This window comes from Pongo abelii, chromosome 7 (genome assembly GCF_028885655.2).
Source record: "Pongo abelii isolate AG06213 chromosome 7, NHGRI_mPonAbe1-v2.0_pri, whole genome shotgun sequence".
Lineage (NCBI taxonomy): Eukaryota > Metazoa > Chordata > Mammalia > Primates > Hominidae > Pongo > Pongo abelii.
In genome coordinates, this window is record NC_071992.2 from 40,693,761 (window position 1) to 40,837,939 (window position 144,179).

General features: G+C 42.9%; 1 protein-coding gene across 12 annotated transcripts; it reads left to right on the forward strand.

The window, feature by feature from the left end:
* The first annotated feature begins 19,651 nt into the window (after window positions 1–19,651).
* Window positions 19,652–116,913, forward strand: TACC1 (transforming acidic coiled-coil containing protein 1). 12 transcript variants are annotated; one of them, XM_054561458.2, is made up of 14 exons: window positions 19,790–20,172; window positions 51,738–51,853; window positions 79,676–79,798; window positions 83,741–84,857; window positions 89,508–89,568; window positions 91,358–91,565; window positions 95,299–95,351; window positions 100,359–100,484; window positions 102,675–102,751; window positions 104,430–104,473; window positions 106,470–106,630; window positions 107,474–107,580; window positions 110,595–110,715; window positions 111,849–116,913. In XM_054561458.2, exons 1-14 carry the CDS (start codon window positions 20,096–20,098, stop codon window positions 111,915–111,917), a joined length of 2,460 nt encoding a protein of 819 aa, XP_054417433.1. In that variant the 5' UTR covers window positions 19,790–20,095; the 3' UTR covers window positions 111,918–116,913. The 12 variants fall into 12 exon arrangements, with proteins under 12 accessions (XP_009242009.2, XP_054417433.1, XP_063582689.1 ...); XM_063726619.1 differs by having other exon boundaries at window positions 20,020–20,172; window positions 91,358–91,478; XM_054561457.2 differs by lacking the exon at window positions 19,790–20,172 and adding an exon at window positions 50,257–50,777.
* The last annotated feature ends 27,266 nt before the right edge of the window (window positions 116,914–144,179 follow it).

The window sequence follows — 144,179 nt, forward strand, 5'->3', positions numbered from 1 at the left end:
CTTGGCACTCAATCTAAGGACTTCTGCACCATGCCTCCCTATCATGCCTTCCCACCAACTGGCCTCCTCCCCAGCATCTATGAGAATTCTTTGTAGGAATTCTACCCCCAATAGTTTCATTTACTGAAAGGCAGTGGCAATGTACTCGATGTCAAGTCTGTGATGCAGCATGAAAGAAGAAACAACACTGGGGACAGTGACTTCGCTCAGTGCCACTCACAGTGCCAGTTCTCGATGAGATCAGGAGACTGGGCTGGAACAGAAAGCCACATGCAGCTTCCTTCATGGAGAAGGTCTTGCTGTGGAGGCCAGGCAGGGGAACAGCAGTGCTTAGTGAGGTAACTGGCTTACCTTCTGCCACAGGCTCCTTATCTCAGCACTGGCCAGTGTGATGGTCCCCGGCTGGAGAACGCCAGGAAGAGCTGCTGCTTGAGCAAACCCACTTCCCAAATAGGGCATGGTGATAGAAGAATACGCCAGAGAAGACAACAGTCCCTCTGTCCAGATCCCATCTAGACAACAGAGCTCAGATTGGGAGCCATTCTTTTTTTTTTTGAGTTGGAGTTTCATTCTTGTTGCCCAGGCTGGAATGCAATGGTGCAATCTTGGCTCACCGCAACCTCTGCCTCCCGGGTTCAAGCGATTCTCCTGCCTCAGCCTCCAAAGTAGCTGGGATTACAAGCATGTGCCTCCATGCCTGGCTAATTTTGTATTTTTAGTAGAGATGGGGTTTCTCCATGTTGGTCAGCCTGGTCTCAAACTTCTGACCTCAGGTGATCTGCCCACCTCAGCCTCCCAAAGCGCTGGGATTATAGGCATGAGTCACTGTGCCCGGCCTGGGAACCATTCTTTAAGGGAGGTAATGATATTCTAGAGATCTTCCTGTAGTTCCTGACTCACAGAGCACAATTTTTGTGACAATTAGAAGAGGCTAGGTGTGGTGGCTCACACCTTTAATCCCAACACTTTGGGAGGCTGAGGCAGGAGGAGCCCTTGAGGCTAGGAGTTCAAGACCAGCCTGGGCAATATAGTGAGACCCCCCCCCCATCTCTCCAAAAAATTTAAAAAAAAATTAGTTGGGTGTGGTGGCACAGGGCCTGTAGTCCCAGCTACTTGGGAGGCTCAGGCAGGAGGATCGCTTGAGCCTGGGAGGTCGAGGCTACAGTGGCGTCTCGGCTTCCCAAAGTGCTGGGATTATAGGTGTGAGCCACCATGTCTGGCTACATAAATTATTTGGAATTCCATCATGGACATTTGTCTCTTCTCTTCATTTATTTATTTGTTTAATCATTAACTTATATTTGTAGGGACTCGTGGATTTCTTTTAGTACTTTGAGTTGTAATCAAATACTGATTTATTAATTTTGTTGCTCAAATTGTTCCAGCTTCACCCATTGAGCACTCTCTCATTTGGCTTCTGTGTCCCTTTGCTAGACCCCATTATTGTGGGTCTTGGTGTTGTATTTGTGTTTTGAGCACTTTTTTTTTTAACCTTCTGGTTCTACAAGATACTCCAGGCTCATCTTATATGTTCCCTGACCAAGTCCTAGAATCAGCCATTTCTTCAAGTATCCCTGGTTCCTTTTGTTGGTGCATGGTGTTGAAAATCAAAATCTTGGTGCTAGATATGCTTGTTGATACTGGGGTGCCATTGGTTCTAGGCCCTCTCAGCTGATAGGGCAAGGAGATATATGTGTGTGTGCTGACTTCTTTTTTTTTTTTTTTTTTTTGAGGCTGAGCTCACACTCTGTCGCCCAAGCTGGAGTGCAGTGGCACAATCTCGGCTCACTGCAACCTCTGCCTCCCAGGTTCAAGCGATTCTCCTGCCTCAGCCTCCTGAGTAGCTGGGATTACAGGCACCTACCAACACGCCTGGCTAATTTTTGTATTTTTAGTAGAGATGGGGTTTCACCATGTTGGCCAGGCTGGTCTCCAACTCCTGACCTTGTGTTCTGCCCATCTCGGGCTCCTAAAGTGCTGGGATTACAGGCATGAGCCACTGCACCCAGCCCATGTGTGCTGACTTCTATGTGTAACCATCGGTATCTATATTAAGCTAAACATGAATTCATACTGATGTCTGCAACTCTAATTCATTGTCATATGGGTCACTGTAGACCTCCCCTTGCTTACCTGTAACTTTCCACTACAACCTGAAACCTGGCTCCCACCATCTGCCATTCATCCACTCAATTGTTCAACTGCAATGTACACATATAGTGGTATTAGAGTTGTTAACGTGGATCCCCGTGAGAAACAACTTTATCAACCAGATGACAGTGCTTATGTACAGTTTCTTTCGCCTTTCATCTTAACGGACTCCACTCATTCCTAAAGTTACTTAGGTCAACAGTTTTTCCCTACACCATCTTTGGTGCAGTTGTTTTATACATTTGTAATACAGTTAGATTGATTTGTCACAGTCTGCATTTCATCCGCATTTCCTCTGACTGCCTAAATGATTTTTCTTTGATTTGCATACATAAAGGTTCACTTTCTGTGTTGTAAAGTTCTATATGTTTTGACAAATGCATAGTGTCCTGTTTCCACCATTACAGTATCATATAAAACAGTTTCACACCCTAAAAATTCCCTGTGGTTCACCTATTAAGACTTACACCTAGGGGAGGAGAAGGACAGAAAGCAGGATTGGATAATAGAGCCTTCAGGCTGTGATGCAGGGAAAACAAAGTCTCTGCCTGCCCCATGGGGAGCACCATAGCAAAGCTTGGCCCTTAGAGGAGTACCCTGTTGGGCAGCAGTGGCCAGGACTTTATCCTACTGCCTTGCTCAGCCATTGTTTGGGGCTGCCAGAGAAGACTGATTTCAGCTCAAGAGAAGAGACAGACCCAGAAGGCACTAACAGCTGGAAGTTCTCAGCTAACAATATTCCTTGAAGCTATTGCTAAATCCTTTCTTGGAGAGAGATCTGAGTGCTGTAACTCTGGGTCTGCTAGCAATATCTCTGAGAATTCCAAGCAGGGGTTGGCTGACCACTGGTCAGGAATCTTGAGCAGAGGATTCCTCCATCACGTGGGATTTGGGACCAGATGATCCCATTGGCCACCTTCAGCCTGCTTCAATCCAGGTGATCCAGCCATTCCATTCCACACATTCAGCCCACTTTTCTCAAGCCTCTGCTTCCCTTCTTGCATTAATTATCTTATGCTCTGCTGCATCCTAGAGGTAGGCTTAGAACACCTCCTTTTCCCCAGGGACCATTCCTGGAGGGCCAGAGAAGCCAGAAGACAGAGTCTAGGGCTACGCGCACCTTTTTGATCCCAAATGTGTCTGTCTGCACATTTTTGATCCCAAATGCTCAAGAAAGTGGTTACAGTATCCATAGCAATATAGATCAAGGAGTTGAATGCACATAAAAAGCATAAAAGGTTTGTGACAATGGGCAAGAAAGTGGAAACATTCTAAGCTAAGACTTCAAAAACCAAATCTTTGTCTGAAATGTCTCCTCCCTGTGGAATGTGCAAAAAGCAAAACAGCACTCCCTACTGATCTATGCATATACCATACCTGGCAGGTACCATCCTTTTATTTTCTTCCATCTTAACTCTCATTCTCACGGTGCTCCTGGATTTCCATTTGCAGGCACAGAGTCGTTTTCGTGCAATTCTGATCTTTCTCTGCAGGAAGATGGAAAACTTTCAGACCTCTTGGAGAAAGCACGGCTCTGATGTTGTGCTCTATCTGTGCTTATTCTTCCTTGTATTTAACTTGCTTAAGGTTAAAAGCCTGTTGTGTTTTGTTGTACCTTGGCAGCTCTCTCTGGCTCGCGAGTATCCTAAAGTCACTACATGGCCTCTAAGGACAGTCTTGACTTCTAAGCCAAAAGAACCTTTTATTTTACTTTGTCTGTCTTTAGAGATTTCCTTTGAATGTTTGCTTCTGTTCTGCAGCATTTTCAGGCCCTGTAGACCTTGTTTGTTTTGCTCAGCCAGGGCATTTAAAAAAATATTCATGCTGCTATTTTTTTTTTTTTTTTTTGAGACGGAGTCTCCCTCTGTTGTCCAGGTTGGAGTGCAATGGCATGATCTCTGCTCACTACAACCTCCACCTCCCAGGTTCAAGCAATTCTCCTGTCTCGGCCTCCCAAGTAGCTAGGATTACAGGTGCCCACCACCATGCCTGGATAATTTTTTTTGTATTTGTAGTAGAGATGGGGTTTCACCATGTTGGCCAGGCTGGTCTCAAACTCCTGACCTCAGGTGATCTGCCTGCCTCTGCCTCACAAAGTGCTGGGATTACAGGCAGGAGCCACCATGCCTGGCCCATGCTGTTATTTTTACACAGTGAACCATGCATACTGATTTTAATTCCAAAGGCTCACAAATTAAAGAGCTTCCTTGAACCCTGGCCCTCAGGATTCTTGCAGTCTTCTGGTTTTTCTGTCTGCTTTATCATTTCTCAGTGGAATGACTAAAGTCAGAACCTGCTGGGTTAGTGAATGGAAATAAAGTATTGGTGGATGAACTCTTCCTGCCCTGCCCTTCCAAGACTAGACTGTGGGGTTGGAATCCATGTTTCAATACCCAAACACTGCACCAGCTCACGACTACAAAATTAGATGAGACCCAAAAAAATACAAAGAGTCAATATTCCAAGAAGATACTTGCGGTTACTGGGTCCAAGATGTTTGAATTATAGGTAGACTCTATCTCTGCCGGGGACTAAAATACTGCCAGGGCATAAAAAATAGCCTGTTTTAAAAAAAAAAAATCAATAAAAATCTCAGAAAGTGCACACTGTCCCTGAACCATTATATACGAAAAGAAATGACAAGTAAATGAAACAAAACACAAGAAGTTTTTATTCCTCTCCCTGAAAATACAGACTGACACTGTACACTTGGCAGCTGTTTCCACAGCAGGGAAGCAGGGTCGCAGGTCTGAAGCATGAGTTCTCTTCTGGAAACCACTTACTGATTATAGGTGACAGTTGCATCACCTTGAAATGGAGGAACAAAGACTTTTTTTTTTTTTTTTTTTTTTTTGCCAGAATTCGGCATTGCTAGCACAAAGTGTTAGAAAACAGTGACACACAGAGTGGCTGGTAGAACTGCAGAGGAATTTCTGAAAGTGAGCCTTAGGCAAAAGGTTGGAAACTTGTGCTGGAAACTTACCATATGATTAAGCATGTGATTCCCACCTGACTTAATTCTCTTCCAGTCCCAAGGGTTCCAAGGCCAGAGAAAGGTCCTGGTCTTGATTGCTGGCATGTTTACTCTTCCAAGTACACTGAGATCAAATGCAAAGACAAACCATCAAAGGTAATTCTTTTCTTTGACATTGAATATACCTGCGATGGATTTTAAAGTAAAAATTTTTATTTCCTAGTGAAAAATAACAGGTATGTAATCTTTGTATTTGGATTAAGTGTGAATGAAGGAAATAATGATCGAGGAAAGAACAAAGGACTGGGTGGTGGTGTTGAAAGCTGAGTCCTGGTTCTGGCTTTGCTACTAACTATAGCTTGGGCAAGTCTGTACTTCTGCTGCATAGAATACATTTACTTACTTCTCTTTTTGCTTGTTTGTTTTGGTTTTATTTCGAGACAGAGTTTCACTCTGTCACCCAGGCTGGAGGGCAGTGGCACGATCTTGGCTCACTGCAACTTTCATCTCCCAGGTTCAAGCAATTCCCCTGCCTCAGCCTCCTGAGTAGCTGGGGCTACAGGTGCGCACCACCACACCCGGCTAATTTTTGTATTTTTACTAGAGACAGGGTCTCACCATGTTGGCCAGGCTGGTCTCGAACTCCTGACTTCAAGAGATTCACCTGTCTTGGCCTCCCAAAGTGCTGGGATTATAGGTGTGAGCCACTGCACCCAGCCAACTTACTTCTTTACTTGTGTAAATGAAAGAAGGTGGAACTACATGGCCTCTGAGGGCCTTTCCAGCTCTGTCCTGTGAGTCAGTTTCTTAGTTTTGATTTTTCATTGTTTAGGCAGTGCCAAAACAATAATGTCAGGTGGGTTAGGGTACAGATTTGCAAGAGGTTCATCCTGAGGCTGGTAGCAGGCCCCAAAAAACTCTTACCTCATCCATCATTTTTGCAAAGATGAATTCAGAGTAAGACAGACATCAAGGCAGGCATTCAGTATATATTTGTTGAATGAATGAATGAATGAATGAATGAATGAATAACTCAGGCAGCCTTGAGGAGGAAGAGAAAGGAAACATTCTGCCAGAAGAAATACAAGAGGAAATGTATTTGGGACAGGGGATGGATTTGCTTGTTAATAATGGTTGGGGGGTGGTTTTATAGACATTTTCAGCTGCAGCTGAAGTTTAGGCCTGGGCAGTGTTAGGGTTAGGGCTAGTTTACAGAGCACTCCTTATCTATAGAGTAGGATGAAATGATTGCTGGCAAGCCTGCTAAGAAATACAGTCCTTCCAGGTACAGGTGGCTTAACCACAAGATAATGGTACTCTTTTTCTCCTCAATTTAATAATGAGTATTAATTAGGATTTGATCTGGCTGAGGGTCATAGAAACTCAAAATAATAGCGACTAAATGGTATATATGTTTATTTTTCTCTCCCATAAAAGAAATCTGGGCCAGGCTTAATGGCTCATGCCTGTAGTCTCAGCTATTTGGGAGGCTGAGGCAGGGGGATCACTTGAGCCCAGGAGTTGGAGGTTGCAGTGAGCTATGATTACACCACTGCACTCTAGCCTGGGCGACAGAGTGATACCCTGTTAAAACAAAACAAAACAAAAAAGAATTCTGGGTGGGCAAGATAGGGCAGGTTCAGAGCCTCCATGGTTTCAGGGATTCAGGCTCCTTTAACCTCAGCACATGGCTTGTACCTCAAGATTAATTATGGCTGCTTGACGGCTGGTCCGAAGGTAGTGAGTTATGTCAATTGATTGTCCACAGTCAGTTACAGATCAGACTCCTTATTCTAGTCTATCCCCCTTCTCACTAATGCACTCGACAGGTCTTGAAAAATAATATGTGGCTGCTTGAATTCAGCGATCCCATCAGCATCACAGCCAGCAGGGAAAAGAAAAGACCAATAAAGGGCTCACCTCCGCACTCTCCATTCATGACACTTCCTGGAAGTTGAACTTGACACTTCTATTTTCTTTTTTCCTTTTTTTTGTATTTTTAGTAGAGACGGGGATTCACCCTGTTGGCCAGGCTGGTTTCGAACTCCTGACCTCAGGTGATCCACCCGCTTCAGCCTCCCAAAGTGCTGGGATTACAGGCATGAGCCACTGCACCCAGCCTGACACTTCTATTTTCATCCCATTGACTAGAACCTAGTTACTTGGCCAAACCTAGGTGTAATGGAGACTGGGAAATGCAGCTTTTCTTCATAATAGCTGTGTGCCTAGCTATCAGCGTTGGGTTTTGTTTATTTATTTGTTTGTTTTACCAGGAAAGAAAGGGAGAAGTGATACTAGGGAATAGTAGCTTCTGCCACTTTGAGAGATGACAGACTTATTCCAGCCACATGATGATGCCCCCATTGCTCAATTCCTTTGGCCTATATCGCTTAAAATTGCCCATCAGGGTCCATAGGAACTATTTTCGGTATTCTTTGATTTTAAAAGTAGTCCAAGTCCACGCAGGACAACTGTGATAAGTAGCTGGCCGGGGGTGGGGGCGGGTGATAAAACTGAATATGACCATAAGAATAATATATGAGCTTCTGCTTCTGGGTATTATAGATGATTCTGGGTATTATGACCATTCCTGCAGAAAATAACTCTAAAATCTGGACATGATACACAAACTGACTGCCTAAAGGAGCAGAAGAGAGGACATAAGTGGATTGCCTCTGCTGTTGCATGTTGGCTTGGAGAACAGAAGATGAGGAGCCAAATAAGCAAGTCCTTCAGCCCCAGGCTCCTAGCACGGGGCTGCATGTAGGCTATGCATTCTGGGGAGTGAGGAGATCGTGAATGCTGAAAATAAATGAAGGAATCCAGAAAAGCAAGAGTCAAAGAGGGCATCTGTAGGCCAAATCTCTGATCAAACCCTGACCCACATACACACAAAATACACTCAAAGCAGCTCAGCTAAAGACAAAGATCTGCACTCAGACTAGAGCTGCCTCCCCAGAAACAGAACTCGCAGTTCAGGCCCAGCAAGAAAATTACCTGCAAAACAAAGGAAAAACAACACTCATCAGAGAAAAAGAACAGAATCTGGAATCTTCACAACTTAGCATTCATCATATCCAAGATTGAAACCCAAATCATGTGACATATTTAAAAACCAGGAAAATGGAACATAGTCTTAAGAGAAAAGTCAATCAAATCTGACCTGGAGATGAATAATATATTGAAACTTAAAACGCAAGGGTTTTAATTTTTGTTTTCTCGGTTTTTTTCCGTTTGTTTGTTTGTTTTTGTTTGTTTTTGAGATGGAGTCTTGCTCTGTCACCCAGGCTGGAGTGCAGTGGTGCGATCTTGGCTCACTGCAGTCTCTGCCTCCTGGGTTCAAGCAATTCTCCTGTCTCAGCCTTCCGAGTAGCTGGGACTACAGGCGCACGCCACCACGCCCAGCTAATTTTTGTGTTTTTAGTAGAGACAGGGTTTCACTATATTGGTCAGGCTGGTCTTAAACTCCTGACTTTGGTGATCCGCCTGCCTCGGCCTCCCAAAGTGCTGGGATTACAGGTGTGAGCCACCGCACCCAGCCTTGTTTTCTGGGGTTTTTTTGAGACAACTTCTCACTCTGTCACACAGGCTGGAGTATAGTGGTGCAACCCCAGCTCACTGCAGCTTTAAACTCCTGGGCTCAAGCAATCCTTTTGTCTCAGCTAGCATGCTCGGCTAATTTTTAAATATTTTTTGTAGACATGGGGTCTTGCTATGTTGCCTAGGCTGGTCTTAAACTCCTGGCTTCAAGCAATCCTCCCACCTTGGCCTCCCAAAGTGGTAGGATTATAGGTGTACGCTCTCCTGCCCAGCCGGCAAGGGCTTTAAAGTGTTATGTTATTTTACAGTTTTAGGAGGTTTTACAGCTCTCTACGATGAAGTTTAAAAATTAAGAAAAAAAAAGCTTGTTTTTGATGAATCAAAATCTCAGCACAGAAATGGGGCATTTCATCAGAGAAATAGATACAATGAAGAAGAGCCAAATGGAAAGCCCCCTTTTTTGGTTGCTCTCTTTCTGCTTTCAAGGTTTATATTAGCTTGACTTAGATGTGCCTTGGAGTGGACTTCGTTATGTCCCTTCTACTTAGGGTTTGTCTAATATCTTGAATCTGCAAATCTCTGACTTTTATTACAGCTGGGAAGTGTTTGGTTATTATTTCTTTAAATATTTTTTCTACTTGAGTTTCTTCTCTCCCTCTGAGATTTCAATTACATGCATGTTTGTTTGATATCATCTAACAAGTCTCTGAGATTTTGTTCATTATGTTCTAAATCTTTTTCCACTCTGTTACTCATTTTGAGTAATTTTGATTGATCTGTCTTAAAATTTACTCTTTCCTTTAACATGTCCACTTGGCTGTTAACTCCATCTGGTGAATTTTCTACTTAAGAAATTATACTTTTCAGCTGTAGAATTTACATGAAGAAGTACATTATCAACTGTAAATGGGCCATGAAACGTTAAGGTTGAATTTTGTAATTTATAAATCAACTGTTAAACATAGTGCAGAATAGCTGTAAAGCATCAGGAAAATTAAAATAGAATATATCTTAAAATATTAAGTAATTTTTAAATGCGGGAAATAAGAAATGAAGAAACAAATGTCAGAGGAGACAAATAGAAGACAAAATAAAACAAAAATGATAGACTCATACGCAACCATTTCAAAAATTACATTAAACATTTATGAGCTAAACACTCCAATTAAAAGATAGAGATTAATAATTGTTTTTAAATGGATACAAAAACAATTGTAACATCTCACCAAAGAAGATACACAGGTGCCAAAAAATTTGAAAAGCTGTTTAATAGTATATGTTATTAGGTAATTACAAATTAAAACAACAATGAGATACCACTACACATCTACTAGAATAGCCAAAATTCAAAATGCTAACAACACCAAATGCTGGTAAGGATGTGGAACAACAGAAACTGCCATTCATTGTTGATGGGAATGCAAAATGGTTTGGCCACTTTGAAAGACAGTTTTGACAGTTTCTTGCAAAATGAAACATACTTTTACCATATGATTCAACAATCTTACTCCTGGGTATTTACCCAAATGAGCTGAAAACTTATGTCCACACAAAAGCCTGCACATGGATGTTTATAGCAACTTTATTCATAATTGCCAAAAGCTGGAAGCAATCAAGATGTCCTTCAGTAGGCAAATGGATAAACTGTGATATATTCAGACAATGGAATATTATTCAGTGTTAAAAAGAAATGAGCTGTCAAGCCATGAAGACATGGAGGAATGTTAAATGCATATTACTAAGTGAAAAAAGCCAATTTGAAAGGGCTGTGTACTGGATGGGTCAAACTATATAACATTCTGGAAAAGGCAAAACCGTGGAGACAAAAAGATCAGTAGTTGCCAAGGGTTGGGCAGAGGAAAGGATGAATAGATGGAACATAGAAGATTTTTAAAGGAATGCAACTATTCTATATGATACTGTCATGGTGGCTACATGTACATAAATACATTAGACACTTGTCAAAACTCATAGAATGTATAATACCAAGAGCAAACTCTAATGTAAACTATGGACTTTGGATAATAATGATACGTCAGTGTAGGTTCATTGACTGTAACAAATGTACCACTCTGGTATGGGATGTTGATAGTGGGGAGGCCATATGTGTAGCGGTAGGGGGTGTGTGGGAACTCTCTGTACTTTCATCTCAATTTAGCTGTGAATCTAAAACTGCTCTAAAAAAATAAAATCCATTTTTTAAAAACCTAAATATAAACTATGTGCAAAGACATACTTTCAATATAAAGACAGAAGGAAACCAAATATAGATGGATAGAAAAAGATATATCATGTAAATAGTAAGCACAAGAAAGCTGGAGTGGCTACATTAGTATCAAATAAAAATAGATTTCTAAAAAAAAGTATCATAAAAGATAAAGAAAGGCACTTCAGAAGAAGAAAAAGAATAATTGATCAAGATGACATAAAAATTACAAATTTATTTGTGCCTAATAATAGTCTCAAATTACATAAGGCAAAAACTGATAGAATGAAAGGAAGAAACAGGCAATTATAATTGGAAATTTTAATGTCTCTCAGAAGTTGATAGAGTAACCAACAAAAAATCAGCAAAGACAGAAAATCTGAACAACGTTATCAATCACTTTGACTTAATTAATATTTTTAGAACATTTCACTCAACAATAGCAAAATGCACATTCTTTTCAAGTGCACATGGAATGCTTACCAAGATAGACCATATTCTGGACCATAAAAAATTTTAATAAATATTAAAAAGGTTGAAATCAAATAGTTTGTTCTCTGACCACAATGAAATTAAATTAGAAACCAAAAACAATAAGATAACTAGGAAAACCCCAAGTATTTGGAAACTAAACAACACACTTCTAAATATTTATTGGGCTAAAGACTAAATCACAAGAGAGATTGAAAATATTTTGCCCTGATGATAATATAAATACACGTATCAAAATGTGTGCAATGTAGCTAACATAGCACTTAGAGGGAAATTTACAGTTTTGACAGCCTATACGAAGTGGGGAAAGGTCTTAAATCAATGATCTTAATTTTCACTGTTAAAAAATAGAAAAAAAGAGTAAATTGAACTCAAAGCAAGCAGAGGCAGAAAATAATAAAGATAATGACAGACATCAATGAATTAGAGAACAGAAAAAAAAGAGATTAAAAAATCATTAAAAGCAAAAAGCAGTCCTTTGAAAAAACTAATAAAATTGATAAATCTCAAGCCTGACTGGCAAAGAAAAAAAAAATGAACAATATCAAGAATGAAAGAAGGGACATTATTACTTTGGATATTAAAAGAATAACAATTCTCTATTGTTACGAACAACTTTATGACATTAAATGTGTCACAGATGAAATGAACACATTCTGGGAAATACATAAACTATAAATCTAATCAAAGATGAAATAGAAAGCTTGAACAGCCCTGTATCAATTAAAGATATTGAATTTGTAATTAAAAACTTTCTGACAGAATTTTGGGTTCAGATGCTTCATTGATGAATTCTGACAAACATTTATGAAAAAATAATACCAATCCTACAAAACTGTTTAAGAAAATAAAGGAGGAGGCATGATTTTATGATGCCAGTATTATTCTAATTCTACAGCCAGATGAAGACATCTTAAGAAAAAAACTACAGTCCAATATCCCTCATGAATATAAATGCAAAAATCCTCAACAAAATATTAGCAAGCCAAATCCAGCAGCATAAAAAAGGTTATACACTATGATCAAGTGGCAATGCAAAGTTTTTTTTGTTTTGTTTTGTTTTTTGGGGTTTTTTTGAGACGGAGTCTCACTCTGTTGCCCAGGCTGGAGTGCAATGGCGTGATCTCAGCTCACTGTAACCTCTGCCTCCCAGGTTCAAGCAATTCTCCTGCCTCAGCCTCCTGAGTAGCTGGGATTACAGGCGCACACAACCACGCCTGGCTAATTTTTGTATTTTTAGTAGAGACAGAGTTTCACCCTGTTGGTCAAGCTGGTCTCAACACCTGACCTCATGATCCACCCGCCTCGGTCTCCCATAGTGCTGGGATTACAGGTGTAAGCCATGGCGCCTGGGCAATGCAAAGTTGTTTTAACAGCTGACAGTTAATCAATGTAATTCAACAAATTAATAGAATAAAGACAAAAACACAGACACAGTGGTGCAATGTAGCTAACATAGTACTTAGAGGGAAAATTTATCGTTTTGAAAGCCTATAAAAAGGGGGTAAAAGGTCTTGTAGTCCTAGCCACTCAGGAGGCTGAGGCAGGAGGTTCATTGGAGACCAGGAGTTCAAGGCTATAGTGCACTATCACTGCACCTGTGAATAGCCACTGCACTCCAGCCTGGGCAACATAGCAAGATCCTGTCTCTTAAAGAAAAAAAGGAAGAAGGTGAAAACAATATGATCAGTTCAATAGGTGCAGCAATAGCATTTGTCAAAATTCAGCTCCTTTTTATCATTAAAAAACTTTCAGCAAATTAGGAATAAATTAAAACGTCCTCAACCTGATTAAGGTCATCTACAATATCTGTCAGCTAACATCCTACCACAATGTGAAAAATCAATGCTTTCTACCTAAGATGAGGTAGAGGGCAAGGATGTTGGCTCTCACCATTTTTATTTAACTTAAATTGTATAGGAGTGCCTAGTCAGTGCAACAAAGCAAGGGAAAAATAAGGTATACATGTTAGAAAGAAATAAGTAAAATTGTCCTTATGTACAAGTGACATTGTATAGAAAACCCTAAGAAACCCACACTAAAAGCTATTAGAGGTACAAAGTTGCAGGATAAAATATACAAAAATCAATTCTATCTCACATACTAGCAACTAACATTTAGAAAGTTAAATTATAAGACACTTTGTTTACAATAGCATAAAATACTTAGCAAAAGACATGTATGACCTGTAGGCTGAAAACTATAAAACATGACAGGAAGATCTACATAAATGAACAGCTATACCATGTTCATGGATTCAAAGTCTCGATATTGTTAAGCTGGCAATCCTTTTTGAATTATTCAATAAATTCAATGCAATTCCTATGAAAATCCTAACTTTTTCTTTTTGAAAAAAATTTACAAGAGTATTTTAAATTTTATATGGGAAGTCAAAGGACCTAGTATAGCCACATCATTTTGAAAGAGGAGAACAATATTGGAACACTTCAACTACCTGATTTCAAGAACAATATGTGGCTCTGAAGGAATGAACCAATTTTATTCTTTGATCTATAAATTGGCATTTAAATAATTTCCAAATGAGGAGAGATGGGTAGCACTGAGATAAGCATGTGACTTCCCAAGATGGCTAATTTGAAGGGTAATTCTCCTTTAGGATGATTGCTAAGGGAAGAAAAAAATCCATGTTGAACATAAGGTTTGTAATCAAGACAACTGGATTTAAATATTGGATGCACCATTCAGCTCTCTAAAACTGTGTCTTCATCTTAAAATGGGATGTGCAGTATAAGGATTAAGGCAGTAAAGTGTAGAGGCTAAGCCGTGTGCTATAGCACTGGAGTTATCTTACCCAGGTTTGAATCTAGCTTTGCCATTTTCTAGCTATGGGGCCTTGGGTATGTTTAACCTTACTATGCTTCATCTTGCTCATTTGTACAGGCACTGCTCTTTTTATTGCATTTCACTTTATTGCACTTCACATATATTGCATTTCTTACAAATTGAAAGTTTTTGGCAACCTTGTGTGGGATAAGTCTATTGGTGCCATTTTTCTAACAGCATGTACTCACTTCATGTCTCTGTGTCAGCATTTTTTAGCAATAAAGTATTTTTAAAATCAAGGAATGTACATTTTTTGGACATAATGCTATTGCACACTTAACAGATTATCATACAGTGTAAACATAACTTTTATATGCACTGAGAAACCAAAAATTTTCTGTGATTCGCTATATTGCAATATTCACTTTATTGCAGTGGTCTGCAATGGAACCTGCAATATTTCTGAGGTATGCCTGTAAACGAGAATACTAAAAGTGCCTAGCCATAGGGTTGTGGTGAACAGTAAATGAGTTAATAAATCTAAAGCACTTAGAACAGAATCTGAGCACATAAAAAGTGCTCTATAAGTATTACCCACTGTTATTTTTTTCCCAGTGCTATGAGGCCCGAATGTGGTTACTTTTGTTAACCACCAAGCGTAGTTCCTAGTATCCAACAAATGTTAGTGCCCATCCCTCTGCAGAGCATAAGTAGCATTCTGGGGGTAGAGTTTGACACTGAAGGATGTATTTTGCAATCTTATAGGCAATCTTGAGTTTCAACAGCTTAAATTTTCTTTCCTTGCTATTTTTCCAATGTTTAAAAAATACCTTCTTGTCCAGGCACAGTGGCTCACACCTGTAATCCCAGCACTTTGAGAGGCAGAGGCGGGCGGATTGCCTGAGCTCAGGAGTTCGCAACCAGCCTGGGCAACACGGTGAAACCCCATCTCTACTAAATACAAAAAAATTAGCCAGGCGTGGTGGTGTGTGCCTGTAGTCCCAGCTACTCGGGAGGCTGAGGGAGGAGAATTGCTTGAACCCAGGAGGCGGAGGTTGTGGTGAGCGGAGATTGCACCACTGCACTCCAGCCTGGGCGACAGAGCGAGACTCTCTCAAAACAAAAACAAAAACAAAAACAAAACCCCAAAAACCCCAAAACCAAAAAACAACAAAAAAACCTTGACCGAATTGTAATGTGCAAGTGGAAACCTTAACCATGAACATGAAATCCTACCCCACTTGGACTCCATCACAGGCCATGTGTCCTCTTTGGCTCCAGCTGGTCATTGTGTTCAGCAGCCCACTGACCCAGAGACTAACAAATAAGGGCTGCCTCCTTCCCTCTCTTTTCATTCTCCTCCTCCTCCTTCTTGTGTCACAGGCAGGCATAAATTACAGGGCACCAAAAAATAGTAGATTTTATTCTCTCTATGTTCTGTATCAAATGCAATACCAAGTAGTGTCCAGCTATGATCCTCCTGCCCTCTGCTTGAAGGAAAACTCCTCAGTTCTGTGAACGATTCTGAGCCCCAGAATGGGCATTATGAAATTTCTCAGTCATTGAGGACAGACAACAGCAGGGTTGCCCATGACTTACAGCTGGCCTCTGAGTGTACCATTTTAGAACCACAACAAGGGAGGTGACATGTTTCCATTTCTTTAATAACTTTCATCAGAGCATAAATTGTGATTGCATAATAACAATTCATATCATCACTAGGGATGCTGAGGTGTTGCGTTTTGTTTTGCTTTGTTTTTTTGGAGACAGACTATTGCTGTATCGCCCAGGCTGCAGTGCAGTGGTGTGATCACAGCTCATTGCAGCTTTGATTTCCTGGGCTCCAGTGATCCTCCTACTTCACCCTCCTGAGTATCTGTGACTGCAGGTGAGCCCCACCATACTCAGCCAATTTATTTTTCATTTTTTGTAGAGACAGGGGACTCTCTATGTTGCCCAGGCTGGTATCAAACTTCTGGGATCAAGAGATCTTCCCCTCTTGGCCTACCAAAGGGCTGAAATTACAGATGTGAGCCACCATGTCCAGCCTTTTGTTTTTAATTGAAATATAAAAAGCAAGAAAGAGTTTAAACCCAGGGACATTAATCAGAGGAACTGCAGACATCCCACAGTCTATGCCTTTCTTGGAGATCTGCAGCCAGGCTCTGAGATGGAGAAACAGATCTTGGTTCTGCTTCCATGAGAGGGACAAAGCATTATATGTTGTGGGGTAAGATGTGTCTGGGGATCTCTGGTCTGTCTTAGACATTTTTCCCTAAAAGCCCACATAAGTTTACTTCACAAAGACAACACTTCCCTTCACTGTGTCCACTCGGCCTGGCCCAAAGCCCCAGCTGCCATGCCAGTCAGAGCAGCAAACCCAGTAAACAACATAAAGCAAAACCAGCCAACACACAAGCATCTTTGCAGAGATGCCCTTTGGGTCCCATATGTTAAATCTTTTACATTATTTTACAGAGTTCCTTTTCCCCTTGTCTCAATTTCTCTGCAGCACAAGAGGGTGTAGGCTTCACTCTTTCCTCTTTCTTTCTTTCTCTCTCTCTCTCTTTCATTTTTTGGGTTTTTTTTTTTTTTTTTTTTTTTTTTTTTTTTGAGGCAGAGTCTTGCTCTGTCATCCAGGCTGGAGTGCAGTGGCATGATCTCCGTTCATTGCAACCTCTGCCTCCCGGGTTCAAGTGATTTTCATGTCTCAGCTTCCCAAGTAGCTGGAATTACAGGCACGCACCACCACACTCGGCTAATTTTTTAAATTTTTAGTAGAGACGGGGTTTCACCATGTTGGCCAGGCTGGTCTCAAACTCCTGAACTCAAGTGCCACCTGCCTCAGCTTCCCAAAGTGCTGGGATTACAGGTGTGAGCCACCATGCTCGGCCTTTTTCCTTTACTTTCAACCATTTTAGTGGCCCCACCCTGTGCCTTTCTGCACTAATAGTAGTAAGATTCTTCCCGGCAGCCCATCCTGTCTACCAGAGAAGGAAAACTTTCCCATTCTCACCCTTTTCTCCTGCCTCTCCCCCTCCTGTCTTCCCTCAGAATGACCGACTGGGAATAAAGACCTTTCTCACTACGAGAGGCTGAGTGTTCCTCTGAAGGGAACTGCAGCTCTGACAGGGTTATGTTTGCATTATCAATGACACTTCAATCACATTGCCATAGTGTTCCAAACAGACTATGGGAGGAACTTGAACTTAAAAGAAAAATTATCTCAGGAGTTCAAGGCTGCAGCGAGCTATGATCATGCCACTGCACAGAGCAAGACCCTGTCTCTAAAAAAAAAAATTATCTGCCAAGAGTCAACTTTTCTTTAGCTATTTGAAATTCTTCATAAAAAAATCTCAATTCCAGCCTCACTATACTTTTACTAATTGTTTATTTTCCCACTTCAAAATACTGTTTATGTCTACCATGTGTCAACATTCTGGACCCTGGGAACTTTCTGGCTAAATAGACTAAAGATAATTTATAAAGAGGTAGTCGAAGTCTGCTACATAAAAGAGAGATCTGACCCGGCACAGTGGCTCACGCCTGTAATCCCAGCACTTTGGGAGGCTGAGGCAGGCGGATCACAAGGTCAGGAGTTCAATACAGCCTGGCCAACATAGTGAAACCCTGTCTCTATTAAAAATACAAAAAATAGCCAGGCATGATGGTGCGCGCCTGTAGTCACAGCTACTCGGGAGGCTGAGGCAAGAGAATCACTTGAACCCGGGAAGCGGAGGTTGTGGTGAGAGAAGATAGTGCCACTGCACTCCAGCCTGGGCAACAGAACGAGACTCTGTCTCAAAAAAAAAAAAAAAAAGATCTGTTGTAAATGTAAATCTCCATTATGCGTTTTCTGATTCTTTCTGGAACAACTAAAATGTAGTCACATATATCTTTATTCCCCTATAGCTTCAAGAATGAAGTTAATGTTGAAAACAATTCTGTGTGCTTCACCACTGGCTCATTCATTCATTCAGCAAATAGTTATTGTATATAAAACAAGAACCAGGCACTGTGCTGGGCACTAAGCTAGAATACAGAGAAAAGGAGCATTCCCAGCTGGGTGTGGTGGCTCACACCTGTAATCCCAGTGCTTTGGGAGGTCAAAGCAGAAGGATCACTTGAGGCTAGGAGTTTGAGACCAGCCTGGGAAACATAGTGAGACCCCATCTCTACCAAAAAAAAAAAGACAAAATTAGCTGGGTGTGGTGGCATTCACCTGTGGTCCCAGCTCCTGAAAAGGCTGAGGCAGGATGGCTGCTTGAGCCCAGGAGTTCAAGGCTCCAGTGAGCTTTGATCACACCAATGCACCCCAGCCTGGGCAACAGAAAGAGACACGGTCTTTCAAAACAACAAGAGTGTTCCTGCCTTTAAAGAACTTACATTCTAGTGAAAGATAGACAAGTGAAGAGATTATTATTATTATTATTATTATTATTATTATTATTAGAGATGAAGTTGTGCTCTTGTTACCCAGGCTGGAGTGCAGTGGTGCGATCTCGGCTCACTGCAACCTCCGCTTCCTGGGTTCAAGCGATTCTCCTGCCTCAGCCTCCCAAGTAGCTGGGATTACAGGCGTGTGCCACCATGCCCGGCTAATTTTTGTATTTTTAGTAGAGACGGGGTTTCACCATGTTAGTCAGGCTGATCTCGAACTCCTGACCTCAGGTAATCCACCCCCTAGGCCTCCCAAAGTGCTGGGATTGATTACAGGCATGAGCCAACGTGCCCGGCCGTGAATAGATAATTATAAAATAAGATTGGTAAATGCTTCATTAGCAGAGTTAACAAGTGCTATAGGAGCCCTGGGAAGGACAGTGATAACATGGGTGTAGGATGCCTGCATCCGTCACCAATTGTGAGCGCCCACTGTGTGCCAAGCATGTTGGAGGAACAGTGAAATCAAAACAGATTCTCTGTCTTCTTGGAGCTTACGTTCTAGCAAGGGAGACAGGCAGTAACAAAGAAGATGTAACATCAAGATGCAGGATGGTGTCACAGAAGGGAGGTTTGAGAAGGATTCCAGTCTGCTGGAAAAAGCGCTAGAATAAGGACAGGTGGCTGGAGAGGAGGTGGGCGGCAGGCAGGAATGGGTGAGGAAGGGCATGAGAGATGCTCTAAAGGGAGTTGCTAGGTGTAGCTGGATCGCAGATGAGATGATAGGGATAGGTGTTTGTTTGTTTTTTCCTTACGACAGAGTTTGGAGGAAAATTCATTGCCTGGTTGTCAGAGCCTAAAGGGACATTAAGAGCTAAAGATGAGCATACTCCCTTGTCTTATAGATAAACAAAACAAGACTCAGAGAGGGTGAAATAACTTGTTCCAAGTTACTCAGCTAGTTGGAGGCAGAACGAGAACCCAGTTTTCTGTGCAGCTCAGTCCAGGCCTCCCTCAGTCTCAAGAGGCAGAAGCGGTTTAGGGGAAAGGCCACGCCCTTTGCAGGGCCGCCTGGGTCCCCCGACCCCGTCACACACCGCCCCCTCCTGCTGCTTCTCTGAACAGCAGCTCCCGGGGCCTCTTCTCGCCGCTTCCCTTCCAGCCCCGGACCCAGCGGGCGGAGAGGGCGACGTCCGCGGATCGCGGGGTCCCGGGGGCGCCCGCAGGCCTCGCGCCCTCCACCTGCTGCCCCGTGCCACCTAGGAGCTCCCTTGCCGGGCGAGGAGGCGCCGCTGCCCGGGCTCCCCGCAGCCCCGCACGCCCCAGGCGCTCCGCATCTCCAGGCGGCAGCACCCGCGGGGCCCTGCAATCCGCGGAGAAGTTGGCGGCATCTGAAGCCACCTCCTTCCCCGCTTTCCCAGCGGCGGGGACCCTACGGCCCGGCGCCCCACCCCGCCCTCCCTCGCCCCACCCTTCCTCCCGCCCCACCGCCTCCCCGCCCAGGGTCTGGGCACAGCAGCCCGCCGCCCAGCACAGGCGGGTGCAGCCCCGGCCCCAAGTTCTGCACCATGGGAGGCTCCCACTCGCAGACCCCGAGGGGCCGGGAACCCGCTGGGGAGAGGCACCCGAGACCCACGGAGACCGCGTGAGTCCCAGAGCCCTCGCCAGGGGCCGCCTTTGGGGGTTTGCGTGCCAGCCCGGGATGGAGCGCGCTGGGGCCCTTCCCAGAAAGGCTGGGAAGGTGGGGTTCCCGCTGGCGGCAGCGGGGCACGAGCGCTCAGCAGCGGGGCACGAGAGTTTGGCCAGCAGGGTCCCGGGGGCGTCCGGCTGGGAGCGTCCTGCCAGGACCCCACCGCGACCGGATCGCGTCCGGGCGTGACCGTGGTCCTGCCCCAGTACACGCTGCACTGGGGAGACAAGGGGACCCCGGCCTCGTCCAAGCAGAAAACGCACGTGTCCTAAAGAGCTCTAAAACATTCACAAGACAGAGTTATTTGCAGGGAGGTGAAACTATGAGACAGGCACTCAAGTCTCAAAACGCAATTGGCGTTGGCCCTCGGGGTCCGGGAATTTTGACGCAGTGCTTGCTGCTTGCAAGAACTCCCTCTCTTGTTTGCTCCAAGGGTTTCATGATGATCTCAGAAAAAAAGGGCAGTATTGTAGCAGCAGCAATTAGGCTTTTGTTCTGGGACAGCAACAATTGGGGACACCAAGTACTGTAATGAAAGCTGTGAAGGGAAAGTTTTAGAGAATGTGATTAGGAGCAAGTCCTACGGTTTAAAAGATGGCCAATGCTTATTGACAAAGAGGGGATAACAATTTATTTGGAAATCAAATAGTCTTTAAATATTTATTTATTTATTTATTTATTGGAATGCATGCGTGTTTTGGAATTGCAGCAGTGTCAGGGAATCCATACTCTTTATTTTAATTCAGCCAATGTCGAAGCTGTTTAGTTTGAGAAAGATACATTTAACCGTCACAAAAGCAGCCTGGACCGCGGGAGGGCTTTTGAATCATCTTTTCAAGGCAAAGTAGCTTTCGGAATATCCAAATGGCTAATTTTGGCTCCTAATGTTACCGATGTTCACAAATATAAACTTACTTCAGGCAGCTTATTAATAAGAATAGCTGACGCCGGGCGTGGTTGGCTCACGTCTGTAATCCTAGCACTTTGGGAGGCCGAGGGGGGCAGATCCTCTGAGGTCAGGAGTTTGTAGACCAGCTTGACCAACATGGTGAAACCCCGTCTCTACTAAAAATACAAAAATTAGTGTAGCATGGCGGTGCGAGCCTGTAGTCCCAGCTACTTGGGAGGCTGAGGCAGGAGAATCGCTTGAACCCAGAAGGCGGAGGTTGTGGTGAGCCAAGATCGGGCCACTGCACTCCAGCCTGGGCAACAGAGGGAGACTCCATCTCAAAAAAAAAAAAAAAAAAAAAAAGCTGAGATTTACTGAGCACATAACACGTGCAAAACACTTCTAAATGCCCCACATGTTATTTAACCCCCAAGAGCCATTGAATTATTATAGTTCTTGTTACTGTCTTCATTTTACTGGTGAGGGAACTGAATGAAGCACAGAACGATCAAGTAACCTCTCCAAGGTCACACAGCTAGAAACCCAGAGCTCATGCCGCAGCCGCCTCCCACCCAAGAGTTGGAACTATCCTAGGAAACAATCAAAACTTGTCTCAACTGGCAGAGCACACCATCCTTTTTCCTTTAATTTTGTTTGAATAAGGAGTAAATCTGCAATAGCAGTGCTTAATAGCTAATTAGACAAAATTGCCAAAGTCAATTTAACTTTCAAAAAACATGAGAGGCAATATAACATTGAGATGAAGTTAAGAGTTTGGGAGGCAAAGAGCCATGGGTTTAATTTCTAGGTGCTGCTCCTTAATGCTGGAGATCTTTTATCTGTTCGTTAACTCTTCTGTGTCTGTTTCCTTATGTGTGAAACAGGAATGATAACAATATCTACTTCACAGGCTATTTTGAGGTTGACATAAAATCATGTATATATGAATAATAAGTTATAGTTTATCTCTGAGCAATATACTATTTTAGCTGAGGATGAAAGTTGACTATTTTTTGTAAATGTGTGGCCAAGTTTACTGTGTAACTTGAAAGTAAATAATGGAGTCTTTCACTGATGGTGTGCTGAAGAAATGAACTCAGGATGCGAGGTAGGGTTCAGTTGTTAGGGTGTTAAATTATCCAATGGCTTGGCAGCCTACTTGTTTTACCTGTATAATATAAACATGCATAAAGGATCTCTCTCTTCATTGAGGCTCTGCATGCACCTTGAATATTTTGCAGAGCTTGCCTAAAAACAATCAACATGAAAGCCCATCCTAGGAATACAGCCCCTCCCTGCTCAAGTGAATACATGAAGCACATAAACACATGCCGTCAGTACTGGGATTACTGGCCTCATCTGCATGTGTAGACTCTGCTCAGTGAGGCAGCCTCACAAATCATTTGGCATGTCCAGGTGAAAGACTCTAGAAATGCAAGATTCCAACCTGTAATATACATGAAAAGCAAAAAGGATGCTTTTTATCCAAGTTCTGCCTTGTTCAGATGTACAAGCGACAAGTCTCTCCAGGATACAAGAAAGTAGGAGGTTCATTGTTAATGTTACCCGGCTACAGACTTCCTGCTGAACATATGGCTGTCGTGGATAACGCTGACCTCAAGGAAGTTCTCCTACTCAGGCTGTAGCCTTTTCAAAGTCTATTGTTCTTTTAAAAAAAAAAACCATGAAAGTCATATGAATAATACATCAATGCGGGCATTTGTCTTTTGAGGGAGAAAGTACGTTTCAGAATGTTCACAATTTATAATTCAGAATAATCTAATCAGGTACTAAAAGTAACTAGATTAAATCTCTCCTACAAGAACTCTATTGTGAAATATAAACAAGCATAGATGTACATGAAAAGAAATGTCTGATTTTAAGATACAATTCATTATTATTGAGAATTGTAGCTGCTAACCTTCTCCAAACCCAAGAAGCCAATGAGCCAGCTTTGGTAAAAGTTAGTGGAAATTTCACTTCATTTATTCAAGGAGGCCATACAGGAAGGTGAGTAAGAGCAGAAATTGTGGAGTCAGGCAGACCTGGGTTGTAATCCCAGCTAGATCACTTAGGAGGTTAGTTTAGGAAACATTGGAAATACAGTTATTTAACTCTTCAGTTAGGCAAATTTCTGCATCTGTAAAATGGCAATAATAATCAGACCTAATTTTTTTTTTTTTTTTGAGATGGAGTCTCACTCTGTTGCCCAGGCTGGAGTGCAGTGGCACGATCTTGGCTCACTGCAACCTCCAGGTTCAAGCAAGTCTCCTGCCTCAGCCTCCTGAGTAGCTAGGATTACAGGCTCATGCCACCATGCCCGGCTAGTTTTTATTTTTAGTAGAGATGGGATTTCGCCATGTTGGCCAGGCTGGTCTCGAACTCCTGACCTCAAATGATCCACCCACCTCACCTTCCCAAAGTGCTGGGATTACAGGCGTGAGCCACTGCGCCCGGCCTCAGACCTAATTTTTGAAGTGGTGTATATTAGTAACACAATGGCCAGCACTTAGTGAGTGTGAAATACATAGTTATTATGAACACATTTGCACATATATGTACCCATGAACCAGATGCCATGCTGGGCTCTTTGGAAGGTATATTCATGAGTAAGGCAGGGTCTCTTCTGCAGGGAAGTTTGATTTGTGTGCTAATTCTACAAGGCCTCTGAGAAAAGCAAGGCAATAACTCTTTTGAGTTAATTTTTTCCTCATTTTTCACTTCCATTTTCCAGAAAGTTGTACTACCAAGAGGATGGAAATGCATTTGGGAATATGATAGTTCGATGAAATGTTTGAAATCACTCATTCCTTAGTTGTTTATTTTTGGTGATGTGGCCAAGATAGGTTTTCTACGAGTAGTGGGGAATTTGTGGAGAGATTTGAAGGATGAGACAAAGCAGAACCTGTGATTCATTGGGGAATATCATCTGGCGTTTGTTGTTTAGCTCTCTGCCTGGAATGTAAGATCTGCACCTGTTGTCAATTCTTACTAGTTAAGTTTCCAGACCAATCGTTTGCATTTGGAATTTAGCATAATGAAAAGGTCAGTAGCAAAGTCAGGAGGAGTTTCTGACGTCTTCAATGATTTTGCCATGTGAATTTCTGATCAATTAGGTGCAGGCTATGTGATATTCCAGTGAACCGCAAAGTCAGCAACAGCTAGGGTGAAGTGCCTTTTAATGAGCACGTCACTGTGGGACACATGTCCCTGACACTAAGAGGGAGGTGCTGGCTTGGAGGTTTTAGACACAAGAAAACATGACTTAAAATAACTAAACTTAGGGAGCAACATTTGTAAATTCATTGCTTTCAAATTTATAATATTGTTTACCACCTTCTCAACACAAAATATTTGTTGTCATTAAAAGCATGTCAGTTCCCATTTGCTATAGAAGTTTTTTACATGTCCATGTGAAAATGTCTTAGTATACAATTAAGAGAGAGATTTAGAGCAAGTTTGTGGAGAAGACCCAGAGCAACCAGCCCTATGATGAAAAGGTAAAAGAATTATAGTATTTAACTTGGAGAAGGGACCCAAGACATGTGGAAATATGTAATTTTTAGGAGATGTTGGCTGGCTCTGTCTCCCGTGAAGCCAATCCCGAAGGAAATGATTTGAATTGCATGACGAGGGAATTATTTGTATCTACTGAATTTAGATATTGCAACTTCTAGACTATGAGGGTAGTTGAAATAGAAAAAAGAGTTAATAATGGGAAGAAAAATCCCTCTCTGCAAACCATTAAAAAGTAAGATAGATACTCTATCAAGAGTGCAACTCTGAGGGAATTCAGGTATAGTTTTGCTCCACCATTTCTTGTCTTTTAGCTGTAGTGGATAACTGTCCCCCACCACTACCCCTCGCTGCAGTCTCTCTCAGCTGGCATGTGGTTCGAGTATTAAAAATGAAGAAGAGGCTGGGCGTGGTGGCTCATGCCTATAATCCCAACACCTTGGGAGGCCGATGCCGGTGGATTTCTTAGGTCAGGAGTTCGAGACCAGCCTGACCGATATGGTGAAACCCTGTCTCTACTAAAAATACAAAAATTAGTTGGGTGTGGTGGCACGCTTGTAGTCCCAGCTACTTGGGAGGCTGAGACATGAGAATTGCTTGAACCTGGGAGGTGGAGGTTGTGGTGAGCCAAGATCGTGCCACTGCACTCCAGCCTGGGCGACAGAGCGAGACTCTGTCTAAAAAAATAAAATAAAATAAAAATCAGGAAGAGAAACAAACAAAAAAAAGAGGACAGCTGCTGATGTTCTGAGATAAGGAAGTGGATTATTTGAAGTCTAGGTTGGTTAACAGCCAGGGTGGGCTATAGGGCACATGAATTTGCTAATCCAAGGTCTGGAAATGCACTGGTGCCATCTACCTGTCTATGGCACATGGAGGGCCCCCTTCTGAGGAAGCTCACTCTGGCTCCTGTGGGTGCTTTTTGGTTGTTGTTTTTTATTGTGGTGAAAGATACATAACATAAAATTCACCATTTTAGCCATTTTTAAGTATACAACTCAGTGGCATTAAGTACATTGGACAACCATCATCACTACCCATTTCCAGAAGTTTTTCAGCATCCCAAACAGAAATTCTGTACCCATTAAACAATAACTTTTCACTCCTTCTTCCCCCAGCCCCCAGCATCCACCATCCTATTTTCTGTCTCTACACATTTGACTACTGTAGGTACCTCATGTAAGTGGAAATGTACAGTATTTGTCTTTTTGTGACTGGTTTATTTCCCTTAGCATAATGTCCTCAAGGTGTGTCCATGTCGTAGCATGTATCAGAATTTCTTTATGGCTGAACGATATTCCATTGTGTATATATACCACATTCTGTTTATTCATTCATCTGTGAGTGAACACTTGAGTTGTCTCCACCTTTTGGCTTTTTTTTTTTTTTTTTTTTTTTGGGACAGAGTCTCACTCTGTCACCGAGGCTGGAGTACAGTGGCGTGATCTTGGCTCACTGCAACCTCCACCTCCCAAATTCAAGCGATTCTTCTGCCTCAGCCTCCCTAGTAGCTGAGATTACAGGCATGCGTCACCAGGCCCAGCTAAATTTTGTATTTTTAGCAGAGTCAAAGTTTCGCCATGTTGGCCATGCCGATCTCAAACTCCTGACCTGAGGTGATCCACCTGCCTCGGCCTCCCAAAGTGCTGGGATTACAGGCATAAGCCACCACACCGGGCCCCGCCTTTTAGCTCTTGTGAACAATTCTTCTTTGAGCATTGTTATACAAGTATGTGTGAGTCCCTGCTTGCAGCTCTTTGGAGTATAAACCTAGGAGTTGGATTGCTGGATCATGTGATAACCCACTTCACTTTTTGAGGAACCACAAAACTGTCTTCCATAGTGGCTGCACCATTTGTCATTCCCACCAACAAATGCATGAGGGCTCTAATTTTTTCACATTCTAACACTTGTTATTTTGTGTTGTTGTTTTTAAATAGGCATCCCAATGGGTGCGAAGTGGTATCTCATTTGTTTTTTGTTGTTGTTGTTGTTGTTGTTTTAGACAAGAGTCTAGCTCTGCCACCCAGGCTGGAGTACAGTGGCACAAACATAGCACACTGAAGCCTTGAACTCCTGGGCTGAAACAATCCTCCCACCTTAGCCTCTTGAGTAGCTGGACCACAGGTGCACACCAACATCCCTAGCTGTTTGTTTAAAAAAAAAAAAGATTGTGGAAATGGGGCTCTCGCTATATTGCCCAGGATATGGTCTCAAACTGCTGACCTCAAATAATTCTCCCCACTCAGCCTCCCAGAGTGCTAAGATTACAGGTGTGAGCCACCATGCCCGGCCTTATTTTGTTTTAGCATAAACAAGACATCACTTTGGAGATCTAAGGATTTTAGGAGTTGCATGCCAGGAAATGGAGTCAGAAACCAAATACATTATTTACAATATCACAATTGTAAAGAAAATAAACCACCCATAATCTAATCATCTGGAGATAATTGTTAACATGCTGGGACATTTTTTATAGTCTCTTTTTGTCAACCAAGTATATTTTTCAAAAATGGGGTTATGCTATGTCTTTTGTATTCTCATGTTTTACTTAACATTATAAACATTTCTCTATATTACTTTACTGAATTCAAAGATATTATTTTAATGCTTGCTTAATGGTTCATTAATTATAATTATATACCATAATTTATTTTTTTCCTACATGTTTGATATTTAGGTTGGTTATCATTTTTGCTCATATAAACAACAGTTAATAAACATCCTTGTAATTCTTTGTACATTTCTGAGTAATGACTTAGGATACATTCCTAGAACTTCAATTACAGGGTCAAATAATGTATAGCAAGATTCTAAAAGTTACTACGTATTACTATATATTGCCAAATTTCCCTCCTCCCCACAATTAATACCAAGTTAGAATCCTCCCAGCACTTCATGACAGTGACAGTCTCAGCATCCTTTTCTTTTTGAGACTGAATCTCGCTCTGTCACCCAGGCTGGAGTGCAATGGTGCGATCTCAGCTCACTGCAACCTCCACCTCCCTGGTTCAAGCGATTCTCCTGCCTCAGCCTCCTGAGTAGCTGGGATTACAGGTGCCCACCACCATGCCCAGCTAATTTTTGTATTTTTAGTAGAGACAGGGTTTCACCAAGTTGGCCAGGCTGGTCTTGAACTCCTGACCTCAGGTGATTCACCCTCCTCGGCCTCCCAAAGTGCTGGGATTACAGGCATGAGCCACTGCGCCTGGCCCAGAGCATCCTTTTCAATGCTGGGCACTATCATTTTAAATCAATTTGGTAAAAAAAAAAAAAAAAAATGCAATCCTGTTTTAATTTTTTAATTCGTTAGTAAGGGTTATGTTTAATTCATTAGTAAGAGAATGTTATGTTTATTAGCCATTTTGAATTCCTTAATTTCTTGTTATTTCTCCTTGCCTGTTATGGACTGAGATATTAATTTTTCCATATTTATTTGTAAGAGTTCTTTATCTTTATATGATGAGGCCAGCTAGCATTTATTGAGCACTTACCATGTGCTAGGAAAATGCTAAGGTCTCGGCCGGGCGCAGTGGCTCATGCCTGTAATCCTAGCACTTTGGGAGGCTGAGGTGGGCAGATCACCTGAGGTCAGGGGTTTGAGACCAGCCTGGCCAACAACTTTGAAATACCGTTTAAAAAATTCAGTATCAGGCCGGGCACGGTGGCTCACACCTGTAATCCCAGCAGTTTGGGAGGCCGAGGTGGGTGGATCATCTGAGGTCGGGAGTTTGAGACCAGCCTGGCCAACATGGCGAAACCTTGTCTCTACTAAAAATACAAAAATTATCCAGGCATGGTGTCAGGAGCCTATAATCCCAGCTACTCAAGAGGCTGAGGCAGGATAATAGCTTGAACCAGGGGGATGGAGGTTGCAGTAAGCCGAGATCACACCACTACACTCCAGCCTGGTTGACAAAGTGAAACTCCATCTCAAAAAAAAAAAAAAAATTCCGTATCATAACCTCTCTTTCTTTCTGTTTAACTCTTGATGGTTTTGTTTCTTTTTTTTTTTAATGTGTAATTTTATTTCTGCCTCATTAAACCTCCTCTTTGTCTAGGCCAACAAGAGTTTCTTCCTCCTCCAAGCACACATGTATTGGGCACTTGATTATGAGGAAATCCTCAGATCATTGGAACTTGGTATGGAGTTACATACCTGTCCCTCCCCTCCAACGTGTGTGCTAATTATCTTATGGAAAATAACTTTTTTCTTGCCTTTTTCTCCCAAGAAAGCCTTGAGTCTCATCCAGAAGTCAGATAAGTGCTGGATCTCTTCTCTTTGCCTGAGTGACAAGCTGTTTTTTTCTGATTCTAAAGAAGGAGATTGCTGTCCACACATGAATATCCACAAGGCTAACACTGCCCCTTTATTAGTCAGAAAGATATTTGGTTTTCAGCTTTCCCTTGATGGCTTTTGTCTTTTTATTCCCATTCATTGAACAAATGTTAATTTTTTCTTTTCACTCTCTTTCATTCAACAAGTATTAATTGACTGCCTTCTTATGTTCAGGCACTGTGAACATTATTATGTATGTGGGAATTTACATGAGCAGAAGAAAGCATCTCAAAATGTGTGAAATCTGAATATTTGTTTATAATACTGCAGATGGGACATATGCTGAAAAGTCAAACAAGAGGAAATGACCTTGTGAATGGAGGGGGATGTGTGGAGCTGGAAAAAAAAATAGGACATCTATAACTGAGCTTTTCTCATAGATTTTTTTTTTACCAGCCTAGTCAATTTTCAGTCCATCTTGAGGTTGCATTTTAAGCATTTTCACTCCTCTGCCGAAATGGTGGCACCTTCAAATGCCCTCGGTCATCAGTATGCTTTGTCAGGCATACATTTTTCAGGGACAGTCTTTAGAGTTTATTTTTTGTAATAATAGGACGTAAAGCACAAACAGATTTAATATAAGGAATGGCAAATGATGAACCACTGTTCTCTGCTCTTCCTTTATCTTCCAGCTCCTTTACTTTTATTTGTGGAGACTTGGTATCCTTGAAGAATGACTATCCACAAGGATCCCTTATTTCGACATTGCTTCATTCCCAGAACCCTTACTGTTACAGATACTTTGGATGTAATTTTTTCATTGTTTGTACAATTGTACAATAGTACAGTTTTATCTTTATCAATCTTATATGTCATGTCTGCTACATATGATATTAATAACACTTCTAGGCAAAATACATTATATTTAGCCTCCTTAAATTTGGGAATGTTACACAGAAACTTTAGAGTCCTGTCTATTTGTGGAGGTAGAGTAGTTCCGTTTCTGAGAAAACCCATCCTGTTTATCTGTCTTATACTCTGCATGTTCTCATAAGAACCTGATGGCATGGAATGTCACTGGTAAAGATGGGAGCTCCCAGGAACCTTACAAAGATGCTTTGCTCTACAGCAATAGTTCTGAAAACTGTTCAGAGATCCCTTGATAATATGATCAAACTTTTAGGGATCTTTCCCTGTGAAAATACACATATACACAATATGTGAAATGAGGACTGTCAGAGACCCTGAAACCTGTGCATTATCCCATTTAATCCTTTCATGGATCCCATGAAATAGACATTATTATCTGCATTTTACAGATGAAGAAACTGAGGCCTGGAAAAGTTGAGAAACTAAGGCCACAGAGCTAGGTTTCAGTCCTGATGAACCTGGCTGAAGCAGAGGACACAAATTACCAGTCAATTCCAGAGTGTTTCTGCCACCCAGGCAACTCATTAACCACTGGAGGCTTCTGTTTATCTACTAGAAAAAGAGTTTATATGGCTATTTCCTACTGATAAGATAGTTTCAGGGAAGTAAATGTTTGAGAAAACATCGTCCAGCCCATTCTGTAGCTAAATAGCTATAGAGAAATCCTGTATTGCATTTACACAGAGCCGACAGAAGACCTCTCCTGGGTTTCTGTGCTGAAGTATTTTTGTCTATGAGTCTTGCTTTCCTAACAACGGCAAAATGTTATGTTTCTATGACTACATCAAAATTGTTCTTAAATAGGGGTTTGAGAAAACAAAACTAGGAAGGCTTGGGCAAGATACGAAGGTAGGAAGATGACTGACGTTTCCTCTGCCTTTTCACACCTGTGTATCCATTGGCCTCAGAAGGCCCTTGAACCCCTTGATGATATTCAGGCTGTGGCACTTCTGGGCAGATGTGTGTGAAGCCATGATTCCTAATAAGTGCCCGGGGGGCCATAGTAATGGCACTTGGGACCACAGGTCAAGTCCTTATAACCTGGGCCCTTTACAGTTGATACCCGAAGCAGAGATTGGCAGGTTCTCTTGAGGACAAGCCTAGAACCGAGAGATGTGCGCAAATTTCAGGAATAGCTGGCAATAATGGGGAAGAAGAGAGACAGAGAGAGTAGAGTCTAGAGTGGGCTTCTTTTACCTGTTTTCCATCTCCTTCCTGCTTGTTGCCAGGTGGAGGGCTCTGTCCTCCCACCAGGGGGCGCCAGCCACCATCCACTGAGTTTTTGGCTTGGGGTTGGCCTGGTGGGGAGCAAGAGTTTCTTCAGCCAACTCCTTTGCTGGGTGCAATAAAATGAGAGGGCCATTGAGGTACTAATCTATAGTACACGTAGGAGAAAGGAAAATAGATTAGGGGACGGGCACAGTGGCTCATGTCTGTAATCCCAGCACTTTGGGAGTCTGAGGTGGGAGGATCATTTGAGCCCAGGAGTTTGGGACCAGTCTGGGCAACATAGCAAGACTCTGTACAAATAATTTTTTAAAAAATTAGCCAGGTGTGTTGTCGGCGCCTGTGGTCCCAGCTACTCAGGAGGCTGAGGCGGGAGGATCTCTTGAGCCCAGGAACTCGAGGCTGCAGTGAGCTGAGATTGTGCCACTGCACTCCAGTCTGGGTGACAGAGTGAGACCCTGTCTTGGAAGGAAGGAAGGAAGGAAAGAAGGAAGGAAGGAAGGAAGGAAGGAAGGAAGGAAGGAAGGAAGGAAGGAAGGAAGGAAGGAAGGAAGGAAGGAAGGAAGGAAGGAAGGAAGGAAGGAAGGAAGGAAGGAAGGAAGGGAGGGGAATGGAAGGGAGGGAGGGACGGTGGAAGGGAAAGAAAATAAAGGAGGACAAAATTGACCTTTTGACACCCCATTCCTTCTGCTGGCCGGGATTCTGCCTCTCAGGGATGTGTCTTCAAATCCTGTGATTCACAGAGAACTTTCTGTAGCTTCTGAGTAGTTGGGAGTCTCCCTTCTGCAGTCGTTCAGTGCTTGTTCATTTGTATCCGCTGGTTAAACTGCAGTATAAACACCCTGCATTGGATGCAGAGGGGACTCATTGTGACTTTTTGTATTTATAGAAGTACAAATGTTGAAGACATTCTCTTCACACACAAGTGTGTTGATGGACGGTGTGATGAACGTTCTGGTGCCCTCTGGTGGCTGCTGCGGTTCTCGGCTGGTGAAGCTGCACAGCAGAAGGAACGGGAGTGTCAAAAGTTCAGTTTTGTCCTCCTCCATCCTTGATAACTGTGTCTTGTTTGATTGATTCCATACCCCTGTATGAATGGTCCAGGGGCTGAGCAAGAAGCTGTGTGTTAGGACTGAAGTGCTTGAGGAGTGTGTGTGTGTGTGTGTGTGTCAGAGAGAGACTTTGAGGGGTATATGTGTAATGTGTGTGTGTCACCATATATATATGAAACTGTGTGTGGGAGGTGTGTGTGTGACTGTGGGCTTATATGAGAGTTGGGGGGAGGTGTATACGTGGTTATATGTGTACTGGAGACTCAATGTGTGGGTGGGGGTGTGTGGTGTGTGTGAGACTGTGTATGCAAGACTGTCGGGGGAGGTGTGTGTGTGTGTGTGGTGTGTGTGACTATGTGTGTGGGGTGTATATGTGTACATGAGACTGTGGGGGTGGGAATGTGTGATATGTGTGGTGTGTGTGAGACTGTGTGGTGTGTGTATATGAGACAGTGGGGGTGGAGGTGTATAGTGTGTGTGAGACTGTTGTGGGGGAGGTGTGTGTGACTGGGTGGTGTGTGTGTGTGAGAGACTGTATGGGTGGGGGTGTGTGTGGTATATGTGTGACTAGGTGTGTGGTGTGTGTGTGTATGAGACTGTGTATGGGAGGGTGTGTGTGGTGTGTGTGATTGTGTGGTGTGTGTATGTGTATGAGACTGTGTATGGGTTGGGGGTGTGGTGTGTGTGACTACATGTGTAGTGTGTATATGTGTATGTAAGACTGTGTATGGGTGGGGGGTTTGTGTGGTATGTGTGTAACTAGGTGTGTGGTGTATGTGACTGCATGGGTGGGGGTGTGTGGTGTGTGATTATATGTGTGGTGTGTGCATGTGTATGAGACTGTATGAGGTGGGGGTGTGGTGTGTGTGTGACTGTGTGGTGTGTGTGTGTGTAAGACTGGGTATGGGTGAGGGTATGTGGTGTATGTGTGACTGTGTGTGTGGTGTGTGTATGTATATGTGAGACTGTGTATGGGTTGGGGGTGGGGTGTGTGTGACTATGTGGGGTGTGTGTGAGTGTGTGAGAGAGACCGGGTATGGGTGAGGGTGTGTGGTGTGTGTGATTGTGTGTGGTGTGTGTGTGAGACTTGGTATGGGTGAGGGTGTGTGGTGTGTGTATGTGTATGTGAGACTGTGTATGGGTTGGGGGCGTGGTGTGTATGTGACTATGTGTGGCGTGTGTATGTATGTGAGGCTGTATGGGTCAGGGCTGTGGTGTGTGTGACTATGTGGTGTGTGTGTAAGACTGCGTATGGGTGTATGGTGTGTGTGATTGTGTGATTGTGTGTGTGAGACTGGATATGGGTGAGGGTGTGTGGTGTGTGTGACTGTGTGTGCTGTGTGTGTGAGACTGGGTATGGGTCAGGGTGAGTGGTGTGTGTTTTACTGTGTGTGTTGCATGTGTATGTGAGACTGTATGGGTTGGGGGTGTGGTGTGTGTGTAACTGTGTGTGGTGTGTGTATGTATGTGAGGTTGTATGGGTCAGGGGTGTGGTGTGTGTGACTATGTTATGTGTGTGTGACTGTGTTGTGTGTGTGTGTGTGAGAGACTGGGTATGGGTGAGGGTGTGTGGTGTGTGTGTGATTGTGTGGTGTGTGTGACTGTGTGTGTGGTGTGTCTGTGAGAGAGACTGGGTATGGGTGGGGGTGTATGATGTGTGTGTGAGACTGCTGGGATAGGTGCGTGTGTGACTGTGCATGCGTGTGGTGTGTGCATATACATGAGACCCTGTGTGGTGTGGCGTGTGTGTGTGAACATGCGTGCTTCCTGCGCTGCCGGCTCTGGCTCTCCCCCATCCTTCCTCACAGAGCAGCGCAGGTTTGGTCACGGATGTCAGGAGCCCGCGGCTTCCCTGCTAAGCTAAGAGCCCTCTTCAGGCCCTGTGGTGTCACTATAGCTGACAGTGTCAAGTCTCACGCCCTTTACGAAGCAGAGAGGCGTTTTGATGCCGCATTGTTTAGCAGTATGCAGACATCTCCCTAGCGGCGGTAGATTTCCTGCCTTCTGAACAATCTCGAGGGGAGCGTGGATTTCGGTCCCGGCGCCACCCTTGGGTTTTCCCTCCCCTGCCCCCTCCGCCGCGCTCTCCCCCTTCGCACATTCGGAAACCCTCTCGGGAGCTGAATCACGTTCTCTCCTTTTTTGGTCCTAGTTGAGCTCTCTTCCACTTTCATCACCAGAGGCTTGAGATCTATGAAAGAATCAGTTCCTCGCAGGCTGCGGTCTGCGCCGCGCCTCCTTTGTATGTCACGCTCAGAGAGGAGCAGTGCCCTTGGAGTGCCCTGCTCTTGCTGAGAGCCGCACGATAGATGTCTCTGAATGACTGACTTTAATTAAAGTGTGGCGGGCTGGAGATAAAATGATTCTAAATATCTGATTTGGGGGGAAAAAAAGCCAGTTTCTTTCTTAAGGGGGAAAAAAAGGACTCCAGCACCAGGAGTCTCTTCGGTATCCCTGAGAGTCGGAGGAACTCTTTAAATGCGGCCCTTGATGGTGTTGTGGAGGGAGAGTGAATTCTGGGAATCTCTCAGCAGCTTTTTGCCAAACAGATGGGCCAGGAGCCGTGGAACCAGGCTGAGGAATGTTGCCTCACGATCTCACATATCCATTCCTGGCACCCACCAGCCCAGGGAATGCCTCTACCAGTTGTCAGCGAGAGGCTTACACAGCATCTTAAATAAAGGGGATTATTGAACCAAGAAGCCAGGGACTGATGGAAATGCCCACCTTGCTGGCTCATTGAAAAAGTTTGGCGAGCTTGTCAGGAGACATGAATTAGATGGGCTTGGGTCTTGTGCCCTTTGCTAAACCAAGTGCTGTATTGGGAAAGAGACGGGGAGAGAAGGGTTGGAGATGCTCTTTAGTCAGGCCTGAGTCACTTGCCCAACCCTGAAGTTGGAGTGGGGGATGGAGCCAGGATTTCCAAACCACATGCCCCTAGAGTTTCAGGGAAAATATGGATTGTGGATTGAAGATGGGGGGTGATGTGAGGCAGACAAGGACAGAAAATCCCTGTTCCAGCTGTGATTTAGCTGTGAGTTTGGGGCTCGTGACACCATACACTCCTGAGGTTTGTTAAGGGGTTTCAGGATATTGTGGACAAAAGCGAATAGCAAATGATGTTCAGTCCATAAGTACCATTTGGAGGAGGAAATAATTGAACTTGCTGCTGATCAAAAAGCTTTTGGTCTCCAGTTTGGATGTTGGAGACAGGTTTCTGTGTAAGAGAGTGAGGGTGTACAACATGACTGAGAAAGAAAACAATGAGTTAAGGCACATAAGTGCGCATGGGTGTCACCTGGAGGCCTTCTTATAACACAGATGGTCAGGCCCACCCCAAGTTTCTCATGCAGTAGAGGTGGAGCTCAAGAATTTGCATTTCTATTTTATTTTATTTATTTACTTTATTTATTTTTGAGACAGGGCCTTGCTCTGTTGCATGGGCTGTAGTACAGTCCATGTACTACTGTCAGCCCTTTATGATGGGTGCAATCATAGTTCACTGCAGCCTCCAACTCCTGGGCTCAAATGATCCTCCCAACTTGGCCTCCCTCCCAAGTAGCGAGGACTACAATCACACGCCACCATGCCCGGCTGTATAATTTGCACTTCTAAGGTGTTCCCAGGTGATGCTGACGTTGCTAGCCCAGGGACCACACATTCAGTACTGCTGTTAAGGCAAAAGACTTAAACACTCCATATATGAAAGAAAGAAAGAGAGAGAGAGGAAGGAAGGAAGGAAGGAAGGAAGGAAGGAAGGAAGGAAGGCAGGCAGGCAAGCAGGCAATGCTTCAACAAATCCATTAAAACACATTCAAACTTCAGAAATAAATGTGTTCAAATAAGACCAGCAATCATTGGTGGTGGCTTATCATTTCACCCATTTGACAGTTTTAAAAGATTGACTGGACTCAGTGTTGATTAAGGTTTAGAGGAAAGGCTGTCTCATACCCTGTGTTTACAAATGTGAATGAGTACAGCCTTTCCAGAGGGCAGTTTGGCTATATGTATCAAAATATAAAATGTGTTTGTTTTGACACTACAATCCCACTTCTAGAATTTTACTCTAAGAAATGATAAGTGTGTGAAAAGAAATTTAAGTGTGTGAAAAGATGCATATGCATGGGGTTGCTCATCACGGTTTCATTTATAATGAGGAACAGCAAACCCATTAAATATCCCTCCATGGGGAGCAAGTCAGGCAAATTCTGTACAGACACACAAAGGCATGTTATGCAATGAAGAGAAGGAGGCACATGTGGGTTCTGCAGAGAGGCAGATCTCAATGAGGGGTCAGGACGGGTCTTGGCTGCACATCCTGGTTTCCTCTTCCTCCATGGGGAGCAGCACCTTATGAAGAAAACAAGCAGCATAATGAATAAGTACTCACCTCTAGCAAAAGATAATATGTATAGTTAAATCAATAAATATTAATTTGTTAATTTAAATGTTAATATTCATATATATTAATGTGTTGATTTAAATATTACTATTCATTAATAATATAAACAATAAATTGATATTTGTTAACATTAAATATTAATAAATTTTATGTATTAATATAAATAAATACTAATAAAACAAATATTTAAACATACATAAAGTACTCACCTCTATTGATTAAGGTTTGTATTAAGGTTTATAATATTAAAGTTTAATAATTAAGGTTTATTGTTGTATTAATACTTAACCTGAATAAGTACTCACCTCTAGCAAAAGACAAAATGTATACTTAATAAATATTAGGCCGGGCACGGTGGCTCGCGCTTGTAATCCCAGCACTTTGGGAGGCCGAGACAGGTGGATCACAAGGTCAGGAGTTTGAGACCAGCCTGACCAACATGGTGAAATCCCATCTCTATTAAATATACAAAAATTAGCCTGGCATGGTGGTGGGCACCTGTAATTCTAGCTACTCAGGAAGCTGAGGCAGGAGAATTGCTTGAAATTGGATGGTGGAGTTGCGGCGAGCTGAGATCGCACCACCGCACTCTAGCCTGGGCTAAAGAGTGGAACTCCGTCTCAAAAAAAATTCATATTTTAAATATTAACATAAATATTAATATACATATCAAATAAATTAAAATATTAATATAATATAAAAATTATTTTATATTTAAATATTAGTATTTATATTAATTAAATAAGTACTAATATAATATAAATATTAATATTTACACTGGTAAATATTAATAAAATCAATAAATATTGAAACATACATATTATCTTTTGCTATAAGTACTTATTCACTATTTGTGTAAAAGTATCTATCTATCTGTCTGTTGTTCCATTTGTCCAAATAAGTATATGCTTGTGTATATGTAAGAGAGAGATTTGCAATCTTTATTCAGCCATCAAATATTGAGCAGAAGAAACAAGATAGGTAAGGTACTTTGTGTTCATGGAGCTTATGTCTAGTAAGGAAAGACAGATTATAAGTATTAATAGAAAAATAGAAATACTTCAATTCCAGATGTAAAAAGTACTTTGAAAAAGAGGGAGAAAAGGGTATATGCTCACCAACATTTTAACAGTGGCTATTTACGAAAGACAATACTACGGGCAGGTTTTTCTTTCTTCTTTGAACTGCCTGTGTTGTCAAAAATTCACTTTTTCAGAGACAAGGGTGCTTAACATGGCCTTCTAGGCTGTCATGCCTTGTGCCTCCCCCACTTCACCAGCCTAAGCCCCTCTCCTCCCTCCAGCAGCTGCTCATCAGCCACGCTTATTTGAAACTGGAGGCTGCTTCTGTCCTTAGTGTCTTGATGAAGGAACGCTGTTACCCTACACTTCACCCAGGCAGCTTCTGCCTATCCCTGAGGCTTCAGTCTGTCACTTCTTCAGAGCAACCTCCCTTGACATCTCCACCGATGCCCTCCACCAGCCATTCTCAGAGCCCCCTGCAATTCTTATATTTCATACATGCCAATTTATATATTACATATTTATTTGTTTGCTTACTAAGCTCACTCATATGCAAGTTCTATGAGGGCAGGAACTGGATCTCTTTTGTTCAACATAGTGTTCAGCAGAGGCTGGCAAAGCTTGGTCATTTGTCAAATTAGTGGAATGAATGAATGAATGAATGAACATATGTATTATTTTGCCTTAAACAGTAAAGGTATTTAAAAATACATTTTTTATTATTGTTTTGAGACAGGGTCTCACTCTATAGCCCAGGCTGAAGTGCAGTGGTAGCATCACAGCTCACTGCAACCTTGATTCCTGGGCTCAAATGATCTTCCCATCTCGGCCTCCCAAGTAGCTAGGACTACAGGTGTGCGTTGCCACACCAGGCTAATTTTTTTTGTTTGTTTGTTTTTGAAGGGATGGGGTCTCACTATGTTGCCTAGGCTATAAAAATATTTTTAAAGGCCAGCACGGTGGCTCATGCCCGTAAGCCCACCACTTTGGGAGGCCGAGGCGGGTGGATCACGAGGTCAGGAGTTTGAGACCAGCCTGGCCAACATGGTGAAACCACCTCTCTACTAAAAATATAAAAATCAGCTGGGTGTGGTGGCACATGCCTGTAATCCCACCTACTTGGGAGGCTGAGGCAGGAGAATCGCTTGAACCCCGGAGGCAGAGGTTGCAGTGAGCCAAGATCGCACCACTGCACTCCAGCCTAGGCAACACGGCGAGACTCCGTCTCAAAAAAAAAAAAAAAAAAAAAAACCAAAAACTTTTAAAACAAAGTACAAGATTATTTGTATGTATTTGCTTTATAAAACAATTTACATTGCCTTTTAAAATGAGGTGAATTTTGAGGAGAAGTCATATCTCTATTATACATACCAAGTGGGCATATCTTTTGGGGCTGGGGGGAAACTCCAGAATTCATACCTTCCTTGCAAGGGTTATGAATCCTAGTTGTGCAAACTTTGGTGCCTGAGTAAACCTTCTTCCAAAAAGAACGATATTCGACCCAGTGATATTTGGCAAAGATCCTTTCCAGCTGAAAATTCCTGTGGTTCTATGAGATTTGAGATGGATGCTTAAGTTAGGAGTCAGTGATTATCTTAGTCTGTTAAGGCTGCTATAAGGATATCATTGCCTGGGTGGTTTATAAACCAGTCATTTATTTCTGGAAGTTCTGGAGGATGGAGGCCCCCACGATTAAGGGGCCAGCAGATTCCACGTCTGGTGAGGGCTGACCTCCTGGGTGTCTTCTCCCTGTGTCCTCATTTGGCAGAAGAAGGGAGAGGGAGCTGTCTGGGGTCTCTTTTATAAGGGCGCTGACCCCAGGAAGAACCCTCATGACCTAATCACCTCCCAAAGGCCCCACTTCTTAATATTCTCACATTGGAGTTTAGGTTTTAACCTATGAATTTTGGGGGGATATAAACAGTCAGTCTGTAGCAGTGATTTATCATTTGTTCAGAAAATAATGTAAAACAAATATATTCTGCTCAGTGTCTATGCCTTGGCCAAAGAAAACAGAAAACACATATGATATTCCTATATCATACATGATGAGGTACAGGGAAGACCGGTAAGGATAAACTTGCTCTTGCTTGTCATAGTTCTACAAAATAATACAACAAAATAACTAGACTAATTGAGCCCATAAGAAAACAATTTCTAAAAATATTTTGTTTGTGTGCTAGAAATCATCACTAGCAACAGTTAGTGTTCAAGCCAAAGAACAATGATTAATTCACTTATAGGATTTGGGTCAGTTATTATTTATTATTGTTATTATTTATCCTCAGAATTGGGCAAATATTGGAGTTATACAATCATATTATTTCAAGGAAATCTCCCCAAAGAAGATAATAAGCTTCATCGATATGTAAATCCATTCTACTTGGCCTTTGTGGAATCTAAATATTGACTCCCTCCTTCTTCAACGTTTTTGTCCACATCAGTCATCTTTAAAAATGCAACTGCCTAATTTCTAGAAAGTCAGTATCGCAGCTCAAGTCGTTACGGCAGGAGGAAGGGTAGTCTCAGTCTTGTTTTTAGGATAATTAGGACACCATCCACGGGGCAGGCTTGAGTCTTTTGATTTGGGAATTTTCTGCCCTGAGAAAAGACGTCATTGAGATACAGGTAGAGTGTTCCTTATCCAAAATGCTTAGGACCAGAAGTGTTTCAGATTTCAGATTTTGGAATGTTTGCATATACATAATGAGATAGCTTGGGGATGGGACCCAAGTCTAAACATGAGATTCATTATGTTTCATATACACCTTCTACATGTAGCCTGAAGGTAATTTTAAACAGCAGTTGTAATAATTTTGTGCATGAAACAAAGTTTTGACTGTGTTTTGACTGTGACTGGCCACATGAAGTTAGGTGTGGAATTTTCCACTGTGGTGTCATGTTGACAAGCAAAATGTTTTAGATTTTAGATTGTTGGATTAGGGACGCTCAACCTGTGTAAATTTATCATTTTAAAAAATGCATCAGTCTTTGAAGAAACTTAAATGTAATCCTGTTCAGAAGAATGTAGAATGAAATTTAAGGCAGGTTCTTCCCGTACCTTCATCTAAGGAAGCTTAGATGCTGAAATCCCCCAGAGGGGGTTGTAATGTGAAGGCGGAGATGAGGCTGCTGTTACAAAGGGACCCAGTGACACAGTCCGGTAAAGAAGATAGACTTTCAGCCTGGGCACGGTAGCTCATGCCTGTAATTCCAGCACTTTGGGAGGCTGAGGCAGGCGGACCACCTGAGGTCAGGAGTTCGAGACCAGCCTGGCCAACATGGTGAAACCCCATCTCTACTAAATATACAAAAATCAGCTGCGTGTGGTGGCACGAGCCTGTAATCCCAGCCACTCTGGAGGCTGAGACAGGAGAATTGCTTGAACCAGGGAGGCAGAGGTTGCAGTGAGCCGAGATCACGCCACTGCACTTCAGCCTGGGCAACAGAGTGAGATTCCATCTCAAAAAAAAAAAAAAAAAAAAGATAGACTTTTCTCTCTCACGGAACAGTCCTCAGGCAGCAATTAGTCTAGGGCCACAGGCTGCTCTGCTCCCCAGTCAGCCTGGCACGGGTTCTGTCTGTTCTGTGGCTCTATCCTGTCCAGGGCGTGGTCCTCACACAGCAGAAGTTGTGACACGCAGTTCACAACTTTTCGGCCGGGAGAGGCTGGACATGCAGTTTTCTTTTTAAAGACACTGGCCCAGGGGCCAGGCACAATGGCTCATGCCTATAATCCCACTGCTTCTGGAGGCCAAGGGGTAAGAATCGCTTGAGTCCAGGAATTTGAGACCAGCCTGGGCAACACAGCAAGACCCTGTTTCTATAAAAAGAAAAGCAACATTAGCTGGAAGTGGTGGTGTGCACCTGGAGTTCCAGCTACTCAAGAGCCTGAGGTGGGAGGATTGCTAGAGCCCAGGAGCTCGAGGCTACAGTGAGATACGATTACACTACTGCATTTCAGCCTGGACAATAGAGCAAGACTCTGTCTCTAAAAGAGAAAAAAAAGACACTGCCCCAAATTTGCACTTATCCCATGGGTGAGAACTGAGTCACAGGCCACACCTAGGTGTAGAGAAGGAAACGTGGCCTCTTGCTGTGTGACCATGTGCTCAGCAAAAATTCAGAGGGTTCTTTTACCAGAAGAAATAAGGAAATGATGGATACGGGATATGGGATGAGGGAATTAGGCTCTACCATAGTGATCTTGTGGAAATTCAAAGGGTAGAGGTGCACAGACACACAATGTTAAAGAAGCATTATAGTTTTTCTTTTTTATCTTTGTGTGTGTGCATGTGTGTAGAGATAGGATCTCACTGTGTGGTCCAGGCTGGTCTCAAACTCCTGGGCTCAAGTGATCCTCCTGCCTTGTCTCCCAAAGTGTTGGGATTACAATCATGAGCCACCACACCTGGCCTTTTGCTTTTTTATCTTAATAATTAAAATCGTGTGTGTGTGTGTGTGTGTGTGTATGTTTGTATGTGTGTGTTTACAACGGGTACAGAAGGAACAGAGCCATGAGTTATGTTTCACAATCTGTGTAGGAGATATCTTTTGACAGTTTTATCCAGTTTCCAACAGTTAAATATTTTTGTTTCCTCTAAGAAGATAAAGGTCAGTGTGACCCCCTCGCTCCATAAATGGACATTTCACTTACTGAGTTGAGGCCAGCTGAACCACTCCTGAGCCACAGGCAGGGATCTCTTTTGTTCTCTGGGCAGAGCTGAATTTACTATGAAGCTGAGGAAGCCTAAGCTTCAGGCCCCTCCCTTGCATGGGCCCCTTCATACTAGCATGGCCCTAGCACTGTGTTCATGGGGTCCTTTAGCATTTTTCTTAAAGAGTGCTTCCCCAGTTTTTAAGCTTCCTGCTTCACAAAATCAGGCCTTGGCAACCTGTTTCATGCCTCCTTTCTTTGCTGAGCCTCGCTACTTTTTCCCAGATGGGGAGAGGCTCCTGGATGTCATTTCTCTCATCAACATAGTTTCTTGGAAGAAACCACCCTAAAAGGAAGTATAGCGAAAGAGCATCCCAAAGAAAGAGATGTTAAAATTAATCCTTTTGCACCTCCCACATAAAGTATGCCTTTTATGCTCTGGCCCAATTTTTTGTGCCTTTGAGGATTCTCATTTGTATCAATAGGGGGTCCTTGGGGTTTTTTTTTCTTTTCTTTTGAGACAAGGTCTCGCTCTGTCACCCAATCTGGAGTGCAATGCCGCAATCACGGCTTACTTCAGCCTTGACCTTCTTGGCTCAAGCGATCCTCCTGGGCTCAAGATTAGCTGGGACTACAGGCGAACACCACCACGCCTGGCTACTTTTTAATTTTTTTGTAGAGATGGGGTTTTGCTATGTTGCTCAGGCTGGTCTCAAAGTCCTGAGCTCAAGTTATCCTCCTGCCTCAGCCTCCAAAAGTGCTGGGATTATAGGAAGACGCCACTATGCCTGGCTGAAACGCTCTTTTTTTATGGTACTTTGGCTCAACTGGCAAATGCCTTCTTGAAATGAGCATTTCACACTTTGGTCACCACACAGTCACTTAGATGAAACCCACAGGCTGCCCAATAACATGGGCTCCCACTGGGCATTTGGGGGAGGGCACAGCCTGCCTGGAGTGGTGAGCACTGCTAGTCTTGCTCTCTGCCCTTTTCCACCCTCTGGGTGTCTTCAAAGCTGGCTGTTTCCTACACTAACTTCTGGCAGGTCTGGATTTTCCATATAAGGGCTTCTTTGGCCAGTACTTCCTTATACTGAAGAATTTTACATTAGTTCCCTTTCAGATTCGAAAATCAGTCTTTAGTCAACCTAAAACATTATTCCTGGAGTTGGGCTTGATTCTATGTGGGGAAGAGGAGAGGGAGAGACTGATGCAAATATGCACACACGCATACTTTTTGCATACAATTTCAGGGAGGCCAGGACCTTCTGAAACCCTTCCTTGCTAAGCCTCTGCTGTAGAGGGTGAAAATGCAGCCAACTTAACTTGTTAACAACAACAAAAAGGCCATGACAATACTTTCCTCGTGAGATTGTAGGAGTAAGTGGGGGAGATTAAATGAGACAATTCATGTAAAGTGTAGTGTCTAACACATAGTAAGCAGTTATAATTGTTCATTTTTCTTTTGGGGCTTAAATGATCTTACTGGTTTTCACGAGTTCCTTAGGTAATAACAATACTAACAGCCTTTGTTTTTCCATGGCCTGTTGTTTGCCTTTTAACTTGAAGGCACACAGTCAGAAGCTTCATTTTTTTGAATGTAACCAAATCTATCTTTATTTTGTGTCTGATTTCATTAATTACTTCTAAGTTGGATCCTCATCCTTCCTACAGAGCTCTGACAGATTCTGTTGCTTGTAGACTGTTTTCTCCCAATGGTTCGATTTTTATTATTTAGCCATCTAATCCATCTGGAATTTATCCTGGTATATGCTCTGAGGTAAGGGTTTAACTTGATCTTTTTTCCCATTGCCAGCCAACTATGCTCCAATCATAAATCTTCCTTCTCCTTACATATTGTAACATCTTCTTTATTTTTTTGTTGTTTGTTCTTTTTTTTTTTTTTTTTTTTTTTTTTTGCGGTAGAGTCTCTCTCTGTTGCCCAGGCTAGAGTGCAGTGGCACGATCTTGGCTCACTGCAACCTCCGCCTCCCAGGTTCAAGCCATCTTTTTTGGTATATAATAAATTCCTGTATGTTGTAAGATCTTTTCCTGGGCTTTCTGTTCTGTGTTACAGAACAAAGATCTGGCTATTTTTGCATAAATGTGTCTCAATATCTTGTAGGACTAGTCTATTCTTCACTCTTGTTGTTGGTGCTTTTTTTTTTTTTTTTTTATAAAATCTAAAACATGTTCACCAGTTTATTTTTCCAGATAAACTTTTAAACATTATTGACGAATTCTAAGAAAAATCCCCTAGGAATTTTGATTGAAATCAAATTAGCCCTATAAGTTAACTGGGTAGTATTGCCATCTTAGCAATAGTGTTTTACCAACTTGGAGTTTCAGGACCAAAATACAGTAATCAAAATTTACTCTGAAGAGATAAAAGCTGGAGTTTACAGGATGCTGCGTATCATGTCACAGAGTTGGCTGCTTATTTTCCCATCTTTTTATCTCCTAGAAATACAGGAAGATTATTGGTCACAAACACGAGTTACTATAATGAAATCCCCCCAAATCCCTAGACTAAGGAATTAAGGTGGAGTGGGTGTCACAGTTATTTTCAAAAGCTTTTTGTGATTTTATTCTTTTCTTCTGGGTGGACCTTTTCTCCCCACATCCTCCTAGCAGTGAATCTGCTTTTGCCTTTCACTGCCCCTTCCAACCACCATCCCAATCTGTTACCTTGTAACTTCTTAGTGACAAGAAGACGTATGGTCTCCTGAAGATTCACAATATATTTATGAGGATAGTGAGTAGAATATTTTATATTAGGATGATCTCAAAACATCTGGGCTATATGATTAATGTTCTTCTAATCCATAAGGATGCATTGTTTAGGACATTTATTTTATTTTGGAGGTGGGGAAAAGAAGAAGGAATAAAATGGCTATAGGAGAAGAAATATTCTTTTTTTTTGAGGCGGAGACTTGTTCTGTCCCCCAGGCTGGAGTGCAGTGATGAGATCTCGGCTCACTGCAACTTCTGCCTCCTGGGTTCAAGCGATTCTCTTGTGTCAGTCTTCTGAGTAGCTAGGATGACAGATGCGTGCCACACGCCCAGCTAATTTTTGTATCTTTAGTAGAGACGGGGTTTTGCCATGTTGGCCAGGCTGGTCTCAAACTCCTGACCTCAGGTGATCCACCCGCCTTGGCCTCCCAAAGTGTTGGGATTACTGATGTGAGCCACTGCTCCTGGCCAGGAATATTATTCTACTTAAATGTCCTGAATTCCTTCAGCCTCTTTAATTCAAGTCTTAAATTCCACCCTCCCCACAAACAGGTAAGTGTAGTAAAGCAGATATCTCAGATTTGAAGTAATGTCCTTTACTAGAATCTTAAATTTATAAACAACAGAGGAAGTTTCAGATGGTTTTCTTGTCTGAGCTCTAGGTATAAAACTCTCAGACTTGGACTTGGACTTGGACAGCCCTCTTTTTTAATGCCTAATCTGCTCGAAAGGAATCTGAGTTCAACAGAAAGAAACAAAATGCGCTAAATCAGTAAGAGTAATCCTCCAATATGATATTCCTGTTTAACAGTCTCTGTAAATACAATGGTGCTGTTTAGCAGGAAAGAACAAACATATCTATTGGAATAGAAGATATTTCTAAATTTAAAGACAGTTCACTGCTTTAAGTGGAGCTTTGTGTTTGTTTTTGGTTTGCTTGTTTTCAACTTTGGGTTTGTGGTAGTTGGTGGGAACAATTAGGGATAATGTTGGGGTTATTTTTCTTCACTTAGAATAAACAGACTGACCTAATTCTGTTTATATCTTTTGCACTCAACAACTGCTTCTTTAATATGTTTACATCACAGAGTAAAGAACTAAAGTGAACTTTCTTATAAAGTCAATAAACATATAGTCATGAATATTTGATGGGAATGAGAGAATCTCATAGAACTGGCTCTTCAATGACACTAGTGTAGTGTAAATATCATCTATCTATCTATCTATCTATAATGTATATATCCCCCCAGCTTCTCTGAAAGCTGACACAGTGTAACTCTTCTGTGTGGCAGTTCTGCTATAGGTTTGACCTGTGACCTAGGTTGAATGGCATACTTCTTCCTGGGGAAAGCAAACTTTTCTTTTGTGATACAGAAGAATACAGATCAATGGGTGGATATGACAAGAGTTGTCCACCAGAGCAAAGTCTGGACAAGGGTCTTTGAGCAGACCCCAGGTGGAGGGCTCAGCCAAGTCTTTAATAAATGCAGTTTGGATCTTTGTTAATCTTCCTGGAACTCTGAAAGAGTATTTTCTTTTTTTTTTTGAGATGGAGTCTCACTCTGTTGCCCAGGCTGAAGTACAGTGGCATGATCTCGGCTCACTGCAACCTCCGCCTCCCTGGTTCAAGTGATTCTCCTGCCTCAGCCTCCTGAGTAGCTGGAATTACAGGCGCCCGCCACCACACCTGGCTATTTTTATATTTTTAGTAGAGATGGAATTTCACCATGTTGGCCAGGCTGGTCTCGAACTCCTGACCTCAAGTGATCCGCCTGCCTTGACCTCCCAAAGTGTGGGATTGCAGGCATGAGCCACCGCGCCCAGCCTGAAATAGTATTAACTATGAACATACCCTGACACCTCTCTTTTAAAAAATTAGGAGCTTCTCTTTATAATTTTCTGTATAAATGCGTTGTACACATTCCTGATTTTGGTGTTTGGGTAGTGGAGGGAAGATTGTAATTCTATAGATGATTGTAGTCTACAGGTAAAGGATAATTAGGTAAATATCTGATCTTGCAAGGTTAAGACTGTCATGTTAACATATTTGAATGCGATCAGATGCTGTTATTGGCAATGTTGTCTTGATTAGACATCATCATGCCCTTGCCTGGTTAGACTGAGGTAGGGCAGAAAAGCAGATAGGGTGGCCACAGCCTCCTGTTGGCAATGGCACGTCTTCACTGACAGGGCTAGAGTGTTCCTAGTTGTGACTTTGCAACCTGTACCAGGTAAGAAGGAAGCCAGCACTAGGAGCAGCAGACTGAGAGGAGTGGTCCAGCTGATGGACTCATATTCATTACTGCTAACACTAAGTTCAAGAACTTGCAGAGGAGTGATTTTCAGAAACCTTAGGCATTTACTCGCTCGTCCGGTGTCAAGAAGTTGCTGCAGGCCGGGTGTGGTGACTCACACCTATAATCCCAGCACTTTGGAAGGTCAAAGTGGGCGGATCACCTGAGGTCAGGAGTTCAAGACCAGCCTGGCCAACATGACGAAACCCCATCTCCACTAAAAAATAAAAAAATTAGCTGAGCGTGGTGGCAGGAACCTGTAATCCCAGCTACTGGGGAGGCTGAGGCAGGGAGAATCGCTTGAACCCAGCAGGCGGAGGTTGCAGTCAGCTGAGACTGCACGACTGTGCTCCAGCCTGGGCGACAGAGTGAGACTCCATCTCAAAAAAAAAAAAAAAGTAAATTGCTGCATAGGTGAGGCTTAATCTTACTGGGGCCGTCACTTGGTCCTGGGTTCTGTTATTTTCTGGCCCAGAAACTAGATTTCCCCAGGGGGAGTCAGGCTTTAGGAATTTATGTCACCTTAGCCAAACTCACAAGGACTATTTGTAAACTAGAATGTTTGTTTTTTCTTACATATGTGTTGAACACCTACTGAGTGTGTGGTTCTGTCCTAATTTCTGGAGGAAGTCCCAAAGGGGGGTAAAGTCCCTTTAGAAGCTTGTGGGACAGATATGTAAATAAATACGTTATATATAGTGTGCTAAGTGTAGAATGGCCTTACATCCTGGTCTTCTGGAGACAGTCCTGATTTATGCCTGTAGTCCCTGTGTAACTATTAAGAATGCTGTCTTTCACTTTCAGATCTAAGGCCACAGGAAGTGTTCTTTATGGATGTTCGGGGTATAGAAATGATAGAAAGGAAGGACAATCAGCCTGCTTCCCCCTGTAGACACTTGAGCTAAGTGCTGAAGGACGTTGGGGCAGCCAAAGCCTGGGAACTTGGGGTGGGCTGGGGTGGGGGAGGAGGTGTGTTCCAGGAATGTGCAAAGCTCCCTCTGCTGCAGGCAAAGGGAGACTGTTCCCGAAGCAGTAAGCAGTTGGTTCAAGCTAGGCACTGTTTCCCAAATTTACCCTGTGATAACAGTTCCCCAGGACACTTAGTGAACACACAGATTTCCAGACTCTGCTGGCAATTTGGTTTTTTTTTTTTAAGAAGGCTGGCGGATGATTCTTGGGCATATTAAAGATTGACAACGAGTTCTCTACTCACTGTGGTTAGGAATACAAAAGGATGGGCATAGAGGGGAATGGGAACCGCAAGATTAGAGCACGAGTCACTGATCAGCCAGGCAGGGGTGACCTCGGGCAAGAAAGCCTTCAGAGGTAAAACCAGGTGGGAGTTATTTACAGTACATCATGAAAGATGGGGAGTGCGGGAACTATGTCAGTCACCACAGGGATGCAAAGGAATGAAAAGATGAGAGACCTATTCAGGAGGAAGAACAGGTCCTAGTGTATGCTGGTTACTGATTTGCTGGGTAATATTATTTCCCAGCAACAGAACCCTGTGTCAAATCCAGGAGCCTGGGGGACTGTAGAACCTGAAGTTTTACTGGGTGAGCATAAACCTAAAACTACAACAGTTAGATAAGTGGTGTGATATATTTCATATGGACCTCCTGCCTAGTTCACTTCTTTATAGTCGCTAGAACACTCATGACAGTTTATTTCTGGGAAGAAGCCAGGATGAATTCGAAAGCATCCTGACACCCCACCCCTTTCTTTTCTCTAGACTTCAGGCTAACTCCTGCCCTTCGGTTTTGGTAAAACTACCCTGCTAAGCCTTATCTTGTATTTTGCTCCTGTTTTTGTTATCAAATGTGTAAAACAGTCACGATGAATATACATGCCAACTGCTTTCAGAGGCAACGGTTAGTCTCTTGCAAGTTTCAACGTGCACATTTTGGAGCTGCTGTCTCTGTGGGAACCTGCAGGCACCTCACTGATGCACCACAACTCGGAAATTACAGTACCACCTGGAACACCTTATCCGGGCAAGGAGATCATTAAGCCTGGTGTTTGAGGCAATCGATTCACTTGGAAGAAGGTGCATTGGTGGTTTTGAGAGGAACAATCCCTACATGAAATCCCTCCATGGGAAATGGAGAACATCAGCTATTTCCCATTGCCTTCAAACCTAAAGATGTCACCAGGCCTCTTGGCTTGTTACTGAAGCAGCGAAAGAAGTCAGAAATCAAAGACTTAGAAGTTATGAAAAGAAAATCTCAAAAACGAGAATGGGGTCAGGCGCGGTGTCAGGCCTGGAATCCTAGCATTTTGGGAGGCAGAGGCGGGAGGTTCGCTTGTGGCCAAGAGTTCAAGACCAGCCTGGGCAACATATCGAGACGCCTGTCTGTATTTTAAATAAATAAATATGGAGAACGGGAAACCCATCAGGCTGTAATCTCACAGGGAATTTAGCACCCTTTACCTAAGACAAGACCTGGGCACTTGGGAAGCCTCCCCGAGTGCGGTTTGGGGAGGGGGAGGGCATCTTAAATTCCAGTCCTCGGTCACTCTTGTGGCTTTGCCGAGGGATTTTCAAATCCCGGGATGGAGATGAACAGGCTGAAATCCCCCACGCTGCCAGGGTTAGGGAGGGGAAAACAACAGTCCACAGCGGCCGCGAAGTTTTGTTTGTTTTTTTTTTTTTTGGTAACAAGGGGCTTGTGTGCAGTCCAATATCACCATCGCCGTGAAGTCACAGTGGCAAGATGAAAACGTTTAAAAAATTTTAAAAAGGAATAAGGAAAGAGGAAGAGCGCGGCGTGCTCCGGCTCAGAAAACGGTCCTCCTCTGCTTCGGACGCCGGCGAAGCTGTAGGGGGTTGACCTGGTCTCCCGGCGCAGCCGGGAAGCCCCGGCCCTCAGTCGGGCCGCAACCAGCGTGACGCCGCGGCGGGGGGATCCGGCGGGCGCGCGGCCGACTTCAAAGCCCCGGCGCCGCCGCCGCCCCCGCGCGCGCGCGCGAGTAGTACGGTCCGAGGGGGCGGCTTCTGGGGCGCGGCTCCGGCGGCAGCTGATGCGCGCCCCGCCGGCCGGGAGGCGGGAGTCCGCGAGCCGGGAGCCGGAGCAGCAGAGGTCTAGCCGCCGGGCGCCGCGGGCCGGGGGCCTGAGGAGGCCACAGGACGGGCGTCTTCCCGGAGAGTGGAGCCCGGCGCGGGGCCCGCTGCGGCCGCACCGTGAGGGGAGGAGGCCGAGGAGGACGGGGCGCCGGCCGCCGGCGAGAGGAGGCGCTCCACCAGGGCCCCCGACGGCGCTCGTTTAACCACATCCGCGCCTCCGCTGGAAACGCTTGCTGGCGCCTGTCATCGGTTCCCTCCATTTTGAAAGGGAAAAAGGCTCTCCCCACCCATTCCCCTGCCCCTAGGAGCTGGAGCCGGAGGACCCGCGCTCATGGCGTTCAGCCCGTGGCAGATCCTGTCCCCCGTGCAGTGGGCGAAATGGACGTGGTCTGCGGTACGCGGCGGGGCCGCCGGCGAGGACGAGGCCGGCGGGCCCGAGGGCGACCCCGAGGAGGAGGACTCGCAAGCCGAGACCAAGTCCTTGAGTTTCAGGCAAGTACACGGAGTCCCCGCTGAGATGCAGACGCGCTTGCCTCCATCCATCTGCGGCTCCCTCTGTGTGCGTGTGTGTGGTCGCCACCCGCGAAACCGTCCTCACGGCCGTGCCGCGTCCCTGCCCGGAGCCGGGTCCCCGTGTGCGTCCGAAAGTTCAGGATCTTCTGTCCTCCTGTGGGTTTTCTGGCCCCCGTTTCGCTAGGAGCGTTCCGAACCCAACCCAGAATCTGCAGTCTCTCCGCATCCCCGCCGGCCTCGGTCACTTTCTCTAAGCTTTGACCCCCAGCCCCCTCCCCTCCACACAGGAGCAACGTCACTGATCTCACCCAGTGCAACTTAGGGCCCCCCCGTGGGGAAGAAGTCGCTCCCCGGCCCTTCCTGGGGCCCTACCGTGTACCCATAACGCAGCCGCGGTGAAGAAGGTCGCGTGATGACAGGCCCCTGGCAGCTGCTGGGAAATGGTAGTCTCTGCCGGGCTGTCATCCGCGTGATTGCGGAAGGCAGGTGACAGCATTCTTAGCCTCGGGCCCAGGGAGTTCCAGCAGGTAGAGGCCTACCGAGCAAAGAGGAATGCCTAGCATCGGCCTAACTCGGGGGTGGGACCAGTATTAATTGTTAAAGCCTCTGGGAAAGGGCTCTTGTGACAAAAGGAGTCTGTTGGAAAAGCGCATTTTTCAGGTGTCTGAGGGAAGGATGACCTCGAAAATAAATGGTGCTGGAGAAAAGCTCCAGGGAATGGAGGAGCTTTCAGAGAGACAGGATGCCAGCCTGAGAAACCCAAGGAGGGCACTGCTCAGAGACCGCAGTTGCCTCCCGCAGGTCAGACCCTGCTGAGGACCGGTTGGTTGTGAAGTTAGACAGACGTGCTGGATTTTTAGCCTTTGTGAATATGTAGATTTCAAAGGGTGTCAGAAATACCGTTGAAAGTGGTAATTCCTCATTTTTCCTCCTTGGCAGCTCGGATTCTGAAGGTAATTTTGAGACCCCTGAAGCTGAAACCCCGATCCGATCACCTTTCAAGGAGTCCTGTGATCCATCACTCGGATTGGCAGGACCTGGGGCCAAAAGCCAAGGTAAAGAAAAACTTGTATTTTTCTTGCCTGTTTTGTTTTAAAAGTTTTGAAAAATATCAATGAAGGCAGGAAAAAAGTGTAAATTTAGGACCATTTAAGAGGGTTTGACCAAGAAAGAGCTGTTTGAAATCTCCTGGCTTATATATTTTTAGGGGTGTGGTGATCGAGGCTTTCTCCTCTGAGTAGGGTTTGTGCATTTGCAGTATAAGATTATCATTATCAAACATTCCTACTAGGCCTTTCTCAGCCCCTAAAAAAAAATGTATAGTAATGAAGTAGGAAGATCATGTTTATATTTGACTTCACAAATTCCTCAGGCTAAGTTGCTTTCTACTGGGGTGTGGCTGGAGACAAAAATTACAGGTAAGACTTGACTTAATTTTTGATAGGGAGGGTTCTTAAGAGGCTTTTTCAGAATCATTCACCTCGCCCACTTCCATGCAGGGATGTGGTGAGAGCCCTTCAGTCTACTTAGAAAAACCTAGCACATGGATTCCCTCCCAGCTCCTCAGAGCCCAGCCCTTCATCTGCAGGAGCTTCCGCTGTCTCACTTAATTAGTAGAAACCTTTTTTGTCACACAGCCGGTTCAGAATAAAATTTCATCTGTCCCAACAGAATTCATATGCTTATTCACTAAATAGAGTGCACTGTGATTCAGCAGTGAAGTCCTGCTCTCTCGAGCTAACATTGTGAATGGAGAACCTGTGAAGGGTTAAGCAAAATATCTGTGTCAGCTTGTGTGAAGCACCGTGGAGAAAAATAAAGCGGGGAAGAGAGAATAGGGAATATGGGGTGGGGATAGGGAAGGCTGAAGGGGAGTTAGTGGGAGCATTCATGATTAGGTGATTTGAACAGAGACTTGAAGGCAGATTTGGGGAGCAGGCCTTGGAGGTTCCTGAGGTAGGAACCCTTCCAGCAGAAGGAGTGGCATCTGCAAAGGTCTGACAGCACCAGCCTGCTGCAGGTGAGGCCCTAAGGTGGAGGGTTCATGGTACAGTTTGAGGACCAGCCAGGAGGTCAGTGTGGACTGACTACTCAGAGAGCAGGAGGAGCTGAAGTCAGCGTGGTCAGAGGAGGTCCAGATGCTGCTGCAGTGAGGATTTGGTTTTCTTTCTGAGTAAGGTGGAAAGCCACTGGAGGGCATATGCATTTCCAAGGGCTGCCATAACAGAGTAACTTAGCAGCTTACAATAACAGGAATTATTCTCTCACAGTCCTGGATAATTGAAATCAGAACTAGAAGTCTGAAGTCAAGGTGTTGGCAGGGCCTTGCTCTTCTGAAGGCTCCAGGAAGTCTGTCCTTGCCTCTTCTAGCCTCTGCTGGGTGTCTGCAATCCTTTGTGTTCTTTGGCTCGTGGCAGCAGAACTCCAGTCTCTGCCTCAACACATGGCCATCTTCTCCCTACGTATCTGTCTTACCGTGCCCTTCCTATGAGGACACCAGTTGTTGAAGTCAGGGCCCACCCTAATTCAGTTTGACCTCATCTTAACTTGGTAACATCTTCAGAGATACTATTTCTAGATAAGGTCACATTCATAGGTACTAGGAGTTGAGACTTTAACATATCATTTTGAGAGACATAATTCAGCCCACAACAGAGGGCTTTGAGCAGAGGGATTGTGCTTCAGCTTCTTTTGTAAAAGGCTCCCTGAGCTGCTGTGTGGAGAAAGGACTCTAGGATGGAAGTCCTTTTTATGTGGTTTCTCTGTTCCAGTATCTGACACTGTCACCCTGAAGTGGCAGCGCCAGCTTTCAGTTATCTAGCTACCTAAATTTTGCACTGATTGTGACTTTCTCCTCTCCCTAGTAAGTATTTTTATTGCTTAGCAACTTCTTCGTAGGTTGCCTAGGGAAGTCAAGTTACTCTGGTAATAGACTGCATGATGGAGCTGGAATTATTGGTAAAATGACGTCAGCAAAAAGCTGATTTGGTTTTGCTTTAAATTGATAGCTCCATGCTGTGCTTACCCAGCTGAGAATTCAGCAATACCCTCAACTTGCCCTAGGCTGCATTTTGCCATTGTTCTAGGCAGGGACAGCATGAGAATAGGCAAGCTTATATACTGGAGAATTTGTGTGCGACGCATAGCCGTGTAGCACTCTCAGTGATGAAGATAACACTTGTTCCTCATAGCTTCCCTTTTCTTCTGTAAAGATTGGCAGATCAGAAGGGAGATTTTGAAGCTTGAAAGAACTATTTGGTGGCCTTTCCATCAAATTTAAATAAAGCTCATAAGACACATATTAAGAGCTGTTTGAAAGCCTTTTTGAATTGCCGACAGCTTGGGCGGCCCTTCCTCATCATTTTCTCAGCTGCTAGACTGATTCATCCCACCAGATTCTTTGCCAGTTGAATAGAGGCCTGGATGACCTAGGCCCCCAAAACCACAGAGACCCAATTGTTTGGTCCTTCCTGTACCAGTGACTCTCACATTCTTTTTCATTCTCTCTAAAAGGAAAACTTTTAAATGTTTATGGATCGTGAAAGCTCTGTGGGGTAGTTTATGAATGCAGACTGTAATTGTAGGGGTGGAGGAGTGTCCAGTCCAGGAAACAACCCTTGCATGTTATGAAGGCTTTCAGTTTAGGGTCTTTAAACAATAGGATGATTGCTCATCAACCTGGTCGTACCCTGACTTCCAGGGTCCTTGTGTGCAACATCCGGAGCTAGTCCAGAGCACTGCTGATGGCGTTGTCACACATACACAGCAAATGTGCAAAGACAGCCAGAGCACAGGTCTGACTGGAGGGGATTTCAGTGGGTAGAAAGCCCTTCAGAGTCATTTCATATTGAAGTTTAATTTCTGGGACTGGATAAGTTCTCTTTCTCCCAAAATTATTGATTGTTTTGTTCCTGGTAAAGATAGTCTTTCATACTTTTGTGGTTCCAAGACATGGTTGGACAGCAGTTATAAATTATATAAGACTAAATCATTCTGGGGGAATGATTTATGAGGAGTTAGTCAGGAGTTGGAGTTGAAATATGTAAAGATTCTGGCTTCCTGGTATATAATGGCCCTCAAACGTGTAGGCTACGTATACCATACCCATGGCTCCTGTGCTGACTTCCGTATAATTCTTTGAACTCAGGGAAAAAATCTAAGACTATTTTGAAATGACTTTTCTTATACTGGAACTGCTTTAGGAACTTGCAGTATCTAAACTCTATAATGACTCTTCCTAAGAGTTGTATGCCAGGAGTTAAGTGGTGGATAAGGTTGTAGATTTTTTTTGAAGCCACATATAGAAGCAGGTTTTAGGCTTACTGGTGAAATAAAACTCTAGCTAAAGAGATTTCCTGGAAATAACCAGACGGGTAGCTGTAGAGCTTGGGCTGGTCTGTATTTGCTGTCTGTCTGTTTTCTCCCACTAAAGGTGTTTAATGCTCCTGCTGTTGTGGTGGTCTTTCTCTTTGCTGGGAAATAGATTGGTGAAGAAACATCCCCTAGGAATGGACTTTTGAGGAGGTACAATCTCTAGTTCATCCTCTGTTTTGTTTTGTTTTGAGACAGGATCCCTGTCTAGACTGGAGTGCAGTAGTATGATCATGGCTCACTGCAGCCTCCAACTCCTGGGCTCAAGTGATCCTCCTGCCTCAGCCTCCTGAGTAGCTGGGACTATAGGCACACCCTACCGTGCCTGACTAATTTTTTGTTTTGTTTTGTTTTTGTTTTGTTTTATTTTTTGAGACAGAGTCTCGCTCTGTTGCCCAGGCTGGAGTGCAGTGGTGAGATCTCAGCTCACCACAAGCTCTGCCTCCTGGGTTCACGCCATTCTTCTGCCTCAGCCTCCCAAGTAGCTAGGACCACAGGCGCCCGCCACTACGCCCGGCTAATTTTTTGTATTTTTAGTGGAGACGGAGTTTCACCATGTTAGCCAGGATGGTCTCGATCTCCTGACCTTGTGATCCGCCCGCCTCGGCCTTCCAAAGTGCTGGGATTACAGGCGTGAGCCACCGCGCCTGGCCAATTTTTTAATTTTTTGTAGAGACAGGATCTTGCTATGTTGCCTAGGCTGATCTCGAAGTCCTGACCTAAAGGGATTCTCCTGCCTCACCCTCCCAAACTTCTGGGATTACAGGCGTGAGCTACCATGCCTGGCTTTTGTGTTTGCATGTGTGTGTTTATGGAGGACTTAGGGGTTGTGGCTTTGTGTAGCTGTTTCAGTCACAAAAACTGCAGTGGGTGCCCTCTGCCCCTTGAGTTTCTCCTTCACCAACATAGCCCCCCTTCCCCAAACACACACACGTTTATCTACAGATTGTTACCTCTCTCTGAGAAAGAGAATCTTATTGTGGAAGCTCTCACATCACCCTTGGAACAACTCGTTAAACCTCTCCAGTTTGATATGTTAATTAAATGCCTAGGTATTTCAAAGACAAACTGTAGTTCTCTGGAATTTTCCCCAGAATAGAAGGAAAGAGATAATGGGATCTGTGCACAGATATTTACTGCCTCAGGCCTGTGAGGGAATGCCAGGTTGTTTGTTGACACAATTTTGGTAGTGACTCATAAACCAAGCCCTGCCTGTCCCATTTTTTTGCATGGCCCTGAGCAGAAGAATGAGTTTTACATTTTTTGATGGTTTAATGGTGATGTGTGAAAATAATGTGAAATCCAAATTTCAGAGCCCATCAATGGTCACACGATTATGTGAATTTACTAAAAACCATTGCATCATATATTTTAAAAGGTGGACTGTATGGTTTGTGAATTACATCTCAATAAAGTAGTTCTTAAAAAAAAAAACAAAATTTCAGGGCCCATCATTATATATATGAAATATATATTTTGGTAGATATGGGGTCTTGCTGTGTTGCCCAGGCTGGTCTTGAGCTCCAGGGCTCAAGTAAGTGATCCTCCCACCTCAGCCTCCCAAAGTGCTGGGATTTCAGGTTTGAACCACCACTGTCATCCCCATAAATAAAGTTATTGGAATACAGCCATACTCATTCATTTATGTATTGTCTATGGCTGCTTTTGCTCTACAATAGCTGGGTTGAGTACTTGGAACACAGACCAAATGTCTGGCAAAAGTCTAACATATTTACTATCTTGTACAGAAAAAAAATGTCAACCTATATCTATACTTATTACAATTTCAGTAAAAATACAGAGTTTAAGTAATTTGGGATAACGGCTTTAAGAATGAAAAGGTGGCAAGGTTATACCTGCTGAACAAATGAACTGTGGGCGTGAGGTGCCATTAGTCTAGGCCTGCATGTTCAGGGAAGGCCCAGGGGAGAGCCTGATGTGGCCTGGCTATTTGTCATCTTTGCAAAGGGGAAGTGATGTAATTGGTCTGCAGTGAACTTGATTTTCAATTGATTCAAAGATCTAAGGAGGAATAAAAATTATTTAAAAAGGAAATTAGGGAAGAATGGGGAGAATATTGGAATCATTTAATAGAAGTACAAACACATAGACTTTTAACTTTTGCCCATTAAATTTTTTTTAACATTTTATTTTCTTAAATTTTTTTTTTAAAGATTACCTTCTATTTTATTTTATTTTATTTTATTGTTTCTGATCTGGTTTAAATGGTTTTTTTAAAGTATTAAGTATTTTTAAGTATTTTTTAAGTATTTATTGATCATTCTTGGGTGTTTCTCGGAGAGGGGGATGTGGCAGGGTCATAGGATAATAGTGGAGAGAAGGTCAGCAGATAAACACATGAACAAAGGTCTCTGGTTTTCCTAGGCAGAGGTCCCTGCAGCCGCAGTGTTTGTGTCCCTGGGTACTTGAGATTAGGGAGTGGTGATGACTCTTAAGGAGCATGCTGCCTCCAAGCATCTGTTTAACAACGCACATCTTGCACCGCCCTTAATCCATTTAACCCTGAGTTGACACAGCACATGTTTCAGAGAGCAGGGGGCTGGGGGCAAGGCCATAGATCAACAGCATCCCAAGGCAGAAGAATTTCCCCTCCCAGATGGGGCGGCTGGGCAGAGGCGTTCCTCACTTCCCAGATGGGGCGGCCGGGCAGAGGCGCTCCTCACTTCCCAGACGGGGCGGCCGGGCAGAGGCGCTCCTCACTTCCTCCCAGACGGGTGGCGGCCGGGCAGCGGCGCTCCTCACATCCCACACGGGGCGGCCGGGCGGAGGCGCTCCTCACTTCCCAGACGGGGTGGCGGCCTGGCAGAGGCTGTAATCTTAGCACTTTGGGAGGCCAAGGCAGGCGGCTGGGAGGTGGAGGTTGTAGGGAGTCAAGATCAGGCCACTACACTCCAGCCTGGGCAACATTGAGCATTGAGTAAGCGAGACTCCGTCTGCAATCCCAGCACTTCGGGAGGCCGAGGCAGGCAGCTCACTCGAGGCCAGGAGCTGGAGACCAGCGCAGTCAACATGGCGAAACCCCGTCTCCACCAAAAACACAAAAACCAGTCAGGCATGGCGGCGCACGCCTGCAATCCCAGGCACTCGGCAGGCCGAGGCAGGAGAATCACGGGAGCCCGGGGCAGGGAGGTTGCAGCGAGCTGAGATCACGGTAGTACAGTCCAGCCTCGGCAACAGAAAGAAGTAGAGGGAGACCGAAGAAAGGGGAGAGGGAGGGGGAGGGGGAGGGAGAGGGGATTACCTTCTATTTTAAAAGCTATTTTCTTAAATTTTTTTTAAAAAAATAGTGATGGGGTTTCACTATGTTGTCCAGGCTGGTCTCAAACTCCTGGGGTCAAGTGATCCTCCCACCTTGGCCTCCCAAAGTGTTGGGGTTACAGGCATGAACCAGCCTCACCCAACCCATTAAATGTCTTCAGTGTAACTTCGGGTGTATGAGAATTTGTAAGTTGACTGTGCAGATCCCTTAAAAGGTTGATGTGGTGTATTTTTAGAATGTTTTAGACTCTGCGTGTGTGTGTGTGTGTGCGTGCTATAGAAAACACAAAATGGAAACCTTGTTGAAATCAGAGCCTTTGATTTTTTATTCTAAAGCTTTGGGTTATATGTTTAATCACATACTATGTGAAAAATTTTCATTAGGTACATATTGAAGTGTTCCATTCAAGTCTACAAGTATATCCTCCTAGGGATTTAGTTTAACATCCTTTCCCTGCTCCAACAAGGGAATGCTTTATTAGAGTTTCCTAGAAATAATGGGACTAATTAGGACCTTTCATATTACCTAGTCCAGCAGTCCAACCCATGTGGCTCCTTCAACAGCATCGCAGGTTAATGCTTTTAATTTAATTTTTAATTTTTAATGTTTTGCTGTGATTGCCTCTTCCACAGTTTGATTTTTTTGTACTATATAATTCCATTTTAAGGTATTTAAAGCTTGAAAATCTTAGCAGCATGATATAGCTACTTTGTTTTTTCATGTATTTTTAGCTCTGAAGTTGGAGATTCCAACCAGCTAATAAATGAGATCAGAGTCGTGTTTTTTTTTTGTTGTTGCTCTATCACAATGTAAATGTGCCCCTAGGAAGCCCCTCTGCTTCTATATGGTGCCTTACCCAAGGGGAATGTCTTCCTGGGGAAAAAAAGTGTAGTTTTTCCAGCAGAAACTTGCGAGAGTGCAGAACCACAGAGGAGCAACAGTGTCTGAATAAAAAACTCCAGGGCAGGGAAGCAAAGTCTACCTGCAGAAAGGAAAGATTTTAGTAACTATCAAATCACAGTTTTTCTTTTAAGATGAGTGATAAAATCAAGACCTTGCACTCCCCCATTTTGGGCTTACCCAAGCATCGAATAAAGCAATAGAACTTACTTTGGTACTTGTGGGTGGCAGAGACACTTTCTACCTGTGTATGTGTTTTGGGAGCCGGCAATCCTTCTAAAATTATATTGCTGCCATGTAATGTCCCACCTACAAAATGGATGTGGCCTAAAGCCATTTAAACATTTAAATGAAAGAGCAGTTGCAGTGTCTTTTTCAGATTACCAGTTATACTGCCCAGAGGAAATCTTGGAGGGTATAAACCATTTTGTCACACTCTCCTAAATCCAGAGTAGTGATAGGAGATCATGGTTTATCCACCCAAAACAACCCTCTCAGTGGAGATTTCATAACTAAGGTTGCTAAATTGCCTGGTGACTATTAAATCTGGGCTTAGAAAGGCTTTGCTGCTTGTGAGTTCAAGATCTCGCCCTCACCTTTGCATGTACATGACCTAATTTTATGAGTTCAAACAAACATGATTAGATCCCCAGGGTTTAGATTGATGATGGCCAAACTCACAAGGGAATAATAATAATGGCATGGAGTGTTTTATTAATTCACAAATGAAAAATGTATTTTGACATTCTGTTTGGCAGATGCAGATACTCTCCTAGCCAGTCGAGGACCCTCTTTCTTATATCATTGCTGGAAATATGACAATAAATGATTGATCTCCAGCTTTCCCATTACAATGTTCCCACCTAGCAGATCACCAGCTATCTGTTTCAGCCGTATTTATTTATTAGATGTGTTGGGAACAGGTAATCTTTGTTTGCAGCATCTTATTTGATTTTTATGACCATGATTCTGCGAGATAGGACACAAGTGATTTCCATTTCACAGATGGGGAAATTGAGGCCAGAGCCTTTACTGCTAGTAGTGAACCTGGGTTTTGAATTCAGCTTTTAAGATTGCAGATGCAGAGCTCTTTGGAACATATTATACAGCTTTTCTCTCCAGGAAATTTGTGAATCCCTCTCTCGTTCACTATCTGAAGAGAAGACATATCAGAGGAAATAAAGGGTCTTAAAATGTTGCCAGAGCAGGGTGTGTCATGGGGGAAAGCATTGTCTTAAGTATCCTGTCAAGTGATAGTAGTTTAAAAAATCAGCAAATACATCTTCCACATGTGTGAACTTGGCACATATTGTTCTGAAGTATGAAATGTATTTTAGGAAGTTGAAACATCAGACGTTTGGAAGCTTGCAGCATGATTTAGATATAAATTAATAGTCAAGCAAAAATCATCACTGGATAAGCAATGCAGTGGGATTGAAAACATTTTGCTTCCTCAATGCCTAGCTTCAGCTCATCAGTGAAAAATAAAGGAGTGGACAAATTCAGTACTAGCCTTTGCATTCCGTCTCCACCTGAGTCATGCATGGTTGAGAAGAGGCAGGTGTGTGTAGGTGTGTGCAGCTGCCTGGGGCTCTGTGCCTGTTTTATGGTAGATAGAGGAGTTTTTAAGAGGCCTTTGTTGGTGATCTCTGGCTGCATAACAAATTACTCCAAAACTGAAAACAATGAACATCTCACATAGTCTTTGTAGTTGGGAAATTTGGGAGCTGGGTGGTGTGGCTCAGGTCACTTTTGAGAATGCTGTCAAGATGTCGGCTGGGACTGCGGTTGTTTAAAGACTTGACTGAGGCTCAAGAATCCTCTCCTAAGGCGGCTTACTTATTTGCCTGGGCTGTGAGTGCTGGCTGTTGGTGGGAGGCTGCAGTCCTCACCATGTGGACCACTGCTGGGTTGCTTGAGTATCCTCACAACATGGCAGCTGGCTGCCCCAGAGTGAGTGATCCAAGAGCAAGCAAGATAGAAACTGCAGAGTCTTCTGTGACTTAGTCTCAAAAGTCATACTTATTTCCACAGTATCCTTTTGGTTACACAGGTCAGTCCAAGGGCATGTGTACCAGGAGGTGAGACTTACGGGGGACGTCTTGGAGGCTGGCTACCACAAGGCCCTTTTCCACTTTTTAAAAAACTTGCATGAAAGGATATACAAGGGTATACATTCTTGGATAGCAAAGCTTTTCCCATTGCTTTCTTCCTTTGGCGTCTCTTCACTGTGCCCTTCCCAACCCCACTCCTTCATGCTGCCCTCTTTCTTAAACAGGAGCAGAACTGGCCGAAGAAATTATATAGCCGCCTATTGGCTTGTGGTCCTGCCATGGATGTGTCTCATGCACCCAGCATGCTGGCTGAGATTGCTCTGTCTGGAGGCCCTTCTCTCGCTGAACATTCCTCCCTCTTCTTCTTTATCCAGCATCAGCTTCTCAGCTCCGTGTGGGTGGTTGCTACTTTGTGAGAGAGGCAGTTGGTATTTTGAATTTTCCAGTAATTATTTCTGAAGAGATGCACATTATGGTTGTTTGGCAGCAACAGATTGAAGTTACACAATCCCAGCTCTCTGCACAGGAGCCCCATCTGTTAGCACGTGCTCTTTCCCCCCTTGTTCTTCCTGCCAGAATAGCTTGGGGATGGGGGAGAAGTTTTGTGGGGACAGCCTTCTATGATTTCTGTCTGTGGAAGGGGATTTCTACTCTGTCTAAAATATAACCTCAAACAAATCCAGATGGTTCCAGAACCCATGAGCATCTCATGAGTGAGAAGAGAAGACACATTCATTGCTGGATTGGCTTCTCTGGAGGAGGCTTTGGCTTCCTGGTGGGTGGACACTTCCTGATAAGCAAGTCCCATCCTCTTACCTTATAATCTTGGCCTTCAGAGATACAGTTTGGGTCTCTTTTTATTTTTCTTCTTTTTTTTTTTTAGAGACAGGGTCTTGCTGTGTTGCCCAGGCTGGAGTGTGGTGGTACAATCATAGCTCACTGCAGCCTCAACTCCCAGGCTTAAGGGATCCTCCTGACTCAGCCTCCCGAGTAGCTAGGACTACAGGCATGTACCACTACACCTGGCTTGGGTGTCTTTTTAAATAAAATAGCATAAAGTGCTGTTTTGGAAATTTGAAGTGCTTTCTTCATCCTTAGTACAAGCTTTTTTCAGTTTATCAAGTGGTTTTCCAGATTATTCTTTACCTGTAGAGTCTTAGGTTTTAGGTGGAGCCTCTCTCAGGAGTTAGAAGCTTATCTCAGGAGAATAGCAGTGTAGCTGGTGCCCTGTCTCTTAAAAAAGCAATGAAATTTGCCCTCCCTTGGCTTCTGGGTAATGTTTTTGTTTGGTGGTTTTTTGGAGGTTAGGAAGGAAGGGGTTTAAACAGGTAGTTTGTTGTCTGGGTTCTGCCTCTGTGTGTGTGTGTATGTGTGTGTGTGTGTGTGTGCGTGTGTGTGTATTTTTCTGCTTTGGTTGGTGAGACAGCTTAAAACTATGATGTACCTCAGAGGATGGTCTGCCTTGACTCACCCACTCAGAATCCCCCTGACCCACCCCTCTCCCATGCTTCCGGGGAGCCTGGGCCCCAGTGGTTGTCGGGGAAATGTGAGCTATGCAGCCCATACCCTTAGATTCTATCTCGCATTCCTGGAAAAGGGCCTATTGTACGGTTGTTCCAACCCTGGACAATAAATTGTGTACTTCTCCATTTTAAGGCTGATGACTAAGTGTGAACGAACATATATAAAATACACTTCAACTTTGGAGGAATCAGAGAGACTGGGAACCCAAAGACATGAAACTGGGAAAAAAAAACGACTCAAATTTTGGACTTTTAGCATTAATGCTAATATACACCTGATTAACAGTCTCCTCAGGGCAGGCCACTTGAGCAGAAAGGGTTGGTGCCAGAATCACGCTTGTTTCCCTCCTGAAGCCCTTGATTCAGCATGGGGGAGGAGGGCTGGGAGGGCAAGACCAAGGCACGGAAAGGAGGAGTGGGACCTTCAGGGCAAAGGGCCAAGGGAAGAGCTATGCCAAGCCATCCCCCAGCCGTTAGCCTAGAGCTGAGCTGCGGCATCACTAAACGATGAGCTAGGCCTTCTCAGTATGTGACAGATCATCAGGTGAGGAGGGGTCCTTTATGTATCAGACACTTGCCCTGCAGTGGGCATTGATTGGGCATCAGCTCTGTCTTGGACGCTCAGTTTCTGCTTCCAGGGATACAAAGAGTAAGGCCCCTGTGGGGCTCTGAGTCTGGAGGGAGCTAGCCCTGTCCTGTTTCCCAGACCTCTTGGCCTCCTTTGGCATCCCAAGAAGTTTTAGCAGCAAAAGATAGGAAATTTGTGAGGGAAGAAATTCCCCCACAAATCTGGAGGTCAAATGTTAAAAGGAAGAAGTCAAATGTTAAAAGTTAGAATTTAAAAAATCCCCCTGCCCACAAAGTAAAAAAAAGCCTTTTGGGCTTGACAATTATAACTCTAGGATGTTTCATATACCATACTTGGCTATATCTGTTGTGGAAAGGAGGGATGATGTCGTTTTTTTCACCTCTTTCTGTAAATAGAATTTATGTAGCACATGTGGGCTTCCTCAAGAGAAATTTAAAACCCCAAACTGATGGGATGGTGAGACCTACCACCTCTCTCAAGCATGTGTCTCTCCAAGTGACACACATAAGACACTATTTAAAGCATGTACTTTGGATGTGTGTACTGGTTCACTCTTGTAATCCCAGCACTTTGGGAGGCCAAAGCAGGAGGATTGCTTGAGACCAGCCTGGGCAACAAAATGAGACCCTGACTCTACCAAAAACAAACAAACAAAAAATTAGCAGGGCATGATGGCTTGTGCCTTTAGTCCCAGCTGCTCAGGAGGCTAAGGTGGGAGGATCACTTGAGTCTGGGAGGTTGAGGCTCCAGTGAGCCGTAATCGCCCCACTGTACTCCAGCCTGGACAACAGAGCAAATCTGTGTGATATAGTTGAACATTTTATTAGAAATCACAGGACACTCCTCCTGCTCCATTTCCCTGGGGTCTGAGCCTCCATGTTCTTTTTTAAAAATAGTTTTATTGAGATGTAGTTTACCTGTCATACAATTCACCATTTAAAAGCTTTACAATAGTTTTTAATTTATCGACAGAGTTGTACAACTATTATCTCAATTTAATTTTTAGAACATTTTATCACCCCCAAAGGAAACCCGATACCCATTAGGTGTCACGCTCCATTCCTCTTCCTTCCCACCTCCAGTCCTAGGTAACTGATGATCTAGTTTGTGTCTCAATAGATTTGATTATCTAAACATTTCATGTAAGTGGAATAGTAGAATATGTCTTGTATGACTGAATCAGTTCACTAATCATGTTTTCAAGGTTCAGCTATGTTGTAGCAAGTATCAGGACTTTATTCCTTTTTTATTGTTGAACAGTACCCCATTTTATTGATACACTGTATTTACCCGTTTATCAGTTGACGGACATTTGGGTTATTTCCACTTTTGGCTATGATGAATAATGCTGCTATGAACATTCACATTCATGGATTTATGTTTTCATTTCTTGGGTGTATACCTAGGAGTAGAATTGCTAGGCCATATGGTAACTTTATGTCAAACATTTTGAGGTACTGCCAAACTTTTTCAAAGTGGCTGCACCATTTTACATTTCTGCCAGTAGTATTTGAGGGTTTCAATTTCTCCATATCCTCTCCAACACTTCTTATTGTCTGTCTGTTTGGTTATAGCCATCCCGGTAGGTGTGGAGTAGTTTTGATTTGCATTTGGTTTTCATTTGCGTTTCCCTAATGGCTGATGATATTGAGCAACTTTTCATGTAGCTATGGGTATTTGTGTATATTCTTTAGAGAAATGTCTATTCAGATTCTTTCCCCACTTTTTAATTAGGTTATTTGTCTTTTTTATCACTAAGTTATATATTCTAGATGCAAATTCCTTATTAGATATGTGACTGAATATTTTCTTCCATTGTCTTTTCATTTCTTGATGGTATCATTTGAAGTGCAAAAGTTTTTAATTTTGATAACGTTCAGTTTACTTGTTTTGTCTCTTATGCCTTGATGTCATGTATAAGAAGATTTTGCCTAACCCACAATCACAAAGATTTACTTCTTTGTTTTAACAGTTTTATAGTTTGAGCTCTTACATTTAGATCTGTGATCCATTTTGAGTCAGTTTCTGCATATGGTGTAAGGGAGTAGTCCAGCTTCATTCTTTTGCATGTGGATATCCAGTTGTCCCAGCACCATTTGTCAAAAAGACTATTCTTTTCCCCATTCAATTAACTTTGCACCCTTGTCAAAAATCAGTTGGCCATAGGTACAAGGATTGATTTCTAAACTCTCAATTTTGTTTCTCTGATCTATATGTCTCTCGTTATGCTGGTACCACCACACTGTCTTGATTACTGTAGCTTTGTAGTAAGTTTTGAAATCAAGAAGTATGAGGCCTCCAAATTTGATCATTTTTTCAAGATTGTTTTAGCTATTCTCATTGCATTTCTATATGAATTTTAGAATCAGTTTGTTAATTTTTGCAAAGAAGGCAGCTGGGATTTTGATATGGATTGTATTCAATCTGTAAATAAATTTGGGAAGTATTGCTGTCTTAACAATATTAAATCTTCCAATTCATGAACATGGGGTGTCTTCCATTTATTTAGGTTCTCTTTAATTGCTTCAAGCAATGTTGTTTTTTGTTGTTGTTTGTTTGTTTTTTGAGACATGGTCTTGCTCTGTCACTCAAGCTGGATTGCAGTGATGCAAGCATGGCCCACTGCAGCCTCAACCTCCCAGGTTTAGACAGTCTTCCTGCCCAGCCTCCCTAGTAGCTGGAATCACAGGCGCATGCCACCACGACTGGGTAATTTTTAAATTATTTGTAGAGAGAGGGTCTCCCTATGGTGCCCAGGCTGGTTTCTAACTCCTGAGCTTAAGTCATCCTCCTGTCTGCTGCTCCCAAAGTGCTAAGATTACAGGTGTGAGCCACTGCTCCTGGCCTTGCAGTTTTTATAGTATAAGTTGTCTCAGTCTGTTTTGTATTGCTGTAAAGCAGGGGTCCCCAACCCCTGGGCCTATTAGGAATGGGCCACACAACAGGAGGTGAGCAGCAGGGTGAGGGAGCATTACTGCCTGAGCTCCGCCTCCTCTCAGATCAGCGATGGCATTAGATTCTCATAGGAGTGCAAACCTGTTGTGAAAGGCACATGCCGGGGATCTAGGTTTTGCACTCCTTATGAGAATCTAATGCCTGATGATCTGAGCTGGAACAGTTTTATCCCGAAACCATACCCCTACCTCCCATCTCCCCGGTCCATGGAAAAATTGTCTTCCATGAAACCGGTCCCTGGTGCCAAAAAGGTTGGGGACCACTGCTGTAAAGGAATACCTGAGGCTGGGTAATTTCTGAAGAAAAAAGGTTTATTTGGCTCACAGTTCTATAGGCTGTAGAAGAAGCATGGCACAGGCATCTGTTTCTGGTGAGGGCATCAGGGAGCTTCCAATTATGGCAGAAGGCAAAGGGGGAGCAGGTGTGTCATATGGTGAGAGAGGAGAAGGAGAAAGAGAGAAAGAGAAAAGGAGGTGCTGGGCTCTTTAATAATCAGATCTGAGGAGTACTAATAAAATGAGAACTCACTCATGACCTTCAGGACAGCAACAAGCTGTTCATGAGGGATCCACCCCCATAACCCAGACACCTCCCACTACGCCTCACCTACAACACTGGGAATCAAATTTTAACATGAGATTTGCAGGGGACAAATATCCGAACTACATCAACATCTTATATTTCTTTTGTTAAATTATTTGCTAAATATTTTATTTTTGATACTGTTATAAATGGAATCGTTTTCTTAATTTTTTTTGGAATTTTCATTGCAAGTGTGTAGAAATACAATTGATATTTACACATTGATCTTACATCCTACAGCCTTGTTAGTTTCATTTATAGTTTTTTGGTGGATTCCTTAGGACTTTCTATATGCAAGATTATGTCATCTGCAAATAGAGATAGTTTTACTTCCTTTCCAGTAGGGATACCTTTTATTTCTTTTCTTGCCAGTTACCTTGGTTAGAACTTCTAGAACAATGTTGAGTAGAAGTCGCAAGAGCTGACATTTTTATCTTGTTCTTGACCTTAGGGTGAAAACATTCAGTCTTCTATCATTAAGTGTGACGTCAGCTGTGAGTTTTTCATAAATGCCCTTTATTGAGGAGGTTCTCTTCTAGTCCTAGTTTGTCTAGTGTTTTTATTATAAAAGAGTGTTGGATTTTGTCAAATGCTTTTTCTGTGTGTATTGAGATGATCATGTGTGTTTCGTCCTCTGTTCTGTTGATTGTTGTGTATTATATTAATTGATTTTCAGATGTTAAAGCTACCTTGCATTCCTGGGATAGATCCTGTTTGTTTGTGGTGTATAATCCTTTTTATGTGTTGCTGGATTTGGTTTACTAGTGTTCTGTTGAGGATTTTTGCATCTATATTCAATAAAAGATGCTGGTCTGTAGTTTTTTTTCGCCCTTGTGATGCCTTTGTTTGGTTTTGGCACCAGAGTAATATTGGCGTGATGGAATGAGTTGGAAAGTGCTTCTTCCCTCAATATTTTTTGAAAAAGTTTACAAACAATTGGTATTAATTCTTTAAATGTTTGGTAGAATTCATCAGTCTGGTCCAGGTCTTTTCTTTGGGGGAAGTTTTAAATTTACCAGTTTAATCTCTTTGCCTGTTTTAGATTCATTCAGATTTTCTGTTTCCTCTTAAGTTGGTTTCAGTAGTTTGTGTCTTTCTTGGAACTGATCTATTTTATCCAAATTGTCTGATTTGTTAGCTTACAGTTACTCATAGTATCTTTTCTTATTTTTTAATGGAATTAATAAGCCCTACCGTGCCTTTTACACAGGGTTGATTTGAGGATCAAGTTAGGTAATGTTTATGGAAATGCTTTGAAGGCTGTATAAGTATGAAGTATTTTATTTGTTCTAAATTTTTAATTATAGGAAAACAATTGTTCTAGAACAAGTTTTCATTAAATTTCTTTGCGTTTTTCACACTCAATGTCAAGAATAGCCCACTGTTACCACTGTTGCATTTTTTTTTTTTTTTTTTGAGATGGAGTTTCGCTCTTGTCGCCCAGGCTGAGTTCAGTGGCGCCATCTTGGGTCACTGCAACCTCCGCTCCTGGGTTCAAGCAATTATCCTGCCTCAGCCTCCCAAGTAGCTGGGATTACAGGCACCTGCCACCATGCCTGGCTAATTTTTTGTATTTTTAGTAGAGATGGGATTTTGCCATGTTGGCCAGCCTGGTCTCAAACTCCTGACCTCAGGTGATCTGCCCACGTCAGCCTCCCAAAGTGCTGGGATTACAGGCGTGAGCCAGTGTGCCCCGCCTATTGCAATTTTTTATTTTTCAAATGGGGTCTCACTCTTTTGTCCAGCCTGGAGTGTAGTGGTACTATCACAGCTCACTGCAGCCTCAACCTCCTAGGCTTAAGCGATCCTCCTGCCTCAACCTCCTGAGTAGCTAGGACTGCAGGCAAACACCACTGTACTCAGCTAATTTTTAATTTTTTTGTAGAATCAGGGTCTCCCTATGTTGTCCAGGCTGGTCTCAAACTCCTGGGCCCAAGTGATCCCCCCTACTTGGCCTCCCAACTGTCTACAGTTGAGGAAGTTAACATTTGTGATTTGCTCCTCCTTTGTGAGTTGCGCTTGAGGGGAGAGATTATTGCCCTTGTTACCAAAGGAATATGAACTAAGATTGAGTTGAAAGGGCAATTAAAGTGATTTTTGGACCTATTTCCCTATTTCTTGGGAGATAGCAGAACATAGATCCTATAGTGTTAGGCTCAAAGGGCATCAGTGCCCCATTAGGAAGTCATCTTTGGGCTCTGACCCATTTGTTCCTGGGTAGCATTGAGAGCAGCTGTTTCCTTTCTTTTCTGAGGAATCGCTGAGCGTGGTCTATTCTTTGGCTTCCTAACCTCTCTCATAGCCCATACCTTAGATGAATTATTTACATTCCCTCCTCTTCCTAGCTTACTTCTAAGTCAATAATAAAGGTCCTTTAAAAATACAAATCAGTTGGCTTTCAAAAATAAAGCATCATTTTTTCTAGAGGTTTCTTCTTTTGCTAAATACGAAAACAAATTTAAAAAGGAAGTAACTCATTGAGAAAGGGAAGCTGGTGACACAGGAAATGACTCCTTTAAAAGCAGAAGTCCAGCTGCAGGGTTTTCTGTGCCCTTGTGGGCCTTGAGGTGGCAGTCCTATGGAGGCGGTGGTAGGGCTTTCCCCCCACCCCGATTCAGTACTCAGCTGGTCTCAAGGGGCTTTGAGTGTGGCTTTTGCCTCCTTAACTGGATGCTGAATAGGCTCCTTGCACTTATTTTGGGACTCAGTTGTGCCTGTGCCCAGCACAGGGTGTGCTGCTGGTGGTAAGGACCTGTGCTTGGTTGGTTGATTGGTTGGTTGATTGGATGTTGATCTGAGAAGATAACTCTGTGGTTCAATTTTAGGGCTTCAGGTCCTGGCAAAACGCCAGTTTAAATGAATTACAGAGTGCCGACATTGAACATCTGGTTTGGATCTTTATTAGAATTTCTTAATACTATGGCTTACAGTCAATTGCTTTTATATGTTTGTAAAATTTCACCATTAGTGCTGAGCCTTCCAAATTTGTAGCATCCTTTGTGTGTCTTTTATGTGGCCCTCAGTGGCAGAGACGCACACTTGGGGCTTGAATTCAGCAATCTAGGCCACTGCCTTGGTAACCAGGGCTTCTATTCTCTAGTTGTCAGAGGCTTGCTTAGTATGAGACATATTGCAACCTGGGCAGTTGTGTGAAGCTCTGAGGTCACCTCCACTAATGAGGACAGAGTAGAGGAGTGAGGGGATAATTCCATCTGTTTGAGATACCTGGCCCTAGTGTGGTTGTGTGGGTTCCCTGTCTGACTTCTGGGTGCTCAGAATCATGGCCCCGGGGGTTTGTTCTAGAGACAGGCCATCTGCTTCCATCCTGGCTCCATGCCTGCGTGCTTTCAGTGGTGTGACAGCACAGAGCAATGTCCTTGACTCCGTCATGCCATCAGCAGGAATCCTGGAGCCCTTCTTCCTTGGTTTATGGTCCATTTGGGCTTTCTCAGGTTCATCCTGTGAATGAAGAGAAATTAGATGAACGAAGATAGCTCTAGAATTAATTGAGGGGGGGCTCTCTAGCATGATTGAGTCATGGTCTGCCTGTGTGTGTGTGTGTGTGTGTGTGTGTGTGTGAGAGAGAGAGAGAGAGAGAGAGAGAGAGGGAGGGAGAGAGAGAGAGAAAATAAATTCCATCCCTCTGTCTTGGGAGGAGGAAGAGGGATGGGGCTGGCTAGGTTGAGGATGGGAGTCCTGTGATGAAATGGAAGCAGAGGAGAAATGGGTAGAAGGGGACTTGGTTTTGGGTAAGAAGATATTTTTGTGCTTACTAAGAAGGATTCTAGGCCTGTATTCTTGCTGCGCAATAGACTGTGTTTATGTATCAGTGGCTAACCTGTACTTGTGGAATATGCGGTTCTCTTCTATACCAGTTCTCTTATTCTCCAGCCCCAACTGGGTTTTCAAAAACACAGTTCTATTCTGATACTTACTTCCTCGAGTTAGCCTCAGACTCCAGAGGCTTAAAGGCTCAATCTCACAAAACCTCTCTCACTTCAGATGCCAATTGCAAGTCCCAGATCCCAGTCACCTGCACTTCTGTCTGACTTGGCTACAAATTTTGGGGTTTTCATACCCTCGCCCAGGTTTGATAATTCATTAGAATAACTCCGAGAATTCAGGAAAATGCTAAAGTTTACTGGTTTGTTATAAAGGATACAACTCAGGAATAGCCACATGGAAGAGCTGGGTGTAAGGAGTGTGCAGAGCTTCCATGCCCTCTCTGGGAATGCCACTCTCCATGCACATCTAAGTGTTTGCCAGCCCAGAAGCTCTCTGAAGCTCATACTTCCAAGAGTTTTTATAACTTGATCTTAAGCCCCCTTCCCTTCCCCAGATATGGGGGTGGAGAGGGCTGAAAATTCCCATCTTCTAATCATGCATTTGGTCTTTCTGGTCGTCAGCCCCCATCCTGAAGCCACTTGGATATGAGATATTGTTTATGTGTTTTGAGGTCAGAAGAAGAGCCAGCGTGTGTATATGAGAATACAGGAGACTTGTCCAAATTCTGGCAGCTTTCTCAATTATATGTCAGATGTCTAGAAACCCGTAAAAAGGGCTATCTATCTAAAGGACAGGAAGTGGTGGACAGATCTAAAAGGAGCTCTTAGACAATGTTTTGCCATACAGTTAAAATCTGGGAGGGAAAAGTCAAGCATAGCTGAGAATAATGCCAAATCTGAAGTGTTAATGCACATTGTTTTCCAAGTGGTTGCTGTTTTATCTCTTCTTAAATGAGATTCTACATGTAAAAGCAGCTAACCAGTTGATTCTCAGTATGTTAGTTGAATGCATTTCTCTGAAGTTTCAAAAATATTTTGTGATAACATTTCCCCTCTAAGACTTTAAGTTTTTTCATAGATTTGAATTTTAACCCAGTATATTTTCAACATACCAGAGTACATACTAGAATATTAAGCTGTTTCCGTCAATCCTTAAAATTTTGCATTCCATACTTTTTCTTTTAAAAATACAGAGAGGGAGAGAGCTCTTTTTACTGAGAATAGTCTTTATCCTGAATAAGCGTAAAAAGCATCTACTGTTTAAGATCACCCGTGGGCAATTCACACAACCTTTTAGATTTAGGGAAGGCTGACTATTGAAAGGAAGAGTTTCATTAACAGCAACAAATGGGCCAGAAGTGGAAATTTTGGTCTATTTGTGGATTTCCTCTTTGTTTGCTTTTAATTCATCTACTGATCTAATCTCTGTCTGTATTCACCAAGCCGCCAGGCAATGCTGTGCTTGTCAGAATCAAACTCATCAAACTCATTCTAGAGAGAGAGCCTTTCAGTGCCCTGGAAGAAGGTTTTTAGGGAACACAGGATTTCTGTAAAAATGGAAAGGCACATAAAGGTAGGTTAGTTACATAACAGTGCTTTCAGATGAAAAGCAAGGCCTGACAGCTGTGGCCCAAACTCCTCATTATGGGAGATTGGGACCTGGAGCCTACTGAGGATCTGGGTATATAACTTCTTAGTAAAAGTGACTTGTGGTGTGATACTTGAAGTTTAGGTTCTTTCCTTTCCTTTTTCTTTTCATTTCCCAGGGACTTGCTCTGTTGTCCAGGCTGGAGTGCAGTGGTGTGATCATAGATTACCGCAGCCTCCAACTTCTGGACTCAAGTGGTCCTTCCATCTGAGCCTCCTGAATAGCTGGGACTACAGGCATGAGCCACCACGCTTGGCTAATTTACTTTTATTTTTTTATAGAGGTGGGGTTTTGCCATGTTTCCCGGGTTGATCTTGAACTCCTGGGCTCAAGCAACACCCCCTACTTTGGCCTCACAAAGTGTTGGGATTACAGGCATGAGCTGCTGGTCCTGGCCTAGTGTTTTAGGGCAGCACTAGGTATGTGGGGTCAGCTGGTACTGAGACACTTGCTGATAGTGTAAATGCAAATAGAATCTTACCCAAACATACCTTTTCAAGTTATGTGGTTAGTTTTTTTTTCTTTTTTTTTTTTTTTTTTATTCTCAGGGCTCCCCAAACTGGTTTAAGTAAATGAGCATTCTTCTCCCACCCACTGCCTCTGCCTGTTTGGACCTTCTCTTCGTGACTGAAGATGCCAGACCAAGATATGGGGTCTGCAGTGACTTGGTGTAGGGCTGGGCAAGTTTATTTACCTGGCACCTGCCCCGAGCTGGCCAAGAAATGACTGGGCGGGGGTGTCTTTTCGGTGGAGTTCCTTCAGCCCTCTGCTCAGCCTGGGGACTGAGCGAGGTGGTGTTTGTTTTCCTTCTCCATTCCACCATGACAGGGCCATGCGTTTTACAATGTAGCAGATAAGGCTCCCTATCACTGATGCTAACTTTGCATAAATCTCTTGATTCCCAGCTGCTTGACTGAGGTAGGAACACAAGTACCAGTGAGAGGAGCATGTGGGGGTGAAGCCATCTCACACAGTACTACCCTTCCTAGGTGCAGAGTGAGGAGATGTGCCACAGCTGTTGACCCTTCTTAAACTGCGGAGCGTTTAGTGTCCAGGGACAGTTGTTGGGGCAGGGTCAGACTTAGAGCTTTTGTCTTGTGCTGAGATGTGCTCCTTTTTCTTTCCTCCCCCTTCCCCAGCTCTTGGACAGCTTTGTGCTGTCACTGATTGTTGCACACCCCCTTTTGAGAATCTCAGGGACTCAGTTTGGTAAAAGCAGCTGGTGGAGATGATGGGGAGAGGGGGAAGACTCTAAAAGGAGTGGGTACATGTGGAAGAATGCGGGAAAGGCCCTGTCCTTGTGTTATGGAGATTAGGGCAGAAATAGAAAGCTAGGAGAGAGTTTGGCAAAAGGTGATTCTCATAGACTTCTTTCTTTGGGGGCTGTGGGACTGATGGTGAAGGAGTCTGGGTAACAGAAAAAAAAAGAACCCCAAGAGGTGGATGAGTGTGGGACTTACAGAAGGAGGGGAAAAGGGCTTCTCAGCTCCTGACAGCTGAGTGTTGGTAGCGCTTTACTTCTCTTCCCTTTAACCCTTGGGTTTTCTGGAAGCTGTAGGGAAAGAACACATAGCCCTGGATATTCCGGCTCTGGGATCCTATGAAGAAGAATGGTAGTAAATGTTTAGGAGTCATGACAAAAAGAGTGGGAGAGAAATTACATAACTGTAAAAAAACTTTAAAAAACTAGGATCAGCTTCCAACACTACATACAAAAGTAGAACTTCTATTCCCATTGCCCAGATAAAGGACTATCAAGATTTTGCCATACTTGTTTCCACCATCCTCTTTTTTTTTTTTTTTTTTTTTTTTCATTTTGTTGCTTAGGTATTTTTAAAAGCAAGTTCCAGATATCATGTCATGATACCACCTATGATGTAATTATCAATAATATTATTCTTTTAATTTAAAAATATATTTAAAATTCAGGTTTTATCTTACATTAGATTTATATTTTTTAGGTAAACTTTTCTTTTAAATAAACTTCTGGCTGGGTGCAGTGGCTCACACCTGTAGTCTTAGCGTTTTGGGAAGCCAAGGCAGAAAGATCAGTTGAGGCCAGGAGTTTGAGACTAGGGTGGACAACATAATAAGACCCCATTTCTACAAATTCTTTTTTTTAATTAGCTGGGCACACTGGCCATATGCCTGTTGTCTCAGTTTCTCAGGAGGGTGAGGCAGGAGGATTGTCTGAGCCTAGGAGGTTGAGGCTGCAGTGACCTATGAGTGCTCCGTTGTACTCTAGCCTGGGTGACAGAGCAAGACCCTGTCTCCAAAAAATAAATAAATAAGTATTTAAAATTTTAAATTAGGATTTGAAATATGTTACAGCTCAAAGATGAAAGTGTAGAATGGATATCACTTATTATTATGTAGTATTCAGTGTGAATTAACGATGATCACGTCTGTATCCATGGCTCTGGTGATGTCAAATATTATTCCCAGCCCAGATTTCTTCTCTGAACATACTTCTACCTATTCAACATCTCTGCTTCAAAATCCCAAAACAGGCCAGGCGTGGTGGCTCACACCTGTAATACTATCCCTCTGGGAGACTGAAGTAGGAGGATGATGTGGGCCCAGGAGTTTGAGACTAGCCTAGGCAACGTAGTGCGACCCTGCCGTCTGTACATGAAAATTATAAACTAGCCGGGTGTGGTGGTGTGCCTGTAGTCCCAGCTACTTGAGAGGCTGAGGAGGGAGGAAAAGTTGAACCCAGGAGGTCGAGATTGGAGTGAGCCAGGATCATGCTACTGTGTTCAAGCCTGGTGGGTGACAGAGTGAGACTCTGTCTCTAAAATAAATAAAGTATAACAATGTATTTAAGCTATGTTTAAAATTTTTTTGTATTTAAGCTATGTTTAAAATTTTTTTGAAATGAAATATGGAATGATAAAAAAAAAACCTGAAACAGATCTCAGCATGTCCAAGGCCAAACCCATGGCCCCACTCCAATAGTCCCCAAGCATTCACTAGTATTTCCTGAATCTCACTGAATGGCGCACTAGTCTTCTAGTTTCAAAGGCTAAAACTTACAAATCATCTTTGCTACCTCCTCCTACTTCAGTCCTGTATCCAGCTTATCACACAGCCTTATCAGTCTCACCTCCTTATTTCCTCTCTAGAGCATAACTTCTCCTCCTGTTGCGGGAAGTCAGGGACCCGGAATGGAGGGACTGGCTGGAGCCGAGGCAGAAGAACATAAATTGTGAAGATTTCATGGATATTTATCAGTTCCCCAAATTAATACTTTTATAATTTCTTATGCCTGTTTTTACTGCAATCTCTGAACATAAATTGTGAAGATTTCATGGACATTTATCAGTTCCCAAATAATACTCTTATAATTTCTTATGCCTGTCTTACTTTAATCTCTTAATCCTGTTATCTTCATAAGCTGAGGATGTATATCATGTCAGGACCACTATTGTACAAATTGTGGAGCATATGTGTTTAAACAATATGAAATCAGTGCACCTTGAAAAAGAACAGAATAACAGTGATTTTCAGGGAACAAGGGAAGACAACCATAAGGTCTCACTGCCTGTGGGGTCGGGCAGAATAGAGCCATATTTTTCTTCTTGCAGAGAGCCTATAAATGGACATGCAAGTAGGAGAGAGATTGCTGAATTCTTTTCCCAGCAAGGATTATTAATAATTAATACCCTGGGGAAGGAATGCATTCCTGGGGGGAGGTCTATAAATGGCCGCTCTGGGAGTCTCTGTCTTATGCGGTTGAGATAAGGACTGAAATACGCCCTGGTCTCCTGCAGTACCCTCAGGCTTACTAGGATTGGGAAATTCCAGCCTGGTAAATTTTGGTCAGACCGGTTCTCTGCTCTCAAACCCTGTTTTCTGTTAAGATGTTTATCAAGACAATACGTGCATAGCTGAACATAGACCCTCATCAGTAATTCTAATTTTGCCCTTTGCCTTGTGATCTTTGCTTTGCCCTTTGCCTTGTGATCTTTATTGGCCTCAGAAGCATGTGATCTTTGTGACCTACTCCCTGTTTGTACACCCCCTCCCCTTTTGAAATCCTTAATAAAAGCTTGCTGATTTTGCAGCTCAGGGGACATCACGGACCTACCGATATGTGATGACACCCCCGGCGGCGGCCCAGCTGTAAAATTCCTCTCTTTTTATACTCTTTATATCTCAGACTGGCTGACACTTAGGAAAAATAGAAAGAACCTATGTTGAAATATTGGGAGTGGGTTCCCCCGATACTTCCTGTTCATTAGCATCACCCTTGTCAAAGCCCTTAGAATAACATACTAGCAGTTTCACGTGTTCCATTTTTACCCTCTTTAATCCTTTTCCATATTGCAACTGGGGTCTGTTCAAAATGTAAACCTGAGTATATTCTCTGCTGCTTAAAAACTCCTTATGGCTTCCTGTTGCTCTTAGAATAGAACCAGATTCTTGACAAGGCCTACAAGGCTCTGTAAGCATGATGCCTTTCTATTTTCCCATCCTCATTTCTCCCCTTCATTCTTTCAATATTAATCAATATCTCTCTTTCCTGCTAGTCTCTAAACTGCATGAGAACAGAGCCCTCCTCTTTTTTGCTTGCTGTTACATCCCCAGTGCCAAACACAGAGCCCAGTACATAAAAATACTTAGGTATTTGTTGAATGACTGAGTGAATGTGTGAGTGAAATGCAGGGGTGAACCATTCCTGATGGATAGGGAGCTGGCTTCTCTTTGCACTCATTGCATGATTGTTTGTTTTCTCTTATATTGAGTTGAAATCTACTTTCCTCTTAATAGTTGTCCACATGATCCTAATTTTTTCCTCTGAAGCTGCAATAATTATAATCCCTTTACCTCAAATGCCCTTAAAATATTTGTAGACTCTATAGTGTTTCTTAGTTTTCTAGGCTAAATATCTTAGACTAATTGTTTACAGATACACCACCTTGATCCACATTCCTCTAAGGACGTTCATTTTTGTTCACAATTGTTTTAAGATGAGGAGCTCAGAACTGAATTCAGAATCTAACTGAACTCACAATCTCAGATGTTATGTGATCGAGGAGACTACAAGAAACTGTTCTGGCCATGAAGAGATGAATTTAACATATGGTTTAGCACCCAGGCCTTAGAGTTTGGACAGATTTGGTAAAATCTGTCATTAGTGGTAAAGACTGATGTCTTGGTTCAAAAAGATAATCCCAGTGAACTCTTAGTAGCCCATTGCCTGGTCCATCCAAACCCTCAGTGCATTTTACTCAATACTGTTGTCATTTATGTTTCTGTTTATCTGTTAATAGGATCTGAGATTGCATTTGCTTTGTGCTCAGTTATGCCACCGTGGGTTGTATTGAGTTGCAATCACATGTTAACTGCAATCACATGTTAGAAAATGTTGACCAGTTGCTCAGGTAGGTCTCTCATCCTGTACTTATATACAGGTTTGCTCTTCACCTCTGGGCTCCTTGAAGACATTGCATAGGACATGGTTGTAATGCCCATCCTTTCATATCAGAAGGGTTTATGTATTTGTCTCTCGTTAGGTGACATCAGTTGATCTCAAAATCTTGGGACTTGAGTTCTCTGTGCACTTCAGTTTGGATACATTTGGTCTCAGAGGGCAGAAATCCATTCACACTAGCTCAAATATGTATACATCATTGAGAAAGGGGAGTTTCATGGAAATTAAGTTGGGGCAGTGTAGGTAGGCCTTTGTGGGCATTGAAAAGTCCTCAGGTACCTCCATTCTCTATCACTTGTCTACTGGGATAGGATGGTCTTCTGTCTTTATTTTATCCTGACCTCAGCCTCCTACAGATCCACTTACTGTCTTAATTCAGATTCTTGAGAGAGAGAATCTGTTATTTGTATCACTTGGATAATCAAATAGAACTTATTTAGGAAAAGACAGTAGAGCAAGGGTCTACTGCAGTATATCTGATGTGATATTAATATTCTGTAGGTCCAGAGGAGCCATTGGACATCAACAGCTTAAATGTTAGGGATGCAAATGGGTACTGAGTTCCCAGGCACAGCCTGATAGTTTCAGGGTCAGAATTCTATGCAGTGAGCAGATTTGAATGTTTGGAAGTTAAAAATACAGTCATTCACCACATAATGACGTTTTGATCAATGACTGACTGCATATACGATGTGATCATGTAAGATTATAATACCATATTTTTACTGTACCTTTTCTGTGTTTAGATACACAAATACTTAGCATTGTGTTACCATTGCCTACAGTATTTCAGTACGGTAACATGCTGTTCAGGTTTGTAGCCTAGGAGCAATAGGCTATACCATAGGTATGTAGTAATATACCATCTAGGTTTGTGTCAGGTACACTCTATAGTGATCACACAGTGACCTGCACAATGATGAAATCACCTAATGACAGATTTCTCAGAATCTGTTGTTAAGCAACACATAACTGTATTCCCTGTTCCACAGAACAGGGTTTAAATAATCAGACTGTTTCAAAAATAAATGGAAAACCTCTCATGTCTGGCCTAGAGTCACCTCTCTATAGACAGAAGTACTAAAAGAACCAAATAGAAGAACCAAATAAAAAATCAATTGGAAAACAAACCCAAAGCAAATGAAAGGAGGTAGTTCTTGTCCTAACATTTAATATAGGCTAATTAGTTTATGGGTAAATACACTTTATAAATTGTACACAAGAAAATACACACCCATGTAATACCAATATTTTAGAAGTAGAATTTTTATTTTTACCAAATCCATCATGATTTACTTAGGTAACAAGTTCTTCCAGTATATCAGTTTGATTTATAGTAAAATGTAGTGTAAAGTAGTTTTCTAGATGGAGAAACAGTGGCCCAGGACCATTTCTTGCTTGTCAGCATATGGAAAGGGTGGCTCTCCCACCATGCCACATCATCCACTCCCGCTGGGCACACCAGGATAAAGATGTTAAAATACAACCTTTTGTATAGGGTTTTCAAGATCCATTACTTAGAATGGGATCATCTGTAGTACAACTGAGAGATGCTGAAGTTCTCCTTAAAAGGTCATGTGTATTAAGTTCCTAGAAGGCCTGTTCATCCCCACTTACTTCCATATCACCATTTTTAGAGATGCGCTTCCCACTTTAACCATAGTTTTCAAAATCTTAAGGCAGTGGAACCTTTTCCTTAAAGAAAAAATTATGTGGACTCTAATATATAATAGATTTTTTGTTTGTTTTTGAGACGGAGTTTCGCTCTTGTTGCCCAGACTGGAGTGCAGTGGCGCGATTTCGGCTCACTGCAACCTCTGCCTCCCAGGTTCAAGCGATTCTCCTGTTTCAGCCTCCCAAGAAACTGAAATTACAGGTATGCGCCACCATGCCCAGCTAATTTTGTATTTTTAGTAGAGATGGGGTTTCACCATGTTGGCCAGGCTGGTTTTGAACCCCTAACCACAGGTGATCCGCCCACCTCGGCCTCCCAAAGTGCTCGGATTACAGGTGCAAGCCACCAAGCCCGGAAATATATAGTAGATTTTAAGGTGATATATATTATAGTTGTAAAGATTAAAAACATTAGTTTTAAAAACAATGGGATTTGTGAGATTGAAACATACAAAATAACTAAATCAGAGTCTAATTAAAAACTAAGCCGGATGTGGTGGCATGCACCTGTAATCCCAGCTACTCAGGAGGCTGAGGCGGGAGGATGACTTGAGCCCAGGAGTTCAAGATCAGCCTAGGTAACATAGTGAGACCTTGTTTAAAAAAAAAAAAAAAAAGAATCAAATTTATTTCAGTAGTGTTTGGATTACATGTTATTGAAAGAACCTTGATTTATGCAGGTCAGTAGTTGCAGATAAGTTTTTAAATAATTCAGCTTAGTACCTGAGAGCATGCCTTAATTAAACTATTCCAAAAGTCTGAAAGAGGAGCAGAGGGGAATTTGTGTTTCAGATTTGAGTTATTAACAATATCTAACAATTCATCCAATTTATTAATTTTATAGATGTAATTTTAGAAATAGTACATAAAGTGGTTCCTCATGAGTTTAAATAAATCTTTTTGGTAGAAAATACAAAACTGAGATATTTAGAAGTATCATTTTTAAAAAATCTCCGATAATTTAGTGCTGCGTCTATTAAATAGTCACTGTTAAAAGGCACATTTCCTGTTCTGGATGTTCTCAGATTCTCCAGCACCAACTGGGTTTCCAAAAATTCAGTTCATTTCTTAAACTGTCTGTCCTTAGTGCAGACCCCACAAGTTAAGGTCTCAGTCCCACGAGACTGCCACCACTTCAGATACCAGTCACAAGTCTCAGTGCTTCTGAGCAACTGGCTATAAATTTGGGGATTCTCATAACTCTTCAGTTTCAGTAATTTGCTAGAACGACTCACAGATCTCAGGAAAATATTTACTGGCTTATTGTGAAGGATACAACTCAGGAACTGCCACACGCAAGGGATACGTAGGGCAAGATATCCCCATACCTGCAGGGGTGCAGAACTTCCACGCCCTCTGGGCACACCACCCTTCCAGTAAGTCAACATGTTCACCAACCTGGAAGCTCCCTGTCCCTGTCATTTAGGGGTATTTATAGAGGTTTCATCACGTAGGTGTGATTGATTAAATTATTGGCCTTGGTGATTAAGCTCATTTTCCACCCTTTCTCCCCTCCCTGGAAGGAGTGGGGATGGTGCTGAAAGTTGCAACCCTCTAATCTTGGCTTGGTCTTTCTGGTGACCAGCCCGTTCCTGCAGCTGTCAAGGGACCCCCAGCACCCAGTCATTCATTAGCACACAAAAGACACTCTGACCAGTCAGGAGGTTCCAGGGGTTGTAGGAGCTCTGTGCCAGGAACTGAGGACAAAGACAAAATACATATTTTTATTATACCACCTGTGTTGAATCTAAAAAGCTGACAATAAGCACCAAAACTTAAAAGGAGCGATAACTATCTAAACCTTGATATAATCAAGACTCAGTGTTGTACAACTGGCCTGTCTTTTAACTGAGCCAGTTGTACATGGAAACACATGGATATTTGCAGCCCTAGGGTGTTGATGGCTTGTTTTTAGTTGTCTGCCTCCCCATCATCAGCACAAAGAAACAATAACACATTTATAACAGTTCACATGCATGGACAGAGATAATAGACTCTGTACACATAAGTGAAATTGTCAGTACAGTTTAAAATGTTCTTGTTAAAATTTTGTGTGTATTGCAGTTGAGTTTTTAAACTTTTTATTTGTGAAAAGTTGCACAACTGTATGACAGAGAAAATAGTACAATGAAAACTCCCATATACCTATTCCTGGACAACAGTTACCAAGATTTTGCCATATTTACTATCTCTTTTTAAACCTTTTGAAATATGTTAAACCAAATTCTCGTTATGAAGCACTGAGACGTTTTAACACATTTTAGTATTAATATTAGTTAAACATACATTTAAAAGAAAATTTTTAATTGGACATTTGTAGAATATCTGAAGTATGTTTGTGAAGTATAATTTATAAACCACTACCAAATAATAATCATAAAAGATTCATGAGAAAGGTGTGTGAATGCTTTAAAAAAACTATTCCAAATCCCAGCTACTTGGGCAGCTGAGATGGGAGGATTGCTTGAGCCCCAGAGTTTGAGGCTGCAGTGAGCTGTGATCATACCACTGCACTCCAGCCTGGGCAACAGAGTGAGAGACCCCTTAAAAAAAACAAAAAAACAAAAAACAGGCTGGGCGCAGTGGCTTATATCTGTGACCCCAGTGCTTTGGGAGACCAAGGCAGGCAGATTGCTTGAGCCCAGTGAGACCAGCCTGGGCAACTTGGCTGTCCTGTCTCTACATAAAAAATAAATTAAAATAAAAATTAGCCGAGCTTAGTGGCTCATACCTGTGGTCCCGGTTACTTGGGAGGCTGAGGTGGGAGGATCACTTGAGCCTGGGGAAGTCAAGGCTGCAGTGAGCCATGATCAGGCCACTGCATTCCAGCCTGGGTAACAGAGACACTGTCTCAAGAAAAACAAAAATAAAAACTATAGCTATGATATTCCAGTGGTACTTAACTCATCCTGGATTAGGATTAGGAAGTAGGATTAGAAGGTCATCTCTTAATTTCCTTTAAAATCATGAGATATTGTAACCAATTCACTGAGTTTTTCTGTGCTACTCTTGTTTGAGATATCTATGTTAGGAAATCACTTTGTGCTTTAACGAAATTACCTCATTCACACCTTCCTAATATTTGCAGCACTTATCCTAGTAAGACCGCAGTTAAAAAGGATTTTTATTTTTCACAAGTGATTTAGAGAATTCCTGGTCTGACTTAGAGACAGAGGTTCTAAAGAAAAAATAACTTTATTGTTTTGTAATTTGTGTTTTAGTAAAATAAGGGCTATTTGTTTTAAAGCCATTTCCATATCTGGTTTTTCAAATTAGCTTTCTTATTTGGTTCTTTTAGTTTTTAGGTCTACAGAGAGATGATTCTGAGTTGGTAACAGTAGATTTTTTAAATTTATTTTTGAAACAGTCTTTTTAAATTCTGTTCTGTGGATACATGGCTTTTTTTTTTTCTTTTTTCTTTTTTTTTTTTTGAGACAGAGTCTAGGCTGGAATGCAGTGGCGCAATCTCGGCTCACTGCAACCTCCGTCTCCCGGGTTCAAGTGATTCTCCTGCCTCAGCCTCCTGAGTGACTGGGACTACAGGCGTGTGCCACCATGTCTAGCTAATTTTTGTATTTTTATTAGAGATGGGGTTTCACCATGTTGGCCAGGATGGTCTCGATCTCTTGACCTCATGATGTGCCCATCTTGGCCTCCCAAGATACTTGTGTTTTTAACATCCAAAGATTCAAATCTGTTCACTGCATAAAGTTCTGAACCTGAAGCTGTCAGACTGTGCCTAGGAATTGTCTCAGCGCCAATCTGCCTGCCTGCACCGTAGCTGTTGGTTTCTAAAGATTCCTCCAGACCATTTTTACCCTACAGAATGTTAACATCACATAATAATACATTGCAGCAGACTCTTGCTCTATTTATCCTTTTTCTAAATAGCTCTTTTGGTGTACTTACTATTCGTATCACTTGGATAATGCACATACACAACTTAGGATAGGAAAATTCATTTTAGGGTGTTGTGCCAGCTCTTCTCTTTCAGGCTGTGCTGCCATCCTTCCTGAACTTTAGAGATGCTTAATAAAAGCAAAGAGGGAAGAACTTGCTATTTGTTTATATGAATTCAGGTAAGAGAGGATATTTACCAATGACAGATAATTCTTTAATAGACGGTTTTTGTGTTTCATTTTAGAATCACAAGAAGCTGATGAACAGCTTGTAGCAGAAGTGGTTGAAAAATGTTCATCTAAGACTTGTTCTAAACCTTCAGAAAATGAAGTGCCACAGCAGGCCATTGACTCTCACTCAGTCAAGAATTTCAAAGAAGAACCTGAACATGATTTTAGCAAAATTTCCATCGTGAGGCCATTTTCAATAGAAACGAAGGATTCCACGGATATCTCGGCAGTCCTCGGAACAAAAGCAGCTCATGGCTGTGTAACTGCAGTCTCAGGCAAGGCTCTGCCTTCCAGCCTGCCAGACGCCCTCCAGGACGAGGCGATGACAGAAGGCAGCATGGGGGTCACCCTCGAGGCCTCTGCAGAAGCTGATCTAAAAGCTGGCAACTCCTGTCCAGAGCTTGTGCCCAGCAGAAGAAGCAAGCTGAGAAAGCCCAAGCCTGTCCCCCTGAGGAAGAAAGCAATTGGAGGAGAGTTCTCAGACACCGACGCTGCTGTGGAGGGCACATCTCTCCCCAAGGCATCCTACCACTTCAGTCCTGAAGAGCTGGATGAGAACACAAGTCCTTCTTTGCTAGAAGGTGCCAGGTTCCAGAAATCTCCCCCTGACCTTAAAGAAACTCCCGGCACTCTCAGTAGTGACACCAACGACTCAGGGGTTGAGCTGGGGGAGGAGTCGAGGAGCTCACCTCTCAAGCTTGAGTTTGATTTCACAGAAGATATGGGAAACATAGAGGCCAGGAAAGCCCTTCCAAGGAAGCTTGGCAGGAAACTGGGTAGCAAACTGATTCCCAAGATACAAAAAGATGGCATCAGTAAGTCAGCAGGTTTAGAACAGCCTATAGACCCAGTGGCACGAGACGGGCCTCTCTCCCAAACATCTTCCAAGCCAGATCCTAGTCAGTGGGAAAGCCCCAGCTTCAACCCCTTTGGGAGCCACTCTATTCTGCAGAACTCCCCACCCCTCTCTTCTGAGGGCTCCTACCACTTTGACCCAGATAACTTTGACGAATCCATGGATCCCTTTAAACCAACTACAACCTTAACAAGCAGTGACTTTTGTTCTCCCACTGGTAATCACGTTAATGAAATCTTAGAATCACCCAAGAAGGCAAAGTCGCGTTTAATAACGTGAGTGACAATGGGCGCTGGGTGTCGTGCTCTGTGTCTTCTCTGTTGAGTTTGGCAGCCAGCTACTTTTGGCTTTGGTGAACTGAATTTACCTTTGAGGTGCACCGAGGTTCATACAAAGCTTATAACGTTATCCTGCAGTCTTCACTATTTGGCCTAACTGTTGTGTGGAATCAGAAATACCAGAGGTTTCCTTTTCAGATTGTTGTCTTATTTCTGAATCCTTAGCTTAATCAGCTAAGCTCTTTTCCCTTTACCCTAGAGACTTTTTTATGTTTTAAAAAAATAGACCGGGCGCGGTGGCTCACACCTGTAATCCCAGCACTTCGGGAGGCCGAGGCAGGTGGATCACTTGAGGTCCAGAGTTTGAGACCAGCCTGACCAACATGGTGAAACCTGTCTCTACTAAAAATGCAAAAATTAGCTGGGCATGGTGGTGCACACCTGTAGTCTCAGCCACACGGGAGACTGAGACATGAGAATTGCTTGAACCCAGGAGGCAGAGGTTGCAGTGAGCCGAGATCACGCCGCTGCTCTCCAGCCTGGGTGGTGACAGCAAGACTCCATCTCAAAAAAAAAAGAATGGCATGAGATAGACAGGGAGAGATTTGATGGTTTTCAGAAATCCTGGCTGGACTGTTAGGAGTCGCGTTATAGACAATTCAAACATCAGTGCTGGCCACCGTCTTCATACTCTTTATGGATAAAACAGAAATTCCAGTCCTATAGCTTACCTCTGTAGCGTCAATAATGTGGGAAATGGTCCAAAAGGGTCTTGTAGAAAGAAGACTTTTTACATAAACAGAAAGCTGTGATTTTTGTGGGAAACAAACCTACCACTAAAATTGATGAGAATTCTTGTCTCCATGTGTAATTTCTGGCTTATCAGCCAGGAGGTCAATTTTCAATAAGAATCAAGAATATTTTAAATGATCAGTTAAAACTGAGTAAATTAGTTGGTTTAGTCAATCCCCCATCTCTCCTGGGAAATTATCTGACTTTTGCAAGGTCCTTGGGGTTTTCAGTATAATTACCTAAGGTCATATTCCATATCAAGTTTCAGTTCAACTTTGCTACAGGATTACTTCATCACAAAACTTGAGTAGATGATAATACAATCATACATCCTTAGCCACGGGGTAAGCCACGGGGAAATGCATCCTTAGGTGATTTTGTTGTGTGAACATCATCAAGTGAACTTACTCAAACCTAGGTGGTGTAACCTACTACACACCTAGGTTATATGGTACAGCCTATTACTCCTAGGCTACAACGCTGTACAGCACATTATTGTACTGAATAGGTGCTAGGTGTGGTGGCTCACACCTGTAATCCCAACACTTTGGGAGGCCAAGGTGGGAGGATCCTTTGAGGCCAGGAGTTCAAGACCAGCCTGGGCAACATAGTGAGACCACCCCCACTGATTCCCTGTCTCTTAAAAAAAATTAATTAGCTGGGAGTGGTGGTGCATGCCTGTAGTTCCAGCTACTCAGGAGGTTGAGGCAGGAGGATTGCTTGAGCCAGGAGGTTGAGGTTGCTGTGAGCCATGATTATGCCATTGTACTCCAGCCTGGCTGGCAGAGCAAGACCCTGTCTTTAAAAAAAAAAAAATTACTGTAGGCAGTGTAACACAATGGTAAGTATTTGTGTATCTAAACATATCTAAGCATAGAAAAGGTACAGTAAAAATATAGTATAAAAGATAAAAAATAATACACCGGTATAGGGCCCTTACCATGAATGGAGCTTGCAGAACTGGAAGTTGCGCTGAGTGAGTCAATGAGTGGTGAGTGAATGAGAAGGCCTGGGACATTACTGTACACTACTGTAGCTTCTATAAACATGGTACACTTCAGCTATGCTAAATTTATTTAAATTTTTTTCCTTCAATAATAGATTAAGTTTAGCTTACTGTAACTTTTATCAACTTTTAAATTTTTAAAGAAGTTTTGACTCTTGTAATAAAACTTAGCTTAAAACACAAACACATGGTACAGCTATACAAAAATATTTTCTTTCTTTATATTCCTATTCCATAAGTTTTCTTTGTGTAAAATTATTTATTTATTTACTTTTTAAAATTTTTGTTAAAAACTAAGACACAGACACACACATTACCTAGGCCTACCCAGGGTCAGGATCGTCAGGACATCACTAGACAGTAGTTCCATTATATATTTTCAGTTCCATTATAACCCTATGGGACCACCATCGTATGCATGACTGAAATGTCATTACATGGCACCTGACTGTACATCCTTTTGTGGCCCTAAAAAGGGCCACATTTTACTAAAAAGTTTGAGTAAAGTGTAGATATAAAGAAGGACCAATGAGATGCAGGATGAAATATGGGAGTATGAGAAGCACTGTGTTTGTACTTGTCACTGTAGATCAATTGGGGAAATGCTTCTCAGCATTGCTGTGACTTAAAGAAAAACTCCAGATATCATGGTAACTTACAGCAGACAGGAAGACGCCCAGAGGTTTAAAGAGCAGAAGGATCAACTTCAGGACCAAGAAAGTAGAGAGATATAGGAGCCAATTCCTCAGCAGCCCCAGAATGGCTAAGGGAAGTGAAATGTCATTAGTAGCTCTCGATCTGTTCTTTGATTATATATAAGCAGTTAAATGGTTGTTGGAAAATATTATTGATTGGGTGCCCTCTTTTGTGGCTTTTAAGGTTGGTTACTCCTCTCTCGACAGCACTTAGGGTATGTACCGGGCACATCACTGCCTAGGTACTTCCTCCCCTAAATGTGGGATGCTTCTGCCTACTGAAGTTGATAAGGAGTCATTTATGAGTCTTTGAGTTGCATGCAACCAGTGCATTAAATAAGATGAAATCTGGGCCAAAGAAAGGGTAATTTATTCTACACTTTATATTCAGCAGCAAGAAGCACCATCTCTCGAGTCCTGCCACCCTCACCCAGTAGCCTTTTTCCCCTGTTCTGTTTTTGTTGAATGAACTTCTTGATCTAATACACTTAATAGGGCTTCTTTTAAGTCCTTATGCAATCAAAAATCTTGTTGTCTTGTTCTTTTTAGAAGAAAGGAGTGCTAGACCTCTTGGAAGTTTATTTTTCATCTGTAAATTTGAATTTGTGGCATTTCTGAGTGTTTCTACCAGTCTCTTTTGTAGTTGAGGTCTGTTCATCATTCACTCACTAGTGATAACATTCATGAATATGACATTTTTAATTTGTATCTCACCTCATAGAAAGAATTGTGCAGCTTTTACATCTGCCAGACTAGAGTTGAATATTCCAGTCTTCACATGATTTTTTTCTCCATCTGTCTGTCTCTTTCCTGTCTCTAATTTTGTTGGTGCATCAGGACTACTGAACAAGTGAAATTTCTCTGTTTTCTGTTGTAAGTACTCCTGCCGTTTCTTTTGTCCCTGGGACCGTTGGCAGTTTCCTCTTTCCCCTCCCCCAGCCATCTCTCCATAGCATGTTTGCTTCTAATTCTGAGTTTGATCTTCTGATGATTTTTTTGCATTTCATCAGTCACTTCATGAGTCAGCTTAGCCTTGCAGTTGTCCGTACCTAAGGGAGTGGGGCTTGGCCTTTACACCTTAGGTGCTAGAGCTTGCGCTCCCTGGCTTGGCAGGTGTCACGTGGCGCTTTGACAATACCAAAAGCTGGCTTGGCACCAAGATCATCACAGCAGTGGTTTGAGGGACTGTTCTGCTATTTAATATTGGAAATCATTGGCTTTTTTGGTAGGATAAAGCTACTGGCTTGGAACAGTTAATAAATTTTACTGAGTCAGCTCAACTTGAGTTTGGTGGCAGAGGGTAGCACTCAGTAAGAAGATTAGGGAAAGAAGATCATGAACTGGTGATTATGCACATTCCGGTAACTTATGTGCTTGTCTTTGTATTTTTTCTCACAAAAGAAAAAAAGTTGCAAATAATTTTTTCTCTTTTTTTGGTCACAGTGGTGTTTTTACTGGAAATTCTGAGTTTATTAGAACAGAATCTGAATTAGTCCTGTGATCACAAGTTGTGTGCTAATCTACAAATAACAGGTGGTTCAAGCTTCCCAAGTTTCAGGCTTTGTGCAGCGTGTGACATTCATCTTCCATCTTACTACTTAATAGGAATGGTAACAGTTTACTCACATATTTTTATTTTTATACTTTTTATTGACGACAGTTCTTCTCTGTGAGCACACAAGTCTAACTGGAACTGTTTTATGAGACATCTATGGCTTTTAGTGCAATAAAGAATTTTTAAAGAATTTGGTCCAGCGTGATGATTTTTCTAATGAATGTCAAAGCCAAGCGAGTGAGGCTCAGAGGAACTGAATGTCTCCAGCTGCTAAGGCTCTACTGTCTGAAAAGCTTTTGGTGGCGTGTAATTAAAAACCATAGACATCAGAGTGCTACTGTTTGACAACTCACAAAAGCAAGCGGAGGGGGTCTTTTCAGAGAATGAGCCCCGCTGTAGGTCTTTGCTTACCCCGTCTCTCTGGAGAAAACTCAGAGGCATTAAAGGTGTCCCTGCCTCTCTCCTGTGGCGATGTATGATTTGTGTGGTGCTGTATGCTTTGGCTTCTATCTGCACACACTGCTCTCTGCTCCATTTCATACTTTGACAGTTGTCAGTGTGATTGCAAACTGGCTTGTTTGTGTTTCTTCTCTTTCCAGGAGTGGCTGTAAGGTGAAGAAGCATGAAACTCAGTCTCTCGCCCTGGATGCATGTTCTCAGGTGAGTCTGTGCCCATCTCCAGAACGTCTCTGAGACCAGGGGTCCCCTTGTAGGAATTTGCATCCCCCGGCGGGTGGTTCAAAAGGACTTTCCAATGGGTACCTGAGTACTCAGCTTTAAGAAGCCAATTTCCAGATCCTTACTGTCCCTGAAGAGAAGGCCCCTGAAGACAAGGGAACCCTTTCACAATGACTTTTTTTTTTTTTGGTAAAATTCCCACTTTAAATGCTACAAAGATGCATCACCACAGGGTGTGAAAGTCTCCAGGGCACCAAAGGGAAGATCTGAAATATTGGTGTAGGTTCTAAGAAGATAATTGACTCTAATAACTGGATGGTATTTTTCTCAAGTCAGATGGTTTTCTAATTCATTGCTTTCAACAATAGAGGCAAACCTGAGTTGTCATCTGATAGGTCTAAAAATAATGTTTGATGATAGATTTTTTTGGGCACATAACTTGGAAAGGGGTTCAAAGAATTGAAAGGCACTTATGTTACAGAACTACTTTCTGTTTCATCTATTGTTTATATAAATAAGGTTTCTTAATGATTATATTGATAAAAATAAAAACCAGGAATAAAATTGATGTTGACCTTTGTTACATTCTAGCAATAAATAATATCCATCTGTGACCGTATAAACTAATTGCAAAACAAACCGAAGCCCAGGCCCATCTGGTTGCAGTGAGATCCTTTTGTTCTTTTTAAAACTTTCTCAGTATGCTTATTACAGAAATACATTCGTTGGTTAATAGAATTCAATTTAACGTAACTTTTCCTATACAATTTGGATCAGAAACTTGGTATATGGTGTAAGATGTAAAAAAGGGGTATGATGGGGGAAATTTGCAATCTGAGTTATTTTTCATCTGTTACAAATGTGTAAAACATTCTCCCTCAGATTTTGCTAAAGTAGGCAGCAAGAACTATGAGAAATTGATCTTTGGTTTTCTTTAAAAAAAAAAACCCAAAACCCATATATTTATTGCACTGTAAAAGTTTTTAAGAATTAGCGCAATAAAACATTTTGTAATTGATATAACAACTTACTTTTGTGTCTGATAATACTTATCAAAACTTGCAATATTTTGAAAATAAGTTGTGCATTAATGTAATAACTCTCCAGCAGAAAAAATTTTAAGACTTAAAGAAAAAAGTTTCACAGAGACATTGGATAGAGACCTTTAAAAAGACTTTCAACCATGCAGATGTTTTTCATTTGGATAGTTTCTTGATGGAAGTGGAATGGAAATACAGATTTAGAGAGGAAAAGGAATAACATAAATTTCTGACTTATTCAGGAACTTGTTCATTTAAATTTACATATGGTATCAAATCACTAAGGTAACTAGATAGCATTAAGTAAATTCAATATTTAGAATATTCCAGATATTACATTCTTTGCAATTATTTAAACTTATGCCAAAAAGTTTTTAGATGTCACTTGAAAATGCAATGGGGTACATAGATTTTCAAAAAAAATTAGGAGGCATGTGGGCAAAAAAATTGAAAATCATTGTCTTAAACCACTTAAACTGCTTGCTTATAAACTTAACCTAGAGAAGATCATTTTTTAAAACCTCCAACTCAAGTTACAGAAACTAGGTTCTATAAAACAGCATTTCACAATTGAAAGACTCCAACTTCCTCCTTGCTTTGAACCCAGGTCTGTGGTTAACCTCTCACATATCTGTATGGAGTTGTGTCTACTTTGTTCCATTCATGGGATGTCACTTTTCCCCATTGTTTGCCCTCCTAAAGGGTAGCATCTTCTCTGTTGTGTTTCTCAGGATGAAGGGGCAGTGATCTCCCAGATTTCAGACATTTCTAATAGGGATGGCCATGCTACTGATGAGGAGAAACTGGCATCCACGTCATGTGGTCAGAAATCAGCTGGGGCCGAGGTGAAAGGTGAGCCAGAGGAAGACCTGGAGTACTTTGAATGTTCCAATGTTCCTGTGTCTACCATAAATCATGCGTTTTCATCCTCAGAAGCAGGTATGGAAGCATATCTTCATCTTTCTAATGTACATAAGCATGGAAATGCCTGAAAGCCTAATAAAGCAGGAGGCGCCTTACAGAGATTAAAGAATTGGGTCACTTGAAGGATAGATTTAGGATGCTGACCTATGCTTTGCTTCTTTACCTGGAAAAGGGACACAAAAAAAGTGCTTATTGAAGTACTAGGAACATAGGGATGCTTGTGACAAGTTGTATAGGAGATGCTGATGTATGTGAGACTGCTTGAATTTCTTTATAATTTTATGTGAATATGGCCATATCTTAAAGTATAGTGGTGTGTTAGTTCATTTGCGTTGCTGTAAAGGAATACCTGAGAATAGCTAATTTATAGGAAAAAGAGGTTGATTTGGTTCATGGTTCTGCAGACTGTAGAATAAGCATGGCACCAGTGCCTGCTTCTGGTGAGGGACTCGGGAAGCTTCCAATCATGGTGGAAGGCAAGGGGGAGCAAGTGTGTCACATGGCGAGAGGTGGGAGGAGGATGCCAGGTTATTTTTAACAAACATCTCACAGAAACTAACAGCAAGAAGTCACTCATTACCACAAGGAGGGCACCAAGCTATTCATGAGGGATCCGCTCCTATGACCCAGCCACCTCCCATTAGGCCTCACTTCCAACTGTTGATCAGGTTTCAACATGAGATTTAGGGGGCAAGTATTTAAACTGTATCAAATGGCCTATAAATATGTCATATGTTTGACTTTTTTGTGATTGTTATACTCATTATTTAACTTAGAGAAATAACAACTAACATGTATGGTGCCTTACCATGTACAGGCATTGTTTTAAGTGCTTTGCATATACTCATTCATAGCACGGTGTTACTCTTTTCTCCCTTCTTCAGAGAAACAAAGTAAGTCAAAGAAGTTAAGTGACTTGATTAAAGTCACTTGGCTAGGGTAGGACAGAAAAGTGGTATCTTTTTCCTCACTCACCACAAGGTTCATGGCTGAGACATCTCTAACAAAAGATCAACAAGAGAAAAGTGTACAAATATATTTAATATAAGTTTTACATGACATTAGAGCCTCCAGAAATGAAGACCCAAAGGAACAGGGAAAACTGTACTTTTACAGATAGTTGTGCAGAAGTACAATTGGAGGACAGAAGGGTGTGATCTATGGTAATAAACCAGGGGAACTTAGCAAGTCCTGTTTGTTCCAATTCCTCTTGGTGTCTGTCTTTCAGGATAAGGACATTGTTTTTCTCTGTGTACAGGAAGGACCCCTCTTGTAATGAGGTCTTATGAACTATTTTCAGGAGAAGGTCTGAGGGATTCCTTTATGGCCTGCTTCAGGGAAGGGGGCAGGAGAGGGGCCGAGAGACCTCCCTGCTTCTGCTGTGTCCTCAAATGCGAAGGCACCATATTTTGGTGAAGTGTGTTCTGAACCTCATCATTAGTAAATGGTAGAACTACATTTGACTCTAAGCAGTCTGGTTCCATGGTTTTTTCGCCACAGTGCCAAAGTATGAAGAGATTATTTTCATGATACTAGGCTACTGTAAATTTTCCTGGTACAGATGTGGTAAGTTGAGATTGACCAGTGCACTGTAAAATGTTTCTTAGCATGTTAATGAGGAACCTGGGCTAACCAGGGCTAAAGCCTTTTATTGATGGACTCATCAGATCATTCTAGAGCTAAGCCCCTCTTTCTTGGGACCCCAGTTACATCCTTGGCCTTAAACTTTACTTATGAAAAGTTTAGAACCATGTTCCTGACTACGTTAAACATTATTAAAAACTCAGATCTTCTTAACATAATTTTATTCATGGGCTTTTATGTATAGAATTTTAAAAGTCATGATCTGCCATTAAGCCAGGGAAGCAGATGGAAAGTCAGGACTTGGAGCAATTTATTCCCCCTGGCCTCTTTCTCATCCCAGGCCTCTCAGTCTGTCATCTATAAAATAATATGCCAGGCATTGTTCCTGATTTCTTCCAATACTGCCTTCTGCCCTGACATCTTTCCCAAAGATCTTGTTCGCCATTCCCCCAGTTTCTTGGGGTTAATCCTGAGTATTCTTAACACCTGCCTTGGTTCTTTTCCATCTGAAGTGTCTTCCTTTGCTGCCTCTTACACAGATCTGCACATCCCTTCAGGTCTCTCCAGCATGCTTTATGCTGCCACATTTCCTTTCCCACTTCCTGTTCCACAGTACCTAGTGCAGTGTGTTAATTACAGGAAGGTAATATTATAAACTTGCTGAGGTAAGAGACTACCAGTCATCTTTGAGTCACCTTTGACACAGTACATGGTAAACATTTATTGAATTATATTCTTCCTCACTAGAGGAAATTCCTTCAACAAAAATTTATGTAGAGAGCTGGGGCCCTGTGCATTCAGTGCTGTCTTCAAAGTTAGCTAACAGCAAGGGGAACATATTTAAACAAGTGGTTACATTGTAACTGATCAGCCACATCGCAAGCAAGTGGAGGCTGCGGTCCTGAGTGTGGGAGTGGCTACAGGCCCTGTTAGGTGAATCCTGACTGTGTCCTGGGGAGTGTCCCCTTGGAGCTGGGTCCTGATGGATACTTACTAGATGTTCTCCAGGAAACGAGACTTTCACACAGCCATGGGAAGAAAGCTGCCATGTTGGTAAAAGGCCTGGTTGCTTTCTGTAAGTATCTGGCCAAGTGGGAAACAAGGTCGCACCGTGGAATCTGGGCTTGATCCTATAGGTAGGGAGGGGGAGGTTGAAGGTTTTTGAACAAGGGAGTGATGGTCACATTTGTGTTTTAAATAATTAGCTACTGACAACAATAGTGATTGCCATGTGGAGGATTGTAACTTAAAACTTTTGTATGCTTTTCTGTATTTTTATGTTTACTTTAATGAGTGTATCTTCTGGTTATTTTATTTTTTATTTTTCTTATTTTTGACACTGAGTTTCGCTCTTGTTGCCCAGGCTGGAGTGTGGTGGCGCTATCTCAACTCACTGCAACCTCCAGCTCCCGGGTTCAAGCAGTTCTCCTGCTTCAGCCTCCCAAGTAGCTGAGATTACAGGCATGCGCCACCACGCCCAGCTAATTTTTGTATTTTTAGTAGAGACGAGGCTTCGCCATGTTGGCCAGGCTGGTCTCCTGACCTCAGATGATCCACCCACCTTGGCCTCCCAAAGTGCTGGGTTTACAGGCATGAGCCACTGTGCCCAGCCGTCTTCTGGTTATTTTAAATGTCACCCTCTACCCTAGTAGAGTAGAGGATAGACCTGGGACAAGGAAGCCCATTTGAAGGGTGTGGAGGGAAGAATGAGTTAAGTTTTGCTGCCTTGAATTTTAAAGCTTATTATCTTATTTGCTGCATTAATTAGATCAAGGCCACCCTTCTGGGCTGGAATTTAAATTCACTCCGACTTGATAAAAAAAAATTCAGTGTTACACAGTGTCCCCTTTCTGAAATAATGCCACAGTTAGTACAACACATTTTTCCAAACTTTTAATGGACACAAGGGAGCAGCCTTGCTGTTCTTTCAGCCTGAAGGCTGACGACCTGTTTGTGGCTGACTAACCGTGTGCTCCTCTTCCGAACGTCATGGACTTGTAACAGCACTCAACAAAATGCCAGCGCTCCTTTTAAATAAAATCTTAAAATGCTTTTCATGTGTTCATAGTCATTCTCGCCTGCACTGGGGTTTCCAAGAGCCTTTCACTAGGGAGGAAAGGAACCAACTTCTTGGGATAACTATAAAAATGACTTTCTGTCTTAGGCATAGAGAAGGAGACGTGCCAGAAGATGGAAGAAGACGGGTCCACTGTGCTTGTAAGTTCCTGAATGTGGAGGGCCAGGTGGGGCTCAGGTTTCTTTCAGTATTTGTTTTGAAGCCCATGTGAATTTGTTAAATTCTGGTCAGTGTTAGGTGATGAGGATAAAATGTAAATGAGATAGTTTCTTCACTTGAGGAACACATAGTCTCTGCATTGTAACCCTAGCCGCAGGTAGCTGTGGAGCACTTGAACTGTAGCTACTCAGAAAAAGAAGCATAAATGTCTCAACTTTTTATATTAACTACATGTTGAGATGATAATATTTTGGATGTATTGGGTTAACTAAGTTTTATTATTATCATTATTATTGTTATTATTATTATTTGAGACAGTCTCACTCTGTTCCCCAGGCTGGAGTACAGTGGTGCGATCTTGGCTAACTGCAACCTCCACCTCCTGGGCTCAAGTGATCCTTCCACCACAGCCTCCCAAGTAGCTGGAACTAGAGGCGCGTGCCACCACACCCAGCTAGTTTTTGTATTTTTTGTAGAAATGGGGTCTTGCCATGTTACCTAGGCTGGTCTCAAACTCTTGGGCTCAAGTGATCTGCCCACCTCTGCCTCCCAAAGTGCTGGGATTACAGGCATGAGCCCCTGCACCTGGTTAGTTTACTCAGTTCTTTTTTTTTTTGAGACAGAGTTTCATTCTTGTCACCCAGGTTGGAGTACAGTGACGCAATCTCGGCTCGCTGCAACCTCCACCTACTGGGTTCAAGCAGTTCTCCTCCCTCAGCCTCCTGAGTAGCTGGGATTGCAGGCATGCGCCACCACACCCAGCTAATTTTTGTATTATTAGTAAAGATGGGGTTTCACCATGTTGGCCAAGCTGGTCTCAAACTCCTGACCTCAGGTGATCCACCTGCCTTGGCCTCCCGAAATGCTGGGATTACAGGCATGAGCCACTGCGCCCGGCCCATTTACTCGTTCTTAAACTTTAAACTTCCTGATTCCCAACTGATTCGTCCATAAAATGAGTAGCACCCATCTGCCTTACCAAAGTGGTTGTAAGGATAAGATGAAATGACAACGTGAAAGATTTAAGCTGTAAAGTGCTAGAATACACTAGTGGTGTGCTAGAATACACTAGTGGTGTGCTAGAATACACTGTTGTGTTAGAATACGCTGGTGGTGTGGTGTTGATAGGAAACACGTGGAAAAGAGAGTGAAAAGGAAGAGAGTGAAAAAGAAAAATGGCAAACACTGTCTCTGAAGCCAGCTGGTGAGGAACATATCATATGCTGTGACCTTTTAAAAGCAACTCCTTTTGAACTTCCCAACATAAATTAACTTCTGCTTCCTTAGAACATTGAATAAACATTGTATAAAGAAATTTCACCATGCAAAACATTGAATGAAAAAATCATCTATTTAATCCATCATTTACTTTTTAAGTTTCTCCATGTTGCTCTGAAGTCCATTCCTATGCGGTCTTGTGCCCATCAGTAGCTGCTGGGTGGTCTTGTGCCAGCAGTAGGTGGTGGCTGGACTAAGACCAGAGTACAATCCGTGGTAGGAGTCAGTCTTTCCTAGCTTTTCAGCTGTTGTTCCACAGCATTTTTCATGTAAGAAGTTAACTTTTCTTTTTAAGTTTTAAATTTTTAAAGGGTGAGTTCATTTGGCTTTTTCGAGCATGTCTCTGTTAGAGTACGGCAGGGGCTGGTATTGCTCCATTGTGATTGAGGACTAATGAGCACAGTCAGCACACTGCCACAGATTAGTAATGCGAATTCTCCACAGCCACGGGAATCTGTGGCATCTGTGCTCACTGTAAATTTGCAACCAGGAGTCCATTGAGTTCTATTATCTATAGACTGGTCTTTGTTGGTCCTCAATTGTGAACGTTTGGAGGGACTGGGAGAAGCACTGGCAAACATGAAATAAAGCCCTTTTGGAAGGATATGATTGATTGATTTAGCGTCTTCATTAAAGACATATTAGATGGCCCAGGCCTAAAAGAGATCTTCTGGCCAATTCTCTGTGATGGTAGATTCTATAACAAGCTTGTCCAACTTGCTTAATTTTGTTGTTGTTGTTCTGATTGGTTTTGTTTTAGGCTTTTAGCAGCCTGAAGCCATAGTTTTTAGTCTCTGTCTCTAGTGATAAGTGGAAAAGAGGGATGAGGAAGGGGCTTTACTGCCCCAACCAGAAACAGAAACTAAGAACCCATGACTGCATTCTCTCCCTTGGACACCCCTGTGAAATGTTCTGCACTTTTTGATAAGCAACCTAAAGGACTAAGGAATGTAAAAAGTTAAATCCTAGGAGACTGGAAAAGATGGCTAAAGTAGGCAAGGGTATATACATTCCTGCCCTGACACCTGTAAGAGTTGTTGCATTTTGAGTAGTGAGACTTGTAAATGTGGCCAGGCAGAGAGGAGAGTGGCTGGGGAGAGCCGGCAGGCTGAAGAGCCACTCACCTGGAGACATCAAACACCATCTAAGGTTTGATCTCCTACCGCCTGCTCAGGATGCTGCCCCTTCTGGACCCCACATGTGTTAGCATTGAGTTGTTAAGCAGGCAGACTGAATTCATTTACCCTCTCAACAAATGAATGAGATGCTGAACTCTGTAATGGACGTTGATGTTTTCCTGGCTATGAAGATTTTTAGGGGGCTTATTTCCCAAATTCTCACGAACTTGATAGCCATGGAAAGCACTGAGAGTCTGTTTCCTAAAGTTGACTCAACCTGGGGACTCTGGCTTAAACTGAGAACTCACAAGAGACTGACCCATGAAATGTTATTAATTTAGAAGCAGAAGTTTAACAGTGAAGTGAATCAAGTCTCAACTTGACCTCCTGTATTACCTCTCTTTAGGCAAGTAACAGTTTCTTGATAAGAAACAAGGCACAGGAAGTTAATGAGATGATTCAAATGTCCAGGGGTGTATCAGCTATCTGCTGCTGTGTAACACATTACTCCAACACTTAAAGCAAGTGTTTATTATCTCATTGTTTCTGTGGGTCAGGAATCTTGGGCAGCTTTGCTGGGTGCCTCTGACTCAGGATCTGTTACAGGCTGCAATCAAGGTGTTGATCAGGGCTGCAGTCATATCCAGGCTTGACTTGGGGAGGATCTGCTTCCAGGCTCACTCATGTGGTTGTTGGCAAGTCTCGGGTCCCCACTGGCTGTTGGTGGAGACATCAGCTCCTTGCCACATGGGCCTTTCCCTGTAGCTTCTCAAAACATGGAAGTCAGAGTTTGTTCAGAACCTAACCTCAGAAGTGACATCCATGACGTTTGCCATATTCTAATGAGTCACTAGGTCCAGCCTACACTCAAAGGAAAGAGATTACAGAGGGAGAGGATTAGTACTGGAGGTAGGGGTTACTGGGGGACATTTTAGAGGCTGCCCACTGCAAGTACCTTCTGGTTCTATTGGTAGATCTATCCCAAGAGAGAAAAGAGAGGTTTTGTGGGTACCTTGGACTTCTGTTGGCATGGTGGGCTGCCCTCCCCCAAATGCTGCTGGAACATGGGCACTGCCAGCTTGTGGCTTTTGTATTTTGCTTTTCTGTGGCCTGAGACAGGTTTCTATTTTGGGCCCATGGCTGAGGTCCGTGAAGCCGCATGCTAAAATTCTGTTTCTGAGCATTTTCTAGAGAGAGGGTAAAACTATAATGACTCTGAAAAATTTAAAAGCCACTCGTCTACATTCACCTTGGACTTTCTGTTTAGTGTTGATTCACACAAGATGTAACTGATTGATTATAATCAATAACTAATTGATTAGTTATCCCACATTTAAGATTAAGATTATTCCAGGTCACTTTGGCATTTTGGATGTTCCCAAAATATTAGATGACTCATTTATATAAAAAGTTTACTTCTGGCTGGGCACAGTGGCTCACGCCTGTAATCCCAGCACTTTGGGAGGCCAAGGCGGGCAGATTGCAAGGTCAGGAGATTGAGACCATCCTGGCTAACACGGTGAAACCCCGTCTCTACTAAAAATACAAAAAAATTAGCTGGGCATGGTGGCGGGCACCTGTAGCCCCAGCTACTCGGGAGGCTGAGGCAGGAGGATGGCGTGAACCCGGGAGGCGGAGCTTGCAGCGAGCCGAGATTGCGCCACTGCACTCTAGCCTGGGCCACAGAGCGAGACTCCATCTCAAAAAAAAAGTTTACTTCCATAGGTAGGGGGAATAGCCAACAAAAACGTCTTTTAGGAAGGAAAATAGTACAAAGTCCATGTTCTCCTGAAAAGAAAAGTTTGCCAGTGTTTCGCTGTGGAACCCTGAGCTTATGAAAGAAGCAAGCCAGCGCCTCAGAGGGCGAAGTGCTGCCAGAAGGGAGTGGAAAACTTAGTAGCAAGGAAGAACCAACACAAAGGCACGGACCTTGACTTACATATGGCCGTTTTGCATATGGGCAACAATGGTACACACCCAGCAGGCTGGGTTACAGCAGGAGGTCACTGCGGAGCAGTGGAAGTTCAGGATGATCCTGAATCATCTGGGTGAAAGGGTAGGGGTGAGAGTTCAAAGAGTTCAAATATATTTGCTATTTTTGCCTCCTTAGGCCTGAAAGTTAGTATTTTAGAAACATTTCCATCTGCAGGGGCTAAAGATACATACAAAGCATCGATATGTAACAGGAGCAGCTGTCACTTGTTTTTGTTTTTGCTTTTTTAAAAAAGAAATTCCCATTTACATGGAGCTTATCCCCAGAAACTTAATCATGGGTGTGTTTCTTTTATCCATGTGGTTCTTTGGTGACTGACCGCTATTATAAGTACACTTTCTCCCTTTTAGATCAGAATAAAATTTCTCTAGGTTATCTGCTCAACAGAAGCTAAGACCACTCTGATAGTCATTATAACAGTTTTTCTTTAGTTACTTCCATAATTAGGTTTGTTTTTTAAAAAGCTTCCCCCCTGCTGACTTTTCTTTAAACATGGTTTTAAAGGATGTGATCAATTTAGTAATGAGCAAGTTGTTGAAGGATGTCTGGGGTTAAGAAGCTAAAAGCTGATGGATTCAATGTAATCCCTTTTCCCACAGGGGCTGCTGGAGTCGTCTGCAGAGAAGGCCCCTGTGTCGGTGTCCTGTGGAGGTGAGAGCCCCCTGGATGGGATCTGCCTCAGCGAATCAGACAAGACAGCCGTGCTCACCTTAATAAGAGAAGAGGTAAAAGCTCTCCTGTTTAGTCTGCTTATCACTCCATTTCTTTGTAAGGCCCATGTACCAGCAGGTAGATTGCATCTCTGCTGGCTCAAGTTATTCCAGGCTGGAAGTTCTTATTACCTGCAGCTTGTTTAGGTCGTAAAAGGGCCCCCTGTGGCAGTGGTGCTGGAGTCCTGACATTCTGGTCTCCAGGGTAAAATGTTGACAATCTGAAATATTCTTAAGAATTTTGTACCCTTCTTTATCTTTCAGCCCTGACATTTAAAATATCTAATTTTGCCAGCTTTGCTCACATGTGTAACTAAATCAGTGCTTTTATTTTACAGAGGATATATGCTCATGCCTAAACATTTGTAATTTTTTTGCAGTAATACACAGTTGTTTCCTACTTTCATCCATTCTTTAAACCATTCAACTCTCCGATTCCTGTATTGTGTTTCTTGAACAGCCTTTGTTCAAAATAGATCATTGCTAGGCCTTCCCTGGTTATCTGAAAAATATGAAAGACACTGTTGTGTACCATTAATCAGTTACCCACCCTCTCCTGTCATATATCTATGCTGTATTTTGTGTGTTTGGTTTGTGTGTTTCTTGACAATTCCACCTGTTCTTAAAGGAAGGTGTGGCAATTTTATTTTTATAGTTTTTAGTTTTATAGTTTTTTTTAGTTTTAATTTTTATAGTATGCTGTAAGTGGTTAAGCACCTTAGCTGTAGGTCTTTTACAGCTTTCTAAAATAGCATCAAGTTGGTAATGAGGGATGTCAGCTAGTCCTGTTTTCAAAACTTGGGAGGAGTGGTAAGAAGGCCCACCAAAATCTTTTTTTTTTTTTTTTTGAGATAAAATCTTGGCGCCGTAGCTCATGCCTGTAATCCCAGCACTTTGGGAGGCCGAGGCGGGCAGATCACCTGAGTTCGGGAATTCGAGACCAGACTGACTAACGTGGAGAAACCCCATCTCTACTAAAAAAAAAAAAAAATACAAAATTAGCTGGGCGTGGTGGTGCATGCCTGTAATCCCAGCTACTTGGGAGGCTGAGGCAGGAGAATTGCTTGAACCTGGGAGACGGAGGTTGTGGTGAGCCGAGATCGCGCCATTGCACTCCAACCTGGGCAACAAGAGCGAAACTCCATCTCAGAAAAATAAAAATAAAATAAAAGGCAAGATCTCACTCTGTCACCCAGGCTGAGTGCAGTGGCACAATTATAGCTCATTGCAGCCTCGAACTCCTAGGGTCAAGCGATCCTCCTGCCTCAGCCGCCTGAGTAGCTGGGACTGCAAGCACGCGCCACTATCCCTTGCCAAAATCTTGTAAATGAGATAAATGACTTGATCTTTTTCCTGGGAGTTAAACTATGAGATCACCACCTAATGGATCAAAGTAAAGAGGTGCCTGATTACCTGAAGCACACAGGAGACATCCTTCTATGTTCTTGAGATCCTAATAAATATAATGAAACTACCAATTAGGAAGAGAGCGGCACGGCCAGGGAAGTACAGTAAGAGGAGCACCATGGCTGCCCATGCAAGCCCTGCCCAGGGCAAATAGAGTTCGAGGCAATGAATTTAGAGTATTTCCTTCCAGTTAGCAAGAGCATCCCAAATATGAGCCTAGGTTCCAGGCTAACTAGCAAGACTCTACCTGTAAGTGATGGATGCTATAGCTAGATGTAGCCAGCTCATCTGAGCCCCCTCCTTCTGACTCTGTTTTTATGAAGCTGTCAAAAATCTCTATAGAAAGAGAATGTGTTGCTCATGCCAACTTCCAGTGGTCTGATTTTGTGGCAGTTTCATTCTCTGGTGGCCTGGCATCAGCCGTGATTACATGGCCTTAGTTAGAGTGAATACCTGCCAATCAGATGGCTCTGTTCTTGGTGTCTGTCCCAGTCAGGGCCTGGCCCTGCAGAGCTGAGAGCTAGACCCTGGACCAAGGTAAAGTTCACAGAGGCTGTAAATACCACTTGGAATTTCTGGGAGATGTTCTACTCATCTTTATTCCCATGTCTGCATCCCAGCATCCCGTGTGGCTTAGAGTACACCTTTCCAAATGGTTACAGACATTTAATATTGAAGTTTATATTTCTAATATAGGTTGAACATGTTGGGTTAGACCTGGTTGTGTGCTATTTCAGTTCCCAGTCTTAAGTGCAAATTGTAATAGATTGGGTAAAACTAAGCTTTATTGTACTCTAGATAATCACTAAAGAGATTGAAGCAAATGAATGGAAGAAGAAATATGAAGAGACCCGGCAAGAAGTTTTGGAGATGAGGTTAGACTGGAGGTTTTGGGGAGGGGCTGGATACTTTTATGCACTGTTAGATTTGATACAGATGAAGTGATGACAGTGTTTGCTTGCCACAGAACCAAGCGTTGAGAGCTTGAGGGCTTTGCTGTTTGCACCTTGCTTTGTGATTGAGAATGTTGTTTCGGGAGTTATTGCTAACCAGTTATTATATTCAAATACTGTAGTTTATCTTGGGTTGTTCAGAACATAACATGTAAATAGAACCCACATAATTCTTATCTTCTTAGAAGAATTGACAGAAATTTGTATCAAAATATCCATTTGGAATACAGAAAAATAAGATTTATCCAATGATAGAGACATTGAAATTCATAATACTATTTTTTTTTTTTGAGGCAGGGTCTCACTCTGTCATCCAGGCTGGAGTGCAGTGGTGTGATCATGGCTCACCGTAGCCTCAACCTCCTGGGATCAACTGATCCTTTCCCCTCTGCCTCCCAAGTAGCTGGGACCACAGGCACGTGCCACCATGCCTGCATAATTTTTTTTAGAGATGAGGTCTCACTCTGTTGCCCAGGCTGGTTTGTAACTCCTGAGCTCAAGCAATGCACCTGCCTCAGCCTCCCAAAGTGCTGGGATTGCAGGCATGAGCCACGGCGCCTGGTCCGTAATACTTTTTAAAAATTAATTATGCATGAGAGTTTCAAATTACATAACCACCAAATAGATGATAGAAAGCTTGTTAACAAGAAACAAAATTGATTGACTTGAAATTGAAATCTTTTTATTTTTCCTCACTTTTAGAAAGAGTTATGAGCCATGAAATGACTAAAGATGAAATCAAAGCAGAGAAGAAAAAAAGGCATAAATAATTCACACACAGTGTGGTCAACATTTGAATGATTAAAAAACATTTTAAATATATCCCTCTAATTAGTTGCTCTTTTATTATTTGTCTTTTAAGCATTTCCTAGGTGTAAGGCCCTTTGCTGGGCTTGATGGAAAGGAAGGGACATTCCTGCTCTTAGAGAGCAGTAGCCATCCATAATAACCAACTTGAATATGACATCAAAAGTGATGGGGGCACCACCATGGAGGGCAGGGGAGGACGTGATGTGACTCACAGAGCACCCAGCACTGGACTGGGTCAGAAGGACATTGTCACTCTTCACTAGAAGAAAGGTTAACCCAAGAGGGTGATCTTTAAAGTCTTCGAATAAGTGAAATACTTTTGGAATTAGGACACAAAATAAAACTTGTAACTGAATCATAGGTAGAGTGTCTGAAAGGGTGGATTGAGTCAGGAAAGTCTAAAGTCAGATCGCATCTCTTAGGAAGAGCCCAGAAGAATATCTTTAACTTAGTTTGTAAAAGATTGACTCATCTAAGCAGAATGAATCTATTTCCTTGCAGTATTCAAATAGGTGCAAAGAGAAAGGGAAGACAGTTGTTTCTATAAGTAAAATATAAGTTTGTCTAAACATAAAATCTTAACAAAAACCTTTTTTGAAACTTAAGAAACCTTATATAATGTAAAAAAAAAAAAAAAAAAAAAAAAGATAAGGAGAGCCCCAAAGCAGATAAATGGATTACATAAATTGTCAGTGTACGTTAATGTGTTTAATTGTTTGGGACAGCATTTCTCCAACTTTCATTGTCTGAAAATCCTCCTCTGGTAATAAGTTCTTTTTTTCTCATTTAGGAAAATTGTAGCTGAATATGAAAAGACTATTGCTCAAATGATTGGTAAGGAGAACATTTTGTTTTTTGAGGGTATGAGCTATAGGATCTGTCTTAGTCTGTTCAGCCTGGTATAACAAAGTACTGTAAGCTAGCTTATAAACAACAAACATTTTTCATAGCTCTGGAGACAGGAGAGTTCAAGGCACTCACAGATGAGATGTCTGGGGAGGGCCCATTCCTCATAGAAAGGGCTGGCTAGCTCTCTGGGGTCTCTTTTATAAGGACACTAATCCTGACATAATCACCTCCCAAAGTCCCTTCCGTGCCCACTTTCACGCTGAACATACTCACACATTGGGGATTAGGTTTCAATACACAAATCTGGGGTTGGGAGGTGGCATAAACTATAAGACCATAGCCGGATCCATGGATGATTTTCAGACCATGTCACAAACTTGTATTTGTCTGTCACTTAGATACAGTCGTCTCATTATTCGTGGGAGGTATGTTCAGTAAAGTTGCTGCAAACACTGAATTAGTGAATACTAAACACTGCTCCTGGCCGGGCATGGTGGCTCACGCCTGAGGTTGAGAGTTCAACCTGAGGTTGAGAATTCAAAAACAGCCTGACCAACATGGAGAAACCCCATCTCTAGTAATAATACAAAATTAGCCGGGCGTGGTGGTGCATGCCTGTAATCCCAGCTACTCGGGAGGCTGAGGCAGGAGAATCGCTTGAACCTGGGAGATGGAGGTTACGGTGAGCCAAGATAGCGCCATTGCGCTCCAGCCTGGGCAACAAGAGCAAAATTCCATCTCAAAAAATAAATAAGTAAATAAACACTGCTCCTAGGGGAAAGACAGAGTTAGAGTCTTGCATCTGGCCACAGCATTTTCATTGATTGGTCAGTATACAACCTTGTTTTACGTGTGTTCCTGTTTAAAGATACCTTATTTAATACATATAGTTGATTCATTAACATTGAGCTCACAGTCAGCAGCACTTTGGCTCATGTCTGAACAGAGCTTCTGTAATGTATGTATTTTAAGGAACCTTACTGCCTTCTTATGCTTAGTATCACTAGACAGCACTGTAGCACTGCTCTTGGAGGCCACTTAAAACAGTGAGGTCTCCAGCAAAAAGAATACAAATGCAACAAACATGGCCTGAATAGACCGCAAGAAGAACACTTGTTTATAGAATGAATCAAGAAGGCAGAGTATTGCTTTGTTCACTGTCAGCTGAGAGCGTGCATATCAGGTGACTAAAGCATTTTTGCCACTCTGCACACATCCACAAATGACTAAGTCCAGGAGGATAGATTTTAGGATTACAAATAAATTTTAGCAAGTAGGCGAATTGGGAGGTATGGACTTGGTGAATAACGAGGGTCAACTGTAGTTAGGTTCATTTTAGAAGATGGCAGGCCTTGAATTCTGTGACTGTTGGTGGCCTGGTCACATCACTAACACCCGCTGGGAGCATCCTGTGTTTTGGTGCAGGGTTCTTACTCAAGTGCAGATTGTAATTTCTCTGCATCAGACCCAGTGGTGCCTTTACAGAACAACAGGGATTGATCCTCCTGCATGGAATTTAGAGTCTCTTCTCATCCATATCATAAGGATTGACTCCCTAAACCAAAGTCTGTCCTTTCTCCACTAAATTGCCGAAATGATACTTTCTATCATCCACATCACTTAACGCCTTCCCAGCTCAGGGCCTTACCACAGCTGTTCTTCTCTATGGAGTATTCTCCTCCCAGGTAGCTGTATGGCTCACATCCTCATTTCTGTCCAGTCTCTGCTCAAATCTCTCCCCTGAGAGCAGGTACTCTCTGTACAGTAACAGCCCCCTCCCCGCCCCCATTCCCCCTTACCCTGCCTTGTTTTTTCCCCATCACTTGTTACCACGCATCTCCCCCAACTAGAGTATAAGCTGTAAGAGCGGGAACTTGGTCACATCCCCAGCTGTATCCCTACCATGAGAACACTGCTTGGCTTCTAGGGAGTCTCTATTTGTTAAATAAATATGTCATTCCTTTTGACTTGTGATTCCCAGAAGATGAACAAAGGACAAATATGACCTCCCAGAAGAGCTTCCAGCAACTAACCATGGAGAAGGAACAGGCCCTGGCTGACCTTAACTCTGTGGAAAGGTCCCTTTCTGATCTCTTCAGGAGATATGAGAACCTGAAAGGTGTTCTGGAAGGGTTCAAGAAGGTAGAGTGTTTTTTCCCCTCTATCTCCTGGTGTATTTCCAGTAGTGTAGTTCCTTGGTAACTGGTCATCAAATACATATGCCAGAGGTTGTGGGTATCCTTTTAAATAGGAGCTCAGGGCCTACTGGCCTTGTATCCTCTATTCCAGTGAAGCTGGATTTTTTTTCCACATTTTTCCTTCTTTGGTTGTTCAGGCGTCTGGCCCACTGGGTGCCATGTCTTGGCCATTCGTCTCCTGTGTCAAGCCAATAAGCCCCAGGCTGTGGCGTAGACTGCAAGAACTATTAATTGAACCCTCAGACCTCAGGTGAATTCTAGAAATGTTCTTTCTGGTAATTCACCTTTTCAGTTTTAGTAAAAGGGATTAGAAGGAATTCCATGTCACTGAAAAATTAAAGCTGCATATTCTAGAAGACATGAGTATAATATTTCAAATTTAGATGTAAATGGGCCTGTTGATTTAATGTAGCTTTACCATATCAACCAGGCACAATTATAGCAATGAAACGTCTTTATTTTCATATTAAAATAAAAATGAAATTGGCCAGTTTATCAAATATGGAAGTCAAATTGCCATTCAGTTTTGAATAATTGCCTTCCTAAAGTAGGCATATTGGTATAACTGACCCTTACTGTATGATATTGAAAATTAACACATGAAGACATTATGTAGAATTTCCTCAGTGAGAATTACATGTGGCTATTTCAAATTACTGCAGAGTATGAATAAAAGGCATCTGAATTAATTAGATTTTTCCATTCTTTAAAAAATGAAAACTCTGATATGTGGTAGATTAGAAGAAACAGAATGACCTGTTTATTTTCAATTTTTGCTTTGGAACAGAATGAAGAAGCCTTGAAGAAATGTGCTCAGGATTACTTAGCCAGAGTTAAACAAGAGGAGCAGCGATACCAGGCCCTGAAAATCCACGCAGAAGAAAAACTGGACAAGTAAGAGCTTGTAAATTTTGAATTTCACTCTTCACGATGTTGTGGGAAAATTGACAGAGGAAAAAAAAATCACTGTTTTGCAACTCCAGGTTGTATTTGTATGTGTGTGTTTATTTCACTTTTTAAACCCTTTTCCCATTGTTAAAACATTAAAAAGTAAAAAAAGTTATATCTGCTCCTGCCTCCTTCCACTGGGTTCCCATCTTCCTCTATGCCAGGTAATCACCATTGTTGGTTTCTGTTTTTTCTTCCTATTACAATTTTTTTCTCCTTTTTTATATGATTTTAGCATACTTCGCTGTTTTTGCTTAGCAGTGTAATTTTGAGAATCTTTCCATGTCAGTGCAAGAAGAGCTTCCTCTTTTTTTTCTAATAGCCGCATGGTATTCCATTGTTGGAATGTATCATTTATTTAACAGTCCCCTCCTATTAGACATTAAAGTTAATTCAAGTGTCTTGCTGCCACAGACAGTGCCATAGTAAGTGACCTGGTAGGTGATCGTTTTGCCTGCCTGTGAGTTATCTTTATGATCTGTATATTAGAAAAGGAATTGCTAGACCAAAGCATATATGAATTTATAATTATAAGTGTTGTCAGATTGGCCCCATTAGACTTTTATCATTCGATAGCCCTAGATAATATATGACAGCATCTCTTTTTTTCTGCAGCTGTGCCAATAGATCAACGTTTAATATTTTCTGCAAATCTAATAGGTGAAAATGGTATTTCAACATAGGTATTTGTTTTTGGCAAGCAACAGAGCATTTATTTATTTGTTTGTTTGTTTATTTTATTTATTTTTTTTTTGAGACAGAGTTTCTCTCTGTCACCCAGGCTGGAGTGGAGCGTGGCGATCTAGGCTCACTGCAACCTCCATCTCCCGGGTTCAAGCGATTCTCCTGCCTCAGCCTCCCAAGTAGCTTGGATTACAGGCACACACCACCACACCCGGCTAATTTTTTTTTTTTTTTTTTTTTGGTAGAGACAGGGTTTCACCATGTTGGCCAGGCTGGTCTGGAACTCCTGACCTCAGGTGATCCGCCCGCCTCAGCTTCCCAAAGTGCTGGGATTACAGGTGTGAGCCACCGCGCCCAGCCCCAGAGCGTTTATTTTAATCAATGTAATTTTGATTTGCATTTATCTTATGAATGAAATTGAATATATTTCAGCATTCATTTATTAATATATTTGCTTTACTATGAATTACTCTATTCTTTGCCTATTTTCCTATTGTCATTTTATAGCTTTTATATATTAGGGACACCAGCCCTTTGTGATAAGAACTTTGAATAATCTTTCAAGTTTATCATTTGTCTTTTGCCTCCGCCTATAGTGTTTTTTGATATTCACAAATTTACTTCTGTGTGCTGAAGTGTATTAGTCATTTCTTTTACAGCTTCTGGATTCCTTGTCATAGTAACAAAGATCTTCCCCATGCTGGATAGAAAATATTCTCCCATGTTTTACTTACACTTTATGGCTTAGTTTTTTTAATCCTTAAATCTAATACATTTGGAGTTTATCCTGGGAAGTGTTATCCAACTTGATTTTTTGTTGTTGTTTTTTTTTTGAGACAGAGTCTCACTCTGTCACCCATGCTGGAGTGCAGTGGCACAATGTAAGCTCACTGCAACCTCTGCCTCCTGGGTTCAAGTGATTCTCCTGCTTCAGCCTTCCGAGGAACTGGGATTACAGGCATCCGCCACCATGCCCAGCTAATTTTTGTATTTTTAGTAGAGACAGGGTTTCGCCATGTTGGGCAGGCTGGTCTCGAACTTCTGACCTCAAGTGATCCGCCCGCCTTGGTCTCCCAAAGTGCTGGGATTACAGGCGTGAACCACTGAGCTTGGCCTCCCAACTTGACTTTTTAACTAAAAGGTAATACATGCTTGTACATTTTGCTGCCTAAATTTCTATTTGTAGAAACAGAAGTTCTCCTGTCCCCTTCTCACTCCCATGGTACTGTATTAGATTTCATATGTATTCTTCTCCATAGGTTATACAGATCCCTCTATATATTATACATAGGTTTATTGTATATCTCTCTAGGCTTTTCTTTGTGTCTTTATAAATACTATGATTTTGAACTGTAAAAAATATTTACAATATTGGAATCACATTAGACAAATTTCCTTTTTCCCTTAATAGCATATCCTGGCCATTTTTTCATGTCAGAACATATAGCTGAATCTAATTCTTTTTATTAGGTCGTGGAACTATAGCATTTCTTTATTGATGGGCACTTAGACAGTTACAAACTTTTTTACGTTGAAGGTAACACTACAGCGAACGTCCTGTGCACTCACTGTTAGGCCAGGTGGGAGTATTTCTGTGAATACATAATTGAAAGTGGGATTGCATTGGAGGGCGTGTACACTTTAAATTGCCCTGGTGACTACCACATTACCCGCCACAAGGCAGCGCCAGTTTTCAGCCGCCCATTGGCACATGAGCCTGCCTGTCTCCTTGTATCTCGGCCCACACAGGACTGTCCTTGTTAATTTTTGCCAATTCAATCAATTTTCAAAGCTTATCATTTTAATTTACATGCCTCTGATTACTAATGAGGCTTTAGCATCCTTTCATCAGTTTACTGGCTGTTCATCAACTGACATTTATGGTTTTTAAGAATTCCTTTCACATCTCATTAATAAACTCATTCCCTGTAGGCCCGTGTCTCATAGATGTCAGTGATTAGTATCCCAACTCTAGCTGTGATCGTCTCCAAAATTATGCAGTCTGCTTTTGTACTGGGCTAAAAAAAAAAAAATCTAAGACTGTTGTAGAAACCATTTGCTAGTGAGGTACAAATTTTGAAGTTGTCTGTAAATCGAATGTTTATAAATTAAAATGGAATTATTTAAGTCACCGATTTTTGTTTTTTTTCTCTTATGCAGTCAATTTTTTGAGGCCTGTGCCTCACAGATGTCAGTGGTTAGTATCCTGACTGGCTTTGCCTAGTGGCTAATCATGTGCTTTTTGTCTCTTTATTCCACCCAAACACCATAAACAGAGCCAATGAAGAGATTGCTCAGGTTCGAACAAAAGCAAAGGCTGAGAGTGCAGCTCTCCATGCTGGACTCCGGAAAGAGCAGATGAAGGTGGAGTCCCTGGAAAGGGCCCTGCAGCAGAAGGTACAGAAAGGGACCTGATCTGGGTGGCCACAGAGACGTTTGGTTTTCCTCCTCAGCAGTGACTCACTTATGACAGATCTGGGTGAAAGAGGCCTTGGCTTTCTACTCAGACACTTCAGTCCAGCTCCTTTCTGAACTGATCCAGGTGGAAACAAACAAGTCAAACCATTAAATTTTCAAGCATATCATGCGGAAATCATCCACAGGCAGGGTGCAGAGAGGAAGTTGCATTTTAACTGAAGTTCAGAACACCTTCCTAGTTGGGGTCATGAGACTACCTTTCTTTCTTTCTTTGTTTTTTATGCGATATATTAATATGAAGCCATCTTCCCCCTTCATTGCTTTAGATTAGTGGTTTGCAGATGGGGGCAGTTTTGCCCTCCAGGGGGTGTTAGGTGTTAGGTAATGTCTGGAGATATATTTGTTTGGTTGTCACCACTGGGAGATGCTACTGGTATCTAGTGCAGGAGGCCAGGGATGCTGTTAAACATCCTACAATGCACAGGACAGCCCCCGACAACACACTTACCCATCCTAAAACATCAGCAGGGCTGCTTTGAGAAACTGCTGTAGATAAATGAAAACCAGGACTAGCAACAATCCCTGTTTCTCACTAAGCAATTTTTAGCTTTCCGTTTTTATATGTCTCCGGTGATTTTCTTTACTGCATTTCCAATTATATACTCATACCTGTGCCATGCATTCATCAAGAGCAGGAGTTTTTATCACAGGGTCTGTTAGCCCCTAGAATGGTGCTCCCTGGAAGATTCAGACTCAAGCATCCCTAGATATGCTAATGGATTGAGTGAGACCCAGATACTTATGTTTTTGACAAGTACCCTAGATAATTCCTCTGATAACAAGAAAATTGGGGAACTAAGAGATTCATGGACAAGTTTCAGAGGGCTGGTGACTGTCCTCACCCTTTACTCAATTTAAGCATGATTTTATGAGTACATTTTTTGAGATGTGTAGCCTTTTTTTCTTTAAAGCATCTCTGATGTAGAAAAGTTAAAAATCACTGAATTAGGATGTCTAGGGTAGGGTAGATCCAGACTTGGGACTAGTTAACTCTATTTGCCTTTATTTCAGAATACAAAGTGGCCTGCATAATTATGTCATTTGTCTTTCAGAACCAAGAAATTGAAGAACTGACAAAAATCTGTGATGAGCTGATTGCAAAGCTGGGAAAGACTGACTGAGACACTCCCCCTGTTAGCTCAACAGATCTGCATTTGGCTGCTTCTCTTGTGACCACAATTATCTTGCCTTATCCAGGAATAATTGCCCCTTTGCAGAGAAAAAAAAAAAAAAAAAAAAGCACATGCCTACTGCTGCCTGTCCCGCTTTGCTGCCAATGCAAGAGCCCTGGAAGAAACCCTAGAGGGTCGCATAGTCTAGAAAGGAGTGTGACCTGACAGTGCTGGAGCCTCCCAGTTCCCCGTATGAAGGTTCCCTTAGGCTGCTGAGTTTGGGTTTGTGATTTCTTTATCTTTAGTTCCTTTTAAAGTCATCTTTACTTTCCCAAATGTGTTAAATTTGTAACTCCTCTTTGGGGTCTTCTCTACCACCTGTCTGATTTTTTTGTGATCTGTTTAATCTTTTAATTTTTTAATATCAGTGGTTTTATTTAAGGAGACAGTTTGGCCTATTGTTACTTCCAATTTATAATCAAGAAAGGGCTCTGGGTCCCCTTTTAAATTACACACACTCTCACACACATACATGTATATTTATAGATGCTGCTGCTCTTTTCCCTGAAGCATAGTCAAGTGAGAACTTCTCTACAGAAGGACATATTTCCTTGGATGTGAGACCCTATTTTGAAATAGAGTCCTGACTCAGAACACCAACTTAAGAATTTGGGGGATTAAAGATGTGAAGACCACAGTCTTGGGTTTTCATATCTGGAGAAGACTAATTTGCCATGACGTTTTGTTGCCCTGGTATTTGGACACTCCTTAGCTTTAATGGGTGTGGCCCCTTCAGGGTTAGTCCTCAGACTGATGGTAGTGTCTGCTTTCTGCATGAACGGCAATATGGGACTCCCTCCAAGCTAGGGTTTGGCAAATCTGCCCTAGAGTCATTTAGTTTCCTCTGCCTCCATTTGTTAATACAGAACATTTAGTCTTCATTATCTTTTTTTTTTGTTTGAGACAGAGTTTCGATCTATTTTAAATATGTGAAGAAAATCTACTTGTAAAAGGCTCAGATCTTAATTAAAAGGTAATTGTAGCACATTACCAATTATAAGGTGAAGAAATGTTTTTTTCCCAAGTGTGATGCATTGTTCTTCAGATGTTGAAAAGAAAGCAAAAAATACCTTCTAACTTAAGACAGAATTTTTAACAAAATGAGCAGTAAAAGTCACGTGAACCACTCCAAAAATCAGTGCATTTTGCATATTTTTAAACAAAGACAGCTTGAATACTGAGAAGAGGAGTGCAAGGAGAAGGTCTGTACTAACAAAGTCAAATTCCTCAAGCTCTTACTGGACTCAGTTCAGAGTGGTGGGCCATTAACCCCAACATGGAATTTTTCCATATAAATCTCAATGAATTCCCTTTCATTTGAATAGGCAAACCCAAATCCATTCAAGTGTTTTAAAGCACTCTCCTGTCTTAATCTTACACCCTGAAAGTCTTCATGGTGATATGCACTATATTCAGTATATGTATGTTTTCCTACTTCTCTTGTAAAACTGTTGCATGATCCAACTTCAGCAATGAATTGTGCCTAGTGGAGAACCTCTATAGATCTTAAAAAATGAATTTTTCTTTAGTGTATTACTCACGTGAGTGCAATCTTTAGCCCCAGGGAGGTCAATAATGTCTTTTAAAGCCAGAAGTCACATTTTACCAATATGCATTTATCATAATTGGTGCTTAGGCTGTATTTTCAAGCCTATTATCTTAACATTTTGTATAAAAAAGAACAACAGAAATTATCTGTCATTTGAGAAGTGGCTTGACAATCATTTGGGCTTTGAAAGCAGTCACTGTGGTGTAAAATGAATGCTGTCCTAGTGGTCATAGTACCAAGGGCACGTGTCTCCCCTTGGTATAACTGATTTCCTTTTTAGTCCTCTACTGCTAAAGAAGTTAATTTTGCATTTTGCAGAAAGAAACATTGATTGCTAAATCTTTTTGCTGCTGTGTTTTGGTGTTTTCATGTTTACTTGTTTTATATTGATCTGTTTTAAGTATGAGAGGCTTATAGTGGCCTCCACTGTAAATCCATAGTCATCTTTTTAAGCTTATTGTGTTTAAGAAAGTAGCTATGTGTTAAACAGAAGTGACGGCAGCCCTTCCCTAGCACACTGGTGGAAGAGACCCCTTGAGAACCTGACCCCAGTGAATGAAGCTGATGCACAGGGAGCACCAAAGGACCTTCGTTAAGTGATACTTGCCCTGGCCTCTCAGCCATGACTGTTATGAGGAAATATCCCCCATTCTAACTTAACAGATATCTCCTCTCCAAAGAGAATTAAAATCGTAGCTTGTACAGATCAAGAGAATATACTGGGCAGAATGAAGTATGTTTGTTTATTTTTCTTTAAAAATAAACGGTTTTGGAACTCTGGAGAGTAAGAATATAGTATAGAGTTTGCCTCAACACATGTGAGGGCCAAATAACGTGCTAGCTAGGCAGTAATAAACTGTGTTACAGAAGAGAAAGAGGGCCGGGCACAGTGGCTTATTCCTGTAATCTCAACACTGTGGAAGGCCAAGGCAGGAGGATCACTTGAGTCCAGGAGTTTGAAACCTACCTAGGCAACATGACGAAACCTCGTCTCTACCAAAAATATAAAAATTAGCTGGGCATGGTGGCATGTGCCTGTGCCCAGCTACTTGGGAGGCTGAGGTGGGAGGATCGCTTGAGCCTGGGAGGTCAAGGCTGCAGTGAGCCATGATCATGCCACTGTACTCCATCCTGGGTGACAGCAAGATCTTGTCTCAAAAAAACAAACAAACAACCAGGAGTGAAAAAGGAAAGTAGAAGGCAACTGTTGGCCTAGATGGTGGTTTGGGAATATTAGGTGATCCTGTTGAGATTCTGGATCCAGAGCAATTTCTTTAGCTTTTGACTTTGCCAAAGTGTAGATAGCCTTTATCCAGCAGTATTTTAATTGGGGAATGCAACGTGAGGCCAGCTGAACAATTCCCCCCGTGGCTGCCCAGATAGTCACAGTCAAGGTTGGAGAGTCTCCTTCCAGCCAGTGACCTACCCAAACCTTTTGTTCTGTAAAACTGCTCTGGAAATACCAGGAAGCCCCGTTTTCTCACGTGGTTTCTAGCTTCTTCAGACTCAGCCCAAGTTAGGAAGTGCAGAAGCACATGATGGTGAAAAATCTAGGATTTGGCAGCCTTCCAGAATGGTATGGAATCTGAGGGAAGATTTATGTTTCGTTTTGGAGGATAGCTCAAGTTGAATTTTCTTTCCAGCCAGTTACCCTTTCAACCTACCCATACTTTGTACAACTCTCACACAAATACTTAGATATTTATTAGACAGCCCTGAATTCGCTCTAATTATAAACAGGGAGAGTAAACTGCCCCCAAATGTTCCTGGGCTGGGTAAAAGCAGCTGGAGTGAAGCATTCATTTTCCATAAAGGTAACAAAGGGCGGCTCAGTAGTTACTCAAGCTCAAAAGGGTTTTTTAAGAGCAGGCATTGGTTAAGTCTGTGTATACTGAGTTGGAAGTGATTTCAGCACATTCTTTTTTAGTGGAGTAAAAGTTCTGAAGCCCCTTTTTAACTTCTTTTGGTTTTTCATTATAATTGGTAGCCATCTCATGAACTGTCTCTGACTGTTGTCTCTTTGCGGTCATGTGATTGTGAGCTTGCTCTCCGACTTGCATTTCTGACTTTATCCTATTGTTGGGAAGATAGAAACTAGGTTTTGAAAGATTACATGATTCAAGCGAGGGATTTTAAAGTAAAGATGTATATATTCTGAAGAATCTAAAAGATAACAGATTATTTGCTTATGAAGGAACAATATAGTCTGGGAATCCCAGAATGTCAAGCCAAAGGTCTAAGAAGTCATCTTCAAATACTTTAATAAAGAAGTATTTCGAGGAGATATCTGTCCAAAAAGGTTTGACTGGCCTCCAGATTACAGTTATTTTTAAAAAGCAATTTACCACTAAATCCTTGAGTCTCCATAGAGTAACAGTAAAGAAACTGATGTAACAGACTCTCCTCTCAAAGGATCTCCTCTGGAAGAGAGTATCAGCAGCAGCATTCTCCAGGGAAGACCCATCCCCTAGTGCCAGAGCTTGCATCCTGGAGACTAAAGATTGCACTTTTCGTAGTTTTTCGTCCAAATGCAATCCCATTTCTGTGCCTCTTAGCATGCAGTTAGATTTGGACAAACAAGATTCCTAAGGAATGACTTTATTAACTATAATATGGTTACAGCTATTATATAAATATATATTCTGGTTATAGTTCTAATATGGAGATGTTGCGTGCAATGCTGGCCCGTGGTGGTCTGTGTAATGCTTTAACTTGTATGGAGGAGGCCAGGCTCAGAGCTGAGATGTGGCCTGAACCTTCCCTGTATCGATCCTTTAATTTAGAACTGTCAAGTTGCCACTTTCTCCCCCTCTGCCTTTTAGTGGTATCTGAAATATACACAAAACAGTAATTTCCTGGTCGCATCATTAACTGCTAATTCTGTATTTATAAAGAATTTTCAGATGGACATGTACAAATTTGAACTCAAACCATCCCCAGTCCAGATACAGGGCAGCGTGTAGGTGACCACACCAGAGCCTCAGCCTCGGTCCTTCTCAGCTGTCGAGATAGGATCCAGGCATTTCTTTTAAATCTCAGAGGTAGCAGTAAACTTTTCAGTATTGCTGTTAGCAAGTGTGTGTTTGCCGATAGATATCCATTATACTAATGTGCCAAGTAAATGTTCATTGCACATCTGCTTCCACTGTGTCCCCACGGGTGCCATGAAGTGTGTGAGGAGCCCCTCATCTGGAGGGATGAGCGCTGCGTTGACTACTGCTATCAGGATTGTGTTGTGTGGAATATTCATCTACATAAATTTTATATGCACAGTAATTTCCCTTTTTATATGTCAAGTAACTATTTGTAAAAGTTATACTCACAAATTATTATAATGATTACTAATATATTTTTTCCATGTTTCATTGCCTGAATAAAAACTGTTTACCACTGTTAGATTTGGGGGTGTGTGTGGTGTTGGTACTTTTCCTGGTTATAAATTGTATCCCTGAATGTGAAAATTTATGGCAGCCCTGCTTTTATGAGCCCCATATTTCAACCTAAAAATAGGAAAGATCACATTTTCTCTACACTCATTTTGTGCATGTGGTTGGGTGTGTAACTAAAAACAAACTTTGAAAGTCAGATACTGCCATGTAGACGTCGTGCCTTTTGCATCTGTGCAAACAAAGTTTTTAGCTGGGTGCTTCTTGGTTTTGCTTAGAGACTGGTCGTCTGCCCTGGCATTTTTCAAGTCACCCCAAGCTTTCTGACTCGAAGGACCTGGGGTAAGGCAGAACTATGTAAATAGTGCAGAGCAAAGAGTTGCTGTGTTTTGTTTCTTCTAGGTTCAGTGCAGTACCAGGAATAACTTTTTAAATACTGGCTAAGCCAACTCTCCGCTTTAAAGGGATAGGAGATGGGGCAGGAAATTTTGTGGGTTGTATTACAGGAAAAGACAAATTAAGAGGATAGTTAAGGCTTCATTTTACAACTAGCTGGAGATCCACTTAGGAAAATCAGAGAACTATCACTTTTCTTGCTGTTTGCCACATCTTAAGACAGTGCAGCCTCTGTCTGCAAATATGCCAAAAGGCATATTTCTCACCCCTGCGCTCCTGAATCACCAGGAGAGAATCTTCTAAAAGTCTCTGATGGAGACTGCCATTTGCAGAATGTGAAACACAGTAGAAATATGTTTCTAAGAATTATTGGGAAGAATAAGATGGAAATTAACCTTGCTACTCTCTTACAGAATTGTATTCTTAGATAATTTAAGACCACCAATGTTTTTCATACTTTTACAAATAGGGGATCATGGGGCCATTTTAGTGAATAGCAATTAAGCCTAAGTATTTCTTCATGGAATTTATTACAGATATAAATGAATATATGTGAACCTGGTCATGACAAAAAATGACTTTCTTGCTGTGGCTAATGGTCAAAGCATGAAAAACCCTGACCTAGCCAACTGAAGTCCTTTTACAATGGAAACAGGCCCAGTGGGAGAAGCAATGAAGCAAAGATCACATGGCTTGTATGTCAGTGAGCATTGTTGCCCTCGCTCAAAATGAGGGAAAAAAAATTAATTGCCACTTAGTTCTTTTCAAGCTCTTGAAATCCAAGTCCTAGGTTTAGGTAGTATTTATATCATTTTCCAAGTTTGTAGGCACTTAAGGACCAATGAAAACCAAATACCTTTTTCTCAACATTTACTCATTCATTCATTCACTCATTTATTTGCAGAGTTTAAAGTGAAACATGAAAAGTTTGAGGGACAGTTAGCCAAAGAAATTGTTTTTACGTTTTATTGAAACAGCATTTAAATATAAATAATAGGGTAATGAAAATGATTCTTCCCGAGAAGAAAGCCATCCCTAGGTTACATTTCTTGAAAGAAAAAATGTAGTTGTGAGTTGTTGGTTGGTTATTATCTAAGTGAGTTATTGCCTGAGAGTGGAGAGATAGTGGTGCTTATGATCTATGAGATAAATCTAACCCGGACAGGCCTGTATTTTCTGCCTTTTTTTTTTTTTTGGAGACAGAGTCTCGCTCTGCTGCCCAGGCTGAAGTGCAGTGGCATGATTTCAGCTCACTACAACCTTCACCTCCCAGGTTCAAGTGATTCTCCTGCCTTAGCCTCCCAAGTAGCTAGGATTACAGGCGCATGCCACTACGCCATGCTAATTTTTGTATTTTAGTAGAGACGAGTTTTCACCATGTTGGCCAGGCTGGTCTCGAACTCCTAACTTCAGATGATCCACCTGCCTCAGCCTCCCAAATTGCTGAGATTACAGGCGTGAGCCACCGCGCCCAGCCCTATTTTCTGCATTTCTGAGAATTAACAAAATGTGCCAAGTTAAGATGTGCAAACTCCTAATCACAAAACATTCAACCGTGAGACCTTATATATAGACCAAGAAGACATTTTTGGTTTAGACATCAAAAATGACAGCACAATTAGCTAATTGGGTGTATTCAGGCATAATCACAATATTTTACTAAAATATTAAGGAGTCCAGACAGCGTCTCTTGGATGTGCAGTGATGAACGTGCCTTCTATTTCACTGTAAGACTGGCACTCTAATTTGTCTTTTATGTAGTCCATACTTTTCCAGATACATATTTTTTTCTTTCTCCCTTTCAGTTGATTTGTATAACATCATGAATTTTCAGCAAAAATACCATGTGTAAAATATGATTCAGTCTAGCATGGTGATTCACGCCCGTAATCCCGGCACTCTGGGAGGCTGACGGGGGTGGCGGATTGCTTGAGCTCAGGATTTTGAGACCAGCCTCTAACATGGCAAAAACCTGTCTCTACAAAAAACACAAAAATTAGCCGGGCATGGTGGTGCACACCTGTAGTCCCAGCTACTCGGGAGGCTGAGGTGGGAGGATTGCTTGAGCCAGTGGTCGAGGCTCCAGTGAGCCATGATTGCACCCCCGCACTCCAGCCTGGGCGCCAGAGCAAGACCCTATCTCAAAAAAAATTTTTTTTACATTAAACGTTTTTAAAATAAGCAAAATAAGATTTTACTTCCTGTGTCAACTTTCAGTGCAAATGTGTATGAGTGGTCACAGGGGGGCTCCATTCCCAAAGGCTTATTCTCTCTAGGGCCACGTCTTTCAAACTGCAGGTCAAAACCCATTTTAGAGGTTATGAATTAGAAGAGTGAACGCTTGTTGTAAAAGCAAATAGTGAAGGTGTAAGTGCTGTTTCATGAAATTTTATTACACTTACATGATACCATATATGGGTAATGAGTTGTAATTTTAAACGTCTTGGTGTGGGGGCCTAAAAGTTAAAAAAAGCAAGTTTAAAAAAGCTTAAAAGCCACTAACTTTAGGTCATGGGGAGACAGAGTTGTTGGATCAGTCAAGGATTTTATGGGAGTAAAAACAATGATTGCAATCTCCATTTGTTGAAAGTAAGCTACAGAGTTAGAACACAGTAATCCACAACCACAGTTTATGGCAACTTGAAGAAATCAAAACTTCAGAACGAAAACATGAAGCTGCATTCAGAAAACACGACCTAAAAATTCCTTTCTAATCCTCAATTGAGATGGAAAGAAGAAAAGAGAACGTTAGAACAGGAGTACATAAAGAATAAAAGCCTGTAGACCTAACAAGCCCTCTAGAAAATAAAGTCTACTAAAAAATAAGAATAAACGTAAAATTCTTCCTTCCCTCTGCCGTCCCAACATAAACTCATCCTCCTCCTTGAGGCAGCAGAGGGCGAGCTACTCAGGTTCAGAGACACATTTCTGTTTTGCTGCCACTGCCAAAAACTAACCCGACTCTCAACTGAAAAAATGAAACCTCAGTTAGAAGCAAGAATTCTCCTTGATTACAACTTCTTAGACTTAAATTTCTTTGCACAGTTCAATACAAAATCACAATTGTTCCTATCTGCTGTAGACAAGATCTTTCATTTAAATCTTAACTAGATGTTGGTGTCTGTTCTTCTGATGCCACACTTGAACTGAGTAACTGCAAGGCAATGAATACGTGCGTATGAAGTAAGTGATCAAGTCGTGAGGTTCCACTTATTTTCAGAAATGTGATCAGATTTGAAGTTCAATCTGAGGGTTTGAGTTAAGGAAATAAGCTTAAGGAGGCAAGATCATTCACCACAATGTCACACAGGCAGAAATCAGATACAAATCAGAGAATGCCAGAGGTGTGATAAAATAGATGGTCAGTTGGGGCCAGGCGCAGTGGCTCATGTCTGTAGTCCCAGCACTTCGGGAGGCTGAAGCAGGTGGATCACGAGGTCAAGAGATCGAGACCATACTGGCCAACATGGTGAAACCCCGTCTCTACTAAAAATATAAAAATTAGCCCGGCGTGGTGGTGCATGCCTGTAAACCCAGCTACTCGGGAGGCTGAGGCAGGAGAATCACTTGAACCCAGGAGGCTGAGGTTGCAGTGAGCCGAGATCGCCCCACTGCACTCCAGCCTGGCGACAGAGTGAGACTCTGTCTCAAAAAAAAAAAATATATATATATATATATATATATATAGAGAGAGAGAGAGAGAGAGGGTCAATTGGGATGTTTGTGGAAATTAATTTCTCTAAACATTTTAAAATTATTTTGGGATCATTTTAGATTTGCAGAAAAGTTGCAAAAATTCTCTAAACTTTCCTTCCTTTCCTGGCTAGCTCTCTATTTCCACCCTTTCCTGGTTCTTCCTTTTTTTTTTTTTTTTTTTTTGACAGGGTTCTTTCTCTGTCACACAGGCTGGAGTGCAGTGATGCAATTATAGCTCACTGCAGCCTTGACCTCCTGGGCTCAAGTGAGCCTTCCCTCTAAGCCTCGTGAGTAGCTGGGACTACAGGTGCACGCCACTGCACCTGCCTATTTTTTTTTTAATTGTAGAGATGGGGTCTTGATATGTTGTCTAGGGCGGTCTTGAACTCCACAGCCCATCCTGGGCTCAAGTGATCCACTCACTTTGGCCTCCCAAAGTGCTGGGATTACAGGTGTGAGCCGCCATACCCAGCCTCTTTATTTTGTATCCCGCTGGTGTTTGGCTATTAATTGGGCATTTGTCATGTGCAGAGTCCTGGGTAGGCACTGATGGGAGAAAGCTATCTTCCCCCTGCACACCTCTGTTTATACAAGCACTATTATGAGGAAAGGCTATGAACTCCTCAGCCCTACTTTAAAAACAAGCATTACTGTGGTTATAGCAAAGTGGTGGTATCATGGGCCATCTCTTTTCCAATAAGATATACTTAATATATTTTTAAAGCTATAAAAGGTCAAATCAATATTTGGTAATTTGCCACAGACGAAAACAAGGCCGCTTTCTTTTCCTCCCTGCATCTTCTATACAAAGAGCTTGGGTCAAGTTGAGAAGAGAGCTGGGTTTGAAACCTTGGCCTGTGACCTGGGGCCCTGGGACAGTCACTCATGCTGTGGACCTCTTTCCTCACCAGTGTATCTATAAAATACCAGAACTTTGGGCCGGGTGCAGTGGCTCACGCCTGTAATCCCAGCACTTTGGGAGGCCGAGGCGGGTGGATCACCTGAGGTCAGGAGTTTGAGACCAGCCTGGCCAACGTGGTGAAACCCTGTCTCTACTAAAAATACAAAAAGTTAGCCGGGTGTGGTGGCGGGCGCCTGTAATCCCAGCTACTCGGGAGGCTGAGGCAGGAGAATCACTTGAACCTGGGAGGCAGAGGTTGTGGTGAGCCGAGATGTGCCATTGCACTCCAGCCTGGGCAACAAAAGCAAAACTCCATCTCAAAAAAAGAAAAAACAAAACAAAACAAAAAAACAGAACTTCGGACTATATGTTCTTAAACTGTGTATGTGTTTAGGTGTTCTAACATTTTAAATTTGTCTTTAAACTTGGAGCTCTTTTCCAACCTCTTCTCAGGTTTCCTTCTTATTCCAGAGACATTCTCCTGACACAGCTGTTCTCCTAATTTATTTGGTTATAGTCCTGCATTGAGAAATGCTACTTTTTATGGAATTCCTGTTTGAAAGTCCACTATCTAAATTTGCCTGAGTCCTAAATGAAATAAGATCCTAGCCCCCCCGCCCAAAAAAAGAAATGGAATTATGAACTCCTAAGCAAAAATATAGCTGTACCTTTGTGTGTGTAACTTTAGTAACTCAGTGTTCAAGCACACATGATCGTCAGGGAGGAGAGGGCTCACTTGGCTGGAGGCAAGTGCTTTTGTTCTGTTTGGGAGACAATATGAGGGAAGGGGAGGGAGGCGTGGGTACCAGGAGGCAAAGTAGGCAGCATCTGTAGATTCCAGTTGGGCCCATTTCAACTGTGTAGGTGGATCAAATGCTGGGCTTATTTGTTCTTTCGGACAGGGATCTGCCATTTTCCTAATGCTGGAAAATTCCTAATTCTGGTCTACAAAATTGACCAATGTCAGTATAATATAATTCAACATTTTCCTAGCTTGTTTAGAAGAAGCATGTTGCAATGTGACTTTGATCACATTTTTTGATCAGCAGATAAATCTATATTTATTTATAATTCTGTTTTGTTCTAAGAAGGATTTAAGGCAGTTTGCAGGCAGGGTATAGAACGATCCATGTCACTTAAGATTGTCAGTTAAGAGTGATGATGACAAAGGACTCGATGCAGTTGGGTCCAGTCACTTCCACCCCGCCCACATGACAGGCATGGCCAAGACAGCCATCATCTTGTCATCACTGCAAATGGAATCTTCCTGAAATGATTAGCAAGCCACTTTCCTAAAATGAGAATGACTTTTACATTTTTATTTATTTGTTTATTTTTTTAGAGACAGGGCCTCGCTCTGTAGCCCAGGCTGGAATGCAGTGGCACAATCATAGCTTACTCCTGGGCTCAAGTGATTCTCCTGCCTCAGCCTCCCGAGTAGCTAGGACTACAGGCTCACACAACTCATTTTTTAGTTTTTTCTAGAGACAGGGATCTCAAGGACAACTTTGCCCGTGCCCACTTCTACATGGTGACCGAGCACCTGGAAAAAAAAAAAAGATAGCATCTCACTATGTTGCCCAGACTGGTCTCGAACTCCTGGGCCCAAGCAATCCTCCTGCCTTGGGCCTCTCCAATGTGCTGGGATTACAGGCATGAGCCACTGCACCCAGCTGGCTTTTACATTTTTTAATGGTGGAGGAAAAAAAATCAAAACAAGAATAACATTTGATGTCAGATGAAAATTACATTGAATTTAAATTTTAGTGTCCATGCATAAGATCTGTTTATAACACAGCTACACACATTTGTTTACATACTGCCTATGTCTGCTTTTGTACAACAGAATCAAGCAGTTGTAACAGAGGCCATATGGCCCGCTAGGTGTATAATATTTACTTATTTGGTCCTTTAAAAAATGGATTTGCCAGCCCTTTTTTTTTTTTTTTTTTTTAAGAGGGCATCTCACTCTGTCGCCCAGGCTGGAGTGCAGTGGCACAATCTCGCTCACTGCAACTTCCACCTCCTGGGTTCAAGCAATTCTCCTGCCTCAGCCTCCTGAGTAGCTGGGATTACAGGAGCCCACCATCACACCCAGCCAATTTTTGTATTTTAGTAGAGACAAGATTTCGCCATGTAGGCCAGGCTGGTCTCGAATTCCTGACCGCAAGTGATGGCCCACCTCTGCCTCCCAAAGTGCTGGGATTACAGGCGTGAGCCAGAGCCACCCCTGTTAGAGCCCAGCCCCCTGTTCTAATTTATTCATTATTCAACTGATTTATTGGCAGTGTACTATGTTCGTTGTGCTTGGGTTCTTGGTGCTTGATTACTGTTCTCAGTGCTGGAGTTAGAAAGTTCCTAACCTTAATGGACCTTATACTGTAGGTGACATCAAAAATTATAGTAAATTGAGTCCTATCATGTAGATATTAACAAGAATCATTAACATGGACATGCTTTCTAGGTGCCAAGCACTACTCTAAGGATTTCATATGCACGAATTTACTTAATCCTCACAATAACTATGCAGTCTTCAAGGAATCTTTAGAAGAGGATATAACCAAGACTTTCATACAGATACACAAAATCAATCCATGTCAAATATTTTATTAAGCTCATTAGTTAATCAGAGAACCAGGAAATGTTATAAGTGGTTCAAAGAAGAATTCAAAAAAATATATAGAAAATAAGGAATTGCGAAATAAAAGTATACATAGATGAAAAATGGGTCTGTCCTCAAGGCCATTATCATTCTATTGGAGGCAGTCCATTTGCATTTCTAAGGACAACTGTCATTACGGAGTTGCGCAAGAGCTCAAAGACAATAAAAGACAGATTCTGGGTGCAGTGGCTCGGTGGCTCACGCCTGTAATCCCAGAACTCTGGGAAGCTGAAGCAGAAAGATCGCTTGAGGTCAGAAGTTTGAGACCAGCCTGGGTGACATAATGAGACCCCATGTCTACAGAAAAAAAAAAAAAAGACGGAGATAACACAGATAGGTGAGCAAGTCTAAGAAGCTTTTCTTGCCTATTTCAGTCTTTCTCAGTTTTTTTCTGATAGAAGTCAGTACTACAGTATGTGCATACAGTATATTTGTATAGATTGAAGATGTCCTTCATGACATTACAGGCATACCTCCCTTTACTGCACTTCACTTTATTGTGCTTTGCAGAGACTGTGTTTTTTACAAAATGTGGCAAGCCTGCATCGAGCGAGTCCACCGGTGCCATTTTCCCAAAAGCATGTGCTCACTTTGCATCCCTCTGTTACATTTTGGGAATTCTTTTACAATATTTCAAACGTTTTCATTATTATTATATCTGTTATGGTGATCTGCGATCAGTGCTGTTTGATGTTACTATTGTCTTTGTTTTGGGGTGCCACAATCCACATCCACATAAGATGGTGAACTTAATAAATGTTGTGTGTGGTCAGACTGCTCCACTGACCAGCGTTCCCCCATCTCTCTCCCTCTCCTCGGGCGTCCCTATTCCTTGAGACACAACAATATTGAAATTAATAACACTACCATGTCCTCTAAGTAAAGTGAAAGGAAATGTGTCATATGTCTGTCTCTTACTTTAAATCAAAAGCGAGAAATGATTGAACTTAGGAAGACATGTTGAAAGCCAAGACAGGCTGAAACCGAGGCTTCCTGGTGAAACAGCCATGAGTGAATGCAAAGACGTTTCTGAAGGAAATTTAAAATGCTACTCCAAGGCCAGACGTGGTGGCTCACACCTATAAATCCAGCTGAGACGGGAGGATTCCCTGAGGCCAGGAGTTCGAGACGAGCCTGGGCAACATAGGGAAATCCCATCTCCAAAAAAATAACAGGCCGGGCGCAGTGGCTCACGCCTGTAATCCTAGCACTTTGGGAGGCCAAGGTGGAAGGATCACAAGGTCAGGAGATTGAGACCATCCTGGCCAACATGGTGAGACCCCATCTCTACTAAAATACAAAAAAAAAAAAATTAGCCGGGCATGGCGGGGGTGTCTGTAGTCCCAGCTACTCGGGAAGCTGAGGCAGGGGAACCGCTTGAACCCAGGAGGCGGAGGTTGCAGTGCGCTGAGATTGTGCCACTGCACTCCAGCCTGGTGACAGAGCGAGACTCCGTCTCAAAAATAATAATAAAAATTAATTTAAAAATGAAAATAAGCTATTCTACCTCTAGCTTTACCCATTTCTGACAACAACAAACAAACAAAACCACATTTCTTCCTCTTATGCAGAGAAATTCAATGATAATTCCATGTGATCTTTTTCAGGCTTTGTTTTCACTCCCGTCTTTTAATACCTAAATGCCCCTTCAAGATAATTTCCTAAACAAAAACAATTCCCTTCTTCAGAGAAATTCCTGCAGAGGACTCTTTAAACACATTTTTAACACTGAAAGATGACCTTGAATTCACTCTAATTTATATTTTCAAAACCACTTTCAAACTTTGGTTTCCTGAGTGTCAATTAGTAATAAATTACTTGCAATATACCCCCGAGTCATTGAGAAGCACTCCTCTAATTGTCCAGTTTTGCACATGTGTTAGATTACAGATTGATTTCAAGGTTCCGGAGTACTGTTTCTGTACTTGTCTCCTTACAACCAGAGCATCTGACAAAGGGTTTGTTGCATGTAATAGACTAAAAAGAAACTGTCTGCTGAACCTCTTTTCTAGGACTTGGTATTGTAGAACTGCTCTGGAATTGGTGAAGTGTTTCTTCACTGTCCTCCAGAGCACTGGTTTACAACGTTAGCCAGATAATGTTGGCCAAGTTATGATTTGATAGGGAACAAAACCCAGAAGGAGCCATTTAGCCACCCCACAGCTAAATGCTTAGAATGGAACGCTTTGTTTCCTAAACATCCGAAGTTATCAAATCAACCTTCTTGCCTCTTCTCTTGTTTTCTTTGCAAAAGTGAGATCCTGAAGGGCCACAGCTGCTATATGACCTCAAGTGACCACATCAGCTAATTCCTCAAATTAGTGCCTCTGTTTTTAATGGTGCAGAAAGACCCAAGCTCAGAAAATCAAGGAAGAGAATTGGCACGGGGAGCTTGTCTCCACAGTGTTGCAAGAGAGCTGAAGTCAGAACTGGACTGAGCAACTTGACATGCCCAAGTAGTGAAGGAGTTCAGGACCTGCCACCCCAAAATACGCTGCATTGGCATATTTAATTATTTTGGGCTAAATGCACTTCAAAAAGAGCAGGTGCGGCTGGGCGCAGTGGCTCACGCCTGTAATCCCAACACTTTGGGAGGCTGAGGCGGGTGGATCACTTGAGGTCAGGAGTTCGAGAATAGCCTGGCCAACATGGTGAAACCCCGTCTCGACTAAAAATACAAAAATTAGCCAGGTGTGGTGACTCATGCCTGTAATTCCAGCTACTTGGGAGACTGAGGCAGGAGAATCACTTGAACCTGGGAGGTGGAGGTAGCAGTGAGCCAAGATTGTGCCACTGCACTCCAGCTTGGACGACAGAGGGAGACTCCATCTCAAAACAAAACAAAAAAAAACCAAAAAAACCCCAGCAGGTGCAAGAAGGACTCTGATCTCCCCTTTTCCTCCTGAAAGCAGGAGATGAAACTCCCCCATGAGAGATGCCCTTCCTAAACTAGGAGGAAACCAGCATTCTTATCACTAGAGATGAGGAGTCGAAACAGAGAAAACTACAAACTTTGTGACACTAACCCTTATCTTTCTGGTTACTTTTCCACAATTTACTACTCTTCATTCAACTTAGTAGAGAAACCTTCAGCTCTCTGTATAAAACTGCTTCTCTGTGCCTTTATTTTTCTTGTGAGGGCTCCCATGCACGTGTCAATCAATCACGTCAATCAAATCTGCATGCTTTTCTCTTGTCACTCTGCATGATGTCAGTCCCAGCGGGAGACTCCAGGAGCAGGGAGGAAAATCTGACCTTCCTTCCAGTATGGATGGAAGAAAATGACTACCTGAAGCTCCCATCATGATACTGACGGGTCAAAGCAATGCCACTTTCTGCTGGCCAGAAGGTATTATTGCCAAAGGGCAAGACCCTTAGAGATGATCTAGTATCGCTCTGTGATTTTATGGATGAAAGATATTAATAGCAAAGTGACCATTCAAGGCTACACGGTAACTTGGTGGCAGTGGTAGGATTATTACTTAGGGATTCTTTCCATGCAGCCACTTCACTTTTCTTGATGTATATAAGAAAAATAAGGAGGCTCAGGTGGGAGGATCACTTGAGTCAAGGAGTTCGAGGCCTGCCTGGGGAACACAGGGAGACCCTTTCTCTACAAAAAATACAAAAACGGCACTTGAGCTCTCGGCAGCAGAAGAGAACTTGATTGGCCTGCTTTTCTTACTGTGGCTGCCAGGCTCCTGTCAGCCGCTCAGTGAGAAAGCTGCTCTTGCCCTTGCTCAGCCTTGGTGCTGGTCCTCTACCCAACTCTGCACCTGTCTTGCTGGTGCTGAGTCTGCCTTGTCAGGGCTGCCTGGCTTCCCTGCGGATGGCACCAGGGCAGGACAACGATGCCTCCGGATGAGCTTCCCCACCCTGACCTCTGTGGGCTTTGTCCAGCCTAGTCGGCCTCGCCTTGGCTACAGCCCAGGGAATATTTGAGAAGTGGGAATTTCAGGAAGCTGGGGAAATCTTTTTTGGTGGGGGGACAAGGTCTTGCTGTGTTTCCCAGGCTGGAGTACAGTAGAAGAATCATAGCTCACTGCAGCCTCCAGCACCCAGGCTTAAGCCATCCTCCGGCCTCAGCCTCCCTAGTAGCTGGGACCACAGGTGTGTGGCACCACATGTAGCTAATGTTTTAATTTTTTGTAGAGACAGGGTTTTGCTGTGTTGCCCAGGCTGGTCTCGAATCCTTGGGCTCAAGCAATCCGCCCACCTTGGCCTCCCAAAGTGCTGGAATTACTGGCATGAACCACCGTGCCTGCTCGGGGAAATCTTTTAACAGACAGTAGAATCCATTTGAATATGAGCTGTTGAGAAATGGGGAAGTTGGTGGGTGAGAGAGCATCGAGTTGGGTGTTTGTGACGGGAACAGAATAGGAATCAGTCTGACTGGACACTTGAAAGAAGTTTCCTTAAAACATGAAAATAATTTTGCAGAAGAATGTTTACACAAAAAACGATCTAAAGAAAAAACAGCTTACACTCCGGAATCAAAATGTCACTTGATTCCCAGAGGGAATGAGCTCAGAAGTTAAAAAGAAAGGAATCCTTTCCAACTATTAAATGTATTTTTAAAGGCCCTTTTGGGTTTAAATTGGTTCCCGGAAGAACACAGGCACTTATCCCAGGGGAAGTATCTTTGCAGATGCAAATAGAAGGGCCCAGAAGCTCACCATTCAGAATGGGGGTGGCAGGGGCAGAGGGCAGAGGGCAGGGAGGTCAACCAGAAATACTCCATCAATGGTGGTTTCAGCCGATAAATTCAGCCAGATTTTAAGATCAAGCATTTGGAACTTGAGAACTTCCCACTAGGGTTGCTTTTGTTTATCCTACTTCCCTGGCTGTTGGAGTTCGCAGGGAGTGATATCACTGGAAGAACTTTGAAAGCAGGTCCAAATTTTCTAAGGCACAACCTTCGGAATGGAAAACAGTTCTGCAAATTGGTTTGCAAGAGTCATAAATAAACTTTGAGTGGGCAGTTTTAATAAGTGTGCTGCCTGAGCAGTGAAGGAAGTTGAAAATGCAGCTGCCCAACTGCTAGCAGCTAGCTGGTCACTGCAAGAAAGGGGAAACAGGGTTCCCGATTCCCAGTCCAGTGCTTTTATTATAAACTTGATCCTGTGGTCTGGAAGTCAACCTCGTATAAGTATAAAAATAGCTTCAGAAGTGAAGCTTACATGTGAAGTGCAGAATAAGATGCCTCATCTTCCCAGGCACCACACAAAATCTGGACCTCCAAGCAACTTGTCACCATCTAAGGCCATCAAATCAAAAGGAAACAAGAAAGATGCTCCTACCTAGTTGAGGGGGAAGAAGGGGCTTGGGGGCCTGGGGCCTCAGGAGCGGACAGGTAGGCAACTCTTAAAGGTACTGTCATTTTGGGAAATTCTTACTTCCCTTTCTGCAAACCTCCAACTTCCTCCTCCTCCCCCAAGGCCCTTTAGAGCATCCTTCGTTTGCTCCTGGACACACCTTTGTCACTGTGCCTTAGGACAGTGGTCCCCAACCTTTAGCAGTCCCCAACCTTTCTGGTACCAGCGACCAGTTTCACGGAAGACAATTTTTCCACGGATCAGGGGAGGCACAGTGGGGAAGGTTTCGGGATGCAACTGTTCCACCTCTGATCATTAGGCATTGGTTAGATTCTCACAAGCAGCGTGCAACCTAGATTCCTTGCACACGCAGTTCACGGTAAGGTTTGTGCTTCTATGAGAATCCGATGCTGACGCTGATCTGACAGGAGGTGGAGCTCAGGCAGTCATGTTCACTCAAGGGCTGCTCACCTCCTGCTGTGTGGCCCTGTTCCTAAGAGGCCAGTCCCTGGCTCAGGGGTTGGGGACCCCTGCTTTAGGACAACAAAAGCCAGGGGAGTTCATTTTACTGCAGGTGACTTAAAGGGAACACTGGTCATCTCACCTACCCGCTTTCCATCCCTGCCTCTCATCTTTACCTGCAACCCACTCCTACACAACTTTTCTGCCTGTTGTTTTGTGTGCAGGAGTCTCCCGAGTGTTAGAGTCATTTGAATCAGAGCAACTCCGTTCTTGAATAGGGGCTGGGTAAAATAAGGCTGAGACCTGCTGGGCTGCATTCCCAGGAGGTTAAGGCATTCTTAGTCACAGGATGAGATAGGAGGTCAGCACAAGATACAGGTCATAAAGACCTTGCTGATGAAACAGGTTGCAGTAAGGAAGCCAGCCAAAACCCACCAAAACCAAGATGGCGACGAGAGCGACCTCTCGTCGTCCTCACTGCTACACTCCCACCAGCGCCATGACAGTTTACAAATGCCACGGCAACATCAGGAAGTTACCCAATATGGTCTAAAAAGGGGAGGCATAAATAATCCACCCCTTGTTTAGCATGTAATGAAGAAATAACCTTAAAAATGGGCAACTAGCAGCCCTGAGGGTAGCCATTCTTTTATTCCCCTACTTTCTTAATAAACTTGCTTCCACTTTGCTATACGGACTTAGCTTGAATTCTTTCTTACAAGAGATCCAAGAACCCTCTCTGGGGGCCTGGATCAGGACCCCTTTCCAGTAACACGAGTAATGACTGACGAAGTGTGTGGTCAGTTAGCACTGAGTCTTCGGCAGTCTCCATTTATCTAGCAAACCTTTACCAAGCTCCTTCTACAATCCCAGCAGCATGCTGAATATTAAGGATTCAGGAGACCCAGTCCCGGTTCCTCCACAGCGCAGCATGGGAGCCTGAGAGTAAACCACCAATGCCACCAATGCAACAACTCTGGTCATGAGGGTTTGTTGGGGGTTCAAATTGTGGCCATGGCAGCCAGCAGAGGGGAGACGAGAGAGGTGCACTTTCCTTGGAGATATGGGGGTGGACAATCCGTAGGATGCAGATGAGAGGGAACAGGAAAGACACTGTACATCCAGAAAAACCATGTGCAGAGGAACGAGGCAAGAGATGGCATGCTGGGATGTCGGGAGCAGCAGGAGGCAAAGTTGAAGAGCCAGGCATGGGTCAAACTGTGGAGGAACCGTGGGCCATTGTTATGTGGAGGGGGTGGCGGGCGGTCCTTGTTCTTAGAGTTCCCAAGATGGTGGCAGGCCACTTCCAAGATGGCGACGGGCTGCTTCCAAGATGGCGGCAAGCCTCTTGTTCTCTGACCTGGGGTTCTTGTCATCACGGATTCCAAGGAATGAAATCTTGGGCCATGCAGTGAGTGTTACAGCTCTATCAGAAGCTGTGGGTCATGGAATAAAACTGTGGAACCCAGCGACTAGTGTTTAGCTCGATTAGGATGAACCTGGGCACTTAGGCATGCAGGAACAAAGGCGAGCCTTTAGCCCGATTGGGAGCAGCAATGGGCACCTCGCTGGATCAGCAGCACAGCAGACACCCTGCCGGATCTGGAGGGGTGGAAGTCAGCGATGGGTCTGCCACAGCGGCAAACAGCAGTGGTGGATGGCAAGCGAAAGCTCAGCTCGAGCTATAACAAACACGGACCAGCAGAGTGTGCAGTTGCAAGATTTAATAGAGTGAAAACAGAGCTCCCATAAAATGGGAGGGGACCCAAAGGGGGTTGCCCTTGCGGGCTTGAATGCCTCGGTTTATATCCCGATCGTTGTCCCTCCCGCTGTGCTGTCAGGCAATAGATGATTGGCTATTTCTTTACCTCCTGTTTTAGCCTAATTAGCATTTTAGTGAGCTTTCTTTACTACCTGATTTGTCGGGTGTGAGCTAAGTTGCAAGCCCCATGTTTAAAGGTGGATGTGGTCAGCTTCCCAGCTAGGCTTAGGGATTCTTAGTTGGCCTAGGAAATCCAGCTAGTCCTGTCTCTCACCATCACAGGTGTCTGAGCAGGAGACTGGGATGATCCAGTTTCTGATTTAGAAAAATCACCTGGGGCTGGAGTGGGGCGAAGAGATGGGTGGAGAGGTGAGCCTGTAGACAAATTAGATCAGGATCCCCACGTGGTCCCTCGGCAACCTTTGTCCCCCTTCCACAATCTCTAAATTCTAGAGAAAGTGGGCCCTTGCTGAGATGGGGGCAGCAATCCTCTGAGAAGAATTCTCCGAGGGACCTCTCCATAGGTCTCCTTACACAGAGTTGTGAGTACATTTCCTGGACCTTTCTTAAACCCCCCAAATAAAGTTCCAGGTAGGAGAACCTGAGACATTGCTAACACACCCTGGGGCAGCAGTTTTCCAAGTGGGGCCCCAGATCACTAGGAGCAGCAGCATTGCATGAGAACTTTAAGATCTCATCTTCTTGAGACCTACTTTATAGCTATTGAACCAGAAACTCTGGGGCCCAGCTATAGTGGGTTTTGTTTTTGCTTTTTTTTTTTTTTTTTTTTAGAGACAGAGTCTTGCTCTGTTGCCCAGGTTGGAGTGCAATCGTATGATCATGGCTCACTGCAGCCTCTAACTCTTGGGCTCAAATGATCCTCCTACCTCAGCCTCCCAAGTAGCTGGGACCACAGGGGCGCCACCATACCCAGCATTGTGACAGGCTTTCACTTTGCAGAGATGGGATCTCACTATGCTGCCCAGGCTGGTCTCAAATTCCTGGACTTGAGTGATTCTCCCACTTTGGCCTCCCAAAGTGCTGAGATTACAGGCATGAGCCACTATGCCCAGCCCCAGCTAGTGTTTTAACAAGCTCCAGGTGATTCTGAAGCAAGGTTCAAGTTTGAGAACCACTACCTTGTGATAGCACAAACTCAGATGAGCTATATGGAGAACTGATCACTAGCCTCCCAACATCCTATTTTTGTTTTGTTTCTTTAAGAGAAAGAAAAGCTTCAAGCCTAATCAAAGTCACCACTAAGCAACTTAGATGTTCCATGTGTAGGCTGGGCGTGGTGGCTCAAGCCTGTAATCCTAATACTTTGGGAGGCTGAGGTGGGCGGATTGCTTGAACCCAGGAGTTCAAGACCAGCCTGGGCAATATAGTGAAACCCCATCTCTACAAAAATTAGCCAAGCCCAGTGATGGTGTGTGCCTGTAGTCTCAGCTACTTGGGAGGCTCATGTGGGAGGATCACTTGAACCCAGGAGGTGTAAGTTGCAGTGAGCTGAGATTGTGCAACTGCACTCCAGCCTGGGCAATAGAGCTAGACCCTGTCTCAAAAACAAAAAAAAGGTTTTATTTGACAGACATGGAATGATTATAATTATGATTTATTTGATAATCTAGCAAATGATTTTTAAAAACCTACTATTTGCACTGTACTTTCTGGGCAGAGGGAAGAAAGAAATAAAAAAGACACAAGGTTCCTTCCTCCAGTAGGATTCTGCCATCATCACATCATCAACATCATCATCATTATCAATCATCATCAACATCATCATTATCACTATCATCGATCATCACCATCTTCAAAAAACATCTTTTAATGCTAATGATAGTCACTTATAAGAATCCACGTCTGAAAATCCACAAGGGATTTCTGAGAACTCATTTTGTACCCAGCTCTGTTCCCTAAGGCTTCTGCCCACAACTGATTTGCTGTCTGGTTCAGTCAGAACTTGAACACAAGAAGCAATCAGTCACACAGGGCAGCAGATAATTGTGGGCTAAATGTTTCCAAGCTTAAGCAGGCCTTGTGGATTCAAGAGTTCTCTTCCAGCTTTATGCAGATGGCCTTCATTTTCACTCCTTGCCTGAAGCCCTGTATTTTTCTTCTTTTTTTTTTAATCCAGATAGTGGCAATCACATGCTACAAGATAAACAAAGTGATGCCCTTTGCGTCTCCCTACTCTCTTATCTACAGCAATTTCCCAGCCTATCTTTCAGAAGCCCCCAAAGGAATTATCAGGCCGGGTGCACGGTGGCTCACACCTGTAGTCCCAGCACTTTAGGAGGCCAAGGCGGGTGGATCACCTGAGGTCAGGAGTTCGAGACCAGCCTGGCCAACATGGTGAAACCCCATCTCTACTAAACATACAAAATTAGCTGGGCGTGGTGGTGCATGCCTGTGATCCCAGCTACTTGGGAGGCTGAGGCAGGAGAATCACTCGAACCCGGGAGGCAGAGGTTGCAGTGAGCCAAGATTGCACCATTGCACTCCAACCTGGGCAACAGGGCGAGACTGTCTCAAAAAATAAAAATAAAAAAAGATAAAGGGGATTATTAGGCCTATCAGACCCCCAAATACTGCCAGAATGAGGCCAGAATTTCCCAGGAATTGAGCTCCCACTCCCCACCCTGCAGACATTGAGTCATGCGTCTCCAGGAGAGAGCATTTGGGCTACACCTTTGGTGCTATCAAGGAAATCATGATGCCCAGTGGTCCACAGCTCTTAAGAATCTGCGCTTCTCTGGGTTTGTCCGTGGACGTGGGGAGAGGAGTCTTTTGGTGCCCTGACTCTAAGAACTTTGACCTTTAATTCTGAAGTCCTGGGCCCCCATCATCTCTCTCCCAAAGGGAGTGTTTGAGGATATGGCAACCACGGCATTAACAGATGATTCTAGGAAAAAGAGAAAAAGGCCTGTTCTATAAATAAATGTACTGTTCCTGAATGAGGCACTGTCCTCCTCCCTACTCCCACCCAATCACCCTTGTGACTCGTTCAGAGCAGAGCAGAGCAGCCCCGAGCCAAGGATTAGTGCGATCACAAGATCAACAATAGATACCCTGTCCATAAATACTCCTGGAGAGCTTTAGTCATTGACTAGGAGCCAGGAGTGGGGGAATAAGAAGAGGGATAGGGAGAGAGCTGGAAGCCTGTAGGGCTAGCTTGAAACATCTACAGTTGTTTGTTTGTTTGTTTGTTTGTTTGTTTAAAAAAGCCCGACTTTCCTCCGGAATGTGAAAGTCTCTGGATGGCGTGGAGAAGGGAGGGGACACAGGCTTCAAGAGGGGGATACTGGGAGGGATGGATGATCCCCAGAGAAGGACTCTTGTTTTTAGCATGGTTAGCTTTATCCTCAGAGCACAGATCCGCCCCCAAAATCTTTGTTAAAAGAAACCCAAGAGCTGGCTGGGTGCAGTGGCTATGCCTATAATCCCAGCACTTTGGGAGGCCAAGGCAGGTGGATCACCTGAGGTCAGGAGTTTGAGACCAGCCTGGCCAATATGGTGATACCCCGTCTCTACTAAAACACAAAAATTAGTTGGGTGTGGTTGTAGGCGCCTGTAATCCCACCTGCTTGGAAGGCTGAGACAGAAGAATGGCTTGAACCCAAGAAGTGGAGGTTGTAGTGAGCCAAGATCATGCCACTTACACTCCAGCCTGGATGCCAGAGCAAGACTCCATCTCAAAAAGAAAAGAAAAGAAAAGAAAGGAAAAGAAACCAAACCCAAGAGCTGGTACCACCAGCAATTTCAGAATCTCTTTTGTTATATCTTCAGTAAGCAGGAAGAGAGAACAAGGTTCCTGCATTGATAAAGCTGGGAAACAGTTTAATATCTAACCTTTTTGGATATGAGGACCAATGAAGCCAAGCGATAATCTGTTGGAGGGGCCTGTTCTGCGGGTTCTGAGGACCCCGGGGATCTTCAAGTCCTCACTGTCTTTTTGGGCATGAACATTTGGGTGTTGCAGGCAGATAGAAGTGGTGGGGGAATGTGATCAAGAGATGGAAAGCTGCGTGTAGGAGCACACTGCCCACCAGCATTGCACCTAAATAAAGAAGGCCACGATGTGCTGTGACAGTGCCACAGAACTGATAGTCTGCATTTTCACCAGGCAGAGGGGAGGACAGGGGGTGGGTCGGCTTTACTGTCACCAGCAGAGAACTTCCAGAGCAGCTTGGATGAATCATCTGGTGCACACGCACACTCAACATTTTAAAATATGGATGACGGGGCTGGGAAGGCGCCAACTCACAAAAGCTGACTGTTGGGTACATAATTTTTTGGACCCGGTGTGTCTAATTCCATCTTCAATTATTGATTCTTTTGATCCCTTTCAAGTGAAACTTTAAATGACTTATCTAAAAATAGGCTACTGCTAAGCTTATGTTAGAAGGAGGTAAAAACGTAAGTTATTTAAGATGATGTGGCTAATGTAAGTGACTAATCAGAAAACAAATTGGCTAATTGGTGTGGTCACAATGTTATTAACATTAGATGCTACTAACATCTTTGTTTTGCCTTTTTAAAAATTTTTTAAGAGACAGAGTCTCACTATGCTGCCCAGGCTGGTCTTGAACTCCTGGCCTCAAGAGATTCTCCTGCCTCAGCCTCCCAAGTAGCTGAGATTACGGGCATGAGCCACTGTGTCTGACCGTTTTATTTTTTAAAATCAAAGTTTAAGGCGAGGCATGGTGGCTTATACTTGTAATCCCAGTGCTTTGGGAAGCCAGGGCAGGAGGAGTGCTTAAGACCGGGAGTTGGAGACCAACCTGGGCAACATAGTGAGACCTCTACAGAAAACTTAAAAATTAGCTGGGCCTGGTGGCTCACACCTGTAGTTCCAGCTACCCAGGAGGCTGAGGCCGGAGGATCGCTTGGGCCCAGGAGTTTGAGGTTACAGTGAACTATGATTGCATCACTGTATTCCAGCCTGGGCAATAGATCAAGAACTTGTCTCAAAAATTTAAAAAATAAATAAACATAAAACCAAGGTTTAGGTTGTGAGTTCCAGGGTGAATTTGTGTTTATAATTGATATTCAGAGCAAAAATTCACCGTCCCTTTGTCCCCATGTTGGAGAAAGGGCATGGCCTTAGGTGGACAATAGATCTGAAAAACGTTGCCATTTCTTATCCCCAGAAACAAAAAGCCACTGAATTAAATTCCTTATTTGTCTTTGGAGACACAGGTTCTACTTCTGCAGAAAAGATGAAAGAAGATTCTGGCCAAGCAAACGAGAATGTAAGAAACTCTTATGAGATTCAGAGGTCAAAAGCTAGCTAAACATAGCTGTAAAAGACTTTTTTGTGTGTGTACTTGGAGCTATGTGAAGACGGACTCTACAGGAGGTGATAGTTAAGCAATATTAATGCCTTGCTGTGATCTAAAAGGCTAAAACTTGCTAAGTCAGTCCAGTCACAGATGTTTTGCCCAAGATTATTATGTACAATGAACTTCATGGGCCCCTGCTCTGGAAACACCATGTTCTCTGTATTAAATTAGTGAGCCAACACATAAATATATGGAAAGCTAAAAAAATAACAAAACAAAAAGTCAGCTGAAATTTTTGACCATTACGTGAGGAGAAACACTGACTTCAACTTCACCAAGAAGCTGCATTTTGGGCTGGGCGCCATGGCTCACCCCTGTAATCCCCCCAACTTTAAGAGGCTGAGGAGGATGGTGGCTCATACTTGTAATCCCAACACTATGGGAGGCCGAGGCAGGCCAGATTACTTGAGGTCAGGAGTTCAAGACCAGCCTGGCCAAAATGGCGAAACCCTGCCTCTACTAAAAATACAAGAATTAGCCAGGCATGGTGGTGGGCCCATGTATCCCAGCTACTCGAGAGGCCGAGGCACAAGAATCGCTTGAACCTGGGAGGTGGAAGTTGCAGTGAGCTGAGATCATGCCACTGCACTTCAGCCTGGGTGACAAAGTAAGACTCTATCTCAAAAAAAAAAAGAAAAAGAAAAAGAAAAAAAAAAGTTGAGAAGGGAGGATCACTTGAGACCAGGAGTTTGGGACCAGCCTGGGCAACATAGTGAAACCCTATCTCCAAAAAAGTAAAATTAAATTAAAAAAAAAGAAGTTGTTGTTTGCTTGATGCTTAAGATCAAATGAAATCACCACAATTAGGATTTAAAAAAAGAAGGGCTATTACCTTTTATAGCTTGATTTAAAGTTTTCACATCTTTCTTCAGAAATTGGTCATGGTTACATCTCACCTGAGCTGCAGCCAGCTGTCCTCTTCTAAGTTGTGCTGCTTGTGACGCAGGCGCAGGCAATGACATCCACTTGGCAAAGCTTCTGAATCAGCTGTATCCGGAGAGCAAGGGAACTTGGCACCATTGGTCTCTGGCACGGGGAAACACATCTGCCTTCAGTTGTCCCCATAGTGACTTTTTTCAGTAAGAACTCATACAACAGTAATCAGTGATGGCAGTTCTCAAACCTGGAGAGCAGAAGTGCACAGACTGGTCCTAGATGTATTTCCCTGGCCACCTCTTCGCTACCCCGGGCCACTTCTGCCCCACTTTCTTCCGAGCAGCAGCTGCTGAAAAGGCAGGAAGGGCACTCATTCTGAAGGTACTGCTCAGCACACGGTGAGCCCTTTGATAGGCAGCAAAGAAACCAATTTGAGCACTTGGCAGGGTCATTTTCTGATTCTTTTTCTTTTTTTCTGTAACCCTTAACATCTGGTAATTTTGGGATTCTCTTTTGCTTCATCCTCATTTGCGGCCCGGTCCATGATAAGCAGACACAAGCTGGTAGGAGCCATGCATTGACCTTCAACATCAAGGTCAAGAGACCTTGAAAAACATCCGTAGCTTTTGCTGCCTATAACATACCGTCCAGTGCTTGATTATATAGCCCTAGTTTATCTTCTAATTATGTCTTGCCTATCAATGTGTCAGTTAACAAACATCAGTTGGTGCCTTCTATGGACAGAGTCATGATCTCCCTTCCCTAGATATAGGAAACAAGTTATTTACTTTTTTATTTTCCCCCACCTACACTCCGCAGTGCAGAGCACTTACCCGGAAATTATTTGAAGTTTTCAAATAGGGTCTTACTTGTTGCCCAGGCTGGAATGCAGTGACACAATCATGGCTCACTGCATCCTCAACCTCCTGGGCTCAAGCAGTCCTCCCACCTCAGCTCCCTGAGTAGCTGGGACTACAGGCACGGCACCACACCCAGCTAATTTTTAATTTTTTTGCAGGGAGTGGGGACAGGGTCTCATTCTGTTGCCAGGCTGGAGAGCAGTGGTGTGATCTCAGCTCACTGCAACCTCCACCTTCCAGGTTCAGGTGATTCTCCTGCCTCAGCCTCCTGAGTGACTGGGACTACAGGTGCATGCCACCATGCCCAGCTAATTTTTGTATTTTTAGTAGAGACGAGGTTTCACCACGTTAGCCAGGATGGTCTCAATCTCTTGACCTCATGATCCACCCGCCTCGGCCTCCCAAAGTGCTGGGATTACAGCTGTAAGTCACCGCACCTGGCCATTTTTAAATTTTTTTGTAGAGATGTGGTCTTGCTATATTGCCCAGGCTCGTCTTGAACTCCTGGCCTCAAGTTCCTCCTACTTCAGCCTCCCAAATTGCTGGGATTACATGTGCAAGCCACCATGTCCAGCTTTAGCAGGAATTATGAAGTGGCAAATTCTGTCTCTGACAGTCCTGCTGCAAGCAGCTAATGCATCCCCTGGTATCATCTGTGATTGGATGAGGACTGTGGAAATAGTGCGGACACTCTAGAATGATGAGAGGTGGCCAACAAGTAAATAGGCTTCAAAATAGCTTGCGCCCCATAGATATTTTTACTTGCTCAAACTCCTTCCAAGTTCCCTCCTTGCCAATGGGGCTCAACGTGTGGATGTAGCTTATGTTGGGAATACTGGCAGCTCAAAGACAGATCTGCAAGTCTCAACTGACATGTTCATTAAAATCCTCACGTCTGTAATCCTAGCACTTTGGGAGGCTGAAGCGGGCGAATCACTAGGTCAGGATGGCCAACATGGTGAAATCCCATCTCTACTAAAGATACAAAAAAAAAAAAAAAAATTAGCTGGGTGTAGTGGCGGGTGCCTGTAATCCCAGCTACTCAGGAGGCTGAGGCAGGAGAATTACTTGAACCTGGGAGGTGGAGGTTGCAGTGAGCTGAGATCATGCCACCGCACTCCAGCCCGGGTGACAGAGTAAGACTCCATATAAAAAAAAAAAAAAAGAAATTCTCACTGAGCTTCAAGCATCTGGTTTCCTGCTCCTTTGGCAAAACTATCATGTGTAATCTAAATATGCAGAACGGGGGAAATCCGTTCTTTTTACACAATAAAGTACTCCAAGCTCTGTGCTCAATGGTAGGGAATAAATATGAGTAACAAAGGGTCATGTGTGAACAGGGAGAGATGCATGTAAACAGACACGTGCTGTCAGACATTGAGGATGCAGAGGAGGGAATCATCCATTTAAAACGATTTTTTTTCTTTAGTGATGGGGGTCTCACTATGTTGCCCACGCTGGCCTCCAACTTCTGGGCTCAAGCTATCCTCCTCCCTCAGCCTGCCAAGTAACTGGGATTACAGACATGAGCCACCATGCCCTGTGGGAACAGTCCATTCTATCTGGGGGGCAGTGATCAGGAAAGATGAGGTGACATTTGACCTTTGGCTTGCAGGATGTGTAGACTTTTGTTTGATGATGGATGGCATACGGAATGCTGTACCCAGAGAGATGCATCCTGAGAAAAGACATGGCAGAACCCACGAGGCAACCTGGAAGTTGCTTGGCATGGCTGGGCAAAGGGGATAAAGAGACACAGGGAAAAATAAGGATGGAGCGAAACATGGGGCAAGAGCTTTCAGAGCCTTGCAGGCCAAGCTAAGCAGTTTAGGTGTTAACAGCAGACAAACGGGAGCCACTGGAAATTTTTAAAACCCAGAGAGACGTGATCAGATACTTGTCCTGGAAAGATCAACCTCGAAGCCATGTTGAAGAAGGATTGAAGAGATACGGCAGGCCCAGGGAGACAGGTCACCCTCCTGATTAACACTTTTCAACAGCTTAAGGTAAAATCCAGACTTCTGGCCAGGCATGGTGGCTCACTCCTGGAATCCCAGCCCTTTGGGAGGCCGAGGTGGGTGGATCACTTGAGGCCAAGAGTACAAGACCAGCCTGGGCAACATGGTGAAACCCCATCTCTAGTAAAAAAAAAAAAAAAAAAAAAAAATCAGCCGGGTGTGGTGCATGCCTGTAGTCCCAGCTACTCAGGAGGCTGAGGCAGGAGAATCACTTGAACCCGGGAGGTGGAGCTTGCAGGTAGCCAAGATGGCACCACTACACTCCAGCCTGGTGATGGAGAGACACTCCGTCTCAAAATAAATAAATAATAACAAAAGATCCAGACTTCTCGTTGTTGCTCAGAAGGGCCCTGCCCACTTCTCCATGCCGCCTGGTTCCACTTTTCCTCTCAGAGCAATATGGCAGCCAAAGCCCCTCCAATATGGCGAGCTCTTTTCACTTCAGAGCCTCGCATTTGTTTGCCGTTTCTCTTTCTTGGAGTGTTTGTCTTTGAGATCTCTCTGCGACTCTTTCTTCTCAGTCTCAATTTTAATTTCCCCTTCTTCAAGCAAACAGTTATATTCTTCATATTGCTCTGATACATCATAAACATGGGATTCTTTTGTTTGATTATTGTCTTTCGTACCCGCAAGCTTCATGAGGGAAGGACTCATTCCTATCTTGTTCACCAACATGCCCCCAGAGCTGAATGAGTGAATGACCCAAACAAGGACTAACATGAGCCTGAACTAAGGCGAGGAGGAGCCAGGAGCAGGCAGGAGGAGATGGAAGGGGTGTAGGCAGTGGGAATCGATACGGCTCGATGACTAATTGGCTGTGGGTGGTGAGAGAGAAGGAGTGACAATGACATTTCGGTTCCTAGCTTGAGTGACGGGGTGGAAGTTATGTCTTTATTATAGAGACAGGGAATGCAAGAGAGAGAAGTCTATGAGGCAAAGTCAACAAGGCGAGTTTTAGGTATATTAGGTTTGGGGCATTTGGAGGTAGAAGACCGGCGTGCAATTCGATACAGGAATGTAGAGGGAAGTAGAAAGGCTCAGGCTGCAGACACGTACTCAGGAGCTGTCCACATGCACGATGACTGCAGTCAAAGGAAAGACATCCATCAGAGGAAAATGGAAAGGGTATGGGTGCAAAGGAGAGGAGACATGAGTGCAGTTTCTTTCTGAGAATGCATCTCTCTGAGGGATAGAAGGGACATTGAGTTGCAGGGACCTGCCAGCCTTCCCCGTGCCTCCTAGGCATGGTTTGCTCCCAGGCTGACTAGATGAGAACCCATCATGGCAGAGCTCAGAGAAGAGCATGTAGAAGGCCAAGTGGGAGACATCTGCTCTTGCCTGTCCTCTCTGAGAAAAAGTCACCCTGGGACCAATCAAAGAATGTCAAAGAATGACATCCAGGCCAAGTGCAGTGAGTCATACCTGTAATTCCAGCACTTTGGGAGGCTGAGGCAAGAAGATCACTTAATCCCAGAAGTTTGAGACCAGCCTGGGCAACATAGTGAGACCACATCCCTACAAATATTTTAAAAAATTAGCCGGGCATGGTGGTATGCACTTGTGGTCCCAGCTACTCTGGAGGCTAGGTGGGAGGATTGCATGAGCCCAGGAGGTGGAGGCTGCAGTGAGCTGTGATTGCACCACTGCACTCCAGCCTGGGCAACAGAGTAAGACCCTGTCTCAAAAAACAAAACAAAACAAAACAAACAAATGAACAAAAAAAACAGAGTAAGACCCTGTCTCAAAAAAAAAAAAAAAAAAAAGGCATGACGTGCAGAACAGCTTTTAACCTGCTGCACTGAACATGGGGATATGTGGGCAAGAATTTTATCAATACAGTTGGTGCACTTGAGACCAAGAACCACATCCTCAGTCCAAACAATACTGTCTCCTTGCAGAAGTCTACTCTCTGTGAGAGTACATTCATACAAGTCCACTTATGGAGTGCCCTATTTTACCTGCTTATTTAAATAAGGTGTATTTCAAATAACAATAGGTTTAACTCTTTAATGGAGAAAGGAGAATATAAATAATAATCATCATCTTCTAAAACAAAATTACAATGAGCTTTTTCCCTCCTAGTTTTTTTCCCCTGACTACAGGCTTTACAAAGCATAGTCAAAATCATATGTGTATATATATATACACACACATATATATATATGCATTTATGTGTGTGTGTGTGTATAAAATGTATCTCGTGGCGAGGCACGGTGGCTCACACCTGTAATCTCAGCACTTTGTGAGGCCGAGTGGATCATTGGAGTTCAGGAATTCGAGACCAGCCTGGCCAGTATGGTGAAACCCCACCTCCACTAAAAATACAAAAATTAGCCAGGCATGGTTGCAGGAGTCTCTAGTCCCAGCTACTAGAGAGGCCGAGGCAGGAGAATGGCTTGAACCTGGGAGGCAGAGGTTGCAGTGAGCCGAGATCACGCCACTGCACTCCAGCCTAGGAAACAGAGCAAGACTGTCTTAAAAAATAATAATAAAATGAAATGTGTCTTGCTTTTTAAAAAATAACCCAGATAACAACATATAATTTTTCAAAATTATTTTATTTTTATTAATTATGGTACATCATAGTTGTACATATTTATGGGGTACATATGATGTTTTTTATTTTAGAGATGGGGTCTTGCTATGTTGTCCAGGCTGGTCTCGAACTCCTGGTCTCAAGTGATCCTCTTCTTTCAGCCTCCCAAGTAGATAGGACTGCAAGTGAGAGGCACTGTGCCTGGCATCTTGCTTTTTTTGGCTAAACATTATCTTGTAAGCAGTTGTTTCCATACAGCCTCAGCATTTTGATGATGGTATGATATGCTTTTCCCAACTGTTGAACATTTAGGCCATTTCTAATTGTTCTCTATTTTAAATATATATAATTATTTTAAAAATCATTGTCTATTAGTTTGCTAGGGTCACCATAACAAAGTACAACAGACCTAGGTGTCTTAGGCAACAGAATTTTTTCTCACTGTCT

What these genes read in the sequence shown, in the direction of transcription:
- TACC1 (XM_054561457.2), top strand. Translation starts at nt 50,617, where the DNA reads ATGGCGTTCAGCCCGTGGCAGATCCTGTCCCCCGTGCAGTGGGCGAAA. An exon ending in GCAAAGTCGCGTTTAATAAC is followed by an intron (nt 84,858 to 89,507) that starts GTGAGTGACAAT and finishes TTCTCTTTCCAG; the next exon opens with GAGTGGCTGTAAGGTGAAGA. An exon ending in CAAGAAGTTTTGGAGATGAG is followed by an intron (nt 102,752 to 104,429) that starts GTTAGACTGGAG and finishes TTTCTCATTTAG; the next exon opens with GAAAATTGTAGCTGAATATG.